The sequence below is a fragment of the Hyperolius riggenbachi genome, chromosome 4 (genome assembly GCF_040937935.1).
Source record: "Hyperolius riggenbachi isolate aHypRig1 chromosome 4, aHypRig1.pri, whole genome shotgun sequence".
Classification (NCBI taxonomy): domain Eukaryota; kingdom Metazoa; phylum Chordata; class Amphibia; order Anura; family Hyperoliidae; genus Hyperolius; species Hyperolius riggenbachi.
Window position 1 is genome coordinate 175882645 of NC_090649.1, and position 144179 is coordinate 176026823.

General features: G+C 44.4%; 1 protein-coding gene across 1 annotated transcript; it reads right to left on the reverse strand.

Annotated features, from left to right (window-relative positions):
• Window positions 1-20092: 20092 nt before the first annotated feature.
• On the reverse strand, window positions 20093-116644 carry SLC2A2 (solute carrier family 2 member 2). Its single transcript, XM_068281013.1, has 11 exons — window positions 116604-116644; window positions 74813-74908; window positions 72640-72818; window positions 69039-69163; window positions 66617-66732; window positions 58154-58316; window positions 42355-42545; window positions 38488-38592; window positions 33556-33657; window positions 32944-33147; window positions 20093-29585 (listed from the first exon to the last, which is right to left on the reverse strand). Exons 1-11 carry the CDS (start codon window positions 116619-116621, stop codon window positions 29394-29396), a joined length of 1491 nt encoding a protein of 496 aa, XP_068137114.1. The 5' UTR covers window positions 116622-116644; the 3' UTR covers window positions 20093-29393.
• Between the last annotated feature and the right edge of the window lie 27535 nt (window positions 116645-144179).

Here is a 144179-nt window from a genome sequence, read left to right on the forward strand (position 1 = left end):
AAACATTAAAATAGAGCAGGCTACAGTACCATACATGATAGGAGAGAAGTACATGCAGATGGGGGTCAGGCAGGTATAAAGAGAAGCAGAAAATTTGGGTGCCCAGGTCGGAGTATTTGGGCGCCCCATAGACACTACTGCTATTGGGCTCCAAAAGCAGAAATTTGGACGCCCGATAAATAGTGGGCGTCAGGCCCGTCCAACTTAAATTTTTCATTTTGAAAATAAATGTTTTGAAATTTGTTTTGAGAATTACCATGATGTAAGACAATGCACTACACCAAGCTCTAGATGTCATTTACCAATGTAACTCCTCCCTTTGCTGCCTTTCAGTCCTCCGTGCATGTAACTTTTATTACACTTCCGGGGGGGGGGGGGGGGGAGAGGGGGGGGGAACGATGCAATACACTCAACTCTAGATTCCAGTTACCAATGCAGTCCTCCTGGCGATGTGCGTCACAGGTAAGTTGGGTGCCAGGAGAGCCAAATGGTGGCTCTCCCTGCTGCTACAAAACTCCCCGGCGGCGGTAAATAATATTACCCCTCTGAGTTGTCGTATAGAGATGGCCCGAACGGTTCAACCGCAACACAGGGTAGCTAATCAGGCCCCCCCCTATAAAATATTTATAAAACGCAGGCAGCGTCAGCCTTTTCACTCACTTGTGTGGCTGCAGTAATTAGAGAAGGGAGAGAACCTGACTGCTGACACAGGGAAAGCTTAGTTAGACTGTTGTGTTAGGCTTGTTAGGTTGCTCCTTCTTGCTGATACTTATAGCTAAAAAGCACTCCTCATCCTCCACAGCTCTTTTGAGAACTAATGTTGTTCTTGTGATCTATTTTTTTTGTGTGTGTGTGTGTGTCCCACAGACACTTGTGTTGCATATACAGCCCTGTCAGTCAGTCGCAGCTGCTGGACCTTGGCCCCTTGGTAATTCCTACTGTGTCACTGCCAGGCCCAGCACATTCAATGACTACCTGTGTGTGTGACAGCTGCACATTTGTAATACCAATCACTGCATACCCACCTGTTCAGTGCACCTACCTACCTACGTGAGCGCACGCAGTGTTATATACCAGTCAGTCGTTGCACCTGCTCACGGTACCTGTGTGTGTGACAGCTGCACATTTGTAATACCAATCACTGCATACCTACCTGTTCAGTGCACCTACCTACTTGAGCGCACGCAGTGTTATATACCACCAGTCACTGCACCTGTTCACGGTACCTGTGTGTGACAGCTGCACATTGTATTGATACCGGTCACTGCATACCTGTTCACAGCACCTGTGTGACTGCACATTGTATTAGTCAAGTCAGTGCATACCTTTCACTTCATCCCCCCAATATGGGCAAAACAGGCAGAGGCAGGCCACCCGGCAGGTCTGTTCGAGGTCGTGCTGTCGTGATTTCATGCGGCCCTGGACCAAAGTACAGTGTTCAGAAGGCGCATGCCATCAACCCCCAAGATTGTCAGGAGTTGACTATTTAACACAGAACACCTCATCTTCCTCAGTTTCCGCACGGAACCGTGACATATCTTCCTCCTCCTATATGATTCTTGCACCCCACTTAACACTCAGTCGGCCGCCACCACCAAAGTGCCATCACCCCAGGGTTCAGCGGTGGGGAAATTTTTTTGTGTGTCTGCCTCAGATGAGAGCAATGCCATCTGTACTTTCTGCCACCAAAAATTGAGCCGTGGAAAGACCAAGACCCGCGTGGGGACAACTTCCTTACGAAGGTACATGATGACAAAGCACAAACTGCAATGGGATGACCACCTGAGGAAAAGCAGCACACAAAAGCAAAGCCACACACCGCAGTGGAAGATACCAGGCCGCAATTATTTCTCAAAAAAGGTGTCATCTATGGCACACAGCGTTGGGTCAAGGGTCCATCTGACCACGTGGTCTGCAAAGCACAGTCTGGCCTGCCCGAAGTCAGTCCTCACACACAGCATCTCTGCCTGCACGCCGTGTGACTGCCTGCCCCAAGACTAAGTCACTCCCCACACAGCATCTCTGCCTGCAGTCCACTTCACTGCCTTCTCCGCCATCACCAACAGGGTCAAGGACTCCAGGCGGATTCCTGAATTTTTAAAGCCGCTGCTAGCAGCGGCCACTATAATAATTTTTCTGGTGCGTGTACATGCCTGCCTAATTTTTCTGGCTGCACTGCAGCCGCAACAACAAAACAAAAGGCATGTACATGTGTCAATTCCCCTTCGTGATCGTTACCTTGCCACTGTGAAGGGGCTTGCATATCACAATGAAGCAAAGGACGTTGCTTCATTGTGGACAAACCAATTTCGATCAGCTGGACAGTCTCTGTTCTGTCATTGAGCTACCTCAGCCCGGCGACCATATGGGCTGGAAAGCCGCCATCACCTGCACTCTCGTCATGGTGCGCACCAGTCCAGCACGGCCATCACTATACAAACAACTGTGTGCGGTGTGTTACACAGTGAGTTTAGGCTGTCAGTGTGAAGCAGTACACTAATTACACTACCTGATTGATGTATACAGATGCAAGATGTTTTAAAGCACTTTAGGCCTCCAATTTAGCATGCAATGTGATTTCTGCCCTTAAAACGCTGCTGTGCATCAAATCCTGATTTTTCCCCGGGACTTTTGGCATGTATCCCACTCCCCATGCAAAAACTCAGATGTTAGACCCCTTGAAACATCTTTTCCATCACTTTTGTGGCCAGCATAAATGTTTATAGTTTTCGAAGTTCACCTCCCCATTGAAGCCTATTGCGGTTCGAAAAGTTTGCACAAACCAAACTTTTTGCAGAGGTTCGCGTTTCGAGGTTCGCGAACCCAAAATCGGAGGTTTGAGCCATCTCTATTGTCGTATCTTGGAGAGAGATTACCCTTAATCGCCCCACGCAGCTTTACATTGTTGCTATTGGGCGCCTGGTTTTGGCGCCCGGTGGTGTTCGCAGTGCGCTGAAACCAACTGCTTTGCCCTGGCGTCTGGCGATAGCTGACCAGAGATCACACACTACCTCTCTCGCTGACCCACGATCCATCTCTGGTCCTAATGTCACTGCTACTTGTCATCCAGTTCATGATTTCAGCTAGAAATGCAGTCTCCTGCTCTTTTGAGAACTGCTAGTAGGTTCAGTTCTCAACTAGCACCACCCTTTCTCAATCTCAGATCCCGCCTCCATGTCCTACTGTTTATGCTGCCCTCTGCACGCTGTCCATCGTGCAAAAATCCTATTTGCCTGGTGTAATTTTAACTGCCATTTTCTGGAAAACCACAAGGTCTTTTAGTACATTACCAAGCAAATTTGGTGGTTCTAACTAGTGTTGGGCGAACAGTGTTCGCCTCTGTTCGGGTTCTGCAGAACATCACCCTGTTCGGGTGATGTTCGAGTTCGACCGAACACCTGATGGTGTTCGGCCAAACCGTTCAGCCATATGGCCGAACTAAGAGCGCATGGCCGAACGTTCCCCGAACGTTCGGCTAGCGCTGTTATTGGCCGAACGGGTCACGTGGTTCGGACCCGAACGCACTCTGATTGGCCGAACGGGTCACGTGGTTCGGGTAACTAAATACCCGATCCACGTCATTTCTCCGCCATTTGTCTGTGGGTTTAGCTTTGGGTAGGCAGGCAGGGTAGTTCTCTCTCCAGCCAGGGTCCCCCCAGTCATTGTGTCGCTGCTGGGAACAGTAGTACACCGCTCACCCACACTGTATAGCATTATGTTTACTGCCACTCTGTATACACCGCTCACCCACCACTGTATAGCATTGTGTTTACTGCCACTCTGTGTCTCTGCTGGGAACAGTAGTACACCGCTCACCCACCACTGTATAGCATTGTGCTCTGTGTCGCTGCTGGGAATAGTAGTACACCACTCACCCACCACTGTATAGCATTGTGCTCTGTGTCGCTGCTGGGAACAGTAGTACACCGCTTACCCACCACTGTATAGCATTGTGCTCTGTGTCGCTGCTGGGAATAGTAGTACACCGCTCACCCACCACTGTATAGCATTGTGCTCTGTGTCGCTGCTGGGAACAGTAGTACACCGCTCACCCACCACTGTATAGCATTGTGCTCTGTGTCGCTGCTGGGAATAGTAGTACAACGCTCACCCACCACTGTATAGCATTGTGCTCTGTGTCGCTGCTGGGAATAGTAGTACACCGCTCACCCACCACTGTATAGCATTGTGCTCTGTGTCGCTGCTGGGAATAGTAGTACACCGCTCACCCACCACTGTATAGCATTGTGCTCTGTGTCGCTGCTGGGAATAGTAGTACACCGCTCACCCACCACTGTATAGCATTTCTGTACTGCCACTGTACTGCTGCCAGTCAGCGTGTACTTTAACCACTTGCCGACCGCACGCTTATACCGTGCGTCGGCAAAGTGGCAGCTGCAGGACCAGCGACGCAGTACTGCGTCGCCAGCTGCAGGCTGATTAATCAGGAAGCAGCCGCTCGTGCGAGCGGCTGCTTCCTGTCAATTCACGGCGGGGGGCTCCGTGAATAGCCTGCGGGCCGCCGATGGCGGCTCGCAGGCTAAATGTAAACACAAGCGGAAATAATCCGCTTTGTTTACATTGTACGGCGCTGCTGCGCAGCAGCGCCGTAAGGCAGATCGGCGATCCCCGGCCAATCAGCGGCCGGGGATCGCCGCCATGTGACAGGGGACGTCCTGTCACTGGCTGCACAGGACGGATAGCGTCCTGTGCAGCCCAGATCTCCCGGGGGAGCAGGTAGGAGAGGGAGGGGGGAGAATGTCGCCGCGGAGGGGGGCTTTGAGGTGCCCCCCCCGCAACATGCCTGCAGGTAGGAGCGATCAGACCCCCCCTGCACATCATCCCCCTAGTGGGGAAAAAAGGGGGGCGATCTGATCGCTCTGTGTGGCCGCGGATCTGTGCTGGGGGCTGCAGAGCCCACCCAGCACAGATCCAAACAAACAGCGCTGGTCCTTAAGGGGGGGTAAAGGGTGGGTCCTCAAGTGGTTAAGGATAAGTGAAATGAAGAAGAAATCCTGTGAAAGAGGGAGGGGCAAGGGAAGAGGTGTTTCCCCTGACGGTTCACATACAGGCCACAGTGGAGCACCGAAGAAAACCCACTCAATACCGCCCATGTTGTCCAGGAAATCAACCCTCACAAATCTAAAAGAACAGGACCAGATAATTAATTGGATGACCTCTCAAGCGTCAAGCAGTGGGTTAAGCAGCACCAGCACATCACGCACAAGGTCCGAGTCTTCAGCCAGTTACAAGGAGCCAGTGGGCACAAAGCTGACACAACCGGCAGCGACACCACGCACACAACTGCCAAATAACCAGTCCGAAGAATTTCCTCAGGACACAATGGGGTATTCGCAGGAGCTATTCCCAGCCCAACAAACTTCCACCTTTCAAAGGTCAATGGAACAGCCAGAAATGTTGTGCCCGGATTCACAACCATTTACTGTGGGAAATGCACCGCGCACTGCTCTGGGATTTGGGTTTCAAAGTCTTCGGACTCGCCTTGCATTTGCAAGGCGAGTCCGAAGACTTTGAAACCCAAATCCCAGAGCAAGTTGGGCAGGAGGGGTTTCAATTGCAGGAGGTCGCCTGAGAAGATCTGGAAGATGTTGGAGTGAGCTGCGCAGAGGTTGTTCTGAGGAGCTCTACTCCACGGCGGCGGCCCACAATCACATATGACGAGTTTGAGGAGATGGAAGAGGAGGGTTTGGACAATGTGGACAGAGACCCAGATGTGGAAGTTCAAGTGAGACGCAAAAGAGGCACAAACAGAAATCGCCAGCAAGGCAGGTGCTCCAAAGTCTGGCCTTTCTTTGAAGACTGCAGTGAGGATGGTACCATGGTGATTTGCAAGGTGTGCAAGACCCGCCTGAGCAGGGGGAAAAATATTAACAACCTCTGCACCACCAGCATGACCCGCCACATGGTATCCAAACATCCCACTCTGTGGGCAAACGCGGCAGGACAGGGTACCAGCAACACTGCCTCCCTTGGGGTCACCAGACTCACCACCAGACCCTCCTCAGCAGCAGCAGTAGCCCAGCCATTGCGTAGTTCACAACAACATTCACAAACATCAGACGACGCTGACACTGTCACTTTCCGGAATAGTGCTCTTGAGGTCTCCCAGTCTTCATCAAACACAACAACCAACAGCCCTTCAGTGTGCAGCCCTACGGTTCAGTTGTCTGTCTCGGAGATGTTTGAGCGCAAGAGGAAATTGCCAGCAAATGACCCCCGGGCCGTGGCACTAACAGCCAGCATAGCCAAGCTTCTGGCCTGCGAAATGCTGCCATATCGAGTGGTGGAGACAAACAGCTTCAAGGGCATGATGTCAGTGGCCATCCCACGTTACGTGGTTCCCAGCCGCTACCACTTTGCGCGCTCTGCAGTGCCTGAGTTGCATGAGCACGTGGTCAGCAAAATAACCCGAAGCTTGAAGAATGCCGTTGCCTGCAAGGTTCACCTCACCACTGACACCTGGACGAGTGCGTTCGGCCAGGGTCGATACATCTCCCTTACCGCGCACTGGGTGAACCTTGTGGAGCCTGGCAGCGATTCCTCACCTGCTACGGCGCGGGTGTTGCCCACGCCGCAAACAGCTGCACCGCCGTCCCTCCCACTGGATAACAACAGCAGCACCTACCTCTGACTCCTTCTCCTCCAACGCATCTCAAAGCTGTACCTCATCCGGAAACGCTTACCCAGCAGCAGTAGGATCGTGGAAGCAGTGCAGCACAGCTGTTGGCATGCGTCAGCAAGCGTTGCTGAAGCTGATCTGCCTTGGGGATAAGCAGCATGCAGGGGAGGAAATTTGGAGGGGAATAAAGGAACAGACGGATTTGTGGCTGGCACCGCTGGACCTGAAACCGGGCATGGTTGTGTGTGATAATGGGAGTAATCTCATTCGCGCTTTAAGGTTGGCTAAGCTGACACACATCCCTTGCCTGGCGCACGTGATGAACCTAGTAGTTCAGCGGATCCTGAGGACATACCCAGGCATGGCCGATCTTCTGTTGAAGGTGCGATGAGTGGCCAAACATTGTAGAAATTCCAGTACTGCTTCGGGGGCACTCGCCAAGATGCAGGAGCTCTTCAATCTCCCCCACCATCGCTTGCTGTGTGATGTCCCTACGCGCTGGAATTCTACGCTGCACATGCTAGCCCGCTTTTGCGAGCAGAAGAGTGCAGTGGTCCAGTACATGACGGCGCAGTACCGAGGCGCATCCGGACAGCTGCCAAGCTTCTGTGGATCCGATTGGGCCAACATGTTGGACCTCTGCCAAGTCCTCCAAAATTTTGAGCAATCCACGTTGCTTGTGAGCAGTGACAACTCTTCAGTCAGCATTACCATACCACTGCTGTGTTTACTGAAGAAGTCAATGTTGAAAATCAAGGAAACAGCTGTCATGATGCAACTGGGGGAATCTGAAGGAGAAAACGATCAGCGTGATGATACCAACATCAGGCCATCTGCCTCAGGAAACGCTGGCCCCAGCAGCTATCACGAAGAAGAGGAGGAGGAACAGCTGGAGTTGGAGCAGGAATTTCATGCCACCACTGACGAGGGCCAGAGCGGTGCACGTTGGACTTCCACAATTCAGCGCGAATGGTCAGCAGAAGCAGACCAGGAAGAAGGTGACGACTATGATGCATCACAACTATCACAACGCTCACAAGAGGATGATGAGGATTCTGGCAGGACTCTGGCACACATGGCTCAATTCATGCTAGACTGCATTGAACGCGACCCACGCATTGTGCGCATTCTGGACAACACCAATTACTGGGTTTATACCCTTCTGGATCCACGGTACAAACACAATGTTCCAAAACTGCTTGAAGAAAGAGTCAGACAGGTCAAAATGGAAGAATACCAGCAGGCCCTTGTGGAGACTTTAGAGAGGAGATTGACATCCTCCCCCTCCTCTAGCCAGTTGTACGCCGACAGACTGACTTCCGCAAACCCAGGACGACCAGGAGGGCAGCAAACAACACAAGCCGCAGCTAGTGCCCAAAAGGGAATGGTATTGGCAGTGTCCTTGGAGTGGGAAAATTTTCTGACACCCATGCAGCAGCCCACAGAACAGCAAGCGTGCAGATCCACCTCCAACACCGATCGCCTGGAGAAGATGGTCAAGGACTACATGTCAGATGGCGTAGCTGTGTTGAACAATCCATCTGCACCCTTCAACTATTGGGTATCGAAGCTAGACACCTGGCACGAACTGGCAATGTACGCAATAGAGGTGCTGGCTTGCCCGGCAGCCAGCGTTATGTCGGAACGCTGTTTCAGTGCTGCCGGAGGCATCGTCACAGATCGGCGTATCCGCCTCTCCACAGAAAATGCAGACCGTCTGACTCAAATTAAAATGAATCAATCCTGGATTGAAAACGACTACGCAACACTCCTGGACCCCAACCAAGTAACATGAACAATGAACATCTGTGAAGGGTTAGCGTTTCCGGTCCCTGTTTATTGAACCTCTCATCTGTATTACATTTATGACTGCATGGCGACAAAATGCATTGCTATCCGCACGCTTCTTGTCCTCATGCAAGCCTGGGTTGCGCCTGAAAGCGTGGCCTTCTCCTCCTGCGCCTCCTCCTGTTCCATCACGTGTGCTGCTGCTGGGTTAGCGTTGCCGGTCCCTTTTTACGGAACCTCTTATCTGTATTACATTTATGACTGCATGGCGACAAAATGCATTGCTATCCGCACGCTTCTTGTCCTCATGCAAGGCCTGGGTTGTTGTGTCTCAAAGCGTGGCCTTCTCCTCCTGCGCCGCCCTCCTCCTGTTCCATCACGTGCTGCTGCTGCTGGGTTAGCGTTACCGGTCCCTTTTCCTGGAACCTCTTATCTGTATTACATTTATGACTGCATGGCGACAAAAAGCATGTTACCTGTGCAAAGAAAAATGACATTTTCCGCATTTAAAAGACATTTTTTTCTTTGAAACTTTACAATCAATTTTCTCAAAAACTATAAGCTCCTTTTCAAAGGACCTCTGCCAAGTCCTCCAAAATTTTGAGCAATCCACGTTGCTTGTGAGCAGTGACAACTCTTCAGTCAGCATTACCATACCACTGCTGTGTTTACTGAAGAAGTCAATGTTGAAAATCAAGGAAACAGCTGTCATGATGCAACTGGGGGAATCTGAAGGAGAAAACGATCAGCGTGATGATACCAACATCAGGCCATCTGCCTCAGGAAACGCTGGCCCCAGCAGCTATCACGAAGAAGAGGAGGAGGAACAGCTGGAGTTGGAGCAGGAATTTCATGCCACCACTGACGAGGGCCAGAGCGGTGCACGTTGGACTTCCACAATTCAGCGCGAATGGTCAGCAGAAGCAGACCAGGAAGAAGGTGACGACTATGATGCATCACAACTATCACAACGCTCACAAGAGGATGATGAGGATTCTGGCAGGACTCTGGCACACATGGCTCAATTCATGCTAGACTGCATTGAACGCGACCCACGCATTGTGCGCATTCTGGACAACACCAATTACTGGGTTTATACCCTTCTGGATCCACGGTACAAACACAATGTTCCAAAACTGCTTGAAGAAAGAGTCAGACAGGTCAAAATGGAAGAATACCAGCAGGCCCTTGTGGAGACTTTAGAGAGGAGATTGACATCCTCCCCCTCCTCTAGCCAGTTGTACGCCGACAGACTGACTTCCGCAAACCCAGGACGACCAGGAGGGCAGCAAACAACACAAGCCGCAGCTAGTGCCCAAAAGGGAATGGTATTGGCAGTGTCCTTGGAGTGGGAAAATTTTCTGACACCCATGCAGCAGCCCACAGAACAGCAAGCGTGCAGATCCACCTCCAACACCGATCGCCTGGAGAAGATGGTCAAGGACTACATGTCAGATGGCGTAGCTGTGTTGAACAATCCATCTGCACCCTTCAACTATTGGGTATCGAAGCTAGACACCTGGCACGAACTGGCAATGTACGCAATAGAGGTGCTGGCTTGCCCGGCAGCCAGCGTTATGTCGGAACGCTGTTTCAGTGCTGCCGGAGGCATCGTCACAGATCGGCGTATCCGCCTCTCCACAGAAAATGCAGACCGTCTGACTCAAATTAAAATGAATCAATCCTGGATTGAAAACGACTACGCAACACTCCTGGACCCCAACCAAGTAACATGAACAATGAACATCTGTGAAGGGTTAGCGTTTCCGGTCCCTGTTTATTGAACCTCTCATCTGTATTACATTTATGACTGCATGGCGACAAAATGCATTGCTATCCGCACGCTTCTTGTCCTCATGCAAGCCTGGGTTGCGCCTGAAAGCGTGGCCTTCTCCTCCTGCGCCTCCTCCTGTTCCATCATGTGTGCTGCTGCTGGGTTAGCGTTGCCGGTCCCTTTTTACGGAACCTCTTATCTGTATTACATTTATGACTGCATGGCGACAAAATGCATTGCTATCCGCACGCTTCTTGTCCTCATGCAAGGCCTGGGTTGTTGTGTCTCAAAGCGTGGCCTTCTCCTCCTGCGCCGCCCTCCTCCTGTTCCATCACGTGCTGCTGCTGCTGGGTTAGCGTTACCGGTCCCTTTTCCTGGAACCTCTTATCTGTATTACATTTATGACTGCATGGCGACAAAAAGCATGTTACCTGTGCAAAGAAAAATGACATTTTCCGCATTTAAAAGACATTTTTTCCTTTGAAACTTTACAATCAATTTTCTCAAAAACTATAAGCTCCTTTTCAAAAAATGTTTTCCTCTTGTACCCACTCCCAAGGTGCACATACCCTGCAAATTTGGGGTATGTAGCATGTAAGGAAGCTTTACAAAGCACGAAAGTTCGGGTCCCCATTGACTTCCATTATGTTCGGAGTTCGGCGCGAACAGCCGAACATCGCGGCCATGTTCGGCGAACGTTCGCGAACCCGAACATCCAGGTGTTCGCCCAACACTAGTTCTAACATGTATAGGGGCTGTGCTAATTATGTCGGCCCACTTGGTTCAATGAGCAGAAAACTCGCGGAACGATCGAAAGTTCAAGGCAATCACAAAACATCTAATCTCATGTAAATTCATTGAGTTCTTTTTAAATCTGTCTCTGCCTGAATAGCCAGCAGCATTTACCAGCTCCACACCTGAAGAAATCTTGTAACAGCAGTCCTAAAAAGCCGTAGTCTCTGGCAGGCATGTCACTAGTGAGATAGATTTTGGTCTCGAGCCCCAAATCTGTTGTTGGGGTGCCCTGTTTCTTGGGTGCCTGTTTTCTCCCCTCCTCCAGTGTTTCCCTGGACCCCTGATTCTCCGGGTGTGCAGGAGAATCAGGAAGTAGAGAGCGGGTAGCTGCCCACTCACTGTGCTTAAAGCGGACCCAAACCAAACATTTTTTTTAATTAAAAATATTTAGTTGCACCACTCTGACACATACAAAGATAAATAAACACTCCTTGAAGCCTCTAAGCATTTCAGTGCATGCTTTTCACCCTTCTCTTTTCATAGCTAGGGTTATACTGGGGGCAGCCATTAGCAATTCCTCCATTGCCGGACACCATCTACTCCACCAGTTTGCCGGAAAAATCCCGGCAATTTGAAAGGAAGGGAGGGGTTCCTCCAATAAATGTAAAATATTTTATACTTGTCATCATGCAGCTGAAATAAAGGCTGCTATTTATTATTATTATAATTTAGAAAATAGATTTTATTTCTGAAATCTTGTATTTTTAATTTGGGTCCACTTTAAGGAGAAGCTGTCAGTCATACTATCTCAGAAAAAAAAAACCCACATATTTCAGTAGATAACTACTTGGTCTACTTACATAACATATGTATTGCACTGTCCACATTTTGATTTTAGTGATTTCTCTATAGTAAAAAAGAGGAATTTCCATATTAACTGTGTCTACTGTATCTTGAATCCAATCCTGACATAATTTCCTCCCTTAGGCTTTGTTCACATATAAAATGATGCCAGCGATTTTCGATTTGTGAGTAAATTTTCCCCCTCCCGGCGCTTATCTTCGCAAAGTTATTGTGTAAAGCGCGTTTCAAAGCGCTTTAGCAGAGCGATTTGTTTTTTTCACTTCCTGACGCAAGTGAACTCTTTGACCTGGAAAAGAATAAATACAATGTATTTTTTCTTAAAAGTGCTGGGGAAATCGCTATACCAAGTGCTTTTTCAAGCGTTTTGCGATTTCCTTAGGCCTCGTTCAGACTATACGCGCTGCCGTGCGCATTTTGGCAGCGCGTATAGTGTGCGACACGCAAGAACGGTAGAAGGGCATAGACAGCCCTTCTACCGTTCCCATCATATGCGCTGCGTGGCAGCGCGATTGCGCTATCGCGTACTGCACGCATTTTTGGGAATCATTGTAATGAATGGGATCTGCAGCGCAGCGCATAGGAGCGCAGATGGCGTACGATTGGACGCGTTGCGTTCCGATCGCACAGCCATCTGCGCTAAATGATGTGATATGGGGAAATCGCCCCAAAAATGGTATAGGCAGCACTTTGCTGAGCTGATTGGAAACGAACCGCTCAGATATGAACACTCTCATAGGGAATCATTGCACAAGCGCTTTTTGGGAGATTTAGAAAATCACTGGCGTTTAACAAAACTGCAAAACGCCCTAAGTTTGAACAAGCTCTTACTCTCCTCTGCCTGATTGTGTATGCATTGCCCACCCTCCTCCCAGTCTTCAGACACACAAATAACATTAAAGTCTATGCGCGGCGCCCTTTTTAAACAAACAGCTCAGGCGCCTATTTCAACTGATACCCTCTTCTCACCCTACCACCCAGAATCTCTCCCCAGCCACCCATCCAGCATTTCTTCCCAATTACCAACCCTGCACCTCTTCTTACTTTCGCTAAAAGCACCTCTTTCTATTCGTAGCACCTCTTCCCATCCACCCACCCAGCACCTTTTCCTAACTTCTCAAAGCACCTCCTCCCACCAATAGCACCTCTTCCCACCCACCCAGCCCCCCTTCTCACCCATTCAGCATGTATCCCCACCAGCTTAGCACTTAGCCAACACTCTTTTCACTAAGGTAGCACCCATCCAGCACTTTCACCAGGCCAGCCATCAATTTTCCCCATACCCAGCAAGCACCTCTCACTACACATACACTCCTTCTCCACTATTTCTTGAGGGTGAAGCTGAGATAAAAGAAGGAGCTTAGACAGTTCACAGACTGCTATGAAGTGTAACCAAGCTGCATATGACATGTACACAGGATTTCAGCATTGCAAACCTAGACAGTCAGGTAATAAAAAATGAATTATGTGAAAATGCTTTATGTGCAACGCAAAATACGTTGAGCTATGAAAACTATGATATTATCTTCACAACATGCATTTAAAACACATGGCTGAACTAGGGTTTTAAACACATGATAGTGTGCATTGTTAGGAAAAAAATGTAAATATTCTCCTGTTTTCATGTGTAATGTAATATTTCTAAGTAGTATGAATGAATGAGTAACTTTCACATTGTAGAAATCTCATTGCCCTACATGCCACTAATTTGCTAAGACCCTGATGAACCCAGTTCAAAGGTACCATCTAAGTTAAATGACTTAAAAGAGTTCCAGGTATATTCAGTCACTTATCTTACAGTAAGCCTTGGCTCGCAGTTTAGCAATCACCTGTTTAAAGTCTTTTATGCTTAGTTTGTTGTCAGGGGCGTAGCAATAGGGGGTGCAGCGGTAGCGACCGCATCGGGGCCCTTGGGCCAGAGGGGCCCCGAATGGCCCTCCCTCAACTACAGTATTAGCTCTATATTGGTCCTGTGCTCATAATAATCATTTATATATATACTTTGAATAGTGGTAATCATTAACAAACTATTCCCCATCCCCTTCTTGCACCTCTGACATTGTAGTTGCCATTGGCAGCTTTTAGTGCGCCGTTTCAATTGCTATGTATAGAGTGCATGGGGGGCCCCATTGTAAAACTTGCATCGGGGCCCACAGCTCCTTAGCTACGCCACTGTTTGTTGTGCATGGACTGGCTCGATGTACAGACTGAGAGCAGGTTATTACTTCTATCTGAAAACAAGATCATAGGTCAATGTAACTGCAAAAATAAACATCTGGACTGCACTGCAATGGCATTTATATTTTCAAAAACAATTTCTCCTAGCTCCTTTGGTTGTATTGTATGGCTGTTACAGTGGATGAGTTCATCTGCAATTCTGTATTTATGCAACAAAAACACAAACAATGATAATACATTTACTATTATTGGAATTAAATTTAACTAGAAGTCTAGCCAGAAATGTAAGCTGCCTCCAGAACTTGCTGCCAGTGTAGTTACTGCTGGGAAATAATATTTTTGCCGGAGTGGGGGAAGGATTTCTGACCCACCCTTTCAGAACAACATCCATGTCTGCTCAAATTATTCTGGCAGCTAAGTTTTTTATACCACCAGTTTTAATACCATCATTCACTAAAAATTGTATAGTTAATGGGCACCTTTAGTCATATTTTAATTATGGTAAATTACCAATTAAAAATTAATAAGGTACAAGGCAGAGTTATTTTATTTGCTGTATCAATAAATACTGCCTTTGTGCATCATCATCTATGTCTAATTCAACCCACATGTATATTTGTCATGAAGCCATTCAATTCCCCTCTGCCTCTGAAATCTCTGGCTAGTAAACTCCTCCTCCTCCTGCCCAGATGGAGGTCCCATAAGCCCTTGCTACTAAGGCTCAGAGTGCCAAGGCTCTCTGGAGAAACTGTGGGCAAGGCTTGTTTAGTTTATAGGGAATTAGAGTATTAAAACAAACAAAACGTATTTGGCTTAAGGAACGCCCTATAAACTATATGAAAGGAACACAATTATGCAATGAGTAAAAGTTTATCTCGGATTCATTTTAATGTGTATCTCCTATGCAACTATGAACTAAACTGTTATATTGTGACCCTGCTACTACTGGTCTCTCTTTACTCTTTTGTTTGTTATACTTAATTTTTGAGTCATTGGCGTAACTAGAAAACACTGGGCGCCCTGCGAAACTATGGATGAGGCGCAAATACCACCCCACCCCCCACTGCTTTCTGCACAGGCAAACTGAGGACCAACAATGTTATTCAACTGGCTTAGTGCACACTTGAATGTGTTATTCCCATGCAGATAAAAATAGACAGCAGTGAAGCACTGCACACATTTTCTCTATCAATTACATTAGCTTCCATGATAAAACATGCATGTTTTCACACATACAGACACACATGGTGTGCAGAAAACGCATACAGAAAACCGGCAGACGAGTGTGTTCCAAGCCACAGCTTCTTAATACACTCACTCTTTCCTCCTCTGATATAGCAGAACTGGCTTTGCAGACTTCTCCAGCATCCAAAGCACTTGGGGAGGGGGTAAAGAGGCTTGAGACATGGCACTGTACATAAGACCCTGATGCACACTGAATAGGGATAGAGATGACCCGAACGGTTCGCCGGCGAACAGTTCCCGGCGAACTTCTGGGGCTTGCAATCGCGGAGAACCGCAAACTTTTCCGGAAGTTCGATTCACCACCATACTACATCATTAGGGTCAACTTTGACCCTCTACATCACAGTCAGCAGGCACATTGTAGCCAATCAGGCTACACTCCCTACTTGAGGCCCTCCCTCCTTATAAAAGGCAGGCAGCGTCAGGCATTGGACTCACTCGTGTGCCTGCAGTAATTAAAGAAAGGGAGAGCTGCTGCAGACTCTCATAGGCAAAGCTTAGTTTGGCTCTTGTAGGCTTGTTAGCTTGCTCCTTGCTGATTCTTACTGCAAAAAAAGCACCCCTCAACAGCTCCTTTGAGAGCTAATCTTGTTCTTGTGATTTATTTTTTGTGTGTGTGTGGCCCACTTGCCTTATATTTATATACAGCCCTGTCAGTCAGTCGCAGCTGGCCTTTGGCCCTTTAATTCCTACTGTGCCACTGCCAGTCCCAGCACATTCAGTGTCTACCTGTGTGTGTGACAGGCAGCTAAACATTTGTAATCCCAATCACTGCACCTGTTCACTGTTTAGTCCACCTACCTACCTACCTACCTACCTACGTGAGCGCACGCATTGTTAATACCACCAGTCATTGCACCTGTTCACGGTATGTATGTGTGTGTGTGTGAGACAGGTGCACATTTGTAATACCCAGCAGCACTGCATATACCTACCTGTTGTTCAGTGCACCCACCTACCTATGTGAGCGCACGCAGTGTGCTTTTCAATACCACCAGTCACTGCATACCTGTTCACTGCACCCGTGTGACCGTACATTGTATTAGCCAAGTCAGTGCATACCTTTCACTTCATCCCCCCCAATATGGACAAAACAAGAGGCAGAGCCAGAGGCAAGCCACCTGGCAGGTCTGCTCGAGGTCGTGCTGTCGTGATTTCATGCAGCCCTCGACCAAAGTACAGTGTTCAAAAGAAGGCACGTGCCATCAACCCCCAATATTGTCAGGATGTAGTTGATTATTTAACACAGAACACCTCATCTTCCTCAACTTCCGCACGGAAGCGTGACATATCTTCCTCCTCCTGCTTTGATTTTGGCACCCCACTTAACACTCCTTCGGCAGCCATCACCAAAGTGCCATCATCCCAGGGCTCAGCGGTGTGGACATTTTCTTGTGTGTCTGCCTCAGATGAGAGAAATGCCATCTGTACTCTCTGCCACCGAAAATTGAGCTGTGGAAAGACCAAGACCCGCGTAGGGACAACTACTGAACGAAGGCACATGATTACAAAGCACAAACTGCAATGGGATGACCACCTGAGAAAAAGCAGCACACAAAAACAAAGCCACACACCGCAGTGGAAGATACCAGGCCGCAATTATTTCTCAAAAAAGGCGATACCTAAACTGTACCGTGATGTTGAAAGGCAAGTGGTGACATCTCTGGCACACAGCGTTGGGTCACGGGTCCATCTGACCATGGATGCCTGGTCTGCAAAGCACGGTCAGGCCTGCCCGAAGACTAAGTCAGTCCCCACACACAGTATCTCTGCCTGCCTGCCCCAAGACTAACTCGGTCCCCACACAGCATCTCTGCCTGCAGGCCGCTTGACTGCCTTCTCCGCCACCACCAAAAGGGTCCAGGACTCCAGGCGGATTCCTGAATTTTTAAGGCTGCTGCTATAATAATTTTTCTGGGGCATGTACATGCCTGCCTAATTTTTCTGGCTGCACTGCAGCTGCAACAACAAAACAAAAGGCATGTACATGTGTCAATTCCCCTTCGTGATCGTTACCTTGCCGCGGTGAAGGGGCTTGCATATCACAATGAAGCAATGACCGCCGGCTACATGAGTGTCTCGGGGGGGGGGGAGGGGGGGCACACCCAAGTTAATAAGGTCGTTGTTTCATTGTGGACAGACCAAATTCGATCAGCTAGACAGTCACTGTTGTTCTATCATTGAGCTACCTCAGCCCGGCGACCATATGGGCTTGAAAACCACCACGGCCTGCACTCTCGCCCTTATGCGTACCAGTCCAGCACGGCCATCACTACACAAACAGCTGTTTGCAGTGCATTACACAGTGAGTTTGGTGTATCAGTGTGAAGCAGTACTGTTTTAAGCACTTTAGGCCTCCAATTTAGCATGCAATGTGATTTCTGACCTTAAAACGCTGCTTCCAGATTTTTCCCCGGGACTTTTGGCGTCTATCCCACTCATCCATGCAAAACTCAGATGTTAGACCCCTTGAAACATCTTTTCCATCACTTCAATCTAAATACAAATAGAGGCGCGCAGGATATAAGGTTAAAAAGTTTCCTTCTTTTATTTTACTTTATTTTGTTCTCAATAAAATATAAAAATAAAAAGGGTACATATACATGCGTATGCATACAGCCACATGTGCCTACTAATACCTATGTTTCCACAAGGTCAAAAAACGCACACAAGGAAAAGAGTGAATATCAGTCTACCATACATTCATTCAATCACATCCATATTCATGACAAGCCCTCTGGTGACCCTTCAGGGAAAAGAAAAAATATAAAAATGTATATAAAAAATGAGTAAAAAATCCTAAAAATGTGTATATATATATATATATATATATATATATATATGAGCAATTGCACTTTCCAAACTATAAAAAAACAATGAAACTCGTTCCTACAGGGAGTACTCAAAGAATTTCCGCATACATAGGAACTTTGCCTATAGTGGTATCACATATACATGAAGATGTGGTCCTTTCCAGAAGGTCCGACCCCACAACGGAGCTTTTAGATGTCACAAGTCCTCTGGAAAAAACTCTTCACAACCAGTGAGACTAGTCACCTCGTTACTCACGTATCATCAGATAGAACCAGTCCCTCACGACCAGAAGATTGTCCGCGCAGATTTCCTGTTTCTGGAAAGGACCACATCTTGATGTATATGTGATACCACTATAGGCAAAGTTCCTATGTATGCGGAAATTCTTTGAGTACTCCCTGTAGGAACGAGTTTCATTGTTTTTTTATAGTTTGTAAAGTGCAATTGCTCATATATATATATATATATATATATATATATATATATATATATATATATATATATATACATATATACATTTTTAGGATTTTTTACTCATTTTTTATATACATTTTTATATTTTTTCTTTTCCCCGAAGGGTCACCAGAGGGCTTGTCATGAATATGGATGTGATTGAATGAATGCATGGTAGACTGATATTCACTCTTTTCCTTGTGTGCGTTTTTTGACCTTGTGGAAACATAGGTATTAGTAGGCACATGTGGCTGTATGCATACGCATGTATATGTACCCTTTTTATTTTTATATTTTATTGAGAACAAAATAAAGTAAAATAAAAGAAGGAAACTTTTTAACCTTATATCCTGCGCTCCTCTATTTGTATTTAGATTGATTTGATCTTTTTGCGAGGGTAGGAGGTACTCTCACAGTGTGAGGTAGCAGCAGGAAGTAATTTGTATCCCCTCTTTTTTGAGGTATATACACATTTTTAAAATATACAGCGCCCCTTAAATTTTCTCATCTTTTCCATCACTTTTGTGGCCAACATAAATGTTTCTAGTTTTCAACTCCCCATTGAAGTCTATTGTCGTTCGCGAAAGTTCGCTAGGTCGCGAACTTTGCAGAGGTTCGCGAACCTGGTTCACAACCCTAAAATTGGAGGTTCAGGCCATCTCTAAATAGGGACCGTCTACAAATCATTGTGTGCAAAACTTTGTATGATTCCTTATCGGTGGCTGAGCAGATGCAGTCATTAGAACAATTGTGCAGGGAGCAGAAATGTGTAGCCCCCCCCCCCCCCCCCCCCTTTCCATCTGTAGTCTTCTTGTCCATATACAGCAACCTCTTCATTCATGTTCAGTTGCCCCTTAGGCCATGGCATACGTGGTTTTAGTAGGAATGCTGCTCTGACTGCCCCCTTATTGGTTTGGGGGTAAGAAATCTGTTGCCAGATTGGCCAGTACAACATAGCCACTTTAAAGAGAACCTGGTGTGAGAGGGATATGGAGGTTGCCATATTTATCTCCTTGTAAACAATGGCAGTTGCCTGGCAGTCCTGTTGATCATCTAGCATAAATAGCATCTGAGTCAAAACTCTCTAACAATCACATGGCTAATCCAGTAAAACCTGTGTCAGCTGAGTCAGAGTACCTGATCTGCTGCATGCTTGTTCAGGGTCTATGGCTAAAAATATTAGAGACAGAGGATCAGCAGGACAGCCAGGCAATGTGCATTGAAATACATATGGCAGCTTCCATATCCCTCTCCCCTCTGGTTTCCTTTAAAGGAGGTTGGGATTGCATATACAAAACTGGATTTCCCTTGATGCATCGACAAGTGATCAGACTGGCAGATTGTATCAGACCTAGGGCATTGTCCTCCAACTCATCCCGCCCAATCCGTCATGCACAGTGCCATTGGAACCCTGCCCACCCCCATAGCAATAGGACGCAGCAGTAGTCTACAGGCTAGTGATCGGCGTGTACAGAACTCGGCCCTGAACTGCGGCTCATTTGCTGCACACGACTTTAGTGTACTGGAGAATAAGAGATACATTTATATGTGAGCAACACAGGTTCATTATGTCTGCAAAACAATAAACATCTACATAAAATAAATATCAATAATTTCATTTTATTTCATTTCAGAGATTACAAAATAAAAAAAGTTAATACTGATATTTTTGATGTTACAGTAAAACATGCATAAATGCAATGTTAGCACGTTGTTACAAAACTCTTTTGATAAGACAGATAAACTTTTTCCCTCTTTACACAAAAAACATAAAAATAAAAATACACATATTTACTAAACAATGCTACTTGTTTTTCCACCATATTTTACCATATCACAGATAGAACATTTAATGTACACAAGCATTATTAAACTTAACAAAGGTAAACCCTGCATCCCAGAATGATCAGGATGGCACAGAAGCCTGTACCAGGAATACAACTTACAAGCTACTGCAGGCCCAGACACATGGAGCCTCATGAATAAAAGCTTATGCATGCTTGCTTTGCTGGAATGTGATTGGTTGCTAAGGAAAAATGTCAACGTAGTTTCGGTACTTGGTCAGTGTTTGGTGTTGGGTGCTATATTCACTTGGAAGAGTTATTGAAGTTAGCTGCACCAAAACAAATATGGCATCAAAGTGATTAGCACTGGACCTTCCATATCACACAAACTCCAGGCACCGAGACTACACATCAGTCAGTGTATTCTCAGCCTTGTGTATTTGGTGACAGGTGGTTTCGGCACTGGTTAGTTTTCCTCTTGACAATTGGAATTCTTAATTAGATAAGTATTTTTTTTTATTTTAATATTTTAGCTTTTTGGCTCTGGGGAGTTTAAGGTTAGTTTCTAGGGGTGTGATACTAGGGTATTGAGGAGCAATAACATGACATGTTTGGGGGGGGGGGGGGTACTGATGTTATGTTTCAAGAGGAATCAAAACATTTTTTGATTGCGATGGGTTAGCGGGTTGGATAGCATAGAGAAGAGAGGGTTATATGTTGCATTAGGACAAGGAGCACCTTGTTGGTGGAAATAATAGTCAGAATTTGCTGGCATTCACTGCAGTGTTGGCTGTAAAACATACAGGAATTAGTGACAACTGATTACACATACACATCGCTGTGGGCAGAAGCAGGTTAATCAGCACAGAGATCTTGTTCTGACAAAGACTGAGGAATTGAGTTATTAAATATAAATATTCTATAGAAATAAGAAATGATCAATGAGATGCTAATAATCCAGCTTTTATACAGCTTGGAATTGGACCAATCAAATGAACTTCCTGTCAATTTTAACTGGCCTGATCACAACCTGCATACAGTTTGCATGATATTGGCATTAAAGCTTTGCTTTTCTGTTAAACTACATCCACTCTTATGAGGACTGGATCAGAGAATGGGATAGGTCCCTCAGGGAACAGTTCAGGGACCAATACTATACAAATGCATCACTAGCCCCTAGGATAGCAATGTATTCTGTTTCTATGGAGGGGGTAGGAGGAATGACACCTGACATACGACGGAGCAGTAGGGATAAGAAGGGAGAACAATAGAGTTGGACAGGGCTTGGGTGAGAGCATATCTCACAGACATATTGGGGAAGGTTGGGGGGTGAGGGGCACTGTACACATGCTAGATTGTCAGCACAGGTGACTCATAACAGCCATCACAGCTAAGGTGTGTATGAGTATAAAGCTTTAGAGTGCAGATTGCATGTCAACTGAATTATCCTCGTTGCACTACTATGGATGATACACAATGAAAAGCAGTAGAGTTACCATGGGCCTAATTTACTAAGGAACTGCAGCGCTGCTCCAACAGATTAGTCATATTACTTTAATTAGATAACTTTTGTTTTTTTCTTTTAAAAAAGTGCCTGAAAGAGTTCATGGTTTTAGATTTTAATTTTCTCCTGCATTTTTCAGTCACTGAGCTGATCCACTCTCGGCTGTAGAACTGACAGATTGTTCCTTTATCTTTGAATGCAGGAGAAAAAGCTTGAGAGCATTTCAGAGAGTAAGCTAGAAAGAGAGAAAGCTGTGCAGTCTGATAATAGCCGTGTGGTCCTTACATATTTAAGTGGATATAACCTAATTATTATGCAAGATGCCAGCTTTCAGTACGCTAACTGTGACCAGGGCAGGAATTAAAGGGGAACTGAAGTAAGAGGTATACGGAGGCTGCCATATTTATTTCCTTTTAATCAATACCAGTTGCCTGGCAGCCCTGATGGTCTATTTATCTGCAGTAGTATCTGAATAACACCAGAAACAAGCATGCAGCTAGTCTTGTCAGATCTGACTTTAAAGTCGGAAACACCTGATCTGCTGCATGCTTGTTCAGGGGCTATGGCTAATAGTATTAGAGGCAGAGGATCAGCAGGGCTGCCAGGCAACTGGTATTGCTTAAAAGGAAATAAACATGGCAGCCTCCATATACCTCTCTCTTCAGTTGTCCTTTAAGATTTTAACACAGATGACATTAATTTGTGCCAACAGCAGGTAGATAAACTAAAGCCAGTGAGAGTTTGGGAGGTTTTTAATGGCTGCAGTTCCAATTAAATTATTCTGTGAATTGCTGACCCCAACTTTCATCCTGGGGGAAGCAAATAAGTATGTTATTAGACTTATTTTGGTCCTTACTGTGGTATAGTAGTAGATCATTGAGTGTGCTTTTTTCAGAGCAAACCATTGATATGTTGCCACAATGTGAAAGCTGTCTTCTGGACCAATGGGGTCGCATAAACACTTACTATACATAAACATACATATACAGTATCTCACTCCTACTTTTGGCATACAAAGAAAGCAGTAGTCAAACAAGATCAAAAACAGCCAATCAGAGACGTGCAAATTGATCGCATGATCATATCAATCACATATATTTCCTCCTTCAACAGTGTCTCTGAGGATAACCAATGTGTGGTTTGTCTCACTACTAGTTGAGAAACTGTTGACATTAAACCACAGAGCAACAAAACTCTTTGATCATTAGAAGCCTTTCAGGTGATTGCCTGCTAAGGAGTTGTCAGTTGTGTTGTGTATATTGTATGGGCATACTATGTATCCAGGGAAGAATGTAACAGAATAACTGGAGCAACATTGTAAACATTGAGCTATGTAGCTATTGATCAGGGTCCAGTGCTTTTTATATAATAGTGTTCCAAATCAATATGTAGAATTCTTGGCACTGAGCCTTGACACTGTTTGGGGTGATTCAGCAAAAATGCCAACGTGCACACTTACCTTCCAAAACACCTAGTTTACATAATCCAGGACTAGATAAGGCAGCTCAGAAACACTGGGCTTTGTTATATTATGATACACTTGAAATGACCATCCAGTTAGGGTGTTGGTTTCTCTACCCTAGCAGTAGGCATTCACATCCAAAGCAAAGATGCGTTGGCACCACTAAAGTAATGTAATGAAAGCTATTTTACTGCATCAGATGTAAAGCAGTGACAGGCCGCTGGTAGCTCTTTCTCATGAGGCTATACAGCCCAAAACAGCTTTCTATCACCGCTGCCTACATGTGATGCAATAAAACAGTTTTCATTACATGACTTTAGTGTTGCTGACCCATCTTTGCTTTGGATTACTGTGTGCCCCTTGAAACATGGCGGAAGGGGTCATTGCACACTACTTTTCTTTTTTTTTTTACGTGGTGCTCCTTCACACTCGGATTCTTGGTCATTCACTTCCATAAATACTGTAACAAATCACATTAACTATTGTCTCTGATTACAGCCCAGATTCTCGAGTTTTCCTCCAGGAGATGGTATCTTATCGGTAACAATATATTTTCAGCATCCAGCAAGTGAAAACGTACTAATAGGAGAGAAAAATAATATAACATGTAAGTAGATTTGGGACAACTTGCATTGAGTACTTTGTTTGCTGTGAGATGAAAAGATATTTTGGCGATGAGGTGTGAACACATCTCCTGTGAGAAAATGTGATTGATTAAGGGTCATGTGTGTGTTAATGTTAATGGGTACCTGAAGTAATATGTGACATGATGAGATACTGTAAATGTGTGTATGTACAGAGAACTAGGCTATGTATTTTAGTAGGAATAGTATTATAGATACAATTGTTTATCTCATCAGTTTATTTGCACATTGAGGCAATTTAGATGTGTTGCCTTGGTCCTCATTCAAGTTTTCTCCTGAGAGTTCCCTCAGGAAATGTTTTCCCATGCTAGAGGTATTTGTAAAATATTTTTCTGCACATGTAGGTACTAAAGATGGGGTAAGAAAAATAATATCAAACTTATGTTAATTTCAGAGGATGTAAAGGTACTTAAAGGTTGCCTAAAGTGACACCAGGTGCCCAGTTTAACTTACCTGGGGCTTCTTCAAGCCCCCTGTAGTTGTTCTGGTGCCTTGCTGTCTTTCTTCTCTCATGCGTTCAGCAGCTGTGCCCCTCTGAAAGCTGGCCAAATGAGCCAGTCTGGCCACAGGCCTCCATGACTGCACTTTCCATTTGCCAGAAGTGTTTGGCGCATGCGTAGTTGCAATTTTTACAAACTACGCAAGTGAAGACGCTTCTGGCTATGGGAGTGCAATCGTGGAGGAGTGCAATACAGGGCCGTAAATGCAGCTTTTCATATGGGGCAGCTGCTGAATGGATCAGAGTGGACAGACCAGAGGGACCAGAATTACTACAGGGGGCTGGAAGAAGCTCCAGATACGTTAAATTGGGCACCTTAGTGTCACAGTAGGTTTCCTTTAACTGATAGATGTGGGATAGCATCTCCTGTGACTGAAGTAATAGCACCATTGCATTTTCTTAACTCATTAGGGATGTAGGGTTCTGGTCCCTTTAGGGACCAGAGCCTTTTTTTTATTCTTCCGTCCAGGACCACTGTGATTGGCTCACAGTAATTACCTGGTAAGGAGCCAATGAAACTGGCTTCTTAGCCATAGGAGAAAGCTCAGCTTTAATATGACAGCCGAGTCTGCAGCAGTGAGCTGGGATCAGTGAGCTGGGACCGCAGACGCTATAATGCTTTCATGAGAATCAGACATGCTTGTTAGACTTTAGCAAAGTTCCCATTAAAACTGGGATAAAACATACATCAGCTGAATTATGTGCCATGTGAGGCCCAAAGATCTCATTTAAAAATGATTTGTTCATAAATTGTGTTCTTTGTCTAAATACAGTTGAAGTGACCATTTTGTAGGCTGGATCCATATTTCAAGGAATGTAGAAAGTGCCTATGAATGCACTGGGGACTAGTGTTGCTCATCGCGAGCTCGTGATCACGGGTAACCCGTGATCACAAGCTGTTTTTCCTGATCACGAGGTTGGATTCCGAATTCATGATCGCCTCATGGATTCAGTTCCCGAATGAACCCGTGATCATGGTCCAAATCTGGCTCATTCTCATGGATTTAGCCATGATCACGGCCGTGTTTATTACCTGAAAACCCGCCGACTAGCAGTTAAGAGCAAAGCCCCTTACATGCTATAAACACCAAATTTGCCAGATATCTTTAAAAAAACTGTGGAAACAAGTGGAATTTTTTTTTCAAAAAGACCTTATAGTTTTTGAGAAAATTGATTTTAAAGTTTCAAAGGAAAAAAGTATACATTTAAATGTAGTAAATGCCAGTTAATGTAGCAAACCTAACAGTAGTGTAATTTTATATAGGGCAAAAGAAAGAGCAATACATTTCCTGCCGGGGTTTCTAGGTGGTCAGGAGGATCCCCATTGGTCTGTTAATGGACCAATGGGGAGACTTGGAGCCAAAATTCAAAGATGCTTTTAGCTCTAGCTATACAGAGTATAGCTAAAGCTGTGTTCTCTGTGGCGGTGAGCGGCGATTGTAGCATGGTGATTGTAGCATGTATGGGGGATTTGCTAAAAACGTTAAAGTCAAATCCGTGATCACGGATTCTGCTTGTAATCATGGTTAAAATCTGAGTGGAATTCGGATTTGGACATCAAATACGGATCATGATCACGGCGTATCCGGATTTCGATACTGCCGTGGTCAGATTTACTCGAATCCGTGAACGAGGGTATCCGAGCACTACTGCTGGGGACACTTCACATAGCTCTCATGCTCAGTAATGCATAAGCTCCACATCCTGCCTCTCCATAGACAGTATGTGTTGGAGGTACATCTTGTGACAGCGATCTGTATGGTAATTTGATTACTCTGTTAAAAACAGCAACATTCTAGTGCCTTATGGCTTGCCCATAGATATATGCCACACACTTGTTATAGATCGGTGCAGCAACCTTAAAAGGAATGTGAGTCGAGAAACATATGGAGGTTGCCATATTTAGTTCTTTTTTAGCTATTCCAGTTGCCTGGCAGTTTTGCTGATCTTTTTGGTGGTCAGTAGTGTCTAAATCACACACTTGAAACAAGCATGTGGCTAATCCAGTCAGACTTCAATCACAGCACCTGGTCTGCATGCTTGTTCAGGGTCTATTAATAAAAGTATTAGAGGCAGTGGACCAGCTGGAAAGTCAGGCAATGTACATAGTTTAAAAGGAAATAAATATACTGTATAAGCCTCCATTTGTCTCACCTCATGTTCACTTTAAAGCAGTGTTCCCCAACCCTGTCCTCAAGGCCCACCAACAGTGCATGTTTTGTGGAAATCCACAGAGGTAGGTTATCAGCTCTGCTGAAACACGAATTAGCTCACCTGTGCATGTTTGTGGTTTTCTGCAAAACTTGCACTGTTGGTGGGCCTTGAGGACAGGGTTGGGGAACGCTGCAAAGGACAACTGAGGTGACATGTGACATGATGAGATAGATATGCGTATGTACAGTGCCTAGCACACAAATAACTAGGCTGTATTCCCTTTTTCTCTTTCTCTGCCTGAAAGAGTTAAACAACAGGTATGACAATTTCTGTCTGGGTCGAGACCGGGTCAGACTATAGCAAAACCCTCTCTGATAAGTAATTATAGCCATAAAACACTTTCCTGTCAGTAAGTGGCTTCTGAGAGCTGGAAAGAGATAAAAAGGGTCAATAATTCATAGATTTGAGCTCTGGCATACTTCAATGAAGGTGTCATTGAGCAGAAACAATGAAACAGTAAAAAGTTAAAGGAGTTATCAGGGATATTTGAAGAAAATAAGTGCTACTTATCCGGGGCTTCGTCCAGGGAGGCAGAGGAGGCGAACAGCTGCAGGCAGAGCTGCGGCAAGGGACATGCTGGGAGCTTGGGGCTGGGGCTGAACAAAGCCCCGGGTAAGTAGCACTTATTTTCTTCAAATATCCCTGATAACTTCTTTAAAAACTAGAATTAAATATAAAATAAAACTGTGTGATATCTAAAAAAAAGTCATTTTTAGGAGAAGGATAGATGCTATTATTTTTCTCATCAGTTTTTTTCACCTCAGATGTCCTTTAAAGAAAAGCAGCTATTGGATCAGAAACACATGTACATACATATCCCCTGCAATCTCATTTCCTCCAGGCTCAGCTCTGTAGCCCTACCCTCTTCATGTCATATGAGTGTATGACACAAACTGAACTACTACAAACCACTGCAAAATAAGAGAAATGTCATTTATATTACAGCTTTGTTACAAATAAATATTTAACAGCCCCTCCTCTACAGTGTGTAACTACTTTACGCATTACAAATATCTAGTCTGTCTCCATACACTACCTACACTGAACCCCACTCTACATATGGCACCCTTCCCTGAACCCCACTCTACATATGGCACCCTTCCCTGAACCCCACTCTACATATGGCACCCTTCCTATTCTCACATTCAATAGCCTTGGGGAGTGTGAAGCATTGTTTCCTACAGGAAAGGAAAGGTATTTAAACCCCTTATATTTCTTAGTATAATGAGGCAGGATTATATGAACAAATGAGATATAAGAGTACCCACTTTCACACTGTGCACGTTGCATCACAATACCATAATGCAACACTGCCGTCACACCATGCATTAGACATGCAGTGTGACTATACAGTGAAGCATACAGTACAATGATAGTATGCTTTATTGTCACTGTAAAGGCACACTTTACCCGATTAACACACAGCATGCTTTGCGTTACTTTGTATGAACCCGCTGCACCGCAAATGATGTGAAAGCCCCAGTTCAGTTGACCTGAATTCTTGCACAGGACAAAGGAAAGCATAGAGATATGCACCCTGTATGGATTTAGGAGTTTAGCCTGTCTAATTCTACCTCATCTGTCACTAATCACAACTGTAATTTGATCTCTCAGCTGTGTCAGCTAGCTGCGTCGCAGAGCAGCTAATTTGTAAACACAGGACGTTAATCTATATTTGCTTCCATGAAAGCGATAAGTAGACACCCTGCAGATTCATTGCAGGATTTATATCGGCTGTAAGAAAGAAATGTTTTTCTTTAAAGGTCATTACACCGTTGCTTATCTTTCAGAGCAGAGAGAGAGTTCTGAGTGCAGGCCCGCTTTAAAGGGAAACATTGCAAGGATTCATGGCAAACCTTATTTTACATTGCTTGCATGTAAGCAAGTAAACATACACATAGTTGTTCAACATGAATCCTGTCAGAGACGGTGATGTGGGCGTGTCCACATGTGCTGCCAGTCCCTGGATTACCCCAGATGTGGAAATGAGTAACAAGCTCCTATTCTTCTGCCGCTAGCTACCCCTGAAGCAAAATGACGAGGTTCTAGGCAGTCCACACTCCACAAAGAGTACAGATTACAGGATTTCTAAGTAGCGTCATTTCATCTGCAGGCACTTTTCCAAAGCCATAGCTGGCTGCACACTGAAATGGAAAGATACTTCTAATAACACTAAACTGCAAAAAAATAAAAAAAATTGATCTATGTTTGTAGCAATTTTCCATAATGTGGAGTTTTGCTTTAAATACATCGCAATAAAGCATTAAATGGTGAATTATTTAGCAGAATTATAAAAAAAAACCTCATGATTATGCAGTATAATATTTCTGCTGTGTGTTTCCCATTAATAATTGTCAGTTTCATTAAAGGTTCTTTCACACCTGTACGTTTTCACACCTGTACATCTCCATTCCTTGATACTGACGAAGACATAGAGACTGCAGCATATGACGTGTAGGTGTAAGTGCTTAGCAGTCGCTTCCAATGTGTGCATACAGCACCCTGTACACATCTGTAATGTGCAGTCACGTCCGCTAAGCGTTCATGTCACAAATAAAAAAAACTGCTGACTTGCAAAGTCATATCACACTTGACTGGGGCTAATAAATCCTGATGAGGCTGTGGAGATATATGCCCACACATTACACATATAGTTCAGCAACAGAGGTTCAACTTTAAAAAACTAAGTATCTTTAAAAAATAATGATGTTTTACCCTGCTTCATGTATAAGAGTTTCTGAAATGTAAGAAGCATCCATGTCCATACAAAATATTCAGCTTGTCTATATCTCGTTAGTTCAAGCTTCGGAACTTGATCCCAGGTACTCCATCTCCGTGGATTTCCTTCCGCCAAGCTTCTTTTTGCGGAACTCAGCGGTGATCTCCTCAAAGGATTTCCCTTTTGTTTCTGGGACTTTGAAGTATGTAAAAACAGTGAAACCAAACAAAAGTACTGCAAATATAACAAACACGTAAGGTCCACAGGCTTCCTAGGAGTAGAAAAAACAAAAAGCAAAATTAGAGTTGGCAAAGCTTTTTGTACTCTGAAGATAATCATTAATTACGCTAACTTCTTGCTGTCTATATTTTACTGGTTGTGTGCATTTACAATTACCGCATTAACATTTAAGGAGGATTGGGTGTGAAATATTGCCGATAGTAGAATATCAGTAATGTTACCGATACTCTACTATTACCTGTTATCAGTAGTAGACTATCGGTAGTGTTACTGATATACTAATTTCATCTTATCCTATTCTCAAACTAACCTTCCCTGCATCTACACCTAACACTAACCTCCCCCCACCTATGCCTAACACTAACCTCCCCCATCAATGCCTAACACTAACCTCTCCCCACCTACGCCTAACACTAACCTCCCCCCTACCTATGCCTAACACCAACCTCCTCGAATCTATGCCAGCCTAACACTAACCTCCCCCCATCTATGCCTATTGCCTAACACTTACTTCCCCCACCAATGCCTAAGGCTTAACACACACCATACAATCTTGGTTGTTCAATCTTACCACTTTCATGTAGTATAAGAGCGTATCCAATCAATCATTCAAGGTACTTTCAATCTGTTGGCCCTTATACTACATATATTTGGTAAATCTGTACAACCAAGATTGTATGGTGTGTGTTGAGCTTTACACTAAACTCCCCCCTACCTATGCCTAGCACTAACCTCCCCCCTACCTATGCCTAGCACTAACCTCCCCCCTACCTATGCCTAACACTAACCTCCCTACTTTATTCGCTACCTATAGACGGTATTCGCTTAATCACTAATTGTGGATGGTATGTTCCTGTAAATGGTATTCACTATGTAACGATAGGTGTCAGCAACCAGAGAGAGAATCTGATTCTTGGCGATCTGCAGTATCCCCAAGAATACAGATATACCTGATTATTGGGGATCTGCAGAATCGCCAATAATCAAATATGTCTAACCTCTAGACACCTGAGAGTGTAAGTGTTTTGGTGCAACAGTAACCTTTGGACCACCGGGGTAGCAGGTGGTCCAATAAGTAGAGAAGACTCTACTGCAGTCAAGGACACCTGGAGAGGGTGTCCCTGACTGATAAGGAGCAGTGTCCCCTCTGTAGAGCAGGCGACCCCTGCGGACCCTGCGGGGGGTGACAGCCAGAAGGTCAGGCAGGCCGGGTCGGCAACAGAGAATCAGATATGCAAGGTACCAAATCAGAGATCAGAAGAATAGTCAGGAACGCTACAGGTCATAACAGATATCAGAACAAGGCCTAGTCTGAGGTGTGAGGTCCGTGATCTCAACACCCTGGAACTATGCTAGAGAATAACACAGATGATATACAGTATTCCTAGTCTAGGGTGTGAGGGCCGTGATCTCAACACCCTGGAACTATGCTAGAGAATAACACAGATGATATACAGTATTCCTAGTCTGAGGTGTGAGGGCCGTGATCTCAACACCCTGGAACTATGCTAGAGAATAACACAGATGATATACAGTATTCCTAGTCTGGGGTGTGAGGGCCGTGATCTCAACACCCTGGAACTATGCTAGAGAATAACACAGATGATATATAGTAACTGGCTAAGTGTGGATTCCCAGGTCCTCCTGGTTCCACCACACTGAAGGATCTGACTAAGGTCTGAGTGCTAACACGTAAGCATTCGCAACGCCAGACAACCAGCAACTGAACAGCAGGAGATATATATAGTACAGCGCCCCACAGCGCCGCCCAGCTCCCATCAACCAATCACTGACTGAGCAGGAATCAGCTGACCGCCCTGATCAGCTGATCTTCCTCCTATTGGTATAAAGAGCTTGTCTTGCAGCGCGCGTAGCTCTCCATCTGTGTGCACTACTAGTTCCAGACAGCCCAGACACATGTTGCTGCGGGGAAACCGCCGCACTGGACACGGAATCCGCCGCCTTACCGTCGGAACATGCGGCGGCCCCCACGCCATTCTTCCCATGTGCATCATTAGTTCCAGATAACCTAGACGCATGCTGACGCGGACAAACCGCCGCGTCAGATGCGGAATCAGCCGCCTTACTGTCAGAACACGCGGCGGCTTTTCCGCTATTCATCACACACTACCTGTAGATGATTTTCAGTAAATTGCCAACTGTGGATGGGATTTTTCATAATTTACTGATTTCCTACTTGGTATTCTGTACTTTCAATAGATGTATGTGACATTCTGTAACTGTTTTCAATATATAAACAAAATTATATATCTGTAGATGGCTCTATATCACAACCTGTAGACTTTATTTTGCTATCTGTAGATGCTATTTTTTGCAACCTGTAGACATTATTTCCCTGTTTTTACAGATACTTTGCCAGTTTGTTTCCTTTGGAACTTTATACGGTATTACCTAGTTATTCCCAATATGTATAATTCACTGTGTCCAAATTATACAGGGCACACCAAGAACTCAGCTATAGCTGTAAATCTCAATTAAGAGTATAATGACCCCCACATTTCCTCATGCTAATATGCACTGATCTGTGCTAGTTTATTAATTTTGCTTGTAATTTCTACTGGCAAACCTTTGAACATTCTGCATGACACAGTTTGGGGTACATTCTTAGTATAGTAAGGTGCATTGCAGACATGTCACTAACTCATTATTTGCATTTAAATTGACCAAACCCTTTATGAACATAGCAACCCTTAATTATGTATATAATCATGTATATGTTATGTATATGTTTTAGCCTTTGTGGTCCAGTTGCAGGCTGTAGATATATTGCCTATATGCCAGCACAGCCAATTTATTTAATGGTGTGACTGGCACAATTTGGGCTTCCTGGAGAAAAACACTAATTCATGCATGTATGTGTTCCTTTTTTTTAATGGTTAGGGAGCATTAGACACAGTTCCAACTGTCCTGTGTGCTGATCACCCCTACCAGTTGCTAGGCAATGTGAATAACAATTTAGGAAATCCCATCATGCTTTGCACAGCATCAGGGAAAAAAACCCTGTGAGTTTTCTTTGATGGGTGGAGCTTAGCTAAAAATGCAGCTAAAAATGATGCTTTGGTAAGAAAAACATAGTTCTGATGCTGTGAAACTGTTAAAGAAACACCAAGCCTTTTCAGTTCTACTGAGTAGATTTTTAGTCCGGAGATTCACTTTAATGTAATGCTACTCATATACTATGCTATATTATGCTAATTGCACAACACACAATACTCTGCTGGTGTTAGTATCAGTAATACTGTCATCAAACTGTTTTGCTCCAAGCACTATTTCAGATCTCTAACCCTCAAGGTGCATGTAAAATAACAGAAGTGCAGCTGAGAAAAAGTAATAATCTGTTGCTTTCTGAAGCTCAGAATTATACTCACTGCAATGTACTGGAAGCACATTCCAATAATGAAATTGCAGGTCCAGTTGCAGAATCCAGAGACTGCCATAGCTGCAGGCCGAGGACCCTGGCTGAACAGTTCAGCAACAATAAACCAAGGAATGGGTCCAGGGCCAACTTCAAAAAAGACCACGAAGAGGAAGATTGCAACCATGCACAGGTAGGCCATCCCATCTCGACTCCCCTAGAAAGAAATGAAAACAAATCATTTGTAAATACATAAAATTGCTGATCTAAAAAAAAAAAAAAGGGAACCAATACTAAAAAAATTCCTCAACTTCATCTATTTCTTCAATCCGCTAAGGAGAACTATCCATTGAGGCAATTCTCATGGAATAGCTGGGAGCAGGTGTGCATCACTGATTCCTTTGCATTTAAGATGCTTCTTTTGTAAAACTGGGGTAAAATTAGGGTCGGCACTGCTATATGGTGCTTAGGCTTCCATTTCATGCTCAGGGTCCACAAGGGTGGGGGTGGTTAGGATATATATATATATATATATATATATATATATATATTATATATATATATATATATATATATATATATTTAAACAATAATTAAAGAAATACGTAATATACACTCAACTTACCAGTAAAGCTAGAGCAATAGTCATGATGATCGCACATATGCACATGCCAGCTAATCCAATGAGGTATAGTGATCTCCTTCCAGCTTTCTCCACAAGAAATAGCTAGAATGCAGGAAAGAGGCTGGTAAGTAACTTATATTTAAGCTCCTTTATCAGTGTTAAAAAAAAATTAGCTTCAGTTGAATTGTCAAGTCTAGTGAACTCCCATGAGTGATGTGGGGTGAGGAACAATGTTAAGGACTGCGCTTCTCCCCAGCCAGACTCTGACAAGGGCGAATTATAGATGGGAACATACCAGGGCCAGAAAAAGTGGTCAGCACCTTGGGGCAGACATATTTGATCTAAACACATATATACCATTCATCCTATTTTTATAGGGCAGTGAAGAGACTGCCTCACAGCTCATTTGGAAGTCTCTAATCTCGCCTTGTATGGAATACTGTTTCTGGATGAATTTAGGTGAATTATCCTGAGATAACTTTGTTCTGCATCCAAAATATTTTTGGGGATTTAGGGTGGAGTTAGGGTTAGAATGGAATTAGTGTCAGAACTTGTCTCAGGTTTTTATAGCTGTCTATATTTCTTTCCAAGAGACGACAAATAAAGTGGAAGAAAATAACTCTCTAATAGGGAAGATATCACACTTGTTATTTGAAAGTTAAAAGTTGTTATTGATACTAATGTCTCCATTGGTGCAGTTTGGAATTGGGTAAATCAGAATTGGCAGGAAGTGCATTTGATTGGCATGATTGCAAGCTGCGTTTAATTTGCATTAAAGGTAGCTTGAGGCAGGGTGAAAAAGTTGGCTGACAGCAGACCAACGGAGATAACCGGGAGGACACTGTGGAATCTCCAAGACTACAGAGGGCTGAAAGAAGCCTCAGGTATGCAAAAGCCAACTTTTTCACCCCGCATTTGGGTATCCTTTACATTTATGTGTAAGCCAGAATTATTTGCATCTCATTGATTGTCTCAACGCTCAAAATTACTGGTTTTGTGACATCCGTAACAGTTTTGAGATCCAGCTCTGCCAACTGTTACAGGAAGTAATGTGAAATCTTCCCAACAGAGCACAGACAGAAAAACAAACCTTACTGAGTTTTTAACCAGTGTTCACGCTATTCAAAACTGATACAAAACCATAATTATGTACATAGGACCACAAACGAGTGCCAGGTGAAAAATGCACTTGGTTTATCATGATTTTACTAATCCACCACCAGATTTTAGGCATTGCATCTGACTGCAGCAATTGTGCTTTACAGTAGTTCCATGCATGGCATCTAGGAAGCAATCTTAAGGTTTGGAAATGCATGAAGGGCTTATTAAAACTTTGTTGCACTGTTAATTTGTTATTACCTGGGCTGCTAGTTTTGCAAAACTGGCTTCCAGCACGATTGTCAGATGGATCTTGGTTAGAGTGAATTGGAGTCTATGAGTTGTGCAAAGTCCTCTCCCTATCCAATCATCATTATTCACAAGAGGTCGGAGCTTGAAGGCAACACCGTCTAGCTTTCAGACTGAACACAAAGCTACCCAGCCTATCTCCTCATTTTATGGCCCGCACTGCAGTAGTACAGCTCTGCAGAACTTTATTATCAGTTTTTGTCTAGTTACTCCCAGCTCAGTATGTTATAAAGTATTTACTTTCCCCATACCCCCAAATGTAAGAGGGTAGTGAGAAATGGTTTCTTATAGCAGGCAAAGCAGGGGGATAAGAGATACACATGGTTTTTATAAAAACACTGGGGAGCATGTTGGAAGGGCCAAATACTTTATTAAACTCTAAGCAGGGAGAAACTGCAGTACTGTAACTGCAGTGCTGGCCACAAACAGGTAATGGCCTGGACTGTATATGCGACCAAGCGTCTGTCAAGGCGCGAAGCAGCCGTCATTCATCCGCTTAGTGCCTCCCGCCTCCTCTACTACGTCTCTCCACATGGTTTGAAGCATGTTATGGGATGGAAAGGTGCACACTTCTCTGGTTTCCATTGTACACGAACTGCTCAACTGTAACTGCATTGCTGGCCACAAACGGTTAATATCTATCAGCAGTGGAAGGAGGTGGACTTGGTCAGATGATCTGCTTTGTGCTGGGGAAGGACCTCCTACTCTTATGAGACTCCTACTCCAGCTACTGGATGCTGTCAGGCAGGTGTTTTCAATATATTAAATGCAAACACTACAGATGTGCAGTGTTAAAAATGTTGTGCATTGCAATTTTACTAACATATGTATTAGGGTAATATACATTTAAAAATGTGTGGTGGAAAGACCACTTACCTCAGAATGCATTTGTCTAATTGTAGCTCAGATCATTGAATTCGGCCAATGCATACATAAAATTAACTGTCTGAACCAGTTTTTTAATGAGTTCTCACAATACTGGGATCCATATTGCATCAATATATTTGTTCTTTTGCTCTGTTTAACCATTATCCAGACTTTTTTTTTTTTGTGGGTAATAAATAACAGAATCGCTACCTTTTTTGGCCAGTTTTGTGCGAGTCAGCTTTTGACCTTGTATGCTTGTATGCTGAGATAAAGGAAAATGCTTACAACATAGAATGAAGCAGAAAGCAGCGCTCTGCCAGACCCGATGAACTCATAGTCAGCATTGTACCCAGCACTTATTTCAGCACCATGCTCGGACCAAGATTAATCAGCACACAGGGCAGCTTTCAGTGCAACAGTATGTTTCAATTAGCAGCTATTACTTTGCGTTTATATTAAAAAAAGAAGCTTGCAAAATAATCAGTAACTCTTTAACTTATTCAGAACTCCTATGTGGACTTTAACATGAGATACACTTCTTGGCAGCGCTGGATGAAGCTAGAGTTCAATATAACAATATAATCTATTTAAAGTTCACCGACAAAACTGATGGCTTTCTACACAATAGCTTAGTTATGTAACTGAGTATTTCATTATGTTCTGTATAGAGAAGGCGTGGGGATGAAGATAGTTACTACATCCCTCATACTATTAGTACCATTAGTTACTACTAGACTAGTTAGCCAGTTAGTTGTAACTATTCTAGGATACTATGCATGTTTAACAACTACACTATGAAGAATTACTATGCATGATTTGTTAATTGGAGTTGTGATATATGAAAATGTATATGTGAAAATATTCCATTTCACAGTAAACTTGTCAGGGTGTTTACACCGCTTGTGAACTGACCCAGGTGCTTACCATGGTCCTTTATCTAATAATGTTATTCTACACATAGGTCAGTAGGACACAGTGAGAGCCATGTTTGCTGATCACAGGAATACAGCCTGGGTATTTTTTATTTTTGGATTAAAATGAAAAATGGATTAAAAGCTGTGTATTAATGTATGTTATTGGCTGGAATTGATGAATGCTTAGTTAAAGGGAACATGAAGTGAAAGGGATATAGAGGCTGCCATATTTGTTTCCTTTTAAACCATACCAGTTGCCTGACAGTCCTGTTGATTGCAGTAGTGCCTGAAATAAGCATGTGGCTTTTCTAGTCAGACTTCAGTCAGAGCAACTACATGCTTGTTCAGAGCCTATTTCTAAAAGTACTAGACTCTTTGCACACGATAGATGAAACTCAGCCGAGGTCGCCGCCAAACTCTGTTGAGAATCCAGTATGTGTACGGCAGCCTGCGACCCTTCTCGACCGCTCAGCCAGCAATCAGACAGACAGATAACTTGAGCTGAGCGACGGCCGAGAGCATTGCTCTATACCAGGGGTAGGGAACCTACGGCTCGGGAGCCATATGTGGCTCTTTTGATGGCTACATCTGGCTCACATACAAATCAGTAGGGGTTAATTCACTAAGCTACATTGCTCAAGCAGTGCAGCGCGGCTTTGTAGGAAGAGATCCTCGCACTTTCATTGGCCCAATAGGCTGTCTTTCACTTGACAGGCAGCCAATTGGGCCAAAGTGCGGGGATCTCGTCCTACAAAGTGAATTAACCCCCAAGTCAGCTAGCTAATTGTACAAGCTGTTAGTCTGCATTTCTCCTATCTGGCTCTCAGGTAACTGGCTGATGTTGCTGAAACCCAAGAGAAGCTGATGATGTGTCTGACACTTCCGCTGCCAGGAGGATCCACTGTATACACCTCACCATGGCAACAGGGGCGTGAGCTGCACATGCGCACTGTGCCATTTTAAAGCATATTGTATGGCTCTCACAAAATTACGTTTTAAAATATGTGGCGTTTATGGCTCTCTCAGCCAAAAAGGTTCCTGACCCCTGCTCTATACATTACCTGTCCGCGTCCACCGATGGGTCCGGGATCCGTCCTTCATCCATACATGCACCTCACATGGTTGCTGGCGTACATGTGGGCTCATATGTGACATCACACATGCGCCCCTGTTACTCCGGCAACCCCACGTGGGACGCGTGTATGGATAAAGGACCTAGCCTGGAAACAGCGGCAGACAAGCGGTGTATGTGGACTGGTGGACTGGGCACCGGGGGGGCACAGTGTACTGGGCACCGGGGGGCACATTGACCATTGGGGACAGCATTGGGCCAGCGAAGCAGTGGATCAGCATCACAAGGCTGATTCCAGATTGATTTCAGCATGAAATTGATCGGGAAACGGTCTGTGGTATATGGGCAGGCAACAGATCTCTCTCTGATCAAATCTGACCGGAAAGAGATCTGTCTCTTGGTCGATCTGCCCATACATCGTCTGATGTATGGACACCTTAAAAGGCGACAAAAGAATATGTCAACAGATCCTATGTTAAGCATATGATCCATTCAGCCACATTCTGATACGTCTGTTGTGACAAAATATAAAGTCGCATCCTCCATGACTTTTTCAGACACTGGATGGATGTCAGATATGTCATATATAGCAATGCCTTAGTGTTTTCATGAATTTAAGCATAAATTGGTACTTTATGTCTATGTATATTTTTAACAACAGAGGTAACTTACTGAAGCAATCGTTGCCACTGTGTTTACCGCACCAACTCCTATGGTTGCGTACACTGGTTGGCCAATGCCTGCATTAGTAAATATGTTTGTAGAGTAGTAGAAAATCTGAAAAATAAATGAAAAGTGTAATAGTTAATACAGACTTCATTTGCATATGAGGTTTATTGCGTAAGAGATCGGTATTATCCTTTGCCTTTGTTCCCTTTGTACAAAAGGAAGCCACGTGTCTAATGTCACAGATAAGCAGTGCCAACTAGATAACATACTGACAAAACAGGCTAACAACCAGATTCTACCAGTGTAACATCTTTTCTACTTGAAAATGTAATTCAACACGAAATGTCAGAAAATGCTAAAGACATGAATAGATATAAGCAAAAAAAAAAATGCTGACTACAGACCTGGAAACCTGAAGTGAAAATAAACTTATGAGATAATGAATTTTATGTGTAGTACAGCTGAGAAATAGAACATTAGTAACAAAGGAAAGAGTCTCATCTTGTGTCCAGTAAAGGAAGAGTTAAAAAAAAAACAGTTATCTATGCAAAAGAGCTTCTCTGAGCTCTCTGACCCAACTTGGGTCGGAGAAAGTTCTATTTTCTGAAGCAATTATACATCAAAGGGGAGTTCAAAGGGTGCTGTGTTTCATAGTTTAAAATGCAGAGTGTTGTTTGTAATTGCAATTATTATAGAATGATGCAATGTTATTAAAAAAAAGCTATACAACTGAAAACAAAAATATGAGACCCTTTTCTTTGCTATGAATGTTCTATTAAGTATCCATACTACATATGCAATGCATTATAGCATAAGGATTTTGGTTTTTTTTTTTCACTTCAGTTCAGTGTCATTTAAAGAGGAACTTTAAAGGGAACCTGAAATGAGAGGGATATGGAGGCTGACATATTTATTTATTTTTAAGCAATACCAGTTGCCTGGCTCTCCTGCTGATCTTCTGTCTCTAATACTTTTAAGGTGGCCATACATCAGGCGACTTGGTGGCCGATCGACCATCCAATTCGATTATTAAAATATTTTTCGATTTTTATTCATCGAATTGGATGAAAATCGGTGCCGCCAAGTGCATGCCTGACCGACAATGCGACCAATATTGGGACGAAAATTGGTTGCATTATCAATCGCGCATGCTGCAAGATGTTGCTCAAGGCCGATTCCCGAGAGAGAGTTCATGCTGAAATATATCGGGAATCCACCTGTGGTGTATGGGGAGCTGACAGATCTCTCACTTATCACATTCGATAAGAGAGAGATTTGTCTCTTGGTCAAATCTGCCCATGCATCATTACATATATGGCTACCTTTAGTCATAGACCCTGAACAAGCATATGCAGATCAGGTGTCAGATCTGACAAGATCATCTACATGCTTATTTCTGGTGTGATTCATACACTACTGCAACCAAACAGACCAGTAGGGCTGCCGGGCAACTGGTATTGTTTAAAAGGAAATGAGTATGTCAGTTTTCATATACTTCTTGCTTCAGGTTCCCTTTAACCCAGGATTGAACTTTATCCCAATCAGTTTCTCGAATAGATCATCAGGGGGCTGATATTGTGGTAAAAACCCTCCCATAGTGTGATGTCATGGCCATGGTCATGACCGTTTCCTTTCTGTGAACCTAGGGTCTCTAAAGACACTAAAGGTGGCCATACATCAGGTGACTTGGTGGCTGATCGACCATCCAACACGATTATTATAATCGAATGAAAATTGTGGCCACCAAGTGCATGCCCAATCAACTATGCGACCAATTTCAGACTTAAATTGGTTGCATTAATCGGTCTGACATGCTGCAAGATGTAGGGCCGACTTGCTCGATCGGGTGCACGGTAACATCATTGGCGAGCGATGTCGGGACGAGCGACAAACGAGATGAAACCTCCAATGCTGTCCCCTAATGTGTAATGTGCCCCCCCCCCCCCCCGTGCCCAGTGCACTATACATTACCGCTTCTCCTCCGCTGGCTTCAGGGCACTGTCCTTTGTCCATATACGAGCCCCACATGGATGCTGGAGTAACGGGGGCGCGTGTGTGACATCACACATGCGCCCATGTGTACGCCGGCAACCACGTGGGGCTTGTGTATGGAGCAAGGAGTGCACTCGGAGACAGCGGCAGACACAGGCAGATAATGTATAGTGTACTGGACACGGGTGGAAGACACATTACACATTAGGGGACAGCGTTGTGCCAGCGGATGCGGCGTCACAAGGTCGATTCCGGATTGCTTTCAGGATGAAATTAATCAGGAATCTGCCTGCTGTGTATGGGCAGCCGTCAGATTTCTCTCCAATAAGATTAAATTAGCGAGAGATTTGTCTCTTGATCGAATCTGTCCATCGCTAGATGTATGGCTACCTTAAAGTGAACCTCCAGACTAAAAATCTACTCAGCAGAACTGAAAAGGCTTGGTGTTTCTTTAACAGTTTCACAGCATCAGAATTTAGTTTTTCTTACCCAAGCCTCATTTTTAGCTGCACAATAGAAAACTGCCCGGGCATTATTCCCTTGATGCTGTGCAAAGCAGGATGGGATTTCTGATGTTGTGCTCCTTCTGCTGTTTTGGTGCAATTTTTTTTTACATTTGAATCTCAGATTTGAAGCCTAGTGCACACAGCTGGGAGGGATGATCAGGACACAGGACAGCTGGAACTCTGTCTCATGCTCCCTGTCACCTCCTTTCAACCAAAAAGATGGCTGCCCCCATGAAAAAGTTGGATGCCCCATTAAATCACAAACATTTGCCTGTTCTTTTAAAACAGGGTGGGTAAGAGATTATATTACCTATCTATTTTAATTAACATAACTGATGTAACTTAATGACAGTATGTTTGTTTAGGCTGAAGTTCCCCTTTAATGTTGGCAATACACTATGCGTTTTTTAAGCAGATAGATGGTTTGATAATTTCCGACATGTCCGATCTTACTTTCGATCGTTTTACCGCTCAATTTCTCATAGAAGTGAATGGAAATTAATAAAAAGGGATAAGATAATCGAGCAGGAAATCGAGGGCAAAAACAAATAAAAAATTGATCGAACGGTAAATCAACCGAAAAAACACATTGTGTATTCCCAGCATTAGTCTACCGATATATGGCCAATTTTAGATATAAGATGGGTTTAGGGTTAATCTTATCAGTACACATTGGATGTTTAGAGTTAAGGTGCTCATACATCAGACTATGCATGGGCAGATCAACCAAGAGAAAGATTTCTCTCTGATAGTATCTGATTGGAGAGAGATCTGTTGCCTGCCCATACACCAGCAGACCGATAGACATTAGCCTTGGGATGCCGCATCTGCCGCCTCTCCACACCCGTGAACCAGGTGGGGCCACGTAGGGTCCGAAACTGGAAGAGAAATATGGACACAGTGGTAGAAAGGAAAAGTAATAATGCAGGGGCACCGGGGGGGGGGGGGTACATGTACACTGGGAGGGACAGCAGACGCGGGTTTCCATCTCATTCGTCGTTTGATTATTGCACACGATTATTGCACACTATTACTGCCGCGCATACAGTTGAGCATGTCAGCGCAACATCATGCAGCATATCCAGACAATTTCAGACTGAAATTGGTCGCATCGTCGATCGGGGGTGCTTTTGGAGGCGCTGATTTGCATCCGATTTGAATTACCGTATCGGGTGGTCAATTGGCCGCCAAATTGTTTTTAATGTAAATGTATGCAGCATGCAACTCGGCCAATGAAATGCACTCTCTTGATTTTGATTGCCTCATTTTCATGCTGCAGTTTGCATTACATTTGCGGGAATTATTAACATCTTATTTAATTACCATCTCTAGAAAGGATCACCTAAACAGGCCAGACAAGTGTAGCACTTACCCCATTAATTCCAGAGAACTGCTGCGACATGTGAAGAACCAGTGAAACCAGCAGCGGCTGCCTGTAATTTGGAGATCTGAACAACTGTAGGATAGAAACTTTTTTTTCACTAGCAGCTTCTTCTTTTTCCCTCCTCATCTCCTCAATGTCTTTGGAGGGGTCATAATAATTTCCTCTAAGTTTCTTTAGAACTATGCATAGAAGACAAAAAATAAACCAATAGACAGGTAAACGATGTGTCATTGCTTGTGTGGTTGTAGTAATGTAATGCCTTAAGCAACACAAACCCAGGGCCGGATTTCTGGGAAGGCCACAAAGGCCATGGCCTGGGGCAATAAAAATCAGCAGGGCTCAGGACTTTGAGAGATAAGAGGTCACATGTCAAAGTAAATCATCTCTCCTGCTTTGTTCTGGTCTGCCTGAATTCCAGAGATCCCTGCATCTCTCTCACTTGTGTAGAGTGTGTTTGAGGACAGTCAATATGTGTTGTCACCTGATGATTATGTCCTCTGTATGATGTTGGGGACAAACAAGCTGCTGTGAGAAGTGCCAATCTGGGTTTGGTAGCAAAACTCTTGAGTTCCGTACGTTTTTTTTCATGCACACATTCAGAATCACAAACAGGAATCTTCTCCCTCTACACTGTCACATTTATTACTGGTCTGGACAGCTCTTAAAGACCTGAGACCTGTTAAATTTATGGTTTGTTTGTTTTTTCCTAGGGAATGACCACAGCATTCTCTGTGCTACAGTTTAACTCTTTCCTGACTCATTTTAGAAGAGCATTGTACTTTGCTAGCTAGCTATCAGTGAAACAGGATGGCAATTGTATTACATTTATTTATATTTGCAAAACAAACTATGCATTTCCTTCTGTTGCTGAATGTATATATAGTTGTGTGCTCTAACATCTTGTTAGTATAATGTCTACAAACACATACAAAGTCTGAAGAAGCCAAAGGCTCACTGTTTTTATTTACAGTTAGCTAATAAATGTTATCATTCTGTTTAAAAACTTAAAAACTTCCTACTGACTCATTTTAAGATCTGCCCTTCCTTGCCTTGCCCTAAGTACTATATTGTCACTGTTTAACGCACATCTATGTCAGCATGTGTAGTTTTAAGCTGGGTCTACATGGAGCGATGTGTTTTATCAATCGAGCCGCTGATGTTTTGGATGAGCTTCTTTCAATAGCGCTGCCCTGTCACCTGTTTGTGGTTCTGAGTGAAGCCAGTCACACAGAGGACAACGAAGCAGCACATGCTCTGTCTACTCACGCTCCTTGCAATTTCGCACTCCTGCCCAGATGAGCACAGCAGCCGAGGCCGGGAATGTTTTGGGCATGAGTACAAAAGTGCTGCTTATACATGATTGTAATTCGGGTGTTGTGCATTCAGGCAGGAGTGAAAAATTACAGGGAGTGGACAGAGCATACACTGCTTCTTTGCCGAATGAGGGGCAGAGCAGCAAAATGGAGGGGACCCCATTCAAAGCAGCGATTGCCACTTAGAGGTAGACCAGAGGAAATACAGCTCCACTCACAGAAAGGAGACAGTGCGGACAAGGGGGGTGCAGTGGTCATCCTTAATAGGTCGGATTATTGGGCAGAGGCTTTAAGACAGAATGAGGATCCAGTCACTTATACCCGGCTCCCTGGGGATCCTACGGCTGAGTTTCAGAAACAGCTGTTTGGTCTACTTAGGATTGGTGAGAGTCTGGGGGTTTTGGACCGGAGGTTGGTGGAATACTTGGGTGTACAATCCCCCATTGTTCCGGTGTTCCACCACCTTCCTAAGATCCATAAACCGGGCGCTCACCCGGAGGGCAGGCCCATTGTTGCTGGGATTGGCTCTCTGGGTGAGCGCCTAAGTGACTGGGTGGATTCGTTATTACAACCCTTGTTTAAGAGGCTGCCGGGATATCTTAGGAATTCAAAGCATCTGTTGGCTAGTTTTGAGAATTGGACTTGGGAATGCAATTATAGTTGGTTGACGATCGATGTCAAATCTTTATATTCCTGTATACCTCATCATCTGGCCCTAAAAGCACTACAATATCACCTAGAGAAATATTCGGATTATTCTTCGGATCTCCGGGTATTGCTCTGTAGTGCTGTTGAATATCTCCTGGCCCGCAATTACTTTATGTTCGACTGCGCCTTCTATCTCCAGAGGTGTGGAGCCTCCATGGGAGCGAAATTCTCCCCATCCCTGGCAAATCTTTATATGGGATGGTGGGAGGAGTGCCACATCTTTGGGGATGGGGGGCGCCCGATGACAGGGGTTGCGTGGTATGGGAGGTTTATAGACGATATTTTGATAATTTGGAAGGCTGATGGAAGTGAGGTGGATGCTTTCATGGCCCATTTGAATGAAAACAAATGTAATCTCCAGTTTACTCATGTGTGGCAGCAGAACAGTATTGACTATCTGGACCTCACCTTAAGGGGCGATGGGGTCAAAGGGATCATCCATACAAAAACTTTTAGGAAATCTTGTGCCGGAAACTCCATCTTATGGGCCAGTAGCTGTCATCCCGCTCACACTGTCCGAGCGATTCCTGTTGGCGAGTTTATCAGGGCCCGCAGGAACTGCTCGGACACATCTAGTGTGAACTTGGAATTCGACACAGTGGAAAAACGGTTGTTGACTAGGGGGTATCCAAAATGGATTATAGATAAGGCAAAAGCCAAAGCTAATGCCATCCCTAGGGAACAACTAATTAAACTGGGTGGATCCAGAAACAAGTCCAGGGAGAAACCGGTCTTTGTTACCACCTACAGTGTAGAATTCCATCAGGTGACTGGCATTGTGAGGAAATATTTACCCATCCTAGAGGGTGATGGGGATCTACAGCCTTTTCTTCGGGGGGGGGGGGGGGGGGGGAGTCAGTTTTGCGAGTAGGAGGGCACCAACTTTTGCCTTTTATCGCCTAGTTTATTTAAATCTCCTTCTGGATCTTCGACATGGCTAACTTTTAAGGGGTCATTTAGATGTGGAGTGGCTTCTTGCCACTATTGTTCCATGCATTTGAAAACCCAGACTATTGTTTCCCTCTGTAATGGACATGTTTCCCCCATCAAACATTTCATTAATTGCAACACAAAAAATGTTATTTATTTAATTACCTGTAACATTTGTTCAGTTCAATATGTAGGATGTACCACTAGGCCCCTAAAGGCCCGTATTGCTGAACATTATTTGGGGGCCGGGTGGCTTACAAATAGTATTTCGAATGTGGCAAAACATTTTCGTGTGGAGCATGGGGGCAACATCTCCAGTTTTTGTTTTCAGGGTATTGAGAGGGTCTTTTTACCCAAAAGAGGGGGAGATCTTTTAGCCATGATTCGGAAGAGAGAGGCTTTGTGGATCTTTCGATTGGGGACCAGGGCCCCCATGGGTTTGAACGCTAGGTGGGATTTAGCTTTAGTGACTGGTTAACCCTATTCTAACTCCTTTTTGCCCCCATATTACACTTTGTTACCTGTTTGGTTTCTAGGCTCGATTTGAGTCATGTGTTTGTGCATGCATAAACTTGCTGTGTGAAATATTGTAAAATTTGGTGACATGCTTTCATCTTTCAGTGCGTTTGTTTGTTCTGTCTTTGGTTTTTATTTAGGTTATTTACTTTTGGGTTTTATTATGTTTTAAATATATATATACAGTGCTGTTAGGATTGGTGTGGCAGTCAGTTTGGAGGGTGCAGATTTTTTAGGTTACCACCCATAAAGGGTGTGGTTTGTCTGTTAACCCTCCTCTGGTTTTTCCCACCATCCTCTATAAAACCCTTGTAGATGCAAGTCATAAATGGCTATGATTAATAACCGTGCAGGTTCGAAACATGTCAGTCTAAGTGCTTTTATATCTGATTTGGATACGTCCTGAATAAACGTTGGATTGTGGAGACATCGTGAGGACCTTGTTCATTTGTTGCCACTCAGAGGGTTGGACAGTTTTTTCTGGGGGGGGGGGGAGTGGAGGAGGGCAGATGGTGACAGCCGGCCTAGGGCACTTGGAAGTACAAATCCGGCCCTGCGCAAATCATGTACAAAAAGGGTCCGATTTACTGATTCTGACCCACATGGACCTCAGGTATACAATATAATCTGACAAATTTTTCTTTAAATATTTTACTGAAAAAAAATATCTGACTGAACAGCTAGAAGAGCAAATATTACTCCATTTGTAATTCAGCCATGACAGAGCAATAAACTGGAACTTTAGACATAACTAAAAACCACTAACAAGGCATTGGCCAGCCCACTTCTTTTTGCTGCTCACCGGATAGATTCTTGTATCAGGCACATCAACAATCTATTTCCAGTGTACAGCCGGTTACCTCAAGCAAGCAGAATCCAATTATGTGTAAAATCAGTATGACAAGTTTAACCACTTGACCACTCAGGGTTTTTACACCTTTAGGACCAGAGCAATTTTCACCTGTCAGCTCTCCTCCCATTCTTTCGTCAATAACTTAATCACAACTAATCACAACAACATGATTTTTTCGCCACCAATTAGGCTTTCTTTGGGAGGTACATGATGCTAAGAATTATTTTATTCTAAACACATTTTAATTGGAATAATAAAAAAATGGAAAAATTAATTATTTCACAGTTTTTGGCCATTATAGTGTTAAAATAAAATGTTCTACTGTGGATAAAACCCACACATTTTATTTGCCCATTTGTGCCAGTTATTGCAACGTTTAAACTTTTTCCCTAGTACAAGGTATGGCACCAATATTTTATTTGGAAATAAAGGTGCATTTTTTTTCAGTTTTGCGCCGATCACTAATTATAAGCCCACAAATTAACCACTTAAGGACCTCAGTCTTTTCACCCCTTAAGGACAAGAGCCTTTTTTCCATTCAGACCACTGCAGCTTTAATGGTTTATTGCTCAGTCATACAAGCTACCATCTAATTGAATTTTACCTCCTTTTCTTGTCACTAATACAGCTTTCTTTTGGTGCTATTTGATTGCTGCTGCGATTTTTATTTTGTATTATATTCATCAAAAAAGACATGAATTTTGTCAAAAAAAATGATTTTTTTAACTTCCTGTGATAAAATTTGTCAAATAAAGTAAAATTTCTGTATACATATTTGTCCACATTTATTGTGCTACATGTCTTTGATAAAAAAAAAAACATTCAGTTTATATTTATTGGTTTGGGTAAAAGTTATAGCGTTTACAAACTATGGTGCAAAAAGTGAATTTTTCCATTTTGAAGCATCTCTCTCATTTCTGAGCACCTGTCAGGTTTCATGAGGTGCTAGAATTCCAGGATAGTATAAATACCCCCCAAATGACTCCATTTTGGAAAGAAGACACCCCAAAGTATTCACTAAGAGGCATGGTGAGTTCATAGAAGATTTTATTTTTTGTCACAAGTTAGCGGAAAATGACACTTTGTGACAAAAAAAATAAATAAAAAAAAGTTTCCATTTCTGCTAACTGGTGACAAAAAAAATGAAATCTGCCACGAACTCACCATGCCCCTCTCTGAATACCTTGAAGTGTCTAGTTTCCAAAATGGGGTCATTTGTGGGGTGTGTTTACTGTCCTGGCATTTTGGGGGGTGCTAAATTGTAAGCACCCCTGTAAAGCCTAAAGGTGCTCATAGGACTTTGGGCCCCTTAGCGCACCTAGGCTGTAAAAAAAAGTGTCACACATGTGGTATCGCTGTACTATAATGTGCTTTGGGTGTATTTTTACACATACCCATGATGGGTGGGAGAAATATCTCTGTAAATGAGATTTTTTTTTTTTTTTTTTACACACAATTGTCCATTTACAGAGATATTTCTCCCACTCAGCATGGGTATGTGTAAAAATACACCCCAAAACACATTATACTACTTCTCCTGAGTACGGCGATACCACATGTGTGACACTTTTTTGCACTCTAACTGTGCTAAGGGGCCCAAAGTCCTATGAGTGCCTTTAGGATTTCACAGGTCATTTTGAGGCATTTATTTTCTAGACTACTCCTCACGGTTTAGGGCCCCTAAAATGCCAGGACAGTATAGGATCCCTACAAGTGACCCCATTTTAGAAAGAAGACACCCCAAGGTAAAACCAAATGCCTCAAAATGACTGTTCAGGGGTATAAGCATCTGCAAATTTTGGTGACAGGTGGTCTATGAGGGGCCGAATTTTGTGGAACCGGTCATAAGCAGGGTGGCCTCTTAGTTGACAGGTTGTATTGGCACTGAAGTGCAGGAAGCGCCGGATGTTCTCAAATCGTGACCTGGACATGGCAATTAAGTCGTACCAGCAGTGATCAGAAAAAAAAATTCTGTCACTGCGGTGGGGCGGGTGAGGGTTTGGCCGGGTGATCAGAAGCCCGCAGGGGGCATATTAGGGCCTGATATGATGGGTAGCAGTGACAGGTGGTGACAGGGGGTGACGGAGTGATTGATAGGTGATCAGTAGGTGATTACAGAGGAGAATATATGCAAGCAATGCACTGGCGAGTTGATCAGAGGGGGGTCTGGGGGGCTATCTGAGGGTGTGGGCGGGTGATTGGGTGCCCGCAAGGGGCAGATTAGTGTCTGATCTGATGGGTAGCAGTGACAGGTGGTGACGGGGTGATTGATGGGTGATCAGTGGGTGATTAGAGGGGAGAACAGATGTAAACAATGCACGTTCAGAGGTGATCTGAGGGTGGGTCTGCACTCAATCTGAGGGTGTGGGTGGGTGATCAGGTGCCCACAAAGGGCAGGTTAGCGTCTGATCTGATGGGTTGCAGTGACAGGGGGTGATTGATGGGTGATTGACAGGTGATCAGTGGGTGATTATAGGGGAGAATAGATGTATACAGTACACAGGGGGGAGGGTCTAGGGAGGATCTGAGGGTGTGGGGGGGGGGTGTTCAGGAGGCCCCAGGGGGCAGTTTAGGACCTAATCTAAAAAATAGCATTGAGATAGTGACAGGGAGTGATTAATGGGTGATAAGGGGGTTGATTGGGTGCAAACAGGTGTCTGAGGGGTGGGCAGGGGGGGTCTGATGGGTGCAGTGGGCGATCAGGGGGCAGGATCAGTGTGCTTGGGTGCTTACTAGGAGGGTTGCAACCTGCCCTGGTGGTCCCTCGATCACTGGTACCACCAGGGCAGGAGGCAGCCTGTATAATACGCTTTGTATACATTACAAAGCGTATTATCCGCTTTACATGCGGCAGATCGGGGGTTAACAACCCGCCGGCGCTGCTAATTGGCCGGCGGGTTGATGTCGCGGGTGGGCACATCCAGCGTGCGATCCCCGGCTAGTCCGCAATGAGCCACCGCCGATCGGCGTATTGCGGTCGTTGCGGGCTCCACTTTGCCGCCGCCCCTAGGTAGTCGGCAAGTGGTTAAAATCACAATCCAGTAAAATATATCTATATATATATAGATAGATAGATAGATATAGATATATATATCTATATAGATATATAGACATATATATCTATATATATATATATATATATATATATATATATATATATATATATATATATATATATATAGATATATGTAGATATATCTATAGATATATATAGATAGATATAGATAGATATATATCTATCTATATATAGGTGGTTGGGAGGGGATCAAGAGATGCATGGGGGAGAGATCGGGATAAAAAAGTGTTTTTTTACACTAAAATCGCACATCCTGTCACGGCTGCAGGCTGTGCGTCTCTCCCTGTCACACAAGATCCACACAGTGACAGGAAGAGGGAGGCGGAACGGCAACTATGTTGCCTGTCGGAGGGTGATCTCTGTGATTGGCTCACAGCGATCACACGGCAGGGAGCCAATCAGTGACGGCTCCTGCCGATACCCGGAAGCCTTAGCTGTCATAAGACAGCTAAGTGCGGCCGGTTCGGTGCGCACGATCGCGGCGGCGCCGGTGATAGAGATCTACGCCCTGCCAACTAGGAGCCCATCAAAACAGGGCGTAGATTTCTATCACCTCGGTCCGGAAATGGTTAAATATTAACAATTATATACCACCTTGACATGAATATTAAAAAAGTTCAGTCCCTAAGTCAGCTATTTATGTATTTTTTTAATGTGTGTGTATATATATATATATATATATATATATATATATATATATATATATACACACACAGTATATATACTGTATACTGTTTGGGTAGTATGGGGGAGTGTGGGAGGGAAATAGTTAATTTTAGGAGTAAGTGTAGGTATTTTTATATTAAAGCGGAATATAACCCTGCATTTCAACTTTGCTCTAAAACATTATTTACAGCATATTATATGTAACCAGCATTTTTTTTTTTACTAGACCAGCATTGGAAGGGTTAAACACAGAGGTTTAAAGTTTCATGGAGAGATATGCAGAAGTTCAGATTGTTACATTCTATTTAGTTATATGTATCTATTGAGAAATGTTACACACTCTTTGGCTGTCCTCCAACTCCTTCTCAGTCAGAGAGATGAGTCACATTCAACACTTAGATACATTTATGTAAACAAAATGTATCTATGTCAGCTTTGGATGCGTCTGCAGAAATCTCCAGGAACTTTAAAGCTCTGTGTAACCCTTCCAATGCTGGTCTAGTAAAAAAAAATGCTGGTTGCATATAATATACTGAAAAATAACGTTTTAGAGCAAAGTTGAAATGCAGGGTTATAATCCGCTTTAAATAAAATGTGGTGTGAGGTAGTTTTACTATTTGGCCACAAAATGTCCTCAGTCTTTATTTCCAATTTGCGTACGTAAGGATGTGAATCGGAAATAATGCGTGGCAGTATAATAGCCAGAAGATACAATGACGCAGGCATCTAATAGATTCCAGCGTTCATTGATTCGGGGACTTAGATTTATGAATGGGAACTGTGTTTCCACTCATTAATGTCCCTGATAACCGGCTGTAACGGCTCCCATTCACTAACTTTCGCGGCCTTGGGACTTCAGGTGAAGTTTCCCAGGGCGTGATTTTACTGCACCTGGTGCAGTAAGTAGTTAATCTCTGCATGCACAACCATATACACGTACATTAAAAACTCTTTCAAATCAGCATATTATAAATCTGTTCATATTACCATCTCCTGGAAGCATCTCCCACCACTAATAATCACACCCACTCCTTCCCACAAGCATGTTTCCTGGATATTACTCGTACCATCTCTTCCTGTCCACCCTACCGGTTTCGTCATTGGTATGACTCATTAGGGGCCCCTGGTTTGGTGTGTTTGCAAGCTCTGCACCCCCAACCACCATTCCAACGCTGGGACTCTCAGAAGTTCCCGTATGCAAACTAACACAGACGCACTGCTCAGGCACAGGATGCCTCACACCTATGCAGTAGCACGAAGCCGCTGCTTGGGCTTGGTGGAAAAAGCCAAGCCTGTTCAGCTCCATGCTACTGTGTAGGCACAAGCCGCATGCCCAGTGTGGACAAGCTCCAAAACCAACCCCTTATCAACAGGCCTCAGGAGGTCCCAGCTCTGGAACGTTGAAGAAGAGAGGGTGGGGGAAAGCCTCCAGAGGATTATCTAGAGACTTCCCTCTACTCAAGTACAGTAAGTACCCATTTGGATCACTTTTTTCACTACAGGTACACTTTAATTAAGCAGGTTAATATATTGTATCTAAATGTATTTAAAGAGAACCTGTTTTGGACAAGTCCAGTTCCTGATGGGAAATTTGATCTATTTGATTTCCTGTAAGAACTATCTCCCATGTCATGCTGTGGTTCTCTGTTTATTCGGCATTTTTTTTTTTTTTGTGGAAATTTTTAACCTAACATCTCCAAATTTCTGTAATGAAATCTCTTAGGAAATCTTCTGTAAAGTTTGTTTGCCTGAGACAATAACATTTTCACATGCAATGGATTTTTTTTTTTTTTTGTAAGTGGAACTTCCCTTAAACTGGACTGGACACTAGCAGAGAAAATAACTTTGCTAATCTGACAACCTTTTTGCTTTCAAATTCTCCCATTGAGTTCTATTTTAAAAATAGAAAGAAATTTTAACTTTTCTGTTCTTTCTGGTCAATCATTCTTGTCAAGTCTGGCACATTTAATAAGAGCCCGAGGTGGGTTTAAAAAATGCAAAAAAAGTAGGCTACCTTATCCGCGGGGCTGAGTGGATCAGGTAGCCGCAAAAACCACCACTCCCCACCGCTCCCGTGGGCCACAATTGCCCACTTTCACTTTCGTGACCTGTGGGTCACGTAGCTGCACTGAGAGACTGTGTGTCTCTCATAGCGTGCAGGGAGGCGGGGTAGTGGCAGAGGGCGTGTCCAGGGAGAGAGAGCTGCCCAATGGCAGCTCAGGAAACCCTGCAGGAATTCCCCTGGCGGGCATTTTAAACAGGGAATTCCTCTCCCCTGTGTTTACCTCCGAGTTAGCGACAAAACTTGTCGCTAATTTCAGGGGGCTAAAGCGCGGCGGTGGGGGGGGGGGGGGGCTAGAGAGCATCGGTTGGGGGATACAGAGCCATGTCATTATGCAGAGGACATAGCTATGTGTACCATTTGCCCCCCCCCCACCGAAGATCCACCTCGGGTTCTCTTTAACGTGGCTAACATAACAGGATATTGGTTGCCAATCAGCTTAAATTTTTTTTATAGCTACCACTAGAATCCTGTTAATAAAGGAAACTTGTTGTGCCCCAAATGGGAACTTACCTAGGTAGCGGAAAGCCTCTGGATAATCCAGAGAGAGGCTTCCCCTGTCCTGCTCCTCCTCCGCAGAAACCCCCGCAAGTCTATCGACAAGGGCTTGACGACGGAGCTCGGCCACACTGCACACTAGCACTGAGCCAAATGGGTTCGTCTTTTTCTGTTGAGCCTGACCGGCGGCACCATGCTACTGCGCAGTGCTGCCCCTGTTCAGGGGTTCCGGTGCTAGAATGGCGAGGCGGAATGGGGAAGCCTCTGGAGGTTCCTCTAGCAAGGTAAGTACTATATCCATTTGTCATTGTTTTTAAACTTTTCTTTAAGCCGTATTATAAGTGCCATATTTATAATGAGGTGAACAGATGGCTTACCACATTTTTTAAGGACTTTCCTGTTGACAGATACTATAGGGGTGATTGGAGATTAGTGATGCCTGTTTTAAGCACCCTGTTCCTACTATTGGCACAAATTGTCACTTAAAAAATAATAATAAGCTGCCAAAGTAAAAGTCCCTGAGTAAAAGTCCCTGGACTGCTTAATAGTTGTAAATAGATATGAAAAACAGAAGTTTGCCTCCTTAAAACAGAAGGTATTTACAATTATTCAGATTGGAATGAGCATATGGTATCTCCCAGTGCATCACTGCTGAATATGCAAATGATCTCTTTGATGTCCCTGAAAGCTAAACACACCTCCAGAACCGCTGGAATGGAATCATGTGTCAGCTTGTTAATATTACAGAGCCACACTAATCGAAACATGCATACAAGCTGACACAACATTGCATTCCAGCGGTTCTGGAGGTATGTTTAGTAATCTTAGTAAGAGGGCTTTATGATCTCTTTTAGCCCTTTACACACTCCTGAGAGTTCTGGTTCACCATGAGCTTGCTGGGCAATCTGTAACTCTTGTAAGTAGCAAAGAGTAACTTAGCTTAAATGAGTGGGACTTCTGATCAGGGTAAATAGGTTAAAGGACCACTATGGCAACAATTGTAAAATGTAAAGTATGTGTAAATGTGTACAAATGAGAAGTACATTTTCCCACAGTAAAATGAGACATAAATTACTTTTCTCCTATGTTGTTGTCACTTACAGTAGGTAATAGAAGTCTGACAGAACCGACAGGTTTTAGACCAGCTCAACTCCTCATGGGAGATTCTCAGTGTTTTCTTTATTTTCAAAAGCACTTAGTGAATGGCAGTTGCTCCATCCAATTGCCCAAAAACTGCGCAGCAAGCAGGTAGGCTGGCCAGCATATTTGTATAAATCCTTCAGGGAGTGTCTTTATAAAGTATAAATGCCATGCTGAAAATCCCCCATGAGGAAATGAGCTGGCCCAAAACCTGTCAGTAATGTCATATCTCTACTACTTACTGTAAGTGACAGCAACATAGGAGAAAAGTAATTTATCGCTCATTTTACTGTGCATGAAACATACTTATTTGCATGTGTTAACATTTATTTTAAATTTTACACTTTTTTCGCGATAGTGGTCCTTTAAAGAGGAACTCCAGTGAAAATAATGTAGTAAAAAAAGTGCTTCATTTTTTACCATAATTATGTATAAATGATTTAGTCAGTGTTTGCTCATTGTAAAATCTTTCCTCTCCCAGATTCACATTCTGACATTTATTACATGGTGACATTGTTACTGTGGGCAGGTTATTTAGCTGTTTCTAGCTGCTCTGTCTGTTACAGACAGCTAATAACAGCTATTTCCTGTCTCTGAACATTGTTACATTGTGGCAGTTTGCCAGCAGTACCGCGGTATTTAGAGCCTCTTGTGGGAGGGGTTTCAGCACAAAATCAGTCACACAGCGCCCCCTGATGGTCTGTTTGTGAAAATTATTGTCTTTCTCATGTAAAATGGGGTATCAGCTACTGATTGGGAAAAAGTTCAATTCTTGGTTGGAGTTTCTCTTTAAGTACATTTGATGGTTCAGAAATGGTTTAGAAATCTTGCTTGCTAGAGAGCAAAATCTGCTCCCACTTTTCGAAATATGACTTTATAATGGGGCGATCAGGAATTGAAATGTGGACAACAAAAAAAGTGTCAGTAAAAATTTCAGATCGCCATGCTTTATAAATAGGTCTCTTTAGCGTACATATACATACTGAAAAAGATTAGCAAAGGCAGTTTTCTATGACGCATTGAAAATAAACTATTATGACACATTTGGTTTACCAGAAAATGTAATTGCAGATCCAAAAATTGGACAGACACCAGTGGGACAGACACATGCAGGACAGACACCTGTAGGACAGACACCTGTGCCTACGTATCAGTATGCCGCCGGTCAGTTGGGTGCAGGGAGAGCCAAATGACAACTCTCACAGCTGCCGCTGAAATTCCCAGTTGTGCAAAATACTACTCCTCCTCCAAGTTGTAGCAACTGGGGGAGGGGGACACATGTAATTCAGGGTCTGACTATCTCCGGCACCTGAATTACAGTTGCACGGGCGTGGACTATAGCGTTGCAGCTATAGGTGCACCGATATAAGGCACTACGTGGCCGGGTCCCACCTGCAAAGTGACCTGTTTCTACACCTATACCCCAGGCTCCATACATGAGCCATATGTGGCTATCACTGCCATCGTGGCAGCTGTCCCTTCCACATCTGTGTCACGTAGGATTCAATGTCTGCTCTTAACCAGTGATTCCACCCATCCTAGGTTTGTATACATTCAACTTTTTCTTTAAAAAAACAGTTAAATTTGCAGCTGCATAGCAGGGGTGTGGCTTTGGCGTTCTGTGTACTGATTGGCAGGGTTTACAGCACTTTGTGTTTTTTATGCCTATAGGCCTCTGAGAAATAAAACCAGACATCTGTCATCATGTGACAGACAGTACTTACACCATAAAGAGACGGGGGGCCTAGGAGGAGTGGATTGAGACAGGCCACCTGTGGTTGGATTCTGGAGAGGTGAGTTGTTCACCCCTTCGCTGCGCACTCTGCACATGGCCCTTCAACTGTGGCTCGAGGATACCCCTTTTGGTACTTTTAATTATCCCCGAGCCACACTCAGGATTTTCGCCTTGGAGGTTAATCCATACTTTCCCAGTGACTTATCATGGGGTCAATAGCCTCAGTGTAACTGGGGAAATACATTTTGTAAACAAGAAGACTGGGTGCTTTTGTTGTTAGGTGAACACAGTAAGCATTACATTGAGTCAGATTTGCTCACATAATTGCTACAATCATTAAAGGACACCTGACCTGTTGCAAAGCCACTTAAGGTAAGTACAGCGGTATGTTCATGCAGGATCCACAGACCTCTGTGTTCTCTAAAGTTTCTTTTGAAAATTAGCCAGTAAAAGGTATCTCCAAAAGCTATTTTTTTTATTTATGAAATCCTTTCAAAATTTGATGTATGGAAACTGTACTTTACTTCAGTTTTATGTAGCCCTTCTCACTGTATTCTACTGATACCTCATCTGTGCCATGTACGGTTTTCCTCAGAGTATCCAACTCAGTACCTTCTTTTGTTCTGCTATTTCATTTCAACTGGCATTGCTCCACTGGAGCAAGAAGTGCATTAGCAGAACCCAGAGCATTTTTCTCCTGTCAGACTCAAAGCACTTGAGAGTTGCAGCCTCTTAGGGCTGGTTCAGACGGACGTCTGCCTGGCTTCCGGCGGCGTCTCAGCGGCAGCGCTTCCGGGCTGTCAGTGGGCTTTTGGCAGCTTTCCATTGCGGTCTGTGTTTTCATCCCCACAAGGGGACACTAGCTGCGGTGGTTAACCGACCTTGGATGCTACATGTAGCATCCCGGGTCACCTCAAACTCTGGGGAAAGTCGGGATTGGAATGCTGGTAAAAGCCCTGTACAAGCCCAGTACAAACGTGTTTAACTTTGAGTCCCGAACACCGGCAGTAAACGCAGTGCGGACGTCCGTGTGAACCAGCCCTAAGGGTGCACTCAGCTGGCAAACCTGCAGTGTTAAGGAGTCTTGCCCAAGGACTTCTTACAGAAGAGGTCCTGGCTTACTAAATATACCAGATTTTAACCTAGGTCTCCTATGTCAGAGGTGTTGCCCTTAACCAGTACACTATCCAGCCACTACTGAAAAGATACATATGGCTGACAAATGTGTCTTAGCTATCACTTTATTTCCAGTTTTCCAACCACTGTCAGCCCAGCACATACGGTCAGGTTTATCAGAATGTATGCGGCGGGAATAGTGGGCCTCACAAGATCTGCAGAGTCCAGGTGGATTCAGTGCGACCTGCAAAATTTAATTAAAGCCTTACACTCTTATTCAATTCACTTTTTTTCTCCTATGTTCTCTCCTTGGTGATATCTTCAGATCTTACCAATAAGGTGCCTTTTAAGCCATCGACAAGGTAGAAAATAATAATAATCCAAACATTTGTATAGCGCTTTTCTCCTATTGGACTCAAAGCGCTCAAGAGCTGCAGCCACTAAGGCCGCGCTCAAGAGTCCGCCTAGCAGTGTTAGGGAGTCTTGCCTTGAACTCCTTACTGAATAGGTACTGACCCTAGCCAGGATTTGAACCCTGGTCTCCCATGTCAAAGGTGGTGCCCTTACCCAGTACACTATCCAGCCACTACTATGATAGATTATAATAATTTTGACAGTACTTTTTTGCCTACTGTTTGATACTTTTTAATTGCAAAGGGCAAAAAAGTTATTTTAAACAGAAGATGAAAATTATCTCCTTGGAGAAAAAGTTAATTGAATAAAGGTGAATAAATAGGTGATAAAACAGACTTAAATATAATGTTCTGTTTGTTTAAATCACCAACTTACCACTGCAGAAAACTTTTAAAAAAAATTATACATGACCAAACAGGTTACCCCCCCCCCCCCCCCCCCCCCAAAAAAAAGAAGGGACACAACTTCTATGCTGTTGTGTAGAATATTAACAGTGAATACCTTCTTATGACAGACTGCATGAGTTGCACAATCTCATGATAGTTGTCAGGGATCCTCACTCATAACCTTTGTATGTAAAAGTGTATCTGAATGTAGGCAGGCCACATGATCACGCAACTCAATGATCACATTTATAGTTAGCTTTCCATCAAAGCCTACCTGACATTATTGGCTGCAAATTGTAGAAAAGTACATAAATATAAGAGTATGATACTGTTGTCACAAGTAAAAAAAAATAAAAAGGCTTGTCTACACTTACTTTGCTTAGAATGTTCTTCCCTTCCAAGCTTTATGAAAACATATCTGGGACTTTCAGGGCAGAAGAAGAGTAACACTGTCTGAACGACAGCAGGGACACCGGAAAGACCCAAGAGGACAGGCCACAGTGTTTTACTTCCCAAAATAAACTCTAGCCCCACAATCTATAAAAAAGAAGAAAAAAAGGCATCTTCCATCAAAACAATTAGAATCATAGAAATTTAGCAGATGGATTTATAGTTATGAGCAATTTATTACTTTTATTTATAGCAGCAGCATCTTCTGTGGTGCTGTACAAAGCACAATATAGTCAACAGTGGGCAACACAAATCATAGTACATAGTTCAGGCACCATACAGTTGGAACATCCAGCAAAAATGCATCATACATAAGGCCTTATGCATGAAGCAGCAGTAAAATCTTACTGGTGCTAATAGCAGGTGGACTAATCGCTTTATCCTATTAGCGCAAAATGCGTTTCCAGGGTTATGCATGAATTGCTATGGTAACGCCTGGTGCACGCATGACATACCATGAGTTACCTTGGTAATCCCCTTTGTGCTAACTGGGTAACACATTCTGCCCCCTGCCATTAGTACCAGTAGAATTGCGGTGGGCTTAACGCCCACAGCAATTTTACTGCTGCTTTGTGCATCTGGCCCATTATTAATGTGTGCTATGATAACATGTAGGTGTTCAGGTACATGTTCTCTTCATAGAATTGGGCAAAGTGCAAAGAAAAAATGCAAGCGTGTCCTCTGCTTGCTATGTCATTTTTGGAGTGCTTGCAGATCCCCATTCTATTGTACTGAGTTAGATGCAAATGGTTTCACACCACAAATGATGCACACTGCAAATTTGTAATTTTGCAATAACTACATCAACACTAGTGGGAACAACCTTAAAGGGACACTTAAGTAAAAAAAAAAAATGAGTTTTACTCACCTGGGGCTTCCAATAGCCCCCTGCAGCTGTCCGGTGCCCTCGCCGTCTCCCTCCGATCCTCCTGGCCCCGCCGGCAGCCACTTCCTGTTTAGGTGACAGGAGCTGACAGGCTGGGGACGCAAGTGATTCTTCGCTTTCCTGGCCACAATAGCGCCATCTATGCTGCTATAGCATATATCATATACCATATAGCAGCATAGAGGGTGCTAATGTGTCTGGGAACGCAAAGAATCACTCGCGTCCCCAGCCTGTCAGCTCCTGTCACCGAAACAGGAAGTGGCTGCCGGCGGGGCCAGGAGGATCGGAGGAATACGGCGAGGGCACCGGACAGCTGCAGGGGGCTATTGGAAGCCCTAGGTGAGTAAAACTCATTTTTTTTGTTTGACTTAAGTGTCCCTTTAAGTGCCCATATCATTGTGATTTCCCAATCTCAGACAATCTGAAAAGAAGATTGCATCACATGCAGTGCAAACAATGGCTATGTATACCAGAGAGTAAAAACACTAGAGGATGGTCCCATACAGTCCAGACGTCTTTTGGCATCTGGTGCAGATGTGTATATGTGTTTGAAGGTGAACTACATCTGCTTGTATGCTTGTCTAATGCTAAGAATACACAATTAAATTTTTCAGCAGATTTAATGTCCGATCGATTTTTCGATCATTTTTCTGATTGAGTTCTATTCACTTCTATGAGAAATCGATCAGAAAAAAGATCGAAAATCAGATTGGACATGTCGGAAATGATCTATCGATCCATCTATTTGCCAAAAATCTCATGATGTATTCCCAGCATAAAGAGGTGTAGTTAAAGGCTGAGCTTAAATGTTTAAAATCTTGGAGCAGTAGGTATTGGAAAGGGAGCACTACGTTTTATGGAAGCCCACAGTAAAGATTATTTCCTCAGTGGATCAATGAAAATTCTCCATGGGAAGAGAAGATTCCTATTGGTCTGTTTCAATGCAATAGGGAGCATCAGTGGTATGCCTTGTCCAGGCTTCAATCGGTATGGTGGCGCTTGTTCCCAGTAGTGGATTTGAGCGGATGCACAGTGGTGTGCAGTGTGAATGAAGCAATGTATACTGCAAAGGCAACAGCCTATTTGTACAGTATACACTGTGAACACATAGTTGTTCATAATTGGAATAAGCCTAAGGAGGGAATGAGGAGACTAGAGGTCTAAGCAGAGTGTAGAGGGGACCGTGTCCTTGCAGGTGAGGTGCAACTTGCAGTATGTGTCTTGGTGTTGTGCGTCCATGTGGTTGTGAGTAAGTGTCAGTGTATGTTTGATAAATTCATGCAGGGCTAAATTTACCATAAGGCACTGTAAGCAACTGCCTACAGGCGCCTGATGATGGAAAGGCGGCTCACTCCTCTCCCCAAGTGCCTCCTTCCCTTCTCTCCTATGCAGAGTCCTGATGAGAGTGTAAATGAGAGGTTACTCACCCTGCTCTCAACATTCCACTGACGAGATCTCCCTTCAGTCAGGGGCACCTGTAGCTAATACCGAGGTTCCTCTAGCTAACTAACACTTGGGGGCACCTCTAGCTACTTAATATTAAGGGTATTTCTGACTACCTTATATTAAGGGGCACCTGAAGCTACCTATGACAGGCAAAGGGAACTAAGGGAGAAGTGACAGTTGGGCCAGCCAGCAGACTTGTGGTGCGGATGGGGGAGGGTTTGTAGGTTCATGGAGGGGGAAGTCTAAGGTGCCAGGACATCTGTGCCTATAGGCTCCTGTGAGGTCAATTCTGATCTGAATTAATGCATTTGTTATTTTAATGTACTTGTATGCGTATGTCTCTTTGGTGTAGGTGGACCATGTCCCAGCACTACTTCTTTGGCAGTATCTGAGACTTCCGGACCCATTTATTAAAAAAATGTTAAGCATGCAAACTATCTGGTTACAGGTTTAACTCATTTTCCCTTTAAGGACCAGAGCTCTTTTTTTTGTACTTCCTGATCACTGTGATTGGCTCACAGTGACCAAGAGGTCAGGAGCCAATGAAAATGTTTTCTGACCGAGTTACGGAGTTCAGCTGTCTTCAAACAGCTGAATTCTGTGCCGCCAGGGATGCGCTATTGAGTCCCGTGCTCTGCCGGAATTGAAACTATGCCTCATCAGGCTTAGGCAGCCATGAGTGCCACACTATTTAGTAAGGAGCAGTGGGCACATCACTAGTATCGTATCGCATCTTCACTGTAAAATATCAGTTGCATTACAGTTATTCACAACTGTGTTCTTAAAGAAAACCTGAACTGAAAATTAAAAGTCAAAATAAGCATACATAAGTCATACTTACCTTCCATGTAGTCTACTCCTCAGTGTCTTTCTCCTGTCCCGCGTCCGGTTTGTTCACTGTGATCAAGGGAATTTTCAGTCCTCCATTTTGAAAATGGCAATTACCCATAACAGCTTTCTGGTCAGCACACAGTTAAACTGTAACATCGCCCACTTGAGCCATAGGGAAACATGGACATTACCTGGTACATCAGTTTTCCTCTCAGCTATAACTGACAGCAACTGATATTTTACTGACAGCAACTGATATATTTCAGATCTGACAAAATATTGTCAGAACTGGAAGGGATTATTGTCAGAAGAAAATGGTGAGCTTCTGAGAGGAACTGATGGCAAGGTAACTATGTAATGTTCATTTGAAGTTACCTCATGTGTTTATTTTAAATATTTGTACTCAGTACAGGTTCTCTTTAAGCATTCTCTTGGCATTCCATTGTATATCTATTGCAGTGGTTCATCAGCAGCACCAAATTGATGACAACCTTTTGGTGCAGAACCACTGGAAACCATGCATATGAACAGGCCCATAGGGTTCCATCAGACAGGAAATTATGTTCAGGCAACATGTTCAGATTCAGGTTACAAGTGCAGCAGTGGTTTAGTGAGTGACTAATTAAAGGGCCTTTGCTTCATATGTAGGTTTGCTCATTTTCAACTGAGTGTTTATATTTGATTTTAAGAATACCTTGTTCTTTTTTCTAGGGGAGGAAAGTGGATTCCTGCTTAGGGCATCGGAATGGCTGGAAACAGCCCCATGTTGTTACTGCGGTGCGTAGTGTGAACTCCGAGCCCGGAAAGCAGGAGTCCTTCGGTATAGTTGTTGTTGATTTGGAGATTACACTAATATCCTTTCCCCCATCACCCTATTCACACAATGATTCTATTTGTTGACATTGCATATGCCTTTCTGTGAGGATCAAGTACCTTTCACGGCACTTTACAGTGTAATTGAACTTAGGATGCTTTGAGTCTGCTTTAAATGTAACCTGTCACATGTTCACCTAAGTGCTTGAATGAAGAGGTGAAACCATCTACAGGTAATCCTCGACTTACGAACGTCCGACTTACGAACAACCCGCCGATAGGAACAGCATGGGTTCTATGTTTAATGTTAGACTTAAGAACAGATTCAGGTTAAGAACGAACCTACAGTCCCTATCTTGTTCGTTAACCGAGGACTACCTGTATACTAAAAATAGGTTGATCAGACCTGCTCAAATTTTTCATGGAAATGATATCCGCTCTCACAACTGAGCTGTGAGGTTGGATATCCTTTTCATAAAAATTTGAGAAGATCTGATCAACTTATCTTTAGTTTAGATGGTGTCGCCTCTAAAATGTATTATTGTAGCAAAATAAGCATATTTGTTTTGTTCCCTCCTACTTGTAGCTTAGCAATGTTGCTCTATGGGTTACTAAGCCATGAAGCCTAGAATAAGTTATGGCAGTATACGTAGATAAAAACTCATCACTCCTAAAACTTTCAAGCGGTGCAGCGATGCATCTGCTTATGCTCCATTAATCAGGGCAACACAGACTCTATGAGACAAACCTCCACAGCACAGTTAATTTGCTTAGCTAATGCAAGTTAGCAATCATTTACATTCTGCGCAAACATATTCAGCCAGCCATTTACTGAAAAAGTATTACCGGTAGCTTGATGTTATAAAAACTGAGCAGTGAATCTTAATTTATCTTCTGGAAAGAGCAGCCAAACGTAGTATAAAAAAGGTCAAAAGTGTAAGCAGAACCATGTGCTGCTGGCTACATCATTAGTGATCAGGCCTGACTCAGGATCAGGTTTGTGCAGGTCTCAGACTCATGTAATCATGTATTTACAGCACATGGCCAAATACGTCTGATCAAATTAAGATTGCAAGGTGAACATTTTAGGTAATTCTGTCCATTTAATTGAGCAGATTCACAAGTAACTTAAAGGGACTCCGAGCACCTTTCATGGGTATGCCTTTAAGCCAGACGACTTCCAACAAAGTCGTGCTATGACCCTTCTGGAGGAGCGTCTTGCAATGGCCATGTGTGTCACTTCCTCTTCCTGCTTCATTCAGTGATGCACTTCTCTAACAGAGAAGACAGGGGTGACCCAGAAGTTATAACATAGCCAAGATGGCAGCCACGATTTTAAAATTGAAATCGTACAAAAACTATTTGGTGTAGAACGGCGATGAAATAGGAGAGCACAAGTTACAGAAAGGTATGCATCTTTAAAAAAAACTCTGAAGTCTGTTTTTCTTCCCTGATTTTCTCATACCAGCTTGTTAAGAGTTAATTCCTAAGTGAAATGGCAGCATCCCAGCGGCAGATGACAGATTAATTACAGAGGAGTAAGTCCTGCAAAGCTCCTGGGCTCGCAGGACATCACTTCCTCAAAGAGGCAGAGCTTTAGGCTGTAGCTTTGCCTCCTCCGCAGTCAATCTCTGCTGATCACTGCCTCTCCCCGCCCCTCTCAGTCTTCTTTCACTGAGAGGGGTGGAGAGGAGGTGGAGATTAGCGGAGATTGATTTCAGAGAGGCAGAGCTACAGCTGAAGATGGAAGCCTCTACCGCCGGCCTTTAGGAATGTACTTAACCCTCCTGGCGGTTTGCAAAACATCCGCCAGGGGGCAGCAAACTCTTTTTTTAATTTTTTTTTTTTTTCTTTTCATGTAGCGAGTCAAAGTCTCGCTACATGATAGCCGCAGCTCAGCGGCATCCCCCCAGCCCCTCCGATCGCCTCCGGCGATCGGAGATCAGGAGATCCCGTTCAAAGAACGGGATCTCCTGGAGGGCTTCCCCCGTCGCCATGGCGACGGGCGGCATGACGTCACCGACGTCATCGACGTCGTGACGTCATTGGGAGTCCCGGCCTACCCCTTAGCGCTGCCTGGCACTGATTGGCCAGGCAGCGCACGGGGTCTGGGGGGGGGGGGCCGGCGCGGCGAGCGGAGGCACCTAATCGGTGCGGAGCGGCGGCGATCAGACTGCACACGCAGCTAGCAAAGTGCTAGCTGCGTGTTGCAAAACAAAAAGTGAACAAATCGGCCCAGCAGGGCCTGAGAAATCCCCCTGCGCGGCATAGCCCGTGCTCAGCACGGGCTTACCGCCAGGGAGGTTAAAGAGAATCTGTATTGTTAAAATCGCACAAAAGTAAACATACCAGTGCGTTAGGGGACATCTCCTATTACCCTCTGTCACAATTTCGCCGCTCCCAGCCGCATTAAAAGTGGTTAAAACAGTTTAAAAAGTTTGTTTATAAACAAACAAAATGGCCACCAAAACAGGAAGTAGGTTGATGTACAGTATGTCCACACATAGAAAATACATCCATACACAAGCAGGCTGTATACAGCATCCTTTTGAATCTCAAGAGATCATTTGTGTGTTTCTTTCCCCCTGAGGGAGTGTGCATAGCAGAACCACAAACACTGAAGAACTTGGCAGCCTTCCAGACACAGGCTGACAAGTCTGACAAGGGAAAGATACATTGATTTATTACAGAGACTGTCATAGTAGAAAGTGCTGCAGTAAGCCAGAACACATTAGAATAGCTTTTGGAACTTGTAGGATGATAAAAAACAGGATGCAATTTTTGTTACGGAGTCTCTTTAAGGCCCGGTTACCCTCGCTCATCCACCTGCCCGGCTGCAGCATCCTCCCTCACCCTCCCGCCGCTCAGGCTTGCGTCCCCACATTCCCCATCCCCCGTAGTGTGAAGAAACATTCCTTCTTCATTGCAAAAGCATTTTTTGTTCGCTTCCATGCCGCTGGGCGGAACGGTCAGGAAATTTAGGGCCTGCTGCATTTTTTAGGACCGGGAAACGGAACGTACGGAACATATCCATACCAATGGACGCATTTGAACGGTCCAATAGGTTAACATTGTATCCTTTCACATATGTTCCGTTTGTACAGTATACGTTCCGGTTTACGTTCTGTAAAAAAACGCAGATGTGAACCAGGCCTTACTGAGGGGACTTGAAAATGGGGAAGTTGCTCTTGCTTTGCAACACTGGGACAAGGGCAGTTGCAATGCTGAAAGCTTTGCCATGCTCCCACCTCACATTGCAATGCAGCCTGGTTTGGTACAGAAAGCAGGGGTGCCCACTTACTACTACCTTTCTTGGCTACCCACCCTGAACACATGCATAAAGGTCTAGTTGTAATATTAAAGGGATGCATCCCCATGTAGTTTTTTCCCTATTTTTTTTTGTTCACTAAATGTGTAGCCCCTGTAATGGGTGTTGCACTAATATGGGTGGCACATGATTCCCCCCTGCTGTTAGCATCGGTAAATTTGCTGCACACTATCTGTGCACTGCAATTTTTCCACTACGGCCACTGGTAGCAACAGCTACCAGTGGCGTAGCAATAGAGGGTGCAGAGGCTGCAACCGCACCGGGGCCCTTGGGCCAGAGGGGCCCCAAGGTGCCCCTCTCTCAGCCACAGTATTAACTCTGTATTGATCCTGTGCTGGTAATAATCACTTCTATAGATGCTTTAAATAGTAGCAATCATTAACAAACTCTTCCGCATACCTTTTTTTGCACCTCTGACACTGCAGCTGTCCTTGGCAGGTTTTGGTGCGCCGTATCAATCTTTATGTATAGAGTGCTTGGGGGGCCCCATGTATAACTTGCACCAGAGCCCAGAACTCCTTAGCTACGCCACTGTCAGCTACCATAATTGGTGATGTCACTGTCCAAAGTATGGTATTAGAAATTTCTTAAAGGGAACCAGAGAGGAATGGCCAGCCAAAATAGAAAATGATTTATACATACCTGTGCTTCTTCCAGCCCCATAAGCCTGGATCGCTCCCACGCCGCCATCCTACGCTTCCTGGATCCGCCGGTACCGGGCCCGTCACTTCCGGCGGACCGCGGCCAATTGTCCGCATCACAGGGGCTCCCTCCATACCCATACGCATGCGGCTGCGCAGTAGGCAGCCACATGCGTATCTGTATGGAGAGAGCACCCTGTGATGCGGAGAATTTTCCGCGTCCGCCGGCCGACTGGCCGACTCGCGGCAATGACGGGGCCCGGTGGCGGCGGATCCAGGCAGCAGAGGACAGCGACGTGGGAGCGATCCGTGCGTATGGGCTGGAGGAAGCCCCAGGTATGTATATTTCATCCTCTCTGGTTCCCTTTAAGTCCCAACAGCCAATATTTCCCATTGTCATAATAACACCATAGCTCCATGAATAACAATTACTAATGTATACCTGGCTGATTAGAATTCCGGTGACAATAGCCAACTGATGTAGAGTCCCCAGAGCTCCTCTTAGTGCTGTTGGGGAAATCTCCCCGATATAGATGGGTACTAGTCCTGATGAAAGACCTAGAAGGATGAAAGCATACATCAGTTAAATTTTGCTTATATTTGTATTCTAATAGTACTGTAAAAGAGTTGGCAATAAATCCATTGTTTATAATGGGCAATGGAGTACCTACATAAAGGTTTTGAAATAAGAACCAGTTGTGTTACCCATAGCTTGTTTCATCCATTCTCCATTTTATGCACAGATGATTGGCTGTTATAACTTATAGTGTCAGCTGCCTCCCATGTTTTTACCTGTACTGTATTTTATTCTTTTTGGCGCCTCTGTCATCCTATTTCAGTCTGGTTGATCTCACTGGTTCTCTTCTGCTCTCAAACAGTAGTAATCACTGCAAGTTTGTCTAATGCTAGGAATACACAATGAGATTTTTCAGCAGATTTACTGTCTGATTGATTTTCCGACTGATTTTCCGACTGATTTTCCAGTCAGTTTTCTGATCTATTTCCATTCACTTCTATGAAAAATTGATCAGAAAAACAATCAAAATCCAGATCGGACCTGTTGGAAATTATCTATCGAGCAATCTATCTGCCCAAAAATCTCATGGTGTATTCCCAGCAAAAAGGTGGCCTTAATGCTGAGAATACACCATGAGATTGTTTGGCCATACACCATTACAATTTTTTTAAAATATCTTTTAAATTCAAGAATTGCAATCAATTTTTCTAACTGATTACATTTCAAAAATCTGACCAATGTACCACACATATGTTAAGTTTTCTCTCAAACACTCCCGATCTTTTTATATCGAATAAAAACGGTAAATTCAATCAGATTTCTCAAATAAATTGAAAAACTTTCAATTTTTTGGTACAACTGATCATATTTATTGAATTGGTGTAAAATTGGATCTTTTAATTGTATGGTGCGTGGTCACCTTCAGAACTGCCCATAAATCAGTTACAAACACTAGATTTTTTTGTTTGTTTGTTGCACAAGTGCATAACAAACCTCTGATTGGCCACCAGGGATCCGACCAAATGCAATGATTGGCCAGATCACTGCCAATGAGATCTACACTAAGGGGTGACAGTAGCTGTTGTGATTGTGATCATTTAAAAAAAATGTCAGTAATAATACATTTTTTAGGATTTCTGTGAATGTTTTATTTTTTCAGAAAATCATTTCTGAATCCATCAAATCAAAATATTAAAATAAATGTGTATTAATACTTTTGTTAAAAATAATTACCCAAAAGCCAATTATACATTTTAAAAATGTCCAATATTTTTTGTAACCAAGACAACATCACACTGCTTTTTGATGAAAAACTGTCCATAAATTGTTTTTCTTTCTACACACATCAAGAAGCTAAACTAAGTTTTGCTGAACTCCTGCAATGTATAGCGCTGACCTGCAATGTATAGCGCTGACCTGCAAGAGAACTGCAATTTTCTCAGCAAAAGTAGAATTTTCCTTTGTGTTAAAATTACTATCATGCTTCTTCTCATACAATGGGTCTGATCCAATTCACTTTTTCATCCTAAGTTTTCTCCTAGACGATAGTTTTTCAATTTCTAGTTAAAATAGCCTTAGCACTCTGCAATTGAAAAAGTACCAAAAAAGTAAGTGAAAAAGTACTGTCAAAATTATTCTGAATATTTTCTTGCTTGCTGGTGGCATAAAAGCATATTATTTATAATGTGAAATATCACAAAGGAGAAAACGTAGGAGAAAAAGTTAATTTGAATTGGACCCAATATTGTTGAATGAACACTGGAAGTTCTAATTTAAGATGAATGATTGGGCCTTCTTTTCTAATGTATATGAACTATTGCAGGTAGGGGTTGGATCCAGTGGGGTTGCACTTTCTGCTATTTGGTTGAATGATGGGAACTCCCAAAGCTGGTCACAGAAAGTTATAGGCTAGCATGTTTTGGAAATTTCACAGGGCTTTTAAAAAAAAGCAGGTGCAGCAAGAATTGCCGCAACACAGAGCAAACATTTACAACACAAAAAGTTGTAGTAAGGATAAACAAATGACAGTATTGGGGATTAGCATATAACATAACCTTCACAGACTGCACACTTTTACTCTACAGTCATCCTTCCTCTGGTGAAAATTTGTGAAAGTAAAATCCAGGTTGTAGCAGACTAGAGGGCTGACTCGCCAAAGTATACATTTACACCCCAAATACTCAATGAAGGGGGGTTCATATTCTTTGTGCCTTTTGGGAACTTTTGACTGGGCACATAGGAGAGAGAAAATGTCTCCTTTAGCGTATAAACCCCTACAATGGTGAAGTCATAAAAAAGTATTTCTGCTACATATGCAAAGTAAAGATTTGCAAATGGTCTCACTTACCACAGTAAAGTCCAGTAATAAGTCTGCCAGCAATAACCAAGGCATGAGCTTGACCCAGTGGAGCCAACCCCATCAGAAGTGCTCCAATGACTGCCAGAGTGTTCACGACCATCATGGCTTTAATCCTAAAATTTAGAACCACAGCTTAAATTATAGAGATTGTTTAAAGGCAATTACATTTTTTTTTTACAAATATTTGCAGGAAAGCAAACTAACATTTGTTCTTGTAGGTCCCCCCCCCCCCCCCCAACCCCTTTTAAAACTGCTGTGTCAGTATTTACAAGTGCTGTTTTTCATACTAAACATTGGCTCCCGTGTTTATAGAGCAGTACATTTTACATACTGCATATTTTAGCCTCATTAAAGTGGAGCTACAGCTAACATTTCTCTCCTGCTCCAATAGATTTACGATACTTTTATAAGTATGCTGAAAGATTGTTGTTCATCTCTGCGGATGTTATAATTCAAGATGGCTGCTTTCAACACTGAGAACTGCAACCGGAGGATGGATTGGAGAGGAGGAATTATTTATGATATTCACACACACACACACACACACACAACATTACTTTAGGTCAAAGGCAGGTAGCAAAAAATATACCAACAATGAAAAGTCAGGAGACTACCGGTACATGTTATGCCAGACTGTTGTTCAACTTAAATAACCACACCTCCGAACTGCTGAACACAAGTTATTTCACACGTACACATACATTACTCTTTTTACTTATTCATCAAAGGATCACTAAAGGCTTAAAAAAAGGTGGAAAAAACTAATCTAGGGGGAGAAAATCATCTACTGAGTTCTCCAAGAAAGCTCCCTCTGGTCCATGGTCCTCTTCTTTAGTTTCCAGACCTCTTCTCCACCAGCCTGGTGGGCGCCCATGTCTTCCAATGTCTTTTCAGCCCACAGCTTCTGTTCATAGTGGTAGTAAGTAAGTAAATGCTCTGTCAGTTAAAGCCATTCCATTTCTTCATATAGAGCCAATTACTGGAAGGGCAGGCCATGGTGGCCTGTGGCTGCAGGATCCTCACAACTGTCTCAGAAGCACTGAGGAATAAGGGATCCACCAAAGAAAGAATAGGAAGCCTGGAAACCAGAGGGAACCTCCAGGGATGAGGTGTATGATGTTCTCTCCATATACATCAGGTTAGGTTAGCTCTGGGCTTTGTTCTCATGAAAACCTCATGTGCCATTGGTGACTTCCTTCTAAAATACGCTACTCATGTGCCTCTAGTGTTAGTAATTTACCAAGAACAATTAAGACTCCACTCTAACTACACTATCTTTATGCTTGTTCTAAGTGTGTGACTCAGACACTTCCCAAGCAAAAAAGTTAAACCCAAGAAATCAACATTTTTAAAAGTTAAGAATGATGGCAGCTTCCATATTGCTCTCACTACAGATTCATTTATCTATATTAATGTATCTGTAATTTTTATTTGCATTCTTAACGTTATAAACACTGGTGGATTGCTTTGATTATGTAAAATTATTTCTCATTGCAGATAATCAAGGAGTCTTTCCACGCAGTCTCTGAGCAACTACTGAAGTCAATATTTTTATTTTATTTTTTGCCATATACCAGTACTGGCTTATCTGTTCTGCTGCACTTTGTTCTATTTGTTATGTGTATTAGAGTTCACAATGCAGTTTACCTAGCTAGTAATTTCTGACATAACAGCACTACCTAGCCCATCCAATTGGTATTGCTATAGAAAAAAAATTCCTGGTCTGTATTTGTTTAGCATATCAAATGTCCCAGTGGGCATGCCTAGCAAGAATAGGGGTTTAAATCAGAGCCATTGACTGAGAAGGAGTTGTAGTAAGCTAGTAAGTGCCAGAAGTAATCTTCCAGTGGTAGTAAGGCAGAATCTGATGGTGAATAGTTTGTATCCCAACAATTCATCAAGCACTTCAATGCTGATGAATTGGTCTAGTACAAAATGCTGCAGTCCATAGTGGAAGCTAAGATCCTTCATTTTTGCAACCAACTACAATTTTTATAACCTAGTTGTTTTTATTGCTACTAAAGTTCTAGCTTGCTGTAAGCATGTTTTGAGTACAAAGTGTTAATGATTGTTTGTATGCAGGTAGCTGTGCAAGTCTCCAACTCAGCAAAATGTTCAGTTCCTCTCATTACACACACTGCAGGGGCAAACACAGGATTTTTAAGGGGGGGATTCCTGAAAGGTCCAGAAGCACTTGTGTCCCAGGGTGCTTCCGAAGGCAGGTGGCTCCATACTGCTCATGCACAAAAGTGTGTTCGCATATTACAGAGCTGCCTATCTTTGGAAGCACTCAAAGACACGTTTCTGAGGGCTTCTCGAAGCGGCGAATTTGAACCAGGGACAGCGGGGATAGTGACAGAGATGGAGGGGAAACCACATGACACAGAAAATGAGAGGAAGCCACATTGCAGGTGTGACATGCTGGGACCCCTGGTCGGGTCACAGAAAGACAGTGACATTGGCCATGTGAAAGGAACAACTACTTGAAAGGGGAGATGTGAAAGAGATGGGGAAACAAACACAAGGAGGAGAGGTAGTAACTCAGAGGGAGAGAGCCACATGGAGAGTCGAGGAAGCCCATGAGACACACACACAGGACACACACACACACACACTGCACTGCAAGGGGGAGAAAGACGCACACTAGAAGGTTGAATATATACAGAGCTTTCAAGTTAAAAAAAGTTACAACTTATACAGCCAAACACATGTACAGCAGGAACAGACCTTGCTTTATGGAGGGGGAGGAGTTAGCTCCATTTTAGCAGACGCTAGCCACATTGCTGAGTAGCCCGCCCTCTGTACAAGCAAACTCTGCAGGAGATCATCTCCTGACTCGCAGGCACAGATCCCCGGCAAGTGAGCTGAATGAAAAATGAGTCATCAGCTCTGATGACTCGCTCATACTTGCTGCGGGCACTGCTGCTTAGCTTAGCTGGGTTTCAGACTGTCTGTGACACAGGACTACAGGCATCACAGGGGGGGGGGGGGATTCTGGGTAATGGTAACCTCCCCCTCCCTACGCCAGTGCACTGTTCCAGGTACAGAACTCTTTACAGTGCATGGAGTAATGAAGAAGCTCGTCAGCTAGGACAGGTGTGTCTCTACGTGGCAAAAAAGTATTCAGTGGCCAAAGAACAAAAAAGTTGGGAGGAATACCTATGATCTGTATGACAGTGCTACAGCTGAACTGAACTGGATTATTTTCTCCAAATACTGAATAAATGAGAACTTCCACAGCCAGTCATAGGGTAGCTTTAGACCACTTTGCTGCTTTAGAAATGCAATACATGGCCAGCACCCCCCCCCCCCTTCCCCCCAGACCTTTAACAATTTTGAATTTAGTTAGCACAAACATCTCTGAGCTAGCTAAACTTTTACTACCACTTGTTCCAAAATATCCCTTCCACAATGTAAGCAGCAGCCATTTTAATAACTCAGATAGTGCTTTTGGGCAAGCAGTGCATTAAGCAACTGCCTAGGTTATTAATGCCTAAAAACTGCTCTGGCCATGAAAGTTTTAACAGCAGCAATCATATAGTGGTGCAAGCATACGATCATACGAGTACATAGGTTATTATTGACTCACCTTCCCAATTTATCTGCAACCCATCCAACAAAGAACGAGGACACAAGACCCCCAAGAGAAAACACTGATACCGAGAGGGACCAATACATAGTGACATCAGCATGAACAGGCTCCGTCGCATTCGCACTCCTGTCACGCTCTGGCAGTTCCAGTACTCTTATGTAGTGATCCTCAATAACCTTGCAAGGAAAAAAAAAATGTTAAAACAGTTGTAACTATGTGTTGCAGTTATATATCAAAATTTATGACTGGTAAAATACAATTGCTCTAACTCTCTTTATGTACATGTGCCAGTGGCTTCTGTTGCTGACCCAGATATATATTCACAGTTGTTTCTTGTTGAAATGTAATATATCAAATGTGAACCAGCAAGTAAAGTGTTAATGTGTCAGTTAGATATTCATAGAACATTGCCGTTCCTATATACCGAGAAAGTTGCATAACACTTAGCTCATCCAGGTCTGTAAACCTGCTGATAATCGAATAGTTGCCCTTAATGTGGAACTTGCACTTCTGCACTCAAAGTATTGCATAATCCTAATCCTGACACAGCTGTATGTCTTGTTATTTCAGAAAAGCCTAACTGACTGAATAAGCTTTTAACTACTATGGTGTGGCAAACATATAATTCAACTGTGGGTGGGTGACAGTGAGCTGATTTGGCCATTGTCTTCTTGTGTTTCTTGCAGAGAGGCGGCTTTGACATCAATATCTACCTGCCAGACTTTTTAGTTTTTCCATCCTTCCTCCATGTTCTGTAGGACCCCTTTAACATGAAATAATGGGTCTGAAATGTGGACCTAAGACCCCGGGAGTACCTAACCTAAGATATGTAAAGAGCCTGGAGATAAGAATGAACCATTCATGTCACACCACCATTTTTTTGTGAACACAATAGCAAATTTGTTTACTGTAGCAAAGTTCTCCACAGCACAAATAGTTGGAAGGGTTCACCTGTGGAGTAGATGATATTTTGTCTCCTCCTAGAATGAGTTTACTATTTTAGTGATTTTTTTATACTTCTGCTGCCTCAGGGCCAAAAAAGCACTTAACTTAAAGTATACCTGACCTAAGGCCCAATGCAAAGCTAGGTAAGCAGAGAGGTATGTCCACCACCTCTGTACATTGTCCATTCCTCTTCACTCCTTGAAAAATTTTACTTTTGGGTAAAGTCACATTTTCATACAGAAAGAGGCAGGCTTGTGGGAATTTCCCCTCCTGTCACCCTCTGACGGGGCAGTGACTGCGGGGAGGCTGACAGGGCAGTGACTGCGGGGAGGCTGACAGGGCAGTGACTGCGGGGAGACTGACAGAGCAGTGACTGCGGGGAGACTGACAGGGCAGTGACTGCGGGGAGACTGACAGGGCAGTGACTGCGGGGAGACTGACAGGGGGAGACTGACAGAGCAGTGACTGCGGGGAGGCTGACAGGGCAGTGACTGCGGGGAGACTGACAGGGGGAGACTGACAGAGCAGTGACTGCGGGGAGGCTGACAGGGCAGTGACTGCGGGGAGACTGACAGGGCAGTGACTGCGGGGAGACTGACAGGGCAGTGACTGCGGGGAGGCTGACAGGGCAGTGACTGCGGGGAGACTGACAGAGCAGTGACTGCGTGGAGGCTGACAGGGCAGTGACTGCAGGGAGACTGACAGAGCAGTGACTGCGGGGAGGCTGACAGGGCAGTGGCTGCGGGGAGACTGACAGGGCAGTGCCTGTGGGGAGACTGACAGGGCAATGACTGCGGGGAGGCTGACAGGGCAGTGACTGCGGGGAGACTGACAGGGCAGTGACTGTGGGGAGACTGACAGGGCAATGACTGCGGGGAGGCTGACAGGGCAGTGACTGCGGGGAGACTGACAGGGCAGTGACTGCGGGGAGACTGACAGGGCAGTGCCTGTGGGGAGACTGACAGGGCAATGACTGCGGGGAGGCTGACAGGGCAGTGACTGCGGGGAGACTGACAGGGCAGTGACTGCGGGGAGACTGACAGGGCAGTGACTGCGGGGAGACTGACAGGGCAGTGACTGCGGGGAGACTGACAGGGCAGTGACTGCGGGGAGACTGACAAGGCAGGGACTGCGGGGAGACTGACAGGGCAGGGACTCAAGAACCCACTTATACAAAAATATGCAATTTTTAAAGAAACTATAAACATTTCAAATAATGTCTTACTTTTTGTGGTGCATTAATGACTCCAATGCCGTATCCATATTGTAATGAGCCCAACACAGCTGTGGATACTGCAAACAGGAGCGTGCCAGTCAGTGTCTGGAGAAACAAAAAAGACACAGGATTAGGTGGTATTATAGAATGGCTAAGGTTGCAGAGACCAAAGGGTTGATTTACAAAAGACCAGTAACATTGCTGCGCGGCGGGCAATGTTATCGGCTTTTTGTGATTAAACCCCTGGGACTGCTATCAGAAATTATGGGGTACTGTCACAAGCCTGAACAGGGATTTGACCACAGTTTGCAGTATACAGACACTGAACCAAGGAATATGGTGCAAATATAAAGTTTTATAGCCAAGCAATAATGCAAGCATACATACAACCGTGAATGCAAATATAATACAAACCCATGTACAGCACACAATATATACAACAACCCAGGAAAGCAGTGGTAAATATATACAGTGGGATGTGAAAGTTTGGACAACCTTGTTCATTTTCATGATTTTCCTGTATAAATAGTTGGTTGTTACGGTAAAAAATGTCAGTTAAATATATCATATAGGAGACACACACAGTGGGATCGGTTGAAAAGGGCGCCCGAGCTGCCTGTATGAAAAGGGCGCCGCCATAGACATCAATGTTATTTCCAGAAATATGGGCTACAAGGTGTAGAAAAGGGCGCCTGAGTTTTGGTATAGGCTACAAGTGGGCTCCCCTTTGTAGCCCATATTTTTTCGGCTACAAGGTTTTCGGCTACAAGTGGGCTCCCCTTTGTAGCCCATATTGTTTTCAGCTAAAGTAAGGTGCCCCTCTGTAGCCCATATTATTGACTTTTTTTTGTAGCCGAAGTTTTTATATGGGCTACAAGCACTGTAAGCCAAATTATTTCTTTCCCCCACTATCCATGGCGGCCTGGAGGGGGAATAGTAATTAACACATCCCGGAGTTTTTTTCTAGCCGAAATTTGTATATGGGCTACAAGCGCTGGAAGCCGAATTATTTCATTCCCCCACTATCCATGGCGGCCTGGAGGGGGAATAGTAATTAACACATCCCAGAGTTTTTTTGTAGCCGAAGTTTTCATATGGGCTACACCAGGCGCCTTGTTTTTTTTGTAGCCGAAGTTTTTATATGGGCTACACCAAGCGTCTTTTTTGTAGCCAAAGTTTATATGGGCTACACCAGGCGCCTTTTTTGTAGCCGAAGTTGGTATATATATGGGCTCCACCAGGCGCCCTTTTTTACCGGCGCCCTTTTCATGTAGACCCCACACAGTGATATTTGAGAAATGAAATGAAGTTTATTGGATTTACAAAAAAAAGTGCAATAATTGTTTAAACAAAATCCTCTTTTTGCAGAAATTACAGCCTCTAAACACTTCCTGTTCCTGTAAGTTCCAATGAGAGTCTGGATTCTGGTTGAAGGTATTTTGGACCATTCCTCTTTACAAAACATCTCTAATTCATTCAGGGTTGATTGCTTCCGAGCACAGACAACTCTCTTTAAATCACACCACAGATTTTCAATTATATTCAGGTCTGGGGACTGAGATGGCCATTCCAGAACATTGTACTTGTTCCTCTGCATGAATGCCTTAGTGGATTTTGAGCAGTGTTTAGGGTCATTGTCTTGTTGAAAGATCCATCCCTGAGGCAGCTTCAGCTTTGTCACTGATGCCTGGACATTGGTCTCCAGAATCTGCTGATACTGAGTGGAATCCATGCATCCCTTAACTTTGACAAGATTCCAAGTTCCTGCACTGGCCACACAGCCCCACAGCATAATGGAACCACCACCATATTTTACTGTAGGTAGCAGGTGTTTTTCTTGGAATGCTGTGTTGTTTTTCCTCCAAGCATAATGCCCCTTGTTATGCTCAAATAACTCAATTTTAGTTTCATCAGTCCACAGCACCTTATTCCAAAATGAAGCTGGCTTGTCCAAATGTGCTTTAGCATACCTCAAGCGGCTCTGTTTGTGATGTGGACGGAGAAAAGGCTTCCTCTGCCTCATTCTTACATATGGCATCTTCTTGTGTAAAGTGTGCCGAATGGTTGAACGATGCACAGTGACTCCATGTGCAGCAAGATGATATTCTAGGTCTTAGGTACTGGTCTGTGGGTTTACTCTGACTATTCTCACCATTCGTTGCTTCTGTTTATCTGAGATTTTTCTTGTTCTGTCACTTCGAGCCTTAACTTGAACTGAGCCTGTGGTCTTCCATTTATTTCCTCAATATGTTCCTAACTGTGGAAACAGACAGCTGAAAGCTCTGAGACAGCTTTCTGCATCCTTCCCTTAAACCAGGATGGTCAACAATCTTTGTCTTCAGGTCATTTGAGAGTTGTTTTGAGACCCCCATGTTGCTACTCTTTAGAGGAAATTAAAAGAGGAGGTAGACTTACAGTTGACCCCCTTAAATTCTCTTCCTCATAATTGGATTCACCTGTGTATATAGGTAAGTAGTCACTGAACTTACCAAGCCAATTTGAGCTCCAATAATTCGTTCTAAAGTTTTTGGCATCAATAAAATTATAACAGTGCCCAAATGTATGCACCTGCCTGATTTTGTTTAAACAATTATTACACAATTTCTGTAAATCCAATAAACTTCATTTCACTTCTCAAATATCACTGTCGGTCTCCTATATGATATATTTAACTGACATTTTCTATTGTAACATGCAATGATTTATACAGGAAAATCATGACGATTAACAAAGTTGCCCAAACTTTCTCATCCCACTGTATAACACCCTGACTATCTAAATATATACAGCAAATATAAATAGGATAATATATGATAATATATACACAATCACAGTACAAAAGGGATCAGGCAGAATATCAGAGTCAGCAGGAGAGAAAGGTCAGCAACAGATTATCAGAAAAGCACGGTACCAGGGAGTAGGCAACAGCAAGGTCTAGGCAAGAAAACAGGTTTAGCAATAGGTAACAAGACAAGATTCAAGACAGGATACCAGGTTGTCCAGGAACTCAGACCTGAAGGTCCAAAATTCTGGCAATCAGCAGGGGGAAGAGGCAGGTCTTAAATAGTCCATGTGGAAGTGAACACAGGATGCAGGTTAGTAATTGCAATAAACTCCTGAACCAACAGCAGGCCAGATCAGGAAATACAAGTCTTTGTGAGTGAACAGCTACCAGCTGTTCGGATTGTAGAACTGCAGGTCTGTTCAAAAATACACCGACCCCTCTGCTGGTGACACAACGAAAGTTCCAGGCCTTCCATGCCAATACTGCCACCAGCAGGCAGGGGCAAACAGTACACAGTTCCTAACCGGTACATTTCTACAAGGAAGAGCTTACTTAAACCTTTCCTTCCCAAAGTGCAATGTTAATCTATACGGCCAGCTTCTTACTATCTCTCAGGCCATCGAGAGCTGCATCTCACATTGGGAAAAAACAAGCTAATATGCTGGAATCTCTAGGGACTTTAAATAAAACGCACAGAGGTAAAAAAAGGTGGCCAGGCCCATAAAAAGTGCCACACTCCGACTCAGTCCAACTTTAGGGACCCAGGACCATTCAAGGAAAAGAACTTTCCAGCGATCGTCAGTGATGTTTACTGGAAATCAGAGCCTGAAAGTAGCAGAGGTTACCATGTCCCTAATCAGAGATACAGTAACACCCCGGCAGTGAACCCAGTTGCCAATGCTAAGCCCCATGCAGTCACCGCATTGCTCTGCAATGCCCGCTCTATAAACAATAAGACATCCATTATTGCGGACCTTATTCAGACATGCGATTTTTCATGCATCACTGAAACCTGGATTGATGCCAATGCGGGCCCCACATTGGAAGCAACCATCCCATACGATTACTCAGTCCTAAGTCCGCAGTTGGCTGATGGTGTAATGGTTAAGGGCTCTGCCTCTGACACAGGAGACCTGGGTTCGAATCTCAGCTCTGCCTGTTCAGTAAGCCAGCACTAATTCAGTAGGAGACCTTTGGCAAGTCTCCCTTACACTGCTACTGCCAATAGAGTGCGCCCTAGTGGCTGCTGCTCTGCTCTGGCGCTTTGAGTCCGCAAGGAGAAAAGCGCAATATAAATGTTATTTGTCTTGTCTTGTCTTTGTCTAAGTGAGGGAAGACGAGACTGCAGAGGAGGGGGTGTAGCAATTTGTGGCAAATCAACTCTGCAGCTCAGAGCCCTGAATGTTGGCTCAACAAAGTCCTTTGAATGTATAGGTGCCCAGATCTCAGCTGGTAAAGGCTTCAAAATTTTAATGGTTTATCGTCCCCCCGGAGATGCTGACCCATTCCTACAGGAATTCTCGGAACTTCTGGCCATGCTGACTCTGTCGTATCTGAGATGGATCATCCTTGGTGACTTCAATGTCTGGGCTGATAACACTCAATCACAAGATGCAAATGAACTTATAAATATCATGGGTGAACTAGGCTTCACACAAGTTGTAAAATCTGCTACCCACAGAGGAGGGTATACGCTAGACTTACTGTTCCACTTTGGAATGGACATTAGTAACATAACAGTAACCACAGTGGTGTGGTCAGACCATCACATAATACAGTTTACTATTGAACATCCCCCTATCAAGCAGCTCCCTAAAGAAACAATCAAAATCTGTCCCCTGAATAAATGAACACCGGAGAGGATAACTGCCAACCTGGATTTTGCAAATCTGCTCCACAGTCAAATGGACCCCAACACTCTAGTAACCCAGTACAACAACACAGTATATGAAACACTTGATAGTATTGCCCCATGGCGCACCAAATCAGCAACCAAAAAGCAGAAAGCTGATTTGTTTGACAAAACTATCATGGATCTAAAAAAGAAAGGGCGCAGACTAGAAAGACAGTGGCGTAAATCAGGGTCTGAGAAGCACAAATCTAGCCTAGTTCAACACCTCAGACAATACCAACAAGCAATAACCAAGAAAAAATCAGACTTTATCTCGCACAAAATATCTACAGCCAACAACAGAGCTGCTCAACACTTCCACACAGTGGAATCACTCTGCAATCTTTTCTGCCTAAAAGCCCCAACCACATTCTCCAGGGAAAGGTGTGAAGAATTTTCTGCCTTCTTCACAAACAAGGTGTCTACCATCCACACAGCATTACACCAACAACATCAATTGACCACTGGACTTTGCATATGCCTACTACTGTACCACCATGGCAAGTCTTTGACACTCTAAGTGAAGAAGATTTTGGAATTCTCATTCAAAGCCTCCGCCCCACTACCTGCGACCTGGATCCTGGCCCAACTGGATCCTTATTGCAGTGCCCAGAGCTGATCAGGCCAGCACTTCACAAAATCACTCAGTGCTCCTTGCAAAGTGGACTTTTCCCAGAAGAACTAAAGAAAGCAATCATAAAACCCCTCTTGAAGAAACCATCACTAGATCCTGATTCTACGACCAACTACAGACCTGTGGCGAATTTACCATTCCTATCAAAAGTTATCGAGAAAGCAGTCGCCAACCAGCTAGAAGCCAGGCTTACAGATAACAACATCTTTGATACTTTTCAGTCAGGATTCAGGAAAAGGCACAGCACTGAAACGGCATTAGTCCGAGTAATGAATGATCTACTTACTGCAAGGGACAAGGGTGATTGCTCAATTCTGATTCTTCTTGACTTGTCTGCAGCATTTGATACTGTACTGTGGATCATGAAATACTAATCCAGTGACTGAAGAATTACTGTGGCCTAAGGGGTACTGTTCTTAGCTGGTTTTAGACCTTCCTATCTGGCAGGACACAGCAAGTATGTCTGGGCACACACTACTCTAATCCAGTGCCACTTGCCTATGGAGTTCCACAGGGTTCTGTACTATCACCATTACCGGTACTCTTTGCAGTCTACATGCTCCCACTGGGCAAAATAATCCAGAACTATGGCCTAGGATACCATTGTTATGCAGATGACACACAACTGTATCTGTCCCTCAAGCCTGGCACCCAAGACCCATCAGCATCCATAAATGCGTGTCTAGTGGATTTACAAAATTGGATGAACACCAGCTAGCTGAGGCTGAACTCTGACAAAACAGAGGTGTTGGTGGTAGGTGGTCCACACATGATGGATAAAGTTCAAAAAGCTCACCACCTCAAACTAGCAATTGGGGGAGATACTGTACAGTATAAAGACTCTGTGCGAAACCTTGGGGTGATCCTGGATGGAAATCTAAAACTCAGACAGCAGGTATCAGCTGTCGTCAAGGTTTCCTTCTTCCATCTAAGAAATATAGTGAAAATCAAACACCTTATCCCAGCTGAAGACCTACCTGCCCTGGTTCATGCATTTGTATCCTCCCGCCTAGACTATTGCAACGCCCTGTTCATCGGATCTACAGATAAGGTTCTGCGCCCCTTACAGCTAGTACAGAATGCTGCAGCCAGACTCCTAGCCAATGCCCCCCGCAGCTCACACATCACCCCAGTACTGCAAACTCTTCACTGGTTGCCAGTAAAATGGAGAATCAATTTTAAGATCTGCCTGCTGACATTCAAGGCTCTACACCACATGGGATCCAAATACATAGCAGATCTATTGGAACTTTATGCCCCTCCATGCACCCTCCGCTCTGCCAACAAGATGAAGCTGGTTGTTCCCAGGATACACTTAACATTTGGTGCTCGGGCATTTTCCTATGCAGCCCCTACTCTATTGAACTCACTTCCACAATCAGTATGAGAGGCTCCTTCTCTGGACAGCTTTAAAAAAAAGGCTAAAAACTCACCTCTTTTCCCTAGCCTTAGAGACTGCATGATGCAGAGTCACAGCGCTTTGAGTCCCCAGGGAGAAAAGCGCTATATAAATATTATTGTTATTGTTGTTATTGTTACATGATATATTTAAAACATTCTTCTCCGTTTATAGAAATCCTTCCTGTCATACTCAGCGCACAAAAAGAACCTACCATGCATAATGTACCGTAGTCTTAAGTGCTTGTGTGTGTCTTCACTCATCCACAAAATTGTTACAATTAACAATACTATACAAATTGCAACAACTAATATCTTAAGTACTGTATTTTTTGGACTATAAGACTCCCTTTTTCTCTCCCAAAAGTAAGGGGAAAAGCAGGGGCGTAACTACGTCCCACCGGGCCCCTCCTGAAGAAATTCTGAGCGCCCCCCCTCACTCAGGGCCGTTTTGGGGGGCTGGAGGGGTTGCAGCATGAGGGGAAAGCCATGCTGCACTTCAGCGGGGAGGGGGGGACGGACTAAAGCAACCAGAAAGCACACTTATCTGGCATCAGCCAATCCCCATCGGATAATCAAGACTCTACTGCAGTGGTCCTCAAACTAAGGCCCGTGGGCCGAATGCAGCCCGCCGAGGCTTTTTCACTGGCCCCCCAAACACACAATGTATGACTTATAGATGCGACCCACTTTAGCTTACAATATCGGCTACCGGCATATAGAATAGCAGTGCTGGCTTCACCTATCCACACAGTGTCAGACTGGGAGCTGGAAAAGCTGAGGAAATCCACTTGCTGGCCAAGCAGCAGTAATCAAGTGTTGCTGCTCACAGTGAGGACTTGCTGCAAGTTTTTATTGGGAGTGATAACACAGGGTTACTGCTTCTTGGCCTGCATGTGTATTTCGTCAGTTTTTCCACCTCCCAGACACTGCAACCACATGCTGTAGAAGCAGCAAGCAGTCATTTGCTGTCTTCCAATCCAATTCTGCATCAAGTGACACTGCTGTCCAACTGGATGACAGGTTGTTACCTGGGTAGGCTTCACTGTCTGGTGCACAAATACGTTCTTTGGGCAGCATGACTGAATGGCTGCAGCTGGGAGTTCTCCTCCGGGGAATATATACCTAGACTTTCAACATCATTTTATGCATGTTCCGGCCCCCCACCAGACTGAAGTATGTTGACCCGGCCCTTGCCCGAAAACGTTTGGGGACCTCTGCTCTACTGTAATGGGAAAGATCCTTCTGACCGATGACTGTTACAGTGTCCCACATTATTCAAATTTAACACAAGGCCATTTACTTTGATTTCTTTTTTCTATAATAATTATTATTAATAATTTATAAAGTGAGAACATTTTCCATGGCCCTGTAGAAAGTCAGAAACAAACATAGGGTACATAATAATACAGACAATGGTGTACACCAATTTACAAAATATAGAATTGGTAGTTTGGTACAAAATACAGAATCGATACAAAATACAGAATTGGTAATTACAGTGACAAAAGTAACATGATCAATAAAATGTATAACAATAAAATGTATAACAAATTCCCAGACACAAAAGGGTGAGAGAGAAAAGGGTGAGAGATCCCTGCCCTTGCACGCTTACTATCTAAAGGAATGGGGGGGAACAAGAGGTGGGATAGTATACCTATGGGCAGTGTGTTTTGAGAGAGCGTTTTAAGATGTCAAAGGTTGAAGAGTGACGGATGGGTTGTGGAAGAGCATTCCAGGGAGGGTTGTAGCGCATGCAAAATCTTGTATACGTGAATGCAAGGCGGTAATTCTAGAGGTGGACAAAAGAAAGTCATGTGCAGATCTGGGAATGCGATTTGGTTGGTATCTGCAAACTAGTGAGGAGATGTACAAGGAAGAGAGATTGTGGAGAGCTCTGTAGGTTAGGGCTAAGAGTTTGAACTGGATCCTCTGGTTATTTGGCAGCCAATGAGGAGTTTGACAGAGAGGAGCAGCAGAGAAAAAATGAGAAGAAAGATGAATGAGACGAGCAGCTGAGTTCAGTACAGATTGGAGCAGTGCCAGTCTGCTAGTTGGTAATCCACAAAGCAGTATCTTACAATATTGCAGGCTAGATATTATAAGACCATGTATTAACATTTTAGTAGTGTCCTGAGTGAGACACACTGCAGATTTATTGCAAGATTTGTATCAGCTGTCACAAAGAAATGTTTTTTCTTTAAATGTTATTATGCTGTTGCTTATCTTTTACAGCAGAGAGAACGTTCTGAGTTCAGGTTCGCTTTAAACCAAGAAAGGTCAGTGTCACCAATGCTTATACATTTGGAGTAAAAGAGAGTGATCAACAGTGTCAGAAGCAGAGGAAAGGACCAGGAGAATGAGGTAAGAGAAGACGTCATTGGCCATCTTTTTAAGGGTCGTTTCAGTGGAGTGTGTCGGTAAAAAAGCCTGATTAAATATGGTTAGGTATCAATTTGGAGCTGAGAATTTCTGTTATTGCTGCCTAGCTGAATTGGTTGTTAATGACCTATATATGGCCATCTTTACACTTTAAACTACTGTATGTGCTGACCATATTAAAGTGGACCAAAATAAAAATACAAGATTTCACAAATAAAATCTATTTTCTAAATTATAATAATAAATAGCAGCCTTTTTTCAGCTGCATGATGACAAATATAAAATATTTGACATTTATTGGAGGAACCCCTCCCTTCCTTTCATGTTGCCGGGACAGAATCCGGCAGACTGGTGAAGGAGATAAAAAACAAAAACAAAACACAGGCTGCTACTGATGATGTCACAGGGGAGGTGATCTCAGCTTGTGTGATATTTCACATAGACGCCCCTGTGAGGGAGGGTAGCTGATGACAAACACACCCATGATCTAAAACCCGGAGCAGTGCTTTTCAGCGCTGCTAGATTTGGGGGCAGCCGGCGCCTCCATAGACTTCAATAGGATTCACTCCTATTGAAGCGCTCAGTGAGTAACGTCGGCTCCGTCAGAAGACGGAGCCGAGGTTGCTTAAAAACATAATAATTCGGCCTCCAGCAATCGCTGGAAGCCTGTAATGATCGCTGCTGCAGCAGGCATTGCTGGAAGTAGTAGTGCTGCAGCTCAGGTAGTTCTGATCTCTTTTCATGCAAGCTGCATAGCTTTGTCGGCCTTTCCCTGCTGTCAGCTTGTGACTGATTATCATTCACCTGTGTGGGAATCTGCATGTCTGCTCCCATTGGATGACCTCAGTATAAAGATCTGCTTCCTGCAGGGTTTCCTTGGGTTTTCATAGCTTCAGTTTAAGCCTGTCTTGCTGTCGCTTCAGCCCCCGATCGTGTTTCTTGTTCTAAAAGATACTTTGCTGGTTTTGCATCATATATTGGTTCATTGCCCATATATATGCATACCAGCACGTTTATTATTTTCCTTGTATTCGTGTTACGTTGATACATTAGTGTCGCTGATGTATACGTACACGAACTGTTTATATCCTGTGTGCAGTTAGTCAGCTTTCCAGCACGTTTTGGTAGTTTGCGCGTATCGTGAGCACCCGTGCTGAGCTAGTATCCTGCTCCTGGTCCTGTTCGTGGATTGCGTTCATCTCTGCGAAGAGATAACGAATCCTTCTGAATCCTGTCCTGTTACTGTTTGTGGATTGCGTTCATCTCTGCGAAGAGATAACGAATCCTTCTGAATCCTGTTCTGTTACTGTTTGTGGATTGCGTTCATCTCTGCGAAGAGATAACGAATCCTTCTGAATCCTGTTCTGTTACCGTTTGTGGATTGCGTTCATCTCTGCGAAGAGATAGCGAATCCTTCTGAGTCCTGTTCCCTGTATTACTCCAGTCCTAGTCAGCATTCCTGCTTATGTCATATATCGGTTCATTGCCGATATATACATATGTTAGTCAGACGTTACAAATAGTTTCATTGATAGCTGTAATTGTAATACGCTAGGAAAACATACTTATTGTATATTTGTCTGTGTTACGTTCATCTATCTTGATCCTGCTATTTCCTGACTATCCTGTCCTGTCTTTGTGAGGCACGCCATCGCTGCAATCGCATTGGCTGCCTCATTCCAGTCTGTCTTGTTTTGGACGCTTGCTGTCGCTAAGTAGCCGCTAGCTAGCAAGCGTTCATTCTGTCTACCTGTCCTGATCTCCTCAGTTCTGGTTTATGCGCTCAGCGCTACTTTGCGCTGAGACGTTATAACGAAAGCATTGTTTGTGGCTGTCAGATCTGCACCGGCTCTGTGCGCCACAATCTCCTATTGGAGTCAGTCCTCCCCTCCACTATACTAGGGATAGCCTGTTTCCTTGTGCTGGTGTGTGTACCTCCTCCACGCCAGCTCATGCGTTGCATGCTGACTGTGGAGAATACACCACCAAGCCTTACATTATGAAAACCCCATTACCAATCCCCATTGTGGGGGGGATTCCCAGAAAGTATGACACTGTTAATTATGGTTCCTGTTCCTTTAAGAAATTTGAAGAACTTAACTCTGAAACAGAAAATGAGTTTTTCTCTGAATGTGCCAGGTTCCTGGCCAATCCCGATCTCCAAGCGACTCCTGTTTCAACCTGGGCACTCCAACTAAGTTATATTTTGTTTAAAGGGGAATTATTCCAGTGGGCATTTGATGTTCTCAATCATTCCGATTTGAAAGAGAGACCGCTGGAATTTCTAGCGTTTGTGATCCATAACTGGTTGCGCATAGATCCATTGCCTTTTCCTCTTAATGAACTCCTGGCAGCAGGCCAATCAGCTTCTCCTTCAATTGCTTGCAAAAATGTTCAGCAAGCAGAAAGTGTTACTGATAATTTTCCTGCAGCCTTGAATAAATCACCAAAAACAGCAGGGTCTAAGGCAAAACGCAAACGTTCTAAGAAACGTGTCCGATCTGCAGAGTCGTTATCCTTAGCGACTGAGACCTATAATGAGATTCTGCCATTAACAGATAATGAAATGCAATTGTCTTTCAGGGGAGTTAAATGGACTTATGAAACTACTAATGAACTTTCCTCCCTGGCTAGGGAAAATAAAGATTTTTGTTTAAAAGAATTATCTGAGTATGATTATGAGGAGATATTACAGAGTATTGAACAAATCAACTTATTTGTGAAGCAAGGAAAGTTTGCATACACTACAGTTCAGCACTTGCTACAGGTATTGGAGATTCTTAGGAATAAGGAATCTGCCAATCACCTGCTAATTAACCCAATATATGTCCCTGCTACAATCATATCTGCAAACCATGATCTGCCTGTTAAGTATGCTTGGAATCCTCCATTTGAGAAAGGAGAGATGGAAGCTCTGGTCAATGAATGGAAGAATGATTCAAGTTCATTTTGTCAATTTTACAGTGCAAAAAGTGAATTAGTATTGAATGCATGCATTAAGTCTGCCTATAACCTAATAAAAACTGGTGTGTGTGGATATGACTTTGTGGCTCCATTGATTGATGTGTGGGAACTGATTTTGGATGATTTTTATGTGACTCCGAATTCGCAAATTTGGCGTTCTGACCCGCCTGCTTCAGCACCTTTGGCTGATTCAGCAGGTGATTCGGAGCTCTTTTTGTGTGAAATTGAAGTTCCTGCAATTCCACCCTGTACCATGGATAACTCAGTGTTACTTACCAGTAAAACAGAAGCCACTGATACATTCTTAACCTTGCCCTGCGCAAATTTCTCAGCAGAGAATCCAGAGGTCCTGCTGACTTCCGAGTCCAGCCTAGCCAGTACTCATGACTCTTTGTTCAGTGAAACAGACACCAGAAAAATCTTGCCTGCCTCTGCAAACACTTCTGCAGAAATTACCTGTGTTAATAAAGTTCAACTCCTGTCTGATCCAGCAGATGCCAATAGATGCACTACATCAGTTTCCGAGTCCCAGCAATCCTGTCTAGAAACCTCAGAACCCCAGCATCTGAATTTTCCAATTTTACAAATGAATGGTGATTCAGATGCGCAAACATTGTGTCTTGATCTTCCTGTTTCTACACCTCGCTCTAGTTTCGTGAATAGCTCAGAGCATCTGCTATGTGAACCTGAAATCGTAGAATTATTACCTTGTTCAGAAAATGTTCCAGTAAATTTGCCCTGTACCATGAATTGTGCAGTAGATCTCTCCAATGAAACTCAGGTCACAGAATCATTATGCTGTCCAGCAGGTGCTTCCATGGTTTTGCCCTGCAATATGGACTGTTCAGTGATCCTGTCCAGTGAAGCTGTGGTCGCAGAGTCTTATGCTTCACCCAGTACTTTGGATACTTCAAACACTCTAGCAGAGGAGTCTGAGGCACTGCTTACCTCAGTTGGTGTTGCAGTAATATTCACTTGTCTAGCAGCTGTTTTGGAATTACAGTCTGCTCTAATAAAACTTGATGAATTTCTGCCCAGCAAAGCAGAAGCCATTGAAATATTGTCCTCGTCAGCAAGTGTGTTAGATACCTTGCCCTGTACACAGTCTGATTTAACCAATGTTGTTGAGTCCCTCTCCAGTGTTGTAACAGCCGAGGAACTCCAGCCCTGTCCTCTGAATGTTTCAGAAGTCTTGCCCTGTAACATGGATAATTCTGATTCTCTGGTCAAAATAATAGAAATCTCAGTCCGGTCTGATGAGTGTTCCTGAAGCCCAGCCCTGTATCCTGAAAGATTCTGGTTCTCTGGCCGCTGTGGCAGAGGTTCCAGAGTCCCCTTCCTGTCCAGGGAATTCCTCAGTTTTGCCTAGTCCAGTGGGGGCTGCTGCAATACTGACTTGTTCTGCAGCACCTCATGAGCTCCAATCCAGTGTATTAGATGAGTCTCTGTCCAGTCCAGAGGTAGTTGTGGAGTCCCTATCTGGTTCAGTGCATACATCAGAAGATTTGTCCTGTCTTGTTAGTGCCCTTGAATCTGATTTGTTACTGACTTTGCTGGAATCAGCGACATCTAAGTCTGATCCTGCATTCTCGTGTAAAAGTCCAGTAGTTGCGAAGTCTAGTCATGATGATTTTTTTTGGCCAGTCCTGGTTTTGGTCCTGTCTTGGCTGACCCTGAGGCTCACAGTTCCTTGACATGCCCAGAGGTTTCTCTTGTGCCAGTGTGCCCAGATGTTCTTTATGTGCCAGAATGCCCAAGTGTGTCTAAGGTGTTAGCGTGCTCTGATGCTTCCTTAGTGGGAACATGTTCTGATGTTGCCAGTCTGCCTGCATGCCCAGAGATGGTTCTGGTCCCTGAAAGCCCTGATCTTGATGTTTGTCCTTGTGGCCCTGACTCAGGAATTGCCCTAGGTTCCATAGGGGTTCTTGATAGTTCTCCATGTGAGCCTAAGGGGCGTTCTGACCTATGGGGATCTCTTTGGAGCTTCAAGGTGTTCTGGGAGGTCTCTGAGAAAACTTGTCCTGGTGCCTTGGACTGGTTCAACAGTGGGTTTTGTGTTGGTAAAGACAGTCCCGGTGGGCATTGCAAAGGCTTTGGCGTTTTTGAACGGTTCCTGGAAGGCGGTGGGTATCGCTCAGGGAGTTTCGGAGGGCTTTCTTCTGGAAATCATGGTTCTGATGGGTGTCACACTGAGGCTTGTAGTACTGATGGGCATGGTTCTGTAGGTTCTGGTTCTGATGGGTCCAGTCTTGTGGGGACTGATTCTGGAATTCGGTCTTGCCGGGCTGTCCCGGTCATCATGAATTATCAGTCAGACTGTTTTGTTGGGAATTTCAGTTTTGAAAAGCGTCTGGAATCCGCTTTTAAGGGCGGGGGTACTGTAATGATCGCTGCTGCAGCAGGCATTGCTGGAAGTAGTAGTGCTGCAGCTCAGGTAGTTCTGATCTCTTTTCATGCAAGCTGCATAGCTTTGTCGGCCTTTCCCTGCTGTCAGCTTGTGACTGATTATCATTCACCTGTGTGGGAATCTGCATGTCTGCTCCCATTGGATGACCTCAGTATAAAGATCTGCTTCCTGCAGGGTTTCCTTGGGTTTTCATAGCTTCAGTTTAAGCCTGTCTTGCTGTCGCTTCAGCCCCCGATCGTGTTTCTTGTTCTAAAAGATACTTTGCTGGTTTTGCATCATATATTGGTTCATTGCCCATATATATGCATACCAGCACGTTTATTATTTTCCTTGTATTCGTGTTATGTTGATACATCAGTGTCGCTGATGTATACGTACACGAACTGCTTATATCCTGTGTGCAGTTAGTCAGCTTTCCAGCACGTTTTGGTAGTTTGCGCGTATCGTGAGCACCCGTGCTGAGCTGGTATCCTGCTCCTGGTCCTGTTCGTGGATTGCGTTCATCTCTGCGAGGAGATAACGTATCCTTCTGAATCCTGTCCTGTTACTGTTTGTGGATTGCGTTCATCTCTGCGAAGAGATAACGAATCCTTCTGAATCCTGTTCTGTTACTGTTTGTGGATTGCGTTCATCTCTGCGAAGAGATAACGAATCCTTCTGAATCCTGTTCTGTTACCGTTTGTGGATTGCGTTCATCTCTGCGAAGAGATAGCGAATCCTTCTGAGTCCTGTTCCCTGTATTACTCCAGTCCTAGTCAGCGTTCCTGCTTATGTCATATATCGGTTCATTGCCGATATATACATATGTTAGTCAGACGTTACAAATAGTTTCATTGATAGCTGTAATTGTAATACGCTAGGAAAACATACTTATTGTATATTTGTCTGTGTTACGTTCATCTATCTTGATCCTGCTATTTCCTGACTATCCTGTCCTGTCTTTGTGAGGCACGCCATCGCTGCAATCGCATTGGCTGCCTCATTCCAGTCTGTCTTGTTTTGGACGCTTGCTGTCGCTAAGTAGCCGCTAGCTAGCAAGCATTCATTCTGTCTACCTGTCCTGATCTCCTCAGTTCTGGTTTATGCGCTCAGCGCTACTTTGTGCTGAGACGTTATAACGAAAGCATTGTTTGTGGCTGTCAGATCTGCACCGGCTCTGTGCGCCACAATCTCCTTTTGGAGTCAGTGCTCCCCTCCACTATACTAGGGATAGCCTGTTTCCTTGTGCTAGTGTGTGTACCTCCTCCACGTCAGCTCATGCGTTGCATGCTGACTGGGGAGAATACACCACCAAGCCTTACAAAGCCTAATTATTTCATTCCCCCACTATCCATGGCGGCCTGAAGGGGGAATAGTAATTAAATCGGCCCGGACTTGTGCAGAAGCAGGATCAGCCATATAACGCTGTATCCTGCGCCCAAGTCTACCGGCACCGATTTCAAATGTACTCTCTAAAACCTCCTACTAAGCTCAGAAGTAATGGCTGCCACCTGTATAACCCTAGTTATGAAAAGAGAAGGGTGAAAAGCATGCACTGAAATCCTCATAGGCTTGCAGGAGTGTTTATTTATCTTTGTATGTGTCAGAGTGGTGCAACTAAATATTTTGAATTAAAAAAATGTTTGGTTTGGGTCCGCTTTAAGCATCATTCAGTCCTTGAGTGCACTCCTAACAAGCAACTATGATTTTATGTCCACATTACCTTTAGCCATACTTCTAAAATCAATGTTATCCACCTTTTAACTGCTTCGTAAAGTTAATAAAGCTGCCAACTTGTAAGTATGCCATTCAAAAACAACTTATTCAAGAGAAATATGAGCTAATTTGAGACTTCAGCAGCAGATGTACAGAGCAAAGGTCACTGCAACTATACGCTTGGTGTAAATGTAATTGTACAATCACCATTTAAAACACATATCCCAAAACAGCTGGTGTGTGCACTGCTGTCTTGGTCCGCTTTAACAGGTACATATAATGAATTAGTATCTGGCCAACCATAAATTCAGTTAAAACAAATCCATAGGTAAAAATAAAAACCTTCTTTGGCGGAGAATAGGCAAAATTCTCAGTGGGAAAGTTTAATAAGCCAAAGTATTGCAAGTTTCTTTGTACAGCTATGCTCAAAAAGATAAGGCCGCCAGGGACCACAATGTACAGTATAGAAAGAGGGCCTTCCTGTAAACCAAAAGTAAACTCCCAGCTCAAGTCCAGCTATCACCAGAAATTGTAGTGCTTGGGAGGGAGACCACTCACATCTATCAGTTAAATGTACAGTGCCCTGTAGTGCAATACTTTTCAATGGTGTTTTTTTTTTTGTAACCACTGAGTATTATTATTATTATTAAGTATTTATATAGCACCGACATCTTCCGCAGCACTGTACAGAGTATATTGTCTTGTCACTAACTGTCCCTCAGAGGGGCTCACAATCTAATCCCTACCATAGTCATATGTCAGTGTAGTGTATGTATAGTAGTCTAGGGCCAATTTTGGTGGAAGTCAATTAACCTATCTGTATGTTTTTGGGGATGTGGGAGGAAACCAGAGTACCCGGAGGAAACCCACACAGACACGGGGAGAACATACAAACTCCTTGCAGATGTTGACCTTGCTGGGGTTCGAACCGGGGACCCAGCGCTTGCAAGGCAAGAGCACTAACCACTATGCCACCATGCACAAGCACTGTACGTGTAAAAAAGTTAAAGGATGCCTGAAAGGGGAGTGATATGGTGGCTGCCATATTTATTTCCTGTTAAACAATGCTAGTTGCCTGGCAGCTCTACCGACTTTTCAGGTTTCAGTAGAGGCTGACTCACACATCTGAAACAGGGTCTATGGCTAAAAGGGGTCAATGGATAATCACGATCATGCAGTGATGCGCAAAAGCAAGGGAAGCTGTGCTCATCCTATCGAGGGCCCAGAATTTAAATGGGACAGGAGGTGCCAAAGGGAGTGGTCAACCTGCACACAAGCAATCACCAACCCTCTGCACTCAAACACCCAAAACTAGCTGGAACTCTAGTTATAATAAAAACAACTCTAGTGCAAGTTCTATTCAGTTCAGGCTTTTGCTGCCGTATATTTGCCAACCATGAACTTTATTAGGGTTAGCAAACATACCCTGTAGGGGTCATTTTTTTATATCTTAAATTATCTAAAGAGCCAGTCCACACTAGGTCCGGAAACGTATCCGTGGCTGCATTTTTCAAACCTGATGAAAAAACGGAGTCCCGGATACTAATGTTGAAAATAGCAGCCAGCCTCACCCAAGTAAAAAACGGATCCGTCTGCGTTTGCGGGGATCCGTTTTCTAAACCTGAACGGAAGGTCCGGATCTGCTGCATTTTCACGCAACGGATCAGGACCACGGATACACGCAGGGGTAGTGAAAGCAATGAGAAAATGCATCTCCAGCTCCACAGGCAAAAAACGGATGTTAAAACGGATAGCCTGAGCTTTATGATTGGCCCAAAAAAATCCTCCCACTCCTTCCTAATGATGGAGACGTTTTCTGTCAGGGAAAAACCTGAACGGAAACTGATGCAAAACTGATGCACTTTCATCAGTTTGCAGTATGGTGGGTACTTCCCCTGATCCGGACTGCAGTGTCCGTCCTGCAACCGGGTCTAGTGTGGACCCACTCTTAATGTCCAGCGCTGCGTAATATGTTGGCGCTTTATAAATTCAATAAATAAATAAAATCTTTGATGATTAATGATTGATTCCTAACTTTTTATGTCAATATACAAGTTGTGTTGTTTTGTAAGAACATTTATTTTGATTATTGATTTTATTAAATCTTATTGATATTATCTAGCTTTTGATTGATCCAACCATTGCAGAGGCACAACAAAAGCTGGAAATCAATTACCGAATTCCTGCCATTCTGGCCAACTTCCTTAGAAAATCCATGATCTGTTTTTTCCTTTCAATTGCAAATGATTGTGATGCTCTTGAAAGGAAAAAACCCACTGCATCTCCTTCATGTCGCCAACAGCCAATGTACAGCGTACATGGTTTCTCGGTACGGGTAGTTTGGATGCCAGAGCTGTTTTGATGACTGATCACTTTTGTTTAATGGCTTTGACTACTGTACGCAATGCTGTTTTCGGCAGAGTTTTACCTAACCACTTAATTTTCTGATGCGTAATCTTAATTTCATACTTTAACAAAATCCTCTTTCTGGATGCCTAATCTTCACCTCCTAATAAAATTCCTGTTTAAAAACTAACCTTAATCACCCCTTTAATGAAGTCTTTCTCCATGACCTCTTATAGAATTTACCCTTCCTGACACCTGACCCTAACCTTCTTCCTTTGTGATGGCTAGTGCTTAAGCCTCCTACACAAGCTAGATGAATCTAGGCCGAAGAGGCAAATAATAACCGTCTCTGGCACAAATCTAGCATATGTATAGTGGTACCCAATGTTCCCCTATGCCTCGTTCAGCAATAAGTCCAGCGGATCGATTAGGCTAATTGCTGCGAGCAGAGCATTATCCTCCCCACTGACCCTGCCTGCTGCATCGCTCCGTTGTCTCTCTGCACCCTGACAGAGCAACAGAACATGTCACTAGCCTGCAGGCTAATGATGCATGTACAGCCTAGGCCCTACCTGTGATCTGACAGATTGGGTCCCAATCCCTTCCAGGCATATGAGATGATCTGTTGGTAGTCTTCTTGGGCAGTTGATCAACCTAACTAATTTTCCAGAAGGTACAGGGACAGACCAACTTAAATATATGTTCAGTGGCTCTGGTATCTAAATTTATGTCTCTTGCACATCTTTATGAGGGCATACAGGGCAGTAGAGCTCAGGGAACAAGAGCCAAGCAGGATTACTTACCAACCTTGGACATTCACATGAATAGTCATAGCCATGCCCCACTCACATGATCATCTGCATAGCTCTCACAACAAGCTCACATCCACCTCTATATCAGTCAGTTATGCAACACACATCAGTATATGTGCAAGACCAATAAATATCAGCAATCTCTTCTTGGCCATTGCTGATCATTCATTAGAAGAATTCACTTTCGATCAACAATTTAATATTCCTTGCCATTTGTATATCAAGTTGGAGTGAACACTGTATTATATGTACCAGCACTTAGGTCTTGTACACGCATAGGAGGGCATACCTATAAAACTGGCGTCCGATAAAAATAGCACCAGAGACCGCCACTAGTAGAACTGCTAGAGTTCATATAGTAAAATATTGATAATCCTTACCAATATTATACTATAACATAACCCCACTCTCACACAAAACCATCCATCTACCTATGCCTAACTCTATCTCCCAGTGCCTATGCCTAACCTTAACCACCCCTCGCTGGGTATACATAACCACTCCCTCCCGTTGTCTAACTTTAACCCCCCCCCCCCCCCCCCGATGCCTACACTTAACTACCCATGCTTAACTTTAACTCACCCACCCGCAAGAGCCTACCCATAACCCCTGTAGTGCCTAAACTTAACCCAGTTACTCCTACCACTAAACCTAAGTCTGAACCTAAAACTAATCCTACACATCCTAATGCCGATATTGTTGCTGCCATGGGCTGCAATAGTAATCAGCAGCAATAAATCATAATCATGGTGCCTATAAATAGCGGACGCCATAATTATCGTTCATTGCCACCAATTGCAGCTTTTACTATTGCCACCTATGGCGGCCTCATTTTTTATTACTCCTCCTGCACCATTTGTTCCTGATCCAAGTAAGAAGTGTATTACCTTGCAGGGACTGGGACTTGAGCCTTCAGGCAACATTGCAGGGCCAATGCTCTATGTGCTCTATAACCTTGGAGGTGTCAAGAGAGCCTAAACATCATCTAGGTAAGTATATTTTCTTTTACATTTTTTACCCTCCGGTAAACATTAAAGAGCAACTTAGTGTGACATAAGGTTGTTCTTTGCTGCCACTGCCAGCAAGGTAACCACACTCTACTGTTTGTAAACTAGCTGGGATCGAATCTGCTGTCACATCATTCACGCTACACGCTAAATTTCGATCTATTTCATCCCGAAATAGATTGATCCCGTCGATCACTCTGTGCTGGAAATTACCGTCGATCGCCCGCGGGTAGGGAGCATGTCGCTAGCGGCGTTCGAGTGCCTGACGACCGATGCAATACTGCTGCAATACATTACCTGCTCCGCCGGCGTGTGTCCCCCCGGTCACCGCTGCTCCGTCTCCGCGCTGGGCTCCGGATCCAGCAGGCTTCACTTCTTCCTGTCCCGGCAGGAAGTTTAAACAGTAGAGGGAGCTCTACTGTTTAAACTTCCCCCAGACAGGAGAAGTGAAGCATGCCGGACCTGGAGACCAGACCTGAGCGGAGAAGAAGACAGCGGAGACCTGGGGAGTCGCGCCAGCGGAGCAGGTAATGTATGCGTGTGTGTGGGGGGGGGGGGGCAGCACCACCACCACAGATTGTGAACGGTTTCAGGCTGAAATCGATTCACAATCTGTTTGCAGTAAAGGAAGCCATACGATCCCTCTCTGATCAGATTCGATCAGAGAGGGATCTATCTGTTGGTCGAATCTGATGGCAAATCGACCAGTGTATGGCTACCTTTACTCTTTGATGATCTCTGCTACCTCCAGTTTAAGCTGTTACTCTGTGCCTGTACTGATAGTAAACTAGCTGAAGTGTGTGATGATCTCTGCTACCTCCAGTTTAAGCTGTTACTCTGGCCCTTTACTGATCGTAAACTAGCTGAAGTGTGTACAGTATTAACTGTTACTCTGTGCCTGTACAGTTAATAAACTAGCAGAGGTGCTGTTCTCTGCTACTCCCAGTATGTACAGTATAAGCTGCTACTCTAACTATACTGATAGTAAACTAGCTGCACACAGTGCAATGTTGTGTGTGTGATTCTGATGTGCATGTAGTGTGTGTGTGTGTGTGTGTGTGTGTGTGTGTGTGTGTGTGTGTGTGTGTGTGTGTGTGTGTGTGTGTGTGTGTGTGTGTGTGTGTGTGTGTGTGTGTGTGTGTGTGTGTGTGTGTGTGTGTGTGTGTGTGTGTGTGTGCGCATTCGATATTTTGGTGTTATTATTGCAGCATTTGGCATTTCGGGGCTCATGATTACTACATAACATGCTAATACATGAACCAAAAGAAACGTGTGGGTTCCTTTCTAGGGGAGGGGAGAATGTTGTCTAATTACTTTTAGTGACATAACTGTGTTATAGGAAGAAACTCGGGCCCACAGCCTGTATTACCACATGCCACTTTTTTTTTGGGGGGGGGGCACATGTTTTCTTGCCTGGAGTGACAAAAGGGCTAGAGGCGCCCCAGAACTGGGATATGTAAGTTTGCAGGCTAATGTTGTACACATTATTTTATTTATTATTTTTTCTGCGGTATATAGTTACATAGTTTGGTTGGAGAAAAAATAAGCATGTCAGGAAAGGTAAGGCCCATCTGACATTAGCGTTTTTTTACGTAACCGGACATACGGATCTGGCCATCTGGATCCAGTGAAAACAATCCGTTTTACAGCTAGTGTGTTGTAAAACGTCCATTCATTGGTTCCTATATGATGCAAAACCTTCCATTTCCATTCCGCTGAGCGAAACCGTCCGGAAAATTGGGTTCTGTAGAATTTTTTGGTCCGCTCAGCGGAACGGACCACGGAACCGTACGCCCGGTTCCATTGGCAAACGCTAATGTAAACCGAGCCTTAGGGCAGTGGGCCACATACTGTCAGCAGAATTTACCATCAGTGTATGTGATTATTAGTGGAAATGTGCAGCAAGGTTCTAGCATTGAAGTTACGCCGTAATACATTTACATTTTCTGCCATGTGAAACAACCATCTTTTTTCCTTCCCTCACAGCACTTGGCAGGATGTTTGCAACCTACACAGCAAAGCATCATCACATATTGGCTTCAGCAAACAATATCTTCTCACCATTATTACAAATTTCTGAAAGACATTTATCACCGCGTATCTATATGTATGCGTCGCCGGTGAGCTGGGTGCTGGGCAAGCCGCATGACAGTCTCCCTGCTACCACAAAAATCCCTGGCAGCGTTAAATAACATTTCCCCAGAGGGAAATGTAATTCTGGGTCTGGCAACTGCCGGAGCCCCAAATTATCTTAAACGCCCCACACAGTATTACATTACTCCTACGGGATGCCTAGTTTTGCCGCTGAGCGCCGTGCGCCAAAACAGCCTACTTTGTTATCACCCCCCCCACCACAACCAACACCACACCCCCATACTATACAGTATACATACAAACAAGTAAGTTGTAACGATTGTTGAACTTCCTCCGTGACCAGCGCACAACACGTGCGCTGATACGGCGGAAATCCTCCACAAGCGTATAATTGCAGGCACCCAGCAAAAGGTGCTACGCACCCGTAGAGGGAAATTCCTGTCGGCAGATGGCGCTGGGGACTGCAGAGGAACCAATCCTCTGTACCTCCACAAATGCCAGGAATTGTGAGGCGATTGCGAATGAGAACGAGCAAAGGGACAGGTTGTATGTGTGTGCGCCAACCTAGTCGCCACCCCGCGACAGTGCACACACAACGGCAGATATAAAATAGGAACGCGATCACGAGAGGTGCGATCGCCAGACGTGACACAAGGCAGATCAGAACAGAATACGAGGATAGCAAAGGCACAGCAAATCATACAATGAGGAGATACGGAAAATAATAAACGCTAACTGAACGCGAACACCGCACTCATTCGCAACAGTGCATGCGTTCATGCGCGGTCTCCACGTGATAAGCACAATAGAGACAAGCACGCCTAACTAACCATCGACAGACAAACATGTAACAGAGGACGTGAGCGCTTGCTTAACAGTTACCTCACCGAGCCTCCAGCAAGCGTTCGTAGCAGACAAGACAGACACACGAAAACAGGGACAAGTGAGAGATAAGATCCACAGCACTAGCGAAAGTGGCTAGCGCGATCCAGGAAGATAGAACAGAAGGATCCACAGCACTAGCGCTAGGCGAGTGCGATCCAGGCAGACAGAGTAGCAGAACAGAAGGATCCACAGCACTAGTGAAAGTGGCTAGCGCGATCCAGGTACAGAGTAGCAGAACAGAAGGATCCACAGCACTAGCGGAAAGTGGCTAGCGCGATCCAAGGAGACAGAACAGAAGGATCCAAGATGCTAGTGCGATCCAAGTGAGACAGATCATAAGAGATAGCTGGTAGCAACTGCTGCACCAGCTATACTCCAAGAACAGAGATCAGAACCATTTCCTGTCGACCACCGCTGGGACAGGACAATAGCAACAGAACAAACAAACAGATAAGCAATCCTAACTGCACTAAGGAAACCTGCCTAGTGCAGTTTTCCAGGAATTACTCTAAGCTGATCTTCAAACAGAGAGTAAGGCTGACACCCCTCCAGGAGTGTTACACAGGACTAAATCCTTATGTCCAGCCAAGCATTGTGGGAAACACATAGTACTTATAGTACACGCCTCCAATGAATGTGGCCAGGCAATTTACATGACAACGTATGCAAATTCCTCAGCAAGCACAAGCTGCAAAACTGACAGAAGCTCTTCTTTCCAGAGTCCTGCAGCATGCAAACCTAAACAATGGTCAAAAAGCTGCCTGCCTGCACAGGCAGCCGAGCAGATCATTACAGTACCCCCCCCCCCCCCTCCAGGGTCGAATTCCAGACGACCCTCAAAACTGCTATTAGCAAAAGACTCCAACCGAAGACTCATGAAGGTCGGGACAGCCCGACAATGATCCAATTCCAGAGTCAGTCCACCCGAAACCGACCTCATCGGAAACAGAAGCCACCGAAACATGCCCATCAGCACTACAAGTCTCGGCGTAACACCCATCAGGACTGTGGATACCAGAGAAGAAGCCACCGACACCCTCCAGACAATACCCACCACCTTCCAAGGAGCGTTCGAAAATACCAAATCTGCCACAAAACCTGTTCGAAGTGTCTCTTTCAAAACAAAAGCCGCTGTTGATCGTATTCAGGGTACCAAGCAAAACTTCTCTCGGAATCTCCCAGAACGCCTTGAAGCTCCGCAGAGATTCCAAGAAGCCAGAACGCTCACCAGGCTCACATGGAGAGCTACCAAGCACCCCCATGGAACCTATGACAGTTCCAGATTCAGAATTAGCAGGACACCCATCAAGATCAGGACTTTCAGGGACCACTTCTGGGCATGCAAGCAGGCAGGCTAAATCAGAACATGTCTCCACCAAGGAAGCATCTGAGTACGCTGGTAACCGAGGCACACTTGGGCTTTCTGGGTCACAGAGCACACTGGGGTACACCAGCACAGTAGAAACCTCAGGACACGTCGGGGAACTGCCAACCTCAGAGTCCAGCACGACCAGACCAAAACCAGGACCAGGCAGAAAATCTTCACGAGTAGAGGTCACAGGTACTGGTATTTCAAAAGAAGATTCGGTCTCAGGCTTAGAGATCTCAATGACTGTAATGGTATCTGACAGAAATTCATCATTGACTACCCATGACTGAAGCTCCACCAGAGCTGAAAAGGTAGCCAGCAAGGCAGCAATGCCCACGGAAGAGGGCAACACCTCAGAAGGACTTGGGGTGCAGGAGACATCTCCTACAAGTTCTGCACCCTTTGGGAGGAACTCGGAGACCTCCAGAACATCAAACAAGACCTCAGGAACATCATTTTCCAGGTTTTCTAAGAAGGATTCTGAACTATCCATGTTACAGGGCTGAACATTAAATACCTCCCGCAGGCAGGGCAGATGTCCCAGGAATGGTTCCACCATAACCTGAGACTGAACTTCATCATAATTAGCGGGATGTACAGGAATATTTACTGGAACACACACTGACTCCCTAACTTCATTCTCACTGTACCCAGAATTCTGTGTGGCAGTCAAACTAGCTTGTAACTCCAAAACTGCAGAAAAACAGGTGAGTATAGTGGCAATACCTAGAAGAGCCTCTAGGGACACTGCAGGGGATTCTAAGCAAGGCCACATTGACTCATCCAGAGTACAGGGTGCAGAATCAGCACTTCCCTCAAAGCAAGAAAGGGGCTCACAAACGTCAGTGTGAAAGGAAAACATGTTTTCATTCATGGTACAGGACAGGTTCAGAGAAAGCGTCTCTGAATAAGGCAAAGAAGGTTCAGCATCAGATTCGCAAAACCGAAGCGCTGTCTCACTCTTAGATTCGGCTAACAATGTCGAATCCGAGGAACCAGAACGCAAAACCTGCGAATCAAAATTCACTTTAGGTTGTGAAACTGACGCTTCCATAGCGCAAACCTCCGCGATCTGCGGAGCAGACTGCAAGGCATCTAGGACCGAAACACTGGAGCAACTGTCACCAGGCAACGGGCCCTTACAGGTGTGAACAGGGTGAGACAGAGACTCATCTGTAGAAGAAATAGTGACATCAACAGGATAAACTTTATTAGGCATATTAATTTTACTTTTGACGCTGCATAGTCGAGAAATTTTCCCCATAGCAGGGTCACAGACGGAAGATCTCAAAGATCTGTTTCTAAATGACAAAGGATCCAACACATCCTTGAGGAAACCGGCAGACTCATGCCGATCACAATCTGCAGGAACATCCGAGAAACAGGCATCAGATCGCACAGATTCAAACTGCACACTGTCAGGAGTGAATCCTTCAGGATTCGTACAGGAATCAACCACAGCGGCACACTCATTCATTTCAGATTGCACAAAGTCAAGACTCTCATGCTTTACCCCAGAAAGGCAGGAACAATCATCCGAGAACGATGTCTTTTTATTGGAATCAATCGGTTGGTGTGTGTGCAACTCATCCAAAATGGTTTGCCATACATAGATCACCAGATCCACTTCATCCTTGTCACATTCATCGGAATCAATCAGAAGGTACATAGAATCGAGACAAGCATTCAAGACATCTTCGCTTTTTACGATGTAAAAATCGCAAAAGGCTTTCCAATCAAAATCGAATTCCTCCAGCAAGGCCCCAACATCCCAGGAAGCAAATGGGGGTTCAAACAGGCCAGTATCCAGATAATCTCCAAATGGGTGGAGATCAGGAACAAGAACAGATTTTTTTAACTGCTTTAATATAGTGTGCGATCCTACCTATAGCAGGATCCACATAAGCTTTGGATTGGGGTAAAAAAGCCGGAGACGGAACAACATCATTATAAACATCAATAAAGAGTGTTTTATTCCGATGCTTGCGTTTTTTAGTTTTTCTCTTTTTAGCCACTTTGCATGTCTGCTGTTTAAAACCTGAAGTGGCAACAGACACATTGAACTGATTGTCATACTGAAAAGTTTTGCATGGAAGGGAAAGATCAGCTGACTTATCAGCAGCTACACATTCAATCAGAGCAGGTGGTAAGCCAGGCAGTTTAAACCAGTGAGAGAATATCACTGCAAGCAACTGATACAGATTACCATTCCAATAATTATTTTTTAGCACATCATATGCCCAGGTGAACAAATCGTCTTTTAAGAGCACATAGGCAAACTGAAGAGCCGACGTAGACGGATCAGTAATCTGAAAGGTGGGATTCAGACAAAATCTAACACATTCAGAAAGAAATTCCGCTTTGGTCTCTGAGTTTAGCCTTTTAAAGCTCTTAAAGACACAGGACCCAAACTCGACAAAATCGTACAAATCGAAAATTCCGTCTACACTGGGGTTTTGGGTTGGGCTGGTCATACTGTAACGAATGTGGAACTTCCTCCGTGACCAGCGCACAACGCGTGCGCTGATACGGCGGAAATCCTCCACAAGCGTATAATTGTAGGCACCCAGCAAAAGGTGCTACGCACCCGTAGGGGGAAATTCCTGTCGGCAGATGGCGCTGGGGAGTGCAGAGGAACCAATCCTCTGTACCTCCACAAATGCCAGACAGGAATTGTACGAAGCGCAGAACGCAATCGCAAGAGAGGCGATTGCGAATGAGAACGAGCAAAGGGACAGGTTGTATGTGTGTGCGCCAACCTAGTCGCCACCCCGCGACAGTGCACACACAACGGCAGATATGAAATCTGCGTAATATGTCGGCGCTATATAAATACTAAAGTAAATAATAATAATAATAATATGAAATAGGAACGCGATCGCGAGAGGTGCGATCGCCAGACGTGACACAAGGCAGATCAGAACAGAATACGAGGATAGCAAAGGCACAGCAAATCATACAATGAGGAGATACGGAAAATAACAAACGCTAACTGAACGCTAACACTGCACTCATTCGCAACAGTGCACGCGTTCATGCGCGGTCTCCACGTGATAAGCACAATAGAGACAAGCACGCCTAACTAACCATCGACAGACAAGCAAGCATTCGTAGCAGACAAGACAGACACGCGAAAACAGGGACAGGCGAGAGATAGGATCCACAGCACTAGCGAAAGTGGCTAGCGCGATCCAGGAAGACAGAACAGAAGGATCCACAGCACTAGCGCTAGGCGAGTGCGATCCAGGCAGACAGAGTAGCAGAACAGAAGGATCCACAGCACTAGTGAAAGTGACTAGCGCGATCCAGATACAGAGTAGCAAAACAGAAGGATCCACAGCACTAGCGGAAAGTGGCTAGCGCGATCCAAGGAGACAGAACAGAAGGATCCACAGCGCTAGTGCAAGATGCTAGTGCGATCCAAGTGAGACAGATCAGAAGAGATAGCTGGTAGAAACCGCTGCACCAGCTATACTCCAAGAACAGAGATCAGAACCATTTCCTGTCGACCACCGCTGGGACAGGACAATAGCAACAGAACAAACAAACAGATAAGCAATCCTAACTGCACTAAGGAAACCTGCCTAGTGCAGTTTTCCAGGAATTACTCTAAGCTGATCTTCAAACAGAGAGTAAGGCTGACACCCCTCCAGGAGTGTTACACAGGACTAAATCCTTATGTCCAGCCAAGCATTGTGGGAAACACATAGTACTTATAGTACACGCCTCCAATGAATGTGGCCAGGCAATTTACATGACAACGTATGCAAATTCCTCAGCAAGCACAAGCTGCCTGCAAAACTGACAGAAGCTCTTCTTTCCAGAGTCCTGCAGCATGCAAACCTAAACAATGGTCAAAAAGCTGCCTGCCTGCACAGGCAGCCGAGCAGATCATTACATAAGTATTACAAAATGATGTGTAAATGCTTTCCAAACACTTCCTTGTCTTAACTTTCAAAAACAATTTTAGATTTGTATTCTATGGTTAAGGGTCCTTCCACACTGTGCACATGTGTTGTGATACCATCACATACAGCATAAGTATGCTTCACTGCCACTATAAACCCGCACACAACTATAGCATAATCCCTTCATTTCAGGAGCTCAAAAGTATTTGGACAATTGACTCAAATGCTATTTCATGGTCATATGTGGGCAAGCCCATCGTTGAGTCATTATCAATTAAGCAGCTAAAAGGCCCTTGAGTTAATCTGAGGTGTGGTGCTTGCATGTGGAAGATTTTGCCATGAACAGAAAACAAGCTGTCAAAGGAGCTCTCCATGCAGGTGGAAAAATAAATTGCAAAAACAGAAAGAAAAACCCATCCGAGAAATTGCTACAATATTACGAGTGGCAAAATCTACAGTTTCATACAACCTCAGAAAGAAAGAATGCACTAGTGAACTCAGCAACGCAAATAGACCTGTACATCCACAGAAGACAACAATGGTGGATGATCGCATAATCATTTCCATGTTGAAGAGAACCCCCATCACAATAGACAACCAAGTGAACAACACTCTCCAGGGGGTAGGCGTATCGATATTCAAACCTACCATAATGAGAAGACTGCATAAAAGTAGATACAGAGCGTGCACTGCAAGGTGCAAGCCACTCATATAACTCAAGAATTGAAAGGCTAGATTGGACTTTGCTAAAGAACATCTAAAAGGTCAGCACAGTTCAAGAAAAACATTCTTTGGACAGATGAAACCAAGATCAACCTCTACCAGAATAATGGCAAGTAAAAAAGTACAGAGAAGGCATGGAACAGCTCATTATCCAAAGCATACCACATCATCTGTAAACCACGGTGGAGGCAGTGTAATGGCTTGCATGGCTGCCAGTGGCATTGCGACACTAGTATTGATGTGACACGAGACAGAAGCAGCTGAATAAATTCTGAGGTGTTCAGAGACTTACTGTCTCATCAAATCCAGCTAAATACAGTCAAATGGACTGGGCAACGTTTCATAATAAAGATGGACAATGACCTAAAACATCAGCCAAAGAAACCCAGGAGTTTATTAAAGCAAAGAAATGGAAAATTCTTGATTGGCCAACTCAGCCACCTGTTCTTAAAGTGGACCTGAATTCAGAACTTCATCTATAATCTAAAAGATAGACAACAGCATAATAACCTTTAAGAAAAAAACATTTCTTTGTTACAGCTGATAAAAATCCTGCAATAAATCTTCAGTGTTTCTCCTTCCTGCTTTCATGGGAGCAGACATATTGTTAACATCCTGTGCTTTCAAATGGTCTTATCTGCCTTATCTGCCATGGCAGTCAGGTGACACTGTGAGAAATTAAATTACAACTTGTGATTAGACAAGGTTGAGGGGGAGTTAGACAGGCTTAACTCTCTAAATACATACAAGGGTGCATTTCTCTCTGTTTTCCTTCTGTCCTGTGCAAGAGTTCAGTTCCACTTTTACCTAATTGAGCATTAATTTCACTTGTTGAAGACTAAACTTGGACAGAAAGATCCACATACAAACAGCAACTGAAAGTCGCTGCAGTAAATGCCTGGCAGGGCATTACAAAGGAAGAAACCAGCATCTGGTGATGTCCCTGTGTTCAAGACTTCAGGCTGTCATTGCCAGCAAAGATTTTCCAGCCAAGTATTACAAATTAACAATTAATTTCCAGTTATTTATTTTGTCCAATTACTTTTGAGTCCCTGAAATGAATGGATTGTGTCAAAAAATGCTTTAGTTGCCTCGCATTTTTATGCAATCATTTTGTTCACCCCACTGAATTGAAGCTGAAAGTCTGCACTTCTACTGCATCAGAGTTGTTTCATTTAAAATCTATTGTAGTAATTTACAGAACCAAAATTAGGATACAAAGTTGTCTCTGTCCAAATATTTATGGACCTAACTGTACTTGATCAATGTTATGGCAGATTCAATTACTTTCAGTAAGCTCCCAACTCCGATAGATTCCGAAGCAAAAATGTGATCCTGTAGGGTCATACATTTTTTTTGTTTTAATCGATATCCACATATCTTAGGGTAGGAACACACTAGGCAGAATCGCATATGCGTTTTCCATAGCACATAATGGAAAACACATATGCGATTCTGCTAAGTGTGTTCCAAGCCTTAGAATAGCAATGCAAAGCTAGCAACTCTCAATCAGATTTCTGCTGAAATCAATATCAAGTGGTACAAAGTGGTAACTTGATCGGCAATTGCGGAATAAATGATTGTTAGCTTTATTAGGCCTTTGTTGACCTATGTATAGCTAGATTAAGGGGTCTTTACACTGGGGCGGTGCGGTGCAGTATTTTTACCGCACCCCACCGCAGGGCAATGAAAGTCTATGAGGATTTCCATACCAACGTGGTATGGCGCAATATGGCGGAAGTGACATTTTCGCCGCATCCCTGACGCTAGGACAAATCTAGTGCGTCGACGTGTGGCAGACTGGAAGTCATGTAAGTCTATGGCGACATGTGTAAATCCGCCACCGTTTTATGCGGTGCGCATGCGTAGAAGCATATTTTAGCAATACGCTAAACTAGATACACTAGCACGTCCTGGAGTGTGTAGGAGACTTACTGCTTAATACACACGATGCAGCATCCCATCCGATCGACAAGAATTTGACAGTTAAATCCGTCATGTCCGATCTGCTCCTGTTCAATAACATCGATTTTCTGAAGTTATCATGGGAAAATCGATCCCGTTATTGATCGGGAGCAGTTTGCACATGTACACACAATGCAACTTCCTGTCATATTATCTGTTGATCGGACGGGAAATTACATCGTGTATACCAGGCGTAATGCTGGGAATACACAATGAGTGTTTACAGCAGATTTACTTCCCAATCAATTTTCCGATCAATTTTCCGATTGTTTTTCTGATCAGTTTCCATTCACTTCTATGAGAAAATCGATCGGAAAAAAACGATCAAAATCAGATCGGACATGTCACAAATAATCTGTATCGTGCCATCTATCTGCCAAAAAAACTCATTGTGTATTCCCAGCATAAAAAGATTAGTAGGATGATAATGATGATAAGAGTGATCAGTAATCACCTCCACTCAGATTGATTAGTACCATGCCTATGTGAGCAGCAAACTATACACAAATGCAGAAGCGTTAACAGTTCAATATAGCAGTGATGATTTCGTTTTGAGTCTGACTGGCACTTCAAAGTGTTGCAGATGGAACAAGATCATCCCTCTGTAAATATTAACATTCCTCCTTGTTCAGCAGTAACTTATGCCTGGTACACACCATGCAATTTCCCGTCAGATTGACGAGTCGAATCAATACTTTTTGACAGTTATGATCTGATTTCCGTTCTTTTTTCTGATCAATTTTTCAATCACTTCTGTACAAAATCGATCAGAAAAAAGATCGCCAATCATATCTGACCTGTCGGAAATTATTAATTTAACCTGTCAATCTGACAGGAAATTGCCTGGTGTGCACCGGGCATAACAGCCAACCGTTTAATGATTTTGCTGACTAAGGCTGCTTTCACAGTGGAACATTACAGGCGCACGTTAGTGCAGCCTGTAACACAGCCCACCGCACAGCAATGAAATCAATGTCAAGTCAATGGGCTGTTCACAGTGCCCACGTTGCGTTACATTGTAACGCAGCACGTTTTAAAAAAGTGCTGCATGCTGTGCGTTATACGCGGCTAAGCCGCGTTAGACTGTTTTCACATGCTCAGTGATATTGGAGGAGGAGGTCTCCCCTCCTCCTCCACGGCCAGCCACATGGCTAATTAATATTCACTGCACTGTGACGTGCAGTGTTTACTTCCTGGAGCGGCCGCTCTGTGTAGCGTCCTCGTCCAGCACCACCAGGCGTTGCGTTAGGGGCACGTTATGCGACCTTAACGTCCCCTAAAACGCAACGTCCTGGTGGGAAAGAAGCCTCAGTCTGCTTTCACAGTAAGACGTTACAGGCGCACGTTAGTGCAGCCTGTAACGCAGCCCACCGCACAGCAATGAAAAATCAATGTGCTGTTCACAGTGCCCACGTTGCGTTACATTGTAACACAGCAAGTTAAAAGAAAGTGCTGCATGCTGTGCGTTATACGCGGCTAAGCCACGTTAGACTGTTTGCACATGCTCAGTGATGTTGGAGGAGGAGGTCTCCCCTCCTCCTCCACGGCCAGCCACATGGCTAATTAATATTCACTGCACTGTGACGTGCAGTGTTTACTTCCTGGAGGGCCACTCTGTGCGACGATTGGCTGGCGGGACCACGTGATGCGGATCACGTGGTCTCCGCATTGCACAGCACGAAACAGGCGCAACGAGCTGCATAACGCAGCTCTTGGTAGCATCCTCCTCCAGCACCACCAGGCGTTGCGTTAGGGGCACGTTATGCGACCTATAACTTCCCCTAAAACGCAACGTCCTGGTGGGAAAGAAGCCTTAAAGTGGACCTGAACATTTGCACAGGACAGAAAGATAACAGAGGAATGCACCCTGTATGTATTTAGAGAGTTTAGCCTGTCTATTTCCCCCTCATCTGTGACTAATCACAACTGTGATTTAATTTCTCAGCTGTGTCAGCAGAGAATTTAATTTGTAAATGCAGGATGTAAACCCTATGTCTGCTTCCATGAAAGCAGAAAGTAGACGCACTGCAGATTTATTGCAAGATTTCTATCAGCTCTTTTACTTTAACGAATATTATGCTGTTGCTTATCTTTGAGAGCAGAGAGGATGTTCTGAGTTGAGGTCTGCATTAAGGCAGAAAGTTTTATTTTACTGCACAACAAATAATAATACCACAACAAATATCACCATCAGTCAGTATGCAAGGAAATATTGCCCATTATCCAGTAAATGGACCGGTTTTATCGAGTAATGCTAACTGGATTTGGCCAGAAATAAGGAGCTATATGTTATAAATTCAAAGAAGAATGACAGTATCTGGCACCAAACGCAACAGTTCCGCCACCCCGACGAGGAGGCAATCAAGAGTTATTATTATTACAGCAAAAGGCAAGGATTACTGTATTTTTGGGACTATAAGACTCACTTTTCTCCCACAAAAGTAGGGCAAAAAAGTCGCTGCGTCTTATAGTCCAAATGCAGGTCATTCCTGGCTTGTTAAGCCCTACCAATAAAACCTCCAACCCGCCACAATGTAGAATCCCTGTACTGTGCCCATGCAGAGGAGGACACATGGGGACACAAAGAAGGATAAAGGACACAAGGGGGACAGAGGAAGACACAGGTAGACTCAAGAGGTACAAGGGGGCATGAGGTACAAAGGGGGCATAATCTACAAGATGCCCCTTCACCATGAATGCACCATATTTAGTATATATATTTTTCCCCTGGTTTTTGTACTCTAAACCTAGGTGCATCTTATAGTCAGGAGCGTCTTGTACAGGGGCGTCTCACCCACCAGGCAAGTATAGGCGGTTGCCTGGGGCGCCATGAGGTGGTGAGGCGCCATGAGGTGGTGAGGTGCATTCCCCCGCCGCTGCTACTGTGACCATGTTTTTTTTTTTTTTATATTATATTACCTCCCGACTCAGTCCCCGGTGCTCGGCACGCTACCATGTGCTCAGCAGTGCCTCCACCTCCACTTCTCCCCAGCCAATAGAGCAATCAATACTGCTCTTCTCTGCCCGGCTCCTTCTTTAAAGCCGTGCCCCTTCTTCTCAGTAGCCACACAGGTAAAGTGTTTACCTCGTGTGGCCCAGCTTTTAACTCCGCCCCACGCCAGTCAAACCAGGAGCCAGCGGCCAGCTAGCTTATGCCTCTGACAGTCTGACCCCCCACCTGTGTCACTGGCTGCACACAGACACTGGAGTGAGACAGCCAGGGGACAGATCTTGTAGTCCGAAAAATACGGTATTTCATTAACTAAGGTAGCCTTCCCATTAGAATGAAGATACTCCTTTCTAGATAATCAAATAGAGATTTAGATAACTGTGTAGGATAATCCTGGCTTAATATGTGGTGTGTGTTCACAGTTGAAGCTCTTTTTTCAAATTTTAATTCTGTTGTTTTTAAATCAATTTTCTATGTAACGCGGTTGAGAGCGATCAGTGTTTACAAAGTCCAGTGGGCGTGTCCAGGCATGAGGAGTGCTCAACCAATGACCATTAAGAGTAATGGGACTGTGTGTGCGGGGAGACTCGCTGCTCGCCATTGGCTAGAGCCGTCCCAGTCACTCATTGAGGTAGGTTTCCGCCTCCTTATGCGGAAGTTTGTCCGCATGGTATGCGTCCCACACTGGCTGGCACTGCTCGCTCTCTTCCTATAATAGGATAAGCCATAACCCCGCCCTGCTTCAAACTGATAGGGCGACCTTACCCCCGATGACGTATCATCCTCTAGACAGAACGCGGCGATTGTCAGCTGAGCGCAGGCGGCTGTCACTTTAAGAGGTAAGGAGGCGGTCTGTGTCGCCCAGTGTCCAATTGGAGAACTTGTTTCTCTGAGAGGTGGGAGGGTGTTTTGGCCTCCATTATAGTATTTAAGAAGCATTTTATATGGTGTCTTGTGTACATACTGCCTCTGAAGAAGCTGGTTTAAACCAGCGAAACAGCTGTCAGGCACTTGATACCCCCACTGCTGTGTACCTGCTGTCTCCCCCACCGGAATAAAGGGACTTTTAAAGGAATGGTGCCCCACTTTTTTTCTTCAATTCGAAAGGAGCTATATGTTGTAGGAAGGGTGTGTAGATTGTGTGAGACAGAAACCTACTGCTCTGTTACACAACACAAACCCCTACAGAGCTCTATAGATATACTGACACCGGCTACATTATGCTTACTTTACTTATTTGGTTAAAAAAAAAATCGTAAAACACAGACTAAGCGTAGTACACACATACAAAGCACCTGATCCCTCGGGCGACATTGCTAGCCTGCAAGCTAGCTATGTGTGTAGGTATGAGGGGGCAGAATGGCCCTGGAGTAACATCATGCAAATGGCAGGGTAAGTGGTCAGACTATGCTTCTGGCCATTGCTCAGCCAAATTGATCCACCAGGCTGATCGCTGGGCAAGCAGCTGAGAGGAGTTAGGGGCTGCTATACATGCTGGGTTCTCAGCAGTGGACTAGTCACAGGGCCGGATTTACCATAAGGCACTGTAGGCACGTGCCTACAGGCTCCTGATGTTGGAAAGACAGCTCACTCCCCTCCCTGAGTGCCTCCCTCCCTCCTCTCCTATGCAGACTCCCAAGCAGATTAGTGCTAGGGTGCTAGGGAGACATGTATGGTATGATCCAGCTATAGAACATTATTTTAAAGTGTATCAAACTGAAGCTTACCTAAGAAGAGGGAAGCTTCTGGATCCTAATGAGGCGTCCCACAGCGTCCTCCATTGCCGCTTGTGGACCCTACAAAGATTGCCGGCATGGGTTTGTCAGTAATCTGATCAGGGCCATCCTCCTTTTCAAGCAGGAGCGTGACCATACTGCGCCTGTGCCAGTCGGCCACGTCTGTGCAGTAGGCCAGAGCTGCTTGTGCTAAGTTTGCAGGCGTGACCGCTCTCATACAAGAAGAGGAGTGTGGCCCCGATAAGCTGAAGGGTCCCAGGCAGCACCATAGGAAGCCTCATTAAGATCCAGTGGCTTCCCTCTCCTTAAGTATTTGTTTCTGAACCCGAGCTTCGGCCCCTCACCATTACTGCCCTTCTGTAAAAAAAAAAAATTGTCCAAAATCAATTAAAAAATAAAATCATCATGTTTGTTCGGTCCAGCAAAATTTGGTCAATGAGATCAAATTAGCTAGAAAAAAATGGTACGGGTGTGCCCAGCTTTAGCATGAACATTTTTCAGTTGTAGGAAGGAGGAAGGGAGAGTGGAGCAGATGACCTCCTGGAGAGGCTTTGTCTTTGAAGAAAACAATAGTAAACCACCAGGAGGTCAGGGGGGCACACATCTGCTGCTCATGTGATGTTTGTACAAGACTTGCACAGCCTTTGGTAGACACCATGCAATTTCCCATCAAATAGATGGATAGGATCTGATTTCCAAACATTTTTCTGATTGATATTGTATACAATTGATAAGAAAATTGATCAGAAAAACAATTGGAAATCAGGACCTGTAGGAAATAATTGTTGTTAAGCTACATACTCAACAGAAGATGAATCAAGGAACCCCCGGCGACGTGACGCGATGAACGAGCATTCCTCAATCCATCCTCCTACCGCGGGAACACGCAATGGCACATGACAGGCGAGAAGGTGCATTCAAACGATCCTGGCACTTTGCATGGGAATCGTCGGGGATCTTAAAGATCCGATCCACCGTGACGGTCACAAAACGCTGTTTGTTTAATCGCGGACATGTAACCGCGTTGCAAAATTGTGGAACTGATTGCTCGCCACCAAAAAAAAAATGCCAGTTACTGAAGCAATTGTGCAAAAAGTCCCATCATGCATAAGTGCCTTTAGGCTCGGTTCACACTTGCGCAGGATCACATGCAGCCAACGGGCGTGGACAGTGTAGTATCTGATCCGATGGTCTACTGTGGTCCGGCTGGAGCCCGGGCAGATATGTTGCCACCATTAGTAATGACAGAAATTATGCACATGCATAATTACGCATCAAAATACGCAATCACGCATCATATTCTTAATGCGAAATTTTAGGGGAATAGTGTAAGCAATTTCGTAGTTGTTCTCAATAATTTCAGGCTGAATTTGGAGGTGAATAGCAAAGCCCCCGTACATGCCACTGCTGCCAAAATTGCAGAATATGTTAAGAAGAATAGTGGGTACAAGTTACTAAAAGAATTGTTCAAAAAGACCTTGTGGTTGTTGAGAAAATCATTTTTTAAAATACAAAAAAAAATTTTTTCTAGGTTTAAAAACAATTTTTCTTTGCATTTTCATTATCCCTTTTCTTAAAAATTACAAGGTCTTTTTGAAAAATTATTTTTTTGACCTGTACCCAATATTCTCATTAACATGTAGCAATTTTGGTAGCAATAGCATGTATGGGGGCTATGCTATTCACTACTAAAGTTAAAGAGGGGAAGAAGTGGCCAACGGAGGGACAGAAGCAGTGGCATAGCTAAGGAGCTTTGGACCCCAGTGCGAGTTTTACAATGGGGGCTCCCAAGCACTCTATACATAACAATTGATACGGCGCACCAAAACCTGCCAAGGACAACCACAGTGTCTGAGGTGCAAGAAGGAGATGGGGAACAGTTTGTTAATGATTACTACCATTCAAAGCATCTATAGAAGTGATTATTATACGCACAGGACCAAGAAAGAGCTAAAACTGCAGTTGAGGGAGGGCCCTATTGGTCCCCTCTGGCCCAAGGGCCCTGGTGCAGTTGAGATCTCTGCAACCCCTATTGCTACGCCACTGGACAGCAGTGCAGTGCTGGTATATATAAACTATCAGTTTTGCAACGAGCGGAGAACTGACAAAAATTGTCAGTTCTCAGCTCAAGTGGGAACACAGCCTTAGCACCATGCATGTTTATGTGATTATGTGACGTTTGTACCATTAGGCAGTTCACTAGCACAAGACAGCCATGTGTAATTATGAGCCGATAAGATAATCCCATTAATCCCAATATGACTGGAATTCAACCAGACAGCAATCGTACAGGATGGAATATCTAAGTCGAGCTATTGAGGGGCAGGAGGGGTTGTCAATTGATGAGACATAGCGTTAAATTGCACTGAACAATGCAATGCTGTGATTTGATTGAATTTTTAATAGATTCCCTGTTTATGTGTGGAAGGAATCAATCACATTCCAATCAGATTCTAATCAGAGAGAGAGACTAATGTGATAGGCACATAATCCAGCTGTATACAGTTCTCTCTATGCATTCCCTGCTCATCATTTCACTGTGTTTAACTCATAGGGAACATAGGGCAGCACAGTGGCATAGTGTGCAGCACGGTGGCATAGTGGTTAGCGCTCTCGTCTTGCAACGCTGGGTCCCCGGTTCGAATCCCAGCCAGGTAAACATCTGCAAGAAGTTTGTATGTTCTCCCCATGTCTGTGTGGGTTTCCTCCAGATACACTGGTTTCCTCCCACATACTAAAAACATACAGATAAGTTAATTGGCTTCCCCCTAAATTGGGCTTAGACAAACACTACACGACATATGACTGTGGCAGGGATTAGTTTGTTAGCTCCTCTGAGGGACAGTTAGTAACAAGACTATATATATACTGTGTAAAGCACTGCTACCGTATATAAATACTAAATAATAATAGAGATAATAGAACACTACCAAACACAATCTATTCAAGTTAATGAATATCAGCCCAGTGAAAACAGCCACAAATATAGCTAGATTACATCTATATGTTCAGTCTGTCTCAGACATTTTTGTCCATCCTACCTCATTGTAATATATATATATAAGAGCTGTTCACACTTGTCAATCTGCAACGGACTTCTGTGTGTCAGTCAGCGATAATCCTGGACAGGCAGACACGTCCCCCATATAGCCTATGGTGGTAACACATCTGCCCCGGGCGCCAGCCTGACAACAGTGGACCATTGGAGCGGACACTACACTGTCCACTCCCGCTGGCCGCATGTGATCCGGCTGCTGCAGCTGGGAACCAGCCTCACCTATCTTTGGTTACATATTGTTACCATTATCTAGTTAGGGCAAAATAATAAATCCCTAAACTACAGTTCCTGGGTGGAGATAATCAGTAACCATCCTGCTTATCAGTAAGTACAGTATCTCAGAGATTGTCCCTGGAATGTTGTCACTGATGTGATGATTACCATGACAGTCTAATGACATTCACTGCATTTGTTTTGCAGTTGTCTCCCTGCCATTGTGCAAATGAAAAGCTTATTTACAGTAGTATTTTTGTTCCTAGAAAAGACAATAAAAACTTGGAAACCTTTGTTTATGTCAGAAGCAAAGGTCCATGTATGGCAAGTTTTTCAAGGCACAAGACATGAGCGGATGGTGAAAATATCTATTTTTTGTAAAGATGTTTACATAAATTAAAGTAAGTACTGTATAACGTGGACCTGAAAAAAGGATAGATACTCACCTATGGAGAGCGAATGCTCTGGATCACATAAAGATTTCCCTATCCTCTCACTGTGTCCTCTGTCCACCACTTTCCCCCTGAGAAAGTCCACGCCTTTAGGAGTCTTCAGAAGGCTTTGGAAGCACTCATGTCCCAGAGTGCTTCCAAAGACTGGACCATACATCTGGAGCCTTCACAAGGACTCCCAAAGGTGCATTCCACCAGCTGGTCGCATGACTTTCATGGGGAACAGCGGTGGACCAAGGGCACGGAGAGAGGACTGGGAAGGCCTTCCCTTTCTATAAGTGAGTATCTAACTTCTTTGTTATGTTTGTTTCAGTATTACTTTAAAGATAGCCACACATGATTTTATAGTTTAATTCAGAATCAAATTTAGTCGCCAGGCACGACTGGGTCGTGCCCGGAATTGCATTTGGCACATACATGGCTCAGAGTTGAGGTAACAATATAGATAATGAGATATAAACAACATCAATAATAAGGTAAAACACAATAGCAGCAGTGACTAATAGATATTCAACAGTGTTGCGCTAGACAGCCCATCAATAACAACAGCCAGTGGCCGTGATCTTACAGGGGAAATGGGGATCCACTGGAGGGGGAAGGGCATGGAGAGAGTTCAGGAGGTTGACAGAAGAGTGCAACACATAGTTCCTGTGCCTAGAAGTTCTGGTGGAGATGGTTAAAACAATTCAACTTGAGGGGAGTTGGCTGAATAATTACTGGTAGATTCAATCACTCTGGTTGAATCTTTCAGAAATGTATGCCCAAACAAGCCTGAGTGATCAAAATTTCAATGATCGAAACTATTGATTGGAAAAGACGGGGAATCCCGGTTGATCAGAGGTGGAGCAGGAGAAGCAGTAGGTCAACGGCCCAATAAGGTTGCACTGCATCAAATAGTGCAACGTTGCAATTTAATACATTTTGAATATATTGTCTTCTGAAATCTATTAAAAATCAGTGTGCTGAATGCATTAGGAATCAATCTCTCTGATAAGATTCTGATCGGAAAGAGATCAATCATTTTGGTACTTCGGGTGGCAATCTTTTATGCTAGGTACACACAATTGAATCTTCTGTCCAATCCATGAGTAATCTGACGGAAAGTTGTATGGTGTGTACATGTCCAAACTGCTCCCGATCAATTTTCCTGTGATATCTTCAGAAAATCAATCCCGTTATCTAACAGGAGCAGATCGAACACGTTGGAAATAATCGTTTGATTCCTGCCAATCAGACGAGAAATTGTATCGAGTGTATTTAGCATTAGTGTTTGCCTAGCTGTGACTTGGCTCTCCTATATTTGCCTATTGAAAAATCTGAGTCATCTGAATCCAACACTGGGATATCAATGCAATTTGCACATAACCCATAAACATGACCACTACCAAAGATGTGTATGTAGCAATCATACTCACACCCACATTATCACTGTCCTTTGCCCTGCTTCTGTGGCATAAACACGCTCACACACCTACTTCGGGGTATCTATGCTGTGATCAAGCATAGTCATTTTTTTATTTCTTCTAATTCCAAGATGTAAGTAAATTGTACATGACTTATCTAACTACTAATAGCTTCCAATCCTCTCAACAGCTGCAAGTTCCTAAAATAGTTGCTTAAAATGTCCCTTTTGTAGCACTGTACAGTTTGTTTCTACATATTACATACAATTAACCTTATGCTGATAATGTCAGTGGTATCTGTCAATATTTAAAAGTATGCAATAAAGACACAGTCACACATGACAGCCAGACAACACAACATCTAACCATTTGTTGGCAACAATATATGTGCAGTAAGAAACAACATACTATCTATTCCTATATGCTTTCTATAGGCAGCATGCATTATACCTGGTTGCAAAGCAACCATCTGTGCAATATACAGGACTTTCTTGAACACAAACTCAAGTTACAAACATGCTACAAACGAAGCGCAGTAGTGTACTAGAAGCACAACATTTCAACATCTGCTTATGTGCAAACAAAACTGTTTATTACTAGCACTGCAACACACTGATTATACTCAAGAAAAAAAAATAGCAGAAGCTAAACACTAAACAACACACTATGCAAAGTTCAAAAAGTGGCAGATTTGCAGAGCAGAGCATGAAAATAGCACAGTACCTTCTCTTTCCTGTCCATTGTGGTGTGTTGTCCAGTGAGCTCCCTGAGACTGACTAGTCTAAATGACCTGTGGTACTATATAAATACAGGTAGAGGGAGGCCGGCAGGGGAGGGACTCTAAAGGCTCTAAGGACACAAGTCACAGTACTGACAATAAGTAAAGAATGTTAATCACTGAAACTTTGTACATCTCAACCTCTTACAGATAAATGCCTGGTACACACCCTGCAATTTCCCGTCAGATCGATGGGTCGATTCAAACCGGTAATTTCTGACAGGTATCTGCTCGTTTTTACAATCTTTTTTTCCGATCACTTCTGTACAAAATCAATCGGAAATTATTGATTCGATCTGTGGGGAAATTGCATGGTGTGTGCCAGACATTAAAGTGATGTGCGATGATTAATATGATTATTATTATGATGATGAAGCATATCAGGAGGATTGCAGAGCCCACCAATTCATATCAACTGGGGTGATCATTAGTAGGCAGTAGTGCCTACATGGTCAGCTGTGCTCATGGAAAGGAGAAAAAAGAGATCGGACACAAATACAGTATCTCTGGGTGTATGTGCAATTGTATGATGCCTGTCAGCAATGGAGTAGCAATAGGGGATGCAGAGGCTGCGACTGCACAAGGGGCCCTGTTCCAGAGGAGGGCCGGGGCTACCATTGGGATAATTGTCCCAGGGTCCTCGAGCACTGCTGTGCCCCCCCCCCATCTCTACTGTTTTCCCCGGGGCCCTTTGTCACTCATCTGTCCCAGCAAGCTGCTCTTTCCTTGCTCCCTCTCTTCATCCCAGCTGGCTGCCTCTTTTCTATGTAATGACATGCACCTGGTCACTGAGAACAGGCAGGCAGCAGGATAAAGACGAGGAGCACAGATGGAGAAGCAGAGTGCCGGGACAGGTGAGTTACAATACTGATCATGCAGGGCCCGGGGAGCACAGCAGAGTTTAGGTAGGTTATCAGGGTGGGGAAGGGAGTCGGGGCAGCAACACTCAGGGGCTAAATTTGGTAGTGGAGGGCTGAGTAGGGGGCCTCGGTGAAGCAGGTGGTTTTGGTGCACCATCCGCTTAGCGCCTGAGTTGGGCACCACTATAGCACTAGTGTGTAATTCGCGTGCCAGCGATCGCTGGACCATGAATTACTTCATCCTACCGAGTTGCTCGGAGGGGGAATAGTAATTAATGCAGCCAGGCATTTGAGTCGCAGCAGGGTGAGCCATTATTCGGCTTACCCTGTGCCCAATTCACTGTCGGTAAAATAATACATTGAAATGTTTACATTTTTCTGACACTGTTGGATGTAGGATGTGTGATAGAAAGCTAAGAAGGAGGTGCATGCCCAATGGGTTAACGCTTAAAGTGTAACTGTCAGGCATACAATAAAAAACCAATTCTTTACTTTTATCTGGTAAACAAGTACCAAAAGGGATGCTAACCAGGCAATCCAAAAGTTATCTATTCTAAAATCACTATTACTTTTCTTGTTGATAAATGATCATTGGTAAATTTGGTACACAAAAAGGAAGTTGCAGGGCATGCTGGGTTGTCCTTTTTTGCTGCTCTACTTCCCCTCAGACTTAACTAATGCAGCCTGATTGTCTGAAGCCTCTTTCCCTCCTGTTTTCCCCTCCCACACCTCTGTTCCTCTCTGATTGGCCAATATTTCTCATTCTGAGACAATGCACTTTCTATAGTGAAGGGCGGGCAAATCAGGCTGAGCAGAGTGAGGGAGGAAATTACATCAGTATTGGCTTAAAAATAGCCATAGTTAATATGGAAACTGTCTAGAATATGGTTCTCTGTCTTTCCTTTATAAAATTCACAGGAATCATAACAATGACAGTGCAATACATCTGTTATGTAAGTAGAGCAAATATTTATCTACTTATATATGTGTTTTTGTTTCTGAGATAGTATGGCTGACAGCTCCTCTTTAATGAAAACTTCTACACTTTGATAGGCAGCAAAACATGCCTCATTTTTTAGGTTGGAACTCATAATTCAAGGAAGAAGTAGGTAGTCATGAATGTGATGAGGAGTTGGATGTCGCAGTTAGTCCAGGACCAGGTAGATACTTGTGTGGTGAGGGTGTGTCTTTAGGGGTGGGGGGGGGGGGAGTGAAATTGGGCGATCACTTCAAGTAATAATATGGGGAAAATACTATCTGTCGGGGAGATGGGAAAAAAAAGATGTTGCAAAATCTGACTTAACCCTTTCCAATCCATTTTAATTTTTTCCCACATCCCACTAGAATTATCTTTTAATCTGCTATCAGAGGCTGCTGGGGGAGCCATAGGGTCTCTACCTCCTCACACTAAAGCAAGATGCTGATTCTGCATCAGTGGTGGGGTGTGCTGTCGCTAGGTTGCCCGCTATAGCTCCGCTCACAGTGCGCATATGTCAACATAGTCTGTATTTAGCTTTATTCTAAATCAAGAAATATTAGTCTCCACCTGGTTCCACCAATAGGAGCATCATCATGTCCTACTTGTTATTAGTGTTGTGTTATAAAGAGGCATCGTTTTCCATGACCTTGTACAAAGTAAGGCACAAACGGATGCATGATATAGAGGTAGTATAGGGAGTCCCGACTGATGAACATCCGATGTACAAACTACCCACCGATATAAATAGCCCACCAACCCCTCGCGATAACATCATCCTGGGCCGCGCTTGTTTATCTATACTGTACTTGACTTGTTAACTGGGATTTGAATGCAGACAAATAATTACCTTTCCAATACTGGAAGTGTGACTAAAGTGTAACTGTGTGGCATAAAATCAAAAATCAATTCTTTATTTTTACCTGGTAAACAAGTAATAAGGATGCCAACCAGGCAATCCAAAAGTTAAAATCACTATTACTTTTACTGTTGATAAATGATAATTCCCCAGTTTACCTGACTCTTATTTGGTACACACAAAATTTGGTACACAAAGACGATGTTGCAGGGCATGCTGGGTTGTCCTTGTTTGCTCAACTAGTTCCCCTCAGACTGAAAGAGACACTGAAGCGAAAACATTTTTTTATGACATAATGAATTGGTTGTGTAGTGTGAATAATTACTAGAGCATTAGTAGCAAAGTAAATATTCTCATATTTTTATTTTCAGTTATATAGTGTGTTTTTTTTTATAACATTGCATCATTCTTTAATATTTGCAGTTTACACACTACTCAGCATTCTAAATGATTTTACAGAGCAGGCTTGTGAACTTTTCAACTGTCCTCTGCAGTGAAAAAAAAAAACCAATACAGTGACTGACAGTTGAGATAACAAGCTTCAGAAGACAGAGCTCTCTGTGACTTTGAAAGTTGTGGAGCTCAATGGCTCTTTTGCATAGATAACAACTGGAGTTTCTAACTCTTCCTGTACTGGAAATAATATTAGCCTTATGTCTCTGCTCCTAATGTTTTATTTCTTAGCTGTACTACACATACAAATCATAGCATATTTTTTTGAGCTTAAGTGTCTCTTTAACTAATGCAGCCTGATTAGCTGAATTCACCTTCCCTCCTGTTTTCCCCTCCCACACCTCTGTTCCTCTCTGATTGGCCAATATTTATCATGCTGTGACAATGCACTTTCTATAGTGGAGGGTGAGTAATGCATAGACAATCAGTCAGAGGAGCGTAAGGGAGGAAATTACATCAGGATTGGCTTCAAAATAACCACAGTTAAAATGGGAAATGCTAAGAAGGATTTTCTCTTTCTTTACAGTAAAAAATCACTAAAATCAAAATGTGGACAGTGTAATACATATGTTATATAAGTAGAGCAAGTATTTATCTACTAATATATGCGGGGGGGGGGGGGGGGGGGGTTCTGAGATAGTATGGCTGACAGCTCCTCTTTACAGGAGAAATTGTCACGTACCTGAAGGTAAGGAGACCGATGTGCTGAGGACAGCAACCCCTGCGGCTTATCAACCCCAAGCCCTGAACTGGAAACAGGTGCCTTGGGTTAACACGGGGCAGGAGTGCTCGCAGATCCAGTCGTTGGAGTGAGCAGGAACTGGAGACTCCCGCAGGACGGGTCTGGTACTGCAATGACCCGTACACCAGAGATGATGTTGCCACGCAGGTTCTGTAACAGACTGGTAGAACCGCAGATCCTTGAGCAATCCGGGGTCGGTAGCAGAGCAGGTAGTCAGACGGGCAGGGTTCGGCAACAGAGCGGGTTATCAGACAAGCAGGGTTCGGCAGCAGAGCGGGTAGTCGTACAGAGCAGGGTTCGGCAACAGAGCGGGTTATCAGACAAGCAAGGTTCGGCAGCAGAGCGGGTAGTCGTACAGAGCAGGGTTCGGCAACAGAGCGGGTTATCGGACAGGCAAGGTTCAGCATGGAGTAGGTCAGGAATCAGGCAGACAAAGTGTCACGTCACGGGAGCAAACTTGCTGCAATACCACAGCACAGAGGTCTGGGCTCTCCAGGCTTAAATAGGCCGTTTGGCGCGCACCGCGCGACGCGCACACAACGTAGTGCGTCACGCGCACACGGAGCAGCGCGTCACGCGCGCATGCGCAAACACGGACACGCACATGCGCGATACACACGCGCACGCCCGTGCACACGCACGCACGCACAACAAGAAGAAGATGCATAAAACAGCCGTCTTTGCGCGCGCGCGTGCACAGCAATCATGCCCACACCTTGCGGTGCCAACACTTTCGCCGCACAACGCCACACGCGCTGGAGAGCCCCGACAGAACACCCTGCCGGGAGGCCCGCCGAGACCCCCCAGAACGACTGCCAGCATCCGCATGTGTCAGCCGCCTCACCTGGACAGGTAACTGACCGTGACAATGCCCCCCCCTTACGGGCAGCCTCCGGATGCCTCCTGGTCTTGGTTTATCTGGACACCTCTGATGGAACCGTCTCACCAAAGCAGGTGCATGAACAAAAGAGGCTGGTTCCCAGGTGTTGTCCTCTGCTCCATAGTTCTTCCATTTAATGAGATATTGTACCCGACTACCCCTACATCTGGAATCCAGAATATCTTCCACTTCATATTCCTCTTCTCCATTCACTATGTCTGGTGAAGGTGGTCCTGAATTCTGTCCAGGAAAGAGGTCCGGATGTACTGGCTTTAACAGAGAAACGTGAAAGACAGGATGAATTCTGAGGTTGCTAGGTAATTCAAGTTCATAAGCTGATTGTCCAATCCTTCTTCTAATTTTAAAAGGCCCAATAAATTTAGGACCTAGCTTCTTCGATGGGCATGTAAGTCTCAAGTTCTTGGTTGATAGGTATACCTGGTCCCCCACTTCCAAGTTCACATCTCCCCTCCTGTGACAATCAGCCTTCTTTTTAAAGTCCTCCTGAGCCTGAGTCATTGATCGCTGAAGGAGTTGATTATTCTGAACCAACCACTTGGCCAATTCTTCTGCTGCAGGAACTGGAGATTCTTTCACTATACCAGGTAAAAATGAAGGATTAAACCCATAGTTGGCAAAGAATGGAGATTGCTTAGTGGACGTATGGACTGAATTGTTGTAGGCAAATTCCGCGGATGGCAATAATTGAGCCCAATTATCCTGTGACCCTGAAATGAAGCATCTGAGATATTGTTCCAATGTTTGATTCGTGCGTTCAGTTTGTCCGTTGGATTGTGGATGATATGCTGATGAAAAATGTAACCGGATATTGAGTATTTGACAGAGTGCTTTCCAAAACTGTGAAGTGAACTGAGTTCCCCTGTCTGATACAATGTCATTAGGAAACCCCATGCAACCTTACAATCTCCTTGATGAAGGCCATAGCAGTAATTCTTGCAGAAGGTAAGTTCATCATGGGAATAAAATGCGCCATCTTCGTCAATCGATCTACAACTACAAAGATCGTGTTAGCCCCATCTGCATTTGGTAATTCTACAATAAAGTCCATTGATATTGAATACCATGGTCTAGGAGGAACAGGTAGTGGATTCAACAATCCCCATGGTTTGAGATTCAACCCCTTGCTCCGGCTGCATACTTGGCATGACTTGACATAGTTTTCGCAATCTTTCTGCAACGCAGGCCACCAAAAAAAACGTTGGACTAATTCCTGGGTCTTTGCTACTCCAAAGTGACCGGTCAGCTGATGGTCATGGCACAGTTTGAATACTTCCAACCGATGTTTTTCTGGAACAAAAACCCTATCTTTGAAAAGCCACAACCCGTCTTTGGCTACCAACTGTGTCTTCATCTTGTCCGGTGGGTCTGCCGAATCCTGACGGAGCCGTTCTATTAGCTCCGGTTGTATTAATAAAAAATTCTGATTGGAAAGGATAGTATCCACTACTGTTGGCATCTCTTCTTCAGGGAACATGCGCGACAATGCGTCCGGTTTGATATTCTTTGAACCAGGGCGGTATGTGATATGGAAAGAAAATCTTGAAAAGAAAAGAGCCCATCTGGCTTGTCTTGGGTTAAGTCTCTTTGCTTTCTTCAGATACTCTAAGTTTCTATGATCCGTGTAGATTAGGATATCCTGAGAAGCCCCTTCCAGTAAGTATCGCCATTCTTCCAAAGCATATTTAATAGCTAACAATTCCCTGTCTCCCACGTCATAATTCCTTTCCGCATCCGACAATTTCCGGGAAAAGAAGGCTATGGGGTAGAGAATTGCTTTTTCACCCGATCTCTGTGATAACACTGCACCCACTGCTGAGTCTGAAGCGTCCACCTCCAGGATATATGGCATGGCCGGGTCAGGGTGCTTGAGAATGGATGCAGAAGTGAACAGTTTCTTTAGCTTCTCAAAGGCGCATTGAGCCTCCTCTGTCCATTTAAACGGAATATGTTGTCGGGTCAGCCTCGTGATGGGTAAAATAATGGCGGAAAAGTTCCTAATAAATTTCCTATAGAAATTTGCAAATCCTACAAATCTTTGTACTGCTTTTCTGTTGATTGGTGCTGGCCATTCAAGGATAGCTTGAACTTTCTGGGGATCCATTGTAAAGCCTTCTGCCGAGATAATAAGCCCCAGGAACTGAATTGTATGTTGCTCAAATTCACACTTTTCAGCTTTAGCATAGAGGTTGTGACGTCTTAATCGCTCCAAAACCTGACAAACTTGTTTCCTGTGTTCCTCCAAGGATGTTGAAAAAATCAGGATGTCATCCAGATATACTACTAGAAAATGATCAATAAACTCCCTGAGAACATCATTAATGAAATGCTGAAAGGTGGCTGGTGCATTGCAAAGTCCAAATGGCATAACTAGGTACTCAAAATGACCGTATCGTGACCTAAAGGCAGTCTTCCACTCGTCCCCTTCTCTTATCCTCACTAGGTTATAGGCACCTCTCAGATCCAATTTTGTAAAGATCTTGGCATCTCTTAATTTCTGGAATAGTTCCGGCATAAGTGGTAAGGGGTACCTGTTTTTGATTGTAACCTTGTTCAATTCCCTGTAGTCAACACAAGGCCTGAGGGTTCCATCTTTCTTTTGGACAAAGAAAATTCCTGCGCCAGCAGAGGACTTGGAAGGTCGGATGAATCCCTTCCTCACGTTCTCTTCAATGTATTCACGTAATACTTCTTGCTCAGGTTCTGACAGGGGAAACATTCGACTAAAAGGGATTGCTGATCCAGGCAGTAAATCAATGGGACAATCATATGGCCGGTGAGGAGGCAATGCATCCGCTTTCTTTTTGTCAAAGACATCAAGAAAAGTATGATACTGTTCCGGTATTGCTTCCTGCAAAGAAGATGTGCAAAGAAGAGTACCCACTGCTCTTGGTTGTTCCAGTATACAACTCTTGTCGCAATAGGTGGACGGAAAGGACACAGTGCCGGATGACCAATCAATAGCAGGATTGTGGGCTTGAAGCCAGGGTAGTCCTAGTATGACTGGATGGAGCGGTGAAGTAAGGAGGTCCAGCTTCAGTTGTTCCTGGTGTAATCCTTGGATGGTGGTAGCAAGAGGTAATGTCTCATAGACAACCGGACCAGAGCTCACTTCACTACCGTCGGCTAGATGAATTAGAAGGGGATTCTGTTTAAACTGCACAGGTATCCGGTGATTAGTGGCAAACGTGATGTCCATAAAGCAGCTGCATGCACCTGAATCAATAATGGCTGATACTTCAAGGTTTCCTGCGGGTAACTGAAATGAGATAGGAACAGAGAAATGATTAGTGGATGGCCGAATAATCTGAAGCTTATATGTATGTGGATTCTGCATGATTTGTTTCTTCTCACCAGGGGTGCGGATCGGGCAGGCATCTAGGAAGTGACCGGCTGAGCCACAATAGAAACAGAGGTTCTCCTGACGCCGTCTTTGTCTTTCTTCGGGGGAGAGACGAGAACGAATCACCCCAATCTGCATCGGCTCTGGCTGATCTTGGTCTGCCACAGGAGCGGGAGCACCAACAGAGGAGGCAGGTATCCAATTGGGGCGTGGACTGCGTTCACTGAATCTCTCCAGCTGTCGTTCCCGGAACCGTCTGTCAATCTGGATTGCAGCAGTAATGAGCGTTTCCAAAGTAGTCGGAGCATCAGCACGTGATAACTCATCTTTAATGTAGGCTGACAGACCCTTCCGATATTGGTACCTCAGGGCTGAATCATTCCAGTCGGTGTCGGCCGCCCACCGACGGAACTCCGCAGTGTACTCTTCCACCGACCGGCGGCTTTGACGAAGATATCCCAAGGCGGTTTCAGCAGTAGCACTACGCTGTGGATCGTCATATAGTACTGCCATAGCTGCAAACAGGGTCTCCGATGTGGCTAGAGATACATGTTCTTGATCCATAAGGTTGTGGGCCCAGGCTTGAGGTTCCCCTTGTAATAGGGAGATGATTAATCCCACTTTTACCTCTTCGCAGTAATAAGTGCGAGGTTGCAGATTAAAGTAAAGCTGACATGAGTGACGGAAAGCTCGGAACTTGGTTCGGTCTCCAGAGAACCGATCTGGCATAACTACACGTGGTTCAGGAGGAGGTGGAAGAGGAGCTGCAGCAGGAGGTGCGAGAACTGGACTAGCGGCTGGAGGAGGAACGTTTACTGGAGCTTGGTTCCCAGTTGCAGACATTTCTCCCACTCTTCCTTCCAAGCGTAAATGGCTAGCCTGTAGTTCCTTCATGGCCTCAGTCAGGGCCGACATCTGTTCATACAAGGTGGTCAAAACCTTCGCTGCCTCAGCGGTCTCCATGTGATGGCTGTGGTATTCTGTCACGTACCTGAAGGTAAGGAGACCGATGTGCTGAGGACAGCAACCCCTGCGGCTTATCAACCCCAAGCCCTGAACTGGAAACAGGTGCCTTGGGTTAACACGGGGCAGGAGTGCTCGCAGATCCAGTCGTTGGAGTGAGCAGGAACTGGAGACTCCCGCAGGACGGGTCTGGTACTGCAATGACCCGTACACCAGAGATGATGTTGCCATGCAGGTTCTGTAACAGACTGGTAGAACCGCAGATCCTTGAGCAATCCGGGGTCGGTAGCAGAGCAGGTAGTCAGATGGGCAGGGTTCGGCAACAGAGCGGGTTATCAGACAAGCAGGGTTCGGCAGCAGAGCGGGTAGTCGTACAGAGCAGGGTTCGGCAACAGAGCGGGTTATCAGACAAGCAAGGTTCGGCAGCAGAGCGGGTAGTCGTACAGAGCAGGGTTCGGCAACAGAGCGGGTTATCAGACAGGCAAGGTTCAGCATGGAGTAGGTCAGGAATCAGGCAGACAAAGTGTCACGTCACGGGAGCAAACTTGCTGCAATACCACAGCACAGAGGTCTGGGCTCTCCAGGCTTAAATAGGCCGTTTGGCGCGCACCGCGCGACGCGCACACAACGTAGTGCGTCACGCGCACACGGAGCAGCGCGTCACGCGCGCATGCGCAAACACGGACACGCACATGCGCGATACACACGCGCACGCCCGTGCACACGCACGCACGCACAACAAGAAGAAGATGCATAAAACAGCCGTCTTTGCGCGCGCGCGTGCACAGCAATCATGCCCACACCTTGCGGTGCCAACACTTTCGCCGCACAACGCCACACGCGCTGGAGAGCCCCGACAGAACACCCTGCCGGGAGGCCCGCCGAGACCCCCCAGAACGACTGCCAGCATCCGCATGTGCCAGCCGCCTCACCTGGACAGGTAACTGACCGTGACAGAAATGAAGTGAGAAGAATATGGAGGCTGCCATATTTATTTTCTTTAAACAATACCAGTTGCCTAGCAGCCCCGTCGATCTATTTGCCTGCAGTAGTGTTTGAGTAACTCAATTTCATGCTGACATAGATCCGGAATCAGCCTTGTGCGCCACATCCACCGCCACTGTGCTTTCCTAATGAAGAATGTCCCCCCGGCGCCCTGTGTAAAGTATACATTACCTGTCCGCGCCCTGCACTTGTCCCGTGCTGGCTTCCAGGATTCCTCCTGCATACATGCACGCTTCACATGGTTTCCTAGTAAGGGCACGCCTGTGTGACATACGTGTGCCCTTACTAGGAAACCACGTGGGGCGGTGTGCATGGAGAGGGGAATGCGCCCGGAGCAGCAGAGGGACAAGCGCAGACCGCGGACAGGTTATGTGGCCATACATCCCCTGATGTATGTCCACCTTTAAGGTACAGCCAGGTACTCCACTGAGAAGCAGATAGGCTCTCTAGTAGCAGATTGTAGAGACAGTCAAATGATGAGTATGGTGACAGTCAGAATAGCCGTCTTTTTAGTTCTAACACACAATCCCCCTGGATGGAAGCAGGACATTTGGGTGCCTGGGGTTAAGAAACTATTTTGGGCAACCCATAAGCACTAATGCAAAATATCGACCACTGACCGCCAAAAGCAACAATTTGGGCGTCCAATAAATAGCGTGCGCCGGCCCGTCCAACTGAAACTTTTCATTTTGCTAAGTATCATTTTGATAATTATCGTTTTAAAATCTATTTTGACAGTTATCATTTTGTAAATTATTGTATTTAATTTTATCATTTTGAAATTCATTTTGAGAATCATCCTTTTGTAAATTATCATTTTTAAATCTATTGTCTTAGAAATGTGTCTTTTTTTCATTATTTGCAGCAGAGGGAGGGAGTTTTAAAGGGAACCTCCAGACTAAAAATGTACTCGGCAGCACTGAAAAGGCTTGGTGTTTCTTTAACAGTTTCACAGCATCAGAACTTTGTTTCTCTTATCCAAGTCTCATTTTTAGCTGCACAGAAGAAAACTGCCCGGGCATTTTTCCCATTATGCTGTGCAAAGCATGATGGGATTTCTGATGTTGTTGTTCTCATTGCCTAGCGCGCAGCTGGGAGGGGTGATCAGGACACAGGACAGTTGGAACTGTGTCTCATGCTACCTCTCACCTCCTTTCAACCAAAAAGGTGGCTGCCCCCATGAAATCACAAGCCTACATTTGCCTGTTCTTTTAAAACAGGGTGGGTAAGAGATTATATGACCTATCTATTTTACTTAACATAACCAATGTATCTTAATGACAGTATGTTTGTTTAGGCTGAAGTTCCTATTTAAGGTTGGGTGTCAGAAAGGGGTTGTTTTAGGGTTAGGCATCAGGAAGGGGGGTTTAGGGTAAGTCACCACCAGGGGGGTTTTAGGGTAAGTCACCACCAGGGGGGGTTTAGGTTTAGGCACCACCAGGGGGGGTCTAAGGGTTAGAAACCACCAGGGGGGTTAGGGTTAGGCGGCACAGGGAGCGTTTTTATAGTTACCTCTTCCAGACGCTGGAGCAGCTTCTTCTCTTCATCCACCTGCGGCACTGCACTCCCGGCATCCTCTTCTGACTTCCGATCACATGTCATTACATGTGATCGGGGCTCAGAAGATAGTGTCAACGATGCAGCGCCACTTGGTGGTGGAAGAGGGGTGATGAAAGTGACTCTGCCATCACCCCTCTTCCACCACAGAGTGGAGCAGTAGTCAAATAGGGAAATTATGACAGAGTTCACAGTTTAACCTTCTCCTGAGATAGGAAGGAACAAATGTGGGAAGTGTTTTTCATAAATGATAAATGTTACAACTAGGCAATGGCCCTGAAGGGCAGGCGATGGTATTGGTTTGTCACTGACGTTGATTGTTATGTCAGTGGGAGCTGTGTTGCATTCTCTGTAAAAATGCAATAGATCCAAAATGTCAGACCACTTGTTGCGTTGCATATGGTAAAGCATACAGTCAATTAAAAGTATGCTTCACTGCTAATGTTAATGCATGCATTATGCTGTAACACACTGTATGCACTGCATTGGGATACTGTCTTCCATTGGGTCAGATTGCACCAAATGCACTCAGAACATTGCTTAGACTTGCACAGACTATTGCAATGCGACTTTCTGCATTAAAATGGCTCCATTACATTGCACTGCAACACCCCGCTGTGAACTTTAGGTGTCTTTTCCATGGACTGGTGAGCTGCCAGGCTGCAGTGAGCAGTTGCCAGGCTGCAATGAGCAGTTACCAGGCAGCAGTGAGCAGATGTGAGAGTTTGAGAGGCATTCCACTGCCTATCAACAGTCCGTGGAAAAGAGGCCTAAATGTTGCAGAACACCAGAGCAGAGACAGATTTGGGGATGGTAATCATATACCTGATAGTGGCATAACTAAGGAGCTTGGGGCCCCAGTGCGAGTTTTACATTGGGCCCCAAGCACTCTAGTGATATGGAGGCCAAAAACCTATTGAGTATAGTTGCAGTATCAGAGAGGTGTAATCAGAGTAAGGAAACAGTTTGTTAAGGATTACCACTATGTGATGCACATATAAAGGTGTTCATTACTAGCATGTCACCAATAAAAAGTTAATGAGATGGATGGGCATCTAGTGGGCACCTCTGGTCCAGGGGCCCCGGTGCAGTCGCAACCTCTGCATCCCCTATTGCTGCACCGATGCATGATAGTGGTGGTCAGTAGCATTATAGGAATTCCACTATTAAGCATCGCTACACGTAGGTGCCACGCAAGTCCTTCTGTAATTAAAAGCTATGTAAAACGATCTTCTCATTTGAGTTTGGAACCTGGTAAGAATTTTAAAACTGACAGCAAGTTTAAAAAGTGTGAAGAACAGAATATAATTATAGCTCTGCACTAAAAGCACAACGTTTTATTAACAAAAGTAGAATGTAGGGTGTTAGATTCAACAAGTTGTTACTGAGGTCCAGAAACAATGAATCACTGTGTTCTATTAATTATTCTATTCTATTTATCATTTGTAGTAACGGGAGACTGTCATGTTAAACACAGTAATACATTTTATTTTGTTGGTAAATGAACAGATGTACGTGTAGTTGTCCCCTAAGATGACGTTTTCCTGAAATATTGTCTGTCCAGGCGCAATAGCTACATTTCATTTCACGCTATGGAAATACAGATAATGAAAGCACAAAGCTGACACTAGTTGAGTTCAGCTAGTTCTGACGCTGCTCTGATCAGTCACTGTGCATGTGCTACCTGCGAAGCTGTTGGACCTGTTCATCTACAAGAATGAAGGGAGCTGACCACTTAGTAAGGAGAAAAACAACAAACTATGTCACACTTTGTAGAAAAATGTTTTTGTGAAAAAAAATACATTTAGTTTTTTGTGCCATAGGTTAACAAACACTCTAAAAACAATATTTACCACCAGACCTCTTGGGATTATGTAACGATCGGTGTAACACAGAGAGGATCTGATTACCGGTGATCTGCAGCAGTATCACCGGGAATACAGATATATCTCTAACCTCTGGACACCTGAGTAGTATGAGTGTTTGGTGCAACAGTAATACTTTGAGGAGAGCACCCATATAGAAGGTGCTAGGCCGTACGAGATACTGTTTAGAGATCTGGTTACTTCCAAAAGTCTGATGCTCCCCAAGGGGTGGAGCCAGGCTGAGAGTGGGAAGGACCAGAGAGTGAGTGACACCAAAGGGGAAGTGTCACTGACAGGTCTGTGAACTATCTTCCAACAGGGAAGATAGTTCTCGAGGTCGGGCAAGCCAGGTCGACAACACACAGACAGATAAGGTACATAGACAGGAGACTGATTCGGTAGTCCTAAAACGAGCAGGGTTTGGCAACAGAGTATCAGAAATAGCGAAGTACCGAATCAGTGAACAGAAGAGTGGTCAGGAAAGCAGAAGGTCATAACAAATAATCGTCAATGCCTAGACTTGGGTGTGAGCTCCTAGATCATCAACACCCCGGAACTGGTCTAGAATATAACACAGATGTTAACAGGATTCCTAGACTAAGGTGTGAGCTCCATGGTCATCAACACCTTGGAAACTGGTCTAACAAATAACTTAGATAGTAACACAGATAATAACAGGATTCCTACCTAGACTAAGGTGTGAGCTCCTTGGTCATCAACACCTTGGAAACTGGTCTAGCAAATAACACAGATACTGACAAAAGGTCTGAGTGCTACCACGTAGGGATCGCAACGGCAGACAACCAGCAAATGCCCAGCCACCAGTATATATAGTTCAGCGCTCTCCAGCGCCTCCCCCAAGTGCTGGACCAATGGCAACCGTTTCTGGCGTCAGCTGACCAGCCTGGTCAGCTGATCCCCCACTGACTGACATAAAGCTCTTCCTCCCAGCGCGCGCGCGTGTCCACCTAAACCTATGTGGACTACAGCTCCCAGCCATACCAGAACTTTGTTGTGAAATGCCCGCTGCGTTGCACGCGGAATCCGCCGCCATGCCACCAGAGCATGCGGCGGTTCCTCCGCGTTCAGGCAGACACAAAGACGAGTGAGCAGCTGCATCAGCTGCCGCGCTGGACGCGGAACCTACCGCCCCGCTAGAGGTGCATGCGGCGGTGCTTCTGCGTTTTCTCACAGTACCCCCCCCCCCCAAGGAGTGGACTCCGGACAGCTCCTACCCGGCTTCTCAGGGTGCAGGGCATGAAATTCCCTTTTCAACTCGTTTGCATGCATGCGACCGTCAGATACCCATGATCTTTCCTCAACGCCATAACCCTTCCAGTGCACCAAGTATTGCACTGAGTTCTGTACAATACGGGAGTCTAATATTTTTTCCACTTCATACTCAGGTTGGTCGTCCACCATCACCGGTGGAGGAGGAGTGGAATCAGTGTGCACAGCCAGTTTGAGGAGGGACACATGGAACGATCTTACGCCACGCATGCTGGCAGGAAGATCAAGGGCATAAGTAATGTTGTTGATCTTCCTGATGACCGGAAAAGGACCCACATATCTCGGTCCCAACTTAGGGGAAAGTTGCTTCAGGGCCAAGTGACATGTGGACACCCATACCAAGTCCCCTGGCTGGAATTTACACTCAATGGAGCGTCTCTTATCAGCTTGCCCCTTCTGGTTATGAAAAGCCTTCTCTAAATTCCTTTTCACCATTCCCCATATGTCCCTAAAGGACTCCTGCCAGGCCTCCAGGGCCGGAAACGGAGTTGAAGCCACTGGCAAAGGAGAGAACTTGGGCAATTTCCCTGTTACCACCTGGCATGGTGAAAACCCAGAGGAAGAGCTTTTCAGGTTATTGTGCGCAAATTCCGCAAAGGGCAAGAACTTGACCCAGTCAGTCTGAGCATCTGCCACATAGCACCTGAAAAACTGCTCCAGGGACTGATTGACTCTCTCAGTTTGCCTATTGGTCTGTGGGTGGTAGCCTGAGGAGAATGACAGTTTCATGCCCAAAAGTTGACAAAATGCCCTCCAAAACTTAGAGACGAACTGGACTCCCCGATCAGACACTATATCTTCCGGAATGCCATGCAGCCGAAAGATGTGCTTGATAAAAAGATCGGCCAACTCCTGAGCCGAGGGGAGTCCTTTCAGGGGCACGAAATGGGCCATTTTGCTAAATCTATCGACTACCACCCAAATGACCGACATGCCCTCAGATCTCGGGAGTTCCCCCACAAAATCCATGGACAAATGGGTCCATGGCTCACTCGGGGTGGGTAAAGGTTGCAACGTTCCCACAGGTGCCAGACGGGAGGGCTTACTCCTAGCACACACTGCACACTCTCTCACATACTCCTTACAGTCGGATGCCAAGGAAGGCCACCATGCACATCTAGCGACAAGATCCTGTGTTCTGGTGGCGCCAGGATGACCAGAATTCTTGTGAGAGTGGAACATCTGCAAAATCTGCAGACGATATGGCAGTGGCACAAACATGACCTCCTCAGGCTTTCCTTCAGGAACGTCCTGCTGAAAGGGGGTCAAGGTCTCTGTCCAGTCCCCCCAAGTCTCTGTGGCTGTCAAAACCACTCTTTGTGGAGGATAGTTTCTGGGTCTGAGGGCTGTGCTGTCTTTGGCTCAAAACATCGTGACAAGGCATCCGCCTTGATGTTTTTACTACCCGGGGTATACGTAATTACAAATCTAAATCTTGAAAAAAAAAAGTGACCACCGCCTCTCCCCCCGCCCCTCTCTGTGAAAGAAGACTGAGAGGGGCGGGCAGAGGCGGAGATCCATGCAGATTTACAGAGTAGAGGCAGAGCTACAGCCCAAAGCTCTGCCTCTATACGGAAGCGCTCCCCTAATCTTCCATTGGGGATTTCGGGGGGATTAATTGAGACTGCAGCCGTGGGGATGCGGCGTTCCAGGTAGGGCAATCATGCCTAACATGATTGTGAAATAAAAACAGTGATTTAGGAAGGCTTCAGACTCTCTTTAATCCACAGTTTAACGATTACTAAAGAGGATTTGTATCAGGCCCAGCAGCTAGTATACATAAACGGTATAAATTTAAATCCTACCAGTGAAAAAATATAAAACCCCATATGCAATTAATGTTTTCTCCTGAGTTTTCTCCAATGTGAGATTTTCAAACCTTGCTATTAAAATGCTTTTTAAACCACCAGCATGCAAGGAAATACTCAAAATAATTTTCATAGAACTTTTTTTACCTAGTTTTTGGTACTTTTTCAATTGCAAAGTGCTAAAACGTTAATTTAAAGAGGCAATGAAAAATTATCTCCCAAGAGAAAATTCAGGAGAAAAGGTAAATAGAATAAGGGCCTTTATGTGGGCGTGGCATACAATGTGAACAGTTGTTTGGCTCAGGCACTATCCAACTCCTGAGAGGGGCCAATACATCAATAGGGAGATTGAGTCAGATGACCTGAATTTGAGGAAATTATATAATGGTATTTATCCCTGTCCAGGAACCACTGCAACCACATAATAACCCATTTTTCTATCATCTCATCCTTAGAATGAATCAACTCTTCCATTCGAGGAGCTATTTGCTAAGAGGAGGGGGATCCTGAGATTTCCATGTTAAAGGGATGCTTGCTTTAGGCTGTAGACACACTATGGGCTTGATTCACCAAACTGTGAAAACTCAAATATCACACCTTATCTAAGATATCACACCTTTTCAAAGTTAACACGCCTTATCAGAGTAGCATAGCAAGCACTACGAACTTATGCCTGCTAATTGGCAATGACAATGACACTCTTTCTGCCCTGAGCCCCTGTGGGATCGTAGCGCTCGCTATGCTACTCTGATAAGCCATGTTAACTTTGATAAACTGTGATAACTTTGATAAGGTGTGATATTTGAGTTATCCCGGTTTAGTGAATCAAGCCCTATGAGCGCTTTTCTAAACCATCAGAGGTTTCTCATCGTTTTTTAAAAAACACTTTCATTGACTGGGATTAAAAACGCGGTAAAATTGCCACAATCACTATTTTAAAAAAAAATCACAATCTTGGCAATTTTACTGTGATTTTACAGCAATTGTAATGCAAGTCAATGGAATCGTTTTTAAAAAACAAACACTCAGAAAGCTCTGATGGTCAGAAAAGCACTCATATCGTGTCTACAGCCTTAGGCTAGGTTCACAATGGTCAGTTGCAGAACACACGCATTAAAATGTGTGTGAACTGCAATGGAGCCTGGACCTTTAATACAAAGCCTGCATGCAGTGAGTAAGAATAATGAGATCTGTTACTGTGAACAGGCTCATTGCCGCATTCAACAAGTGCTTAACCAGGAACTTCAGATGCAAGAGAAAAACTTTGGACATGCCTGGTCTAGAGGGGGTGGGGTTGAGACACTGGGGGAGTAGACAAAGGGGTTAGCAGATGAGGCAGTGAGCTTTAAATTCTAGCTATAGCAAATTATTAGCTTTTCTGAAAAGGTGAACTGGTGAGTTTGTTAGAAACATTTGAGATGTGCTAAATACTGTATTGTTTTCATTACAATTCAGTTTTAAAAGACCTTAAAGAGACACTGAAGCGAAAAAAATATATGATATAATGAATTGGTTGTGTACTATGAATAATTACTAGAAGATTAGCAGCAAAGAAAATATTCTCATATTTTTATTTTCAGGTATATAGTGTTTTTTCTAACATTGCATCTTTCTATAATATGTGCAGATTACACAACACTCAGCATTCAAAATGAGTCTTTCAGAGCAGTCTGTGAAGTAATGAACTCTCCTCTAGCAGAGGAAAAGTAAACAGTTCAATTACAGTTGAGATAATAAAAGTCAGATAACAGCCCTCTCCACGACTAAGTTAGTCGGAGAGCTTAATAGCTTTTTTGCATAGAGATAACAACTGGAGTTTCTCAACTCTTCCTGTACTGGAAACAATTACACTGATGTATCTGATCTTAATGTTTTATTTTTTAGCTGTGCTACACATACAAATCATAATATCATCATTTTTTTTCTCGCTTCAGTGTCTCTTTAAAGGGAAGGTCTTTCTCCAGCCGTCCTGTCCCCTTGCCACAACTCCGCATCCAGCCGGAGTCCCAGGGTCCCCTCTGGGGCAAATGCCAACCTCGCCAGGTCGGCATCTATTGAGCCTGCGCGAGAGCCACTCGGGGTCGCGCTGACGTAGTCTGGAGTGTACTGCACAGGCACAGTAGTTCTGCGCCTGCGCAGAACACTCTAGATGACGTCAGCGCGACCGCAAGCTGCTTTTACGCAGGCGCAGTAGCGGCCCATCGGCATCTGCACTGGAGGTGACCCCTGGGCCACCGGCTGGGAGCGGAGCTGCTGTGAGGGCACAGGACTGCTGCCAGGGGGCTGGAGGAAGCCCCGGGTAAGTAGATTTTTGGTTTTAAATACCTCGGATCTGTCCTTTAATGTCTTTCGATAGTGTTTAAAGAAAGGTATTCCAGTGGGCAGTCCTAGGAAAAGAATGTACAAACAACTTAAAACACACAGTAATAATGCTGTAGGCAAGATCAAAGCTTGTCAGTTAAAAGTGATTTTACAAGCAAAGCAAAAACAAGTTTCTAGTTCCATGTGGTCAGTAAATGAAGCAGTATAGCAGATCTCTGTTGGTTCCATCAATTAAAGCATTTTTTTGGTGACTTATAAGTAGAGATGGCCCAAACTGTTCACCAGCGAACTTGTTCACGCAAACAATGGTTGTTCGCGTTTGTGGCGAACTGCGAACCTTTAGCGAGTTTGACCTGCCCCCTATACTATATCATTGGGCTAAACTTTGACCCTCTACATCACAGTCAGCAGACACAAATGGCAGCCAATCAGGCTGCACTCCCTCCTGGAGCCCCTCCCCCCCTTATATAAGGCAGCAGCATCAGCCATGTTCTCACTCTGTGTGCTGCAGTATTAGTGAGAAAAGGGAGAGACATTGGAGAGATAGGGGAAGCGATAGTTAGGAGGTCTGTTAGCTTGGTCCTTGCTGATATTTGTTGCTGAAAAGCACCACTAAAACAGCTCTTCTGAGAGCTAATGTTCTTATGTGTTTTTTTTTTTGTGTGGCCCACTGACACTGCAAATACAGCCCTGTCTGTCGCAGCTGGCCCTTGCTAATTGCTATACTGTGCCAGGCCCAGCACATTCAGTGCCTAGTGTGACTGCTGCATGCCGTTTTATATACAAGTCCGTGCATACCTTTCACTGCAGTTGTGTGACCGCACGCTGTTTTATGTACCAGTCACAGCATACCTTTTACTGCATCTGTGTGACTGCACGCTGTTTTACATACCAGTCACTGCATACCTTTCACTGCATCTGTGTGACCGCACGCTGTTTTATATACCAGCAGTCAGTGCATCCATTTTGACTACACCTGTGTGACTGCACATTGTTCTACCAGCAGTCACTGCATACCTTTCACTGCACCTGTGTGACTGCACATTGTTATACCAGCAGTCACTGCATACATTTCACTGCATCTGTGTGACCGCACGCTGTTTTATATACCAGTCACTGCATACCTTTTCACTGCACCTTTGTGACTGCACATTGCATTATACCAGTCATTGCATACCTTTCACTTGAATGGATGGCATACTTGCCCTCCATAACAGATTCTCGTTATAGGATTTCAAGTGTATTTGTCTCATCATTATACAGCAGTCAGTGTATACCTTTCACTGCATCTGTGTGACTGCACATTGTATTATACCAGTAGTCAGTACCTTTTACTGCATCTGTGTGATTGCACATTGTATTATATCAGCAGTCAGTACCTTTCTCTGCATCTGTGTGACTGCACATTGTATAAGTCAAGTCAGTGCATACCTTTCACTTCATTCCCCCCCCCCCCCCCAATATGGACAAAACAACAGGCAGAGCCAGAGGCAGGCCACCCGGCAGGTCAGTTCGAGGTCGTGCTGTCGTGATTTTGTGTGGCCCTCGACCAAAGTACAGTGTTCAGAAGAAGGCACGTGCCATCAACCCCCAATATTGTCAGGACGTAGTTGACTATTTAACACAGAACACCTCATCTTCCTCAGCTTCCGCACGGAAGCGTGACATATCTTCCTCCTCCTGCTCTGATTCTGGCACCCCACTTGACACTCCGTCGGCAGCCATCACCAAAGTGCCATCATCCCAGGGCCCAGAGGTGTGGAAATTTTTTTGTGTCTGCCTCAGATGGGAGTGATGCCATCTGTACTCTCTGCCCCGAAAATTGATCCGTGGAAAGATCAAGACCCGCACATGATGAAAAACCACAAACTGCAATGGGATGACCTCCTGAGGAAAAGCAGCACACAAAAGCAAAGCCACACACCACAGTGGAAGATACCAGGCCGCAATTATTTCTCATACCGTCTTTCCCCTAATTTAAGACCTACCCCGAAAGTAAGGCCTCCCTTATATTTCAAGCATGCTTGAAATATAAGGCCTACCCCGAAAATAAGGCCTAGCTGGGGGGGGGGGCGCTGTGTGTATGGGGAGGTGCGTGGACTCTTACCGCACCCCCCTTGTGGCTGCGTCCCCCTCCGTTCCTGGTAATTCCTCCGGTGGCAGCGGCATTGTAATGGATCTGTGAGGGCGCCCTTTGATCTTCACGCAGTACGCCAGGCCGGCTCTGCGCTGACGCTCTCTTCCTGTCATCATGTGCGCCCGGCAGATGCGTCCCAGGCGCACATTGATTAATCAATGTGCGCCTGGGACGCATCTGCCGGGCGCACATGATGACAGGAAGAGAGCGCCAGCGCAGAGCCGGCCTGGCGTACTGCGTGAAGATCAAAGGGCGCCCTCACAGATCCATTACAATGCCGCTGCCACCGGAGGAATTACCAGGAACGGAGGGGGACGCAGCCACAAGGGGGGTGCGGTAAGAGTCCACGCACCTGCCCATACACAAAGCGTCTAGCCCCTCCCACCCCCCAAAATAAGCCCTAGCACACATTTCCTCCCCAAAAAGAATATAAGACAGTGTCTTATATTCGGGGAAAGACGGTAAAAGGCCATACCCAAACTGTACCGTGATGTTGAAAGGCAAGTGGTGTCATCTCTGGCACACAGCGTTGGGTCAAAGGTCCATCTGACCATGGGTGCCTGGTCTGCAAAGCACGGTCAGGCCTGCCCGAAGACTAAGTCAGTCCCCACACACAGCATCTCTGCCTGCAAGCCGTGTGACTGCCTGCCCCACAGCATCTCTGCCTGCAGGCCACTTGACTGCCTTCTCCGCCACCACAGACAGGGTTCAGGACTCCAGGCGGATTCCTAAATTTTTAAGGCCGCTGCTAGCAGCGGCCGCTATAACAATTTTTCTGGTGCGTGTACATGCCTGCCTAATTTTGCTGGCTTCACTGCGGCTGCAACAACAAAACAAAAGGCATGTACATGTGTCAATTCCCCTTCGTGATTGTTACCTTGCCGCAGTGAAGGGGCTTGCGTATCACAATAAAGAAATGACCTATATGAGTGTGTTGGGGGGCACACCCAAGATAATAAGGTCATTGCTTCATTGTGGACAGACCAAATTCGATCAGCTGGACACTCAGTCACTGTTGTTCTGTCATTGAGCTACCACAGCCCAGCGACCATATGGGCTTGAAAACCGCACTCTCGCCATGGTGAGCACCAGTCCAGCACGGCCATCACTACACAAACCGCTGTTTGCTGTGTGTTACACAGTGAGTTTGGTCTGTCAGTGTGAAGCAGTACACTACTTACACTACCTGCTGATCCATGTATACACACGCAAGATGTTTTCAAGCACTTTAGGCCTCCAATTTAGGAATGCAATGTGATTTCTGCCCTTTAGGGATTATAACCCTGCTGTGCGTCAAATCCGTAATTTTCCCCAGGACTTTTGGCGTGTATCCCACTCTGCCTTGCCCCCCTCCAGGTGTTAGACCCCTTGAAACAACTTTTCCATCACTTTTGTGGCCAGAATTAGTGTTTGTAGTTTAGAAAGTTTGCAAGCCCATTGAAGTCTATTGCGGTTCACAAAGTTCGCAGGTTCGCGAACGTTTGCGGAACTTCATGTTTGAGGTTCACGAACCTAAAATCTGAGGTTTGAGCCATCTCTGCTTATAAGGTACAATATAAGTACTGCCGGCCTCACCAATTCTATGTTGTGTGAGGTATGGGCTTTCATTGGCTACTAAGCTCCCCAGACATACTGTTACAGTATGCAGCTACATTACAGAGAACAGGTACCAGTGGAATGCCAATTTACCCTGATAGATTGAAAACTCCAGCATGCTTGGGAATAGCCAGAAACTATGCTGTTGATAAACACAGGACTACACAAGCAATGGATATCTCTGACATTGGTTATCAACATGTTTCGTCTAAAATTGGAAGAGTTAATGAAAATATTTAAAAAGAGTCTGAAGCTAATATAAATATATTGAAATGCTGTTTATGGGCACAGGACAACTGCACCCTGAATTTGATTTGCTAGTACAGAATACAATTTGTTTATTTTGGAAGTACACACTTTCAATGAATGTCTCCCAATGGGGCTCGGGACTCCATCCCTCGGGCAACGTTGCAGGGCCGAAGCTGTACACATGCATCACTTGCTTGCAAGTGAGCAATGTGTTCTACTCTATGCAGGGTTGCAGAGCTGCATGGGAGTGGTATCATGCAGTGTGTGGGGTAAGTGGTGTGTCCCATCACTTGGCCGAAGTGATCCGCCAGGACAGATCACTAGCTGGGGGGTATTGGGGGCTGCTGTACACAAGATGGATTTCTTGGCAGAGGCAGTCGTTATCGACCATGTCCCGACGCCCTGTCATGTGACACTCTGTTGCCATGGAGATGTGAGAAGTTTGCCAAGCCCTGTACTAGACATGTGGAAGGCTGATAAGGCTGATAACCACCAACCTGTCACCGTTATCACATGACTTGAGAGGGAGAGAATGATTGGACAACGGTAGCAGCTTAGTGAGGAAGGAAGGTGTGGGCACAATTTACAACTCAAGCTCAAGTCTAAAGATGGCCATTTATCAGGTTACTTGGCTGAAAAATGTAGAGCTGACATGCTCGATCATTTGTGCGGCGACAATGCCTTGCGATATTTGGATGAGCGACAAACATGATGGAACCCCCAGGAGCTGTCCCACCTAGTGTATAATGTGCTCCCCTGTTGGTGTCTGCCGCGCTGCCTCTGGGTTCAGTTCTCCGTCCACATACATGAGCCCCATATGGTTGCCGGCATATACATGTGATGTCACACACACATTCCCACATTATGCCAGCAATCACGTGGGGCGCATGTATGAGGATAGAGCCCGGAGCCAGTGGTGGGCATGACAGGGAAAATATAATGCACAGGGAACCGTGGTAGGGGGCACATTTTACATTAGGGGGGACAGCGAGGTGGTGGATGTGACATCACAATGCAGATTCCCGAGAGATTTTATGCTGAAATCAATCGGTTATCGGTTTGCGGTGTATGGGCAGACAACAGATCTCCCTCCGATCAGATTCAATCAGAGAGAGGTCTGTCTCTTGGCCGATGTGCCAATACATTGTCTGATCTATAGGCACCTTTGCTCTGTACAGATAAAGAAGGTGTTCTTGTAATTAAGGTGCCAGGAAATTTGGGTGCAGGGTAAAGCTGAAAAACATCTCTCCATGCTCCTCCAAAAGTCCTGGTGGTGTAAATTACTATTCTCCCTCCAGGCCGCCATTGACTCGCAAGTAAGATGTAACTCGGCTGCCATCTCTTACTGGCAGCTGAATTACACTATTTTATCGTAATTTGGACAGTGTCTTTTGTTGGCATCAGCATTACTGACTGAGAGCTGAAATAGCCGTAATTCCCATTACTGCCTCTGATGACACCTGGTGCACTCTGGTTTCCTGCGCCATTTTTGCCTGACTGGTAAAGAAGAAGAGCTTTCAAGGCAAAGAAAAATACCATTGAAGTCAGACATGATGCAATCATTGTTTTCAAAGTCTTGCTTTGAACACAGGTTCATGTTAAGTAAATGAGGTTACTTTAGAAAGGGCAGCATGGAAATTGGAAACTTCAGTCCTATCTGGATATTGATTTTCTTTTACAAATATTGCAGTTAATGTATTGTTACTGTTCAAAGTCCACAGTGATCAATATACTTACCCTTATGCCTTGTGCATAAAATGCTAAAGATACTATAACCTGCTAGAAAACAATAACTAGCTTCACAGAACACACAGGGAGGCAAAGTGAGGAGTGAAGTGTGTGCTGTTAAGTTGTTTCAGTAAATTTGCAATTGAATGTTTGTCATGGTGCATTACTGTTGTGGAACAGTTCATTGTTTTCATGTGGTTAATCCTTAGCTTGTGGCTATATGTACAGTATCAACTCCTGAGCACCTGACAATGTAGAACTGGGACATTGTTGACCACTTATAATGCTGGGGATGCACAGTACGTTTCTGTACCGTGTATCGACCAGCTGATCCAGCCATCTGATAATATTCAGCTGGCCCGATCATGCCGCTCGACCCGCGCCCGCTCGATTCCCGCCGGCGGACAATGGCAGGGAATCGAGCGGTGATAAGGAAGCGCCGGCGGGGACGAGCGGCAATCGATCCGTGTGCACACAAGGCCGAGCGGGGATTATAAACGAGCCATGTATGCATGGCAAATCTCAATGAAAACATTTATTTTCCTACAAAATGATATATATCAATGCTGCAGATCAGATTTTGTATGAACTTAAAGGGAACCTGAATTGTGGTTAAATTTAGAGCCCTTTACTCACCTGGGGCTTCTTCCAGCCCCCTGTAGTCCATGAGGTCCCTTGGTGTCCTCTGGGTCTCCTTCATTCTCCTGCTGGAGGCACTGTTACATATATGACTCAGATACGCTCGTCTCAATCACATGTGCGTTTCTCGAAAGAAGGAGCTATGCATGCACTGAGCGCTCCTGCGATGGGAGCGTGATCGAGATGGGTGTGCGGACAGAGCCGCCTATACACAGTCACCAGCGGGAGAATGGAGGAGACTCAGAGGATGCCGGGTAAATAAAAGGCTATAGATTTAACCACAATTCAGGTTTCCTTTCCCTTTAAGTAATAAATTACCTCAATATTTTAAAAATTCTAAAAAATGTCCATTTTTTGTAACCATTTTTTTTTTTTTGTACAGCATACCCCCTGTGGCATTTATGCTTCTGACCTGTAGATGGCACTGTGATCTACTGTTATACTGCATAATTGCATGAGATTTATCTATGCTCTTCTAGATTTCCTGATTCCTGCCCTGCTGTCTGTGTGTACTGGATAAAAAGCAAAGCATAGCTTGATGTTCAGAAATGTAGTAACTTTTAAATAAACCTAGTTCCAATTATCCTGCATTGGTGATAACCGAAAACAACAATTGGTGATGAGGATGGAACTTCTTGCCCTATAACCACCTCCTGTTTCGTTCAACAAGGAGCCTACAATGCACTTCACTACTTGGATACGGATGTTTGACAATTACGTATTTGCATTACATGAAAATTACTTGATGCTAGAAAACATGCTTTGCTAATTCACTGCCTAGGAGCGGAAGAACAGCATATATTCTCAGGGCCGTGCCGAGGCAAGAGAGGCTCCAGCCTCAGGGCGCAGTGTAGAAGGGAGCGCATAACTCAGCTATCATTCCTCTATTATGTTAGAAGCAGAGATAAATAAGAAAAGGGGATACATGGCAGTGACTAAAATAAACGTCGCAACCAACCAACTGTTCCAAAGTTTCACTAATTTTTATTAATCAATCTTTAAACATGGCTCAGAGTGGTCTGGCTACTAAATTGAAAAGTGCAAGAAAAAAGCAGAACCCATCGGCAAGCCAAAGCGCTCAAAGAGTCATATAGTTAAAAAAAAAATTAAAAAATATGTATTAATACAATTAAAATACCCTAGAAAAAGGTAAACTTATCCATACATATAGGCAAAATAGCATGGTAGACAAGCCAGCTCAGCACGTTTCCATAGATAGCCTGAATAATACAGTGTCCTCTCCTCATGGGATAGAGTATGTTAAATATATCAGCAAAACAGAAAGATCAATGTTCTTATATCAAACGTAATCTCCAGTAGATATAAACTGCAAACAACATGGCTCCATATAAACAAGTATTTCAGGATGTTTATAGCTTGTACATGATGGTCGGATATAGACTCATATTGATGTAAACTTTGAGCATGTAAGGATCCAACATTGACTGACTCTGGTACAGACCAGAAAAGTCCTGCTGCCAATGATAAGGTAATGTGGACTACAGCTGTCCAATCGCAATATCCAAGTCCCAGTTGTCCAAAGAACAATGTCAGTGGGTATATAGCCAATGATAGCATGTTTGTAGGCAGAATAGGATCCAGCAAGATAGATAAATGGTGATTAATGGCGTTATAGGTAGCTACCGTTCCTGAAGTGAAGTTGGCATGTGTAAGTCCATGTGTCCCCTTGGAAAGCCCAACAGAGAAAATGAGAGTGTTCAGGATCGCTGACAATAGGCGATCCTGAACACTCTCATTTTCTCTGTTGGACTTTCCAAGGGGACACATGTAATCTCAGGTTTCCTTTAACTTGGACCTGAACTCAGAACTCCTCTCTGCTCTAAAAAAAATACACAACAACTTAATAACCTTTAAACATAAAACATTTCTTTGTTACAGCTGATACAAATCTTAAATAAATCTTCCCCCCCCCCCCGCTCCCCTTGGGAAATTTTGACTTAGTTACTTTTACTCTGTGCCTGGCTCTTCTACTGACCACATATGCTATTGCTCCGTTGCCATTGTCTGATGAAGCGGGATCAAACCTGCGAAACGCGTTGCATATTTGGAGTTCATAAATAAAATATATTGACTGTCTTTACTACAGTCGTTGTGTGTCTACTTGGAGGAGGTAAGTCCACCACTACCTTATCTATTTACCAAGAATTTGGTTTTTTAAGCTCATTTAGCTTCCTTTTATCCTTTTGGCGCCTCTGTTCTCCTGCATAATT

Bases quoted from the DNA above. Each gene is read 5' to 3' on its own strand.
- SLC2A2 (XM_068281013.1), bottom strand. The intron at 66,733-69,038 runs GTAAGTGAGACC...TCATCCTTCTAG, and splicing joins TATTACTGGACTTTACTGTG to GTCTTTCATCAGGACTAGTA. The intron at 29,586-32,943 runs GTGAGTATAATT...TTCTACTCCTAG, and splicing joins TGTGCTTCCAGTACATTGCA to GAAGCCTGTGGACCTTACGT.